This window comes from Thamnophis sirtalis, unplaced genomic scaffold (assembly GCF_051295495.1).
Source record: "Thamnophis sirtalis isolate CommonGarterSnake01/CBP01778 unplaced genomic scaffold, rThaSir2_p1.2 scaffold_12, whole genome shotgun sequence".
Lineage (NCBI taxonomy): Eukaryota > Metazoa > Chordata > Lepidosauria > Squamata > Natricidae > Thamnophis > Thamnophis sirtalis.
The window spans coordinates 55,354,196-55,498,374 of NW_028261392.1; the positions used below are offsets into that span (position 1 = coordinate 55,354,196).

At 40.0% G+C, this 144,179-nt stretch overlaps 1 protein-coding gene across 1 annotated transcript; it reads right to left on the bottom strand.

The window, feature by feature from the left end:
* Nucleotides 1-3,517: 3,517 nt before the first annotated feature.
* On the bottom strand, nucleotides 3,518-83,615 carry KIFAP3 (kinesin associated protein 3). The gene is made up of 20 exons (XM_087726659.1): nucleotides 83,486-83,615; nucleotides 81,489-81,620; nucleotides 75,055-75,209; nucleotides 72,291-72,346; nucleotides 67,048-67,189; nucleotides 64,039-64,138; nucleotides 63,766-63,890; nucleotides 62,722-62,820; nucleotides 58,204-58,382; nucleotides 56,775-56,937; nucleotides 49,771-49,871; nucleotides 37,018-37,126; nucleotides 29,203-29,315; nucleotides 26,693-26,858; nucleotides 21,633-21,758; nucleotides 19,674-19,772; nucleotides 17,792-17,877; nucleotides 16,057-16,246; nucleotides 12,754-12,853; nucleotides 3,518-4,511 (listed from the first exon to the last, which is right to left on the bottom strand). Exons 1-20 carry the CDS (start codon nucleotides 83,515-83,517, stop codon nucleotides 4,400-4,402), a joined length of 2,385 nt encoding a protein of 794 aa, XP_087582785.1. The 5' UTR covers nucleotides 83,518-83,615; the 3' UTR covers nucleotides 3,518-4,399.
* Between the last annotated feature and the right edge of the window lie 60,564 nt (nucleotides 83,616-144,179).

The following is a 144,179-nucleotide window of genomic DNA, read 5'->3' on the forward strand; positions in this document are numbered from 1 at the left end:
TTGCGTTGCCTGACGAAGTAAGGATGACAGTGGAGAACAGTGGAGAACGGACCAGTGGCCGGGGCTGGTTCTCCAGCGCCTCACTCTTGCTGGAGCTTCTTTCAGCCCTTGTTGGTGATGGGTGTGCCTCAGGGGTGGGTTTCTCGCCCCGTTCCAACCGGTTCAGTTGGAACGAGGCCGGTGGCGTCCTCGCGCACGCGTGCAGCACACGCATGCGTACTAGCATCTGTGCGATGCTCCAGCTGCTCCTGGAGGATCGCGCAGGCGCTGTATGCATCCTGCACATGCGTGGAAGTGCAGAATTCATCAAAACCGGGTAAGGAGCTGGCGCGGGGGTGGGGGCTTCACCGTTCCCAGAAGTTACTTACTTCCGGGTTCGGCGACCAACCGGATCGCAGGGACCGCCGCGAACCGGTTGAAACCCACCACTGGTGTGCCTCAGTCGCTTGGGGAGATGTACAACCTGCTTGCTCTCCTCCCTGAGACATTGGCCCAACTTGGGTGTGACCAACACTGGTCTTGCTAACACGAGGGCTGGCAGGGTGGGAATGGGATCCCAGAGGATGGGACAAAGGAAAGGGGGATGGTCCTTCAGTGCCCAGCTGCAGCTTTAAAACTTGCACGGGGGACTTTTGCTGCCTAGAGTGGCCAGGCTCAGCCAAAGCGCAGCAGAGGCGCACATGGGGTAGGCAGCCGCTCACTTGAGAGTTTTCCTGCTCCTGCGCACTCTCCTGGCCCAGCCACATCCAGCCAGGAGGGGGAGGAAGAGGGTCGCCCAAAGGGAAGCCTCTGCTGCAGCTCATGCTCATTCGTCAGCCAGCCTGGATTTCCAAAAAGTTCCTAAGAAGACAGAAAAGGAGCAGCGAAGAGCCCAAGGGGAAATCGCCAGGTTGGCCCAGAGAGGGGAGACACACAGAGAGAAATACACAGAGAGAGGGGGGGGGGAGATAGGGAGGGGAGAGACATAGAGAGGAGGGGGAAGATAGGGAGGGGGGGAGAGATAGAGATAGAGGGAGTAGATACAGGGAAAGGGAGAGAAAGGTACAGAGGGGAGGAGAGGGGAAGATATTGAGAGGGGGAGATACAGAGAAGGGAGAGACGTAGCGAGATACAGAGAAGGAGAGAGGGGGGTGTCAAAAGGGTTTTATGGTTCCTGGTGTTTTTTAACAACCAGCTCTCTGCCCTAATGACTGGCTGGGTAGCCGTGGCTAGGGAATCATGGGTGGGAGTGACGTCGAGTTGGCCATGCCAACCCAGGTTTTGTGGCTCCCGATGTTTTCTCTGGGAAACGGGTCCAAATGGCTTTTGAGTGTTTAAGAGTGCAGACCTCTAGTCCACTCTGTAACAATGCATTTATCTACAGTTCAGGCAGGCATAACGTCCTTGAAATCAAGTCCAAAAACTGTAATACAACATATGCTACGGCCAATATTCTTTTCGGATTGAAAAATAAAGGGCTATCAAGACGTTAGCAGTCCCTTAGAAAATGACTATTAAATGAAGAAGAGGGAAAAAGATTTTGAAGACAAAAAGGGACAATGTATTATATGACATTTCCATCAGCACCTTTCCCCCCCCAATGAAATTTAACTAAGTATCCTATACCTCAGGAAAATAAATTTGGCTGAGTCTGTCTCAACTGTGACCCCAGTAACAAATAAGCTTAGAAAAAATATTTTGATGCCAATTTAATTCTCTTTGTTAAGATTGAATCGCTTTTGAAATGTTCCAGCCTTATCACTATTCAACCTGCCAAAGAACTGGGGGGGGGGGGGGGAAAGGTGAGAAAGATTGCAAAAGCTCCAGGGAGACTCTGAGAGCCAAGAACCCACCAAGGCCACTGAGGGTCGAGGTGGCGCAGTGGTTAGGGTGCAGTACTGCAGGCCACTTCAGCTGACTGTTATCTGCAGTTCAGCGGTTCTAATCTCACCGGCTCAGGGTTGACTCAGCCTTCCATCCTTCCGAGGTGGGTAAAATGAGGACCCGGATTGTTGGGGGCGATATGCTGACTCTGTAAACCGCTTAGAGAGGGCTGAAAGCCCTATGAAGCGGTATATAAGTCTAACTGCTATTGCTATTGCTATTGATGCAGGTATCCGACAAAGAAGTTAACTGTTCTCCAAAGGTCAATTCATAATTGGACAATGTGAACATCCATGGGTGGGGAAAGGGTGAAGCCACTGTTTAATCATGAAACCATTGTGCAGGAAAAACCAGAGCTGGTTTTGATTCTTCAGTGCCGAAATGGTGTATTCAATAAAGTTATACTTTTGGGATTACAAAATTCCTGAGAGTGCTTGCTTCTTTTGGGTTCGCTAGTCAGACCATTGACCTCCTTCCGCAACAACAAATCCAAAGTGCTGTAAAAGGTCTACATGGGGCTGCCCTTGAAGAGCATCCAGCGACTTCAGCTAGTCCAGAATGCGGCCGCGCGAGTGATTGTGGGTGCACCTCGGTTCGCCCACATAACACCTATCCTCCGCGAGCTGCGCTGGCTACCTGTTGATCTCCGGGTGCGCTTCAAGGTGCTACTTACCACCTACAAAGCCCTTCATGGTAGTGGATCTGGGTACTTGAGAGACCGCCTCCTGCCAATTACCTCCTCGCGACCCATTAGATCGCATAGATTGGGCCTCCTCCGAGTTCCATCTGCCAGTCAGTGTCGACTGGCAACTACGCGGAGGAGAGCCTTTTCAGTAGCAGCTCCGACCTTTTGGAATGATCTCCCCGTGGAGATTCGTACCCTCACCACCCTCCAGACCTTCTGCACAGCCCTCAAGATCTGGCTATCCCGTCAGGCCTGGGGTTAAAGATTATAATCCATCCCCGCCCGAATGATGAATGTTGCTTTATTCTTTTAATTATGTATTGTCCTATATGTCATTGTATGTTTCCCCTTCCTATATAAGTTGTAAGCCGCCCTGAGTCCCCTCAGGGAAAAGGGCGGCCTATAAATAAACTTAAACAAACAACAAACAAATGTAGAATGTTATTATTTTCTTAATTTCTTTTTTTCTCTTTAGACTGTGTTTGTTAGAAATCCATACCGTGTACGGGTTCTGGGAAGTCGAGGGGGGGGAAGGAGGAGGGTTGGGGGGGAGGGGGGAGGGAGGGAGGGGTATATATTAGGCTAGACAAGAAAAAAAAAAGAAATTCCGTTTTTCTTTTTGTTCATGTTTATGAGATGTTAAATTGAGAGACTTTGGCCTGCACAAAAGATACATGAGTTTTCCTTTCACAATACATGACTACTCTTCTAGAGAGAATGAATGCAAAACTGAACATCCGAGGCACTTCTTCCCCAACCTCGGTGCCATGAATATTTTCAGACAGTGTGCCAAAACTGGCTAGGATTGTAGGAGTTGCAATTGCAACAAATTTAGAAGGTGCCAGTTTGAAAAACTGTGATCTAGACCAGGGTTTCTCAACCTTGGGCACTTGAAGATGTCTGGACTTCAACTCCCAGAATTCCCCAGCCAGCATTCGCTGGCTGGGGAATTCTGGGAGTTGAAGTCCGGACATCTTCAAGTGCCCAAGGTTGAGAAACACTGATCTAGATGGTCTCTGAAGTGTTTTCGTTAATAGGTGCAGAGACCCTACATATGTGCTTGCACAAAGTTGTTTGCTGTTATTTGACTCCAGGGAAATTAGATAATTAAAAAAAATTATAATGGAATATTGCTGGGAAAGTTGGTGAAAAAAGGAATTCTACATATTTTAAAATTACTGTATATTATATTATTTAGTCACTGTTCCTGAAAAAAAGTTAAGGTTAACTGAATCCCTAGCTTCTTTTGGCTACTGTGCAGAACATTTCTGATATAGGATAAGTACCAAAGTTATAATTCATCCTACAATTTGCAAACAGCATTATACATTATGAAATTTCAATTGATTTTCAATTTAAAATGTATATCACATCTGTGCTATGAAATGGCATCAGTACAACTTATCACATCCTGGGGAAAATCTCACAGAAAGGAAAGGTACTAAGAATATTACTCAGTTTTTTCAAAGACATTATAAAGCATAAACCAGTTATATCTTTTATACATCAATTAATTTTTTATTCAAAAACAAAAAAGTCATTTATTTAACTCATGGACCCTGGGCGTGCAGTCTAACAATCACCCAGTCTATTTTAAGGTAATTAAATTAATTGCTCAATATACATAACATTAACTTTCCAGTTAATAGACTTCAACATCTGGGGGGGGGGGACCAACAGAAATAATGCATAGATGGAGAAGGAAGGGAATTTGAATTACTAACATTTTCCTGGGGCAACAACAAACATGTATCACAGTCATGTAAACAGTAGCATCATGCATTGACAATAAAAAATGCCCTAATTAAGACACAATTCAACAGTACAGGAAGTTTAATATGGTAGATTTCTTTATCGGGATCCAAAGTTGTTATAGTAGTAAGGTTCATCTGGTCGATACCCATAAGCAGTAGTTGGGCGGCTTGGAATACCTATGGGCTGGCCAAATCCATCCATTGCAACACTAGAAAGAAAAGACACAGTCAACATATTATATAATACAGTTACAATACATTGTCTATGCAAAAAGGTTTGGGAAAAACAATAAACAATAGTAAATTATTTAATATCAATTGTACACAAGACACCAAATAAACTATGTTTGATTTAGCTGTTATTATAATCAAAGCCATTTTTCTAAGTTGTTATGCAATACATGACATTAATAACTCACGATAAAATGCTATAACATCTGTAACCGTATTACTGCAGAGTAATACAACTTTTATAATGAAAAAGTGGAAAGAGAGGCATATAACTAAGGAAGAATATCGGAATAGCTGAACCTACAAAGATGAAGTCAGGAAACCTAAAGCTGAAAATGAAATAAGGCTTGTGACAAAAGTAAAAAAAAAATAACAACACAAAACTTCTTTCAATATGTAAAAACAAGAAAAAAGTCAAGGAAACAATTGGTCCATTAATGGGAGAAAATAAGAGTAGCAAGAAGGTGATGAGCAACAGGGAGAAAGCAGAACTGCTTAATTCATTTTTTCAATCTGTTTTTACAGAAAAAGAAAAAGAAAGCAGTTTAACCTATAAAAAAATTGTAAAATGCAGATTAGGAACGCAAGTCAAAATAAGCAAGAAAATAGTAACGGAACACATATCTGCTCTAGACCGTGACCCGTCAAAAGCGCGCACGACAAAAGCGCGCCGAAAAGACTGTGTCGCTAAAACCGCAATGTCATCACCGCGGCGACAACAGCGCGGCGACAGAAGGGCGCTTTAGAACAGCGCGGCGACAGAAAGCCGATTTAAGTTAAGGGTTAGGGTTAGGGTTAGGTTTAGGGTTAGCGTTATGTTTATGGTTAGGGTTAGGGTTAGGATTAGGGTTAGCTTTTGAATGCTAAAAGGTGCGGATTTGCCCTCCGCGGTTATGTCAGCGCGCTAGGGTCGCATTTTGCTTAGCACTTCGGACGGCGCAGATTTGCCCTCTGCGGTTATGTCGGCGCGGAAAAGGGCTTCGCGGTTTTGTCAGTGAACCGTTCTAGATGAGTTCAAATCACCAGAACCGAATGGTTTATGCCTCAGGTTTCTGAAGAAATTGGCAGATGTGATCTCAGAACCACTGATCCATATTTTTCAAAGATCCTGCAGCACTGATGAACTACTAGATGACTGAAAAAGGGCTGATGTAATTCCTATCTTCAAAAAAGGGGGGGAAATGGATCCAGGAAACTACGGATCTATCAGCCTGACATAAATACTTGGGAAAATCCTGGAAAAGATAATCAAGCAAGGAATCTGTAAACACCTAGAGACAAAGTCATAACCAGAAGCCAACAACATGTGTTTGTCAAGAACAAATCATGCCAGACAAATCTTATTGCATTTTTTGACAAAGTGACAAAATTAGTGAATGGGCAAAATGCTGTTAATATATAATATACTTGGACTTCAGTAAGACATTTGATAAAATAGATCACAACCTGCTACTTGAAAAATGTGGTTTAGACTAGTGATCCCCACCTTTCCACTTTTGTAGACTGTCAGGAGGGAGAGAGAGGATGGTTCCGTGTGAACGGCGGGTGAGCATGCACAGCTCCCTTTGCACATGCTCATCCACCACTTTTTTAGCCCAGTTTTGAACCTAGTAGTGGCCACGACCTGGGGTTTGGGGACCCCTGAGTTGGACAGCATCACCACCAAATGGATTTGTAACTGGCTGACCAAACACACTCAAGAGTATAGTCCTCAATGCAACTGCATCTACGTGGAGGGAAGTTTACAGTGAGGTACCCCAAGATTCTGTCTTAGGCCCAGTAATCTTGAATATCTTCATCAAAGATTTAGATGAGGAGATAGAAGGGAAACTCGTCAAATTTGCAGACGATACCAAGCTGGCAGAAATAGCCCAACTTCAGAAGAGATGCTCAAGATACAGAAGGATCTTGACAGACCTGAACACTGAGTCCTATCTAACAAAATGAAAATCAACAGTGAGAAAAATTAACAGTACATTAAGGAAGAAAAACCAAAATAACAAATATAGAATCGGTGCTACCTGGCTCAAGAGTAGTAACTGTGAGAGGAATCTATGAGTCCTAGTGGACAATAGCAATAGCAGTTAGACTTATATACCGCTTCATAGGGCTTTCAGCCCTCTCTAAGCGGTTTACAGAGTCAGCATATCGCCCCCACAGTCTGGGTCCTCATTTTACCCACCTCGGAAGGATGGAAGGCTGAGTCTACCCTGAGCCGGTGAGATTTGAACAGCCGAACTGCAGATAACAGTCAGCTGAAGTGGCTGCAGTACAGCACTCTAACCACTGCGCCACAATCACTTAAATATGAGTCAGCAGTGTGCTGCAACTGCCAAAAAAGCCAACACAGTCCTAGGCTGCATAAACAGAGGGGTAGAATCAAGATCAAATGAAGTGTTAATATTATTTTATAATAGCAATAGCAGTTAGACTTATATACCGCTTCATAGGGCTTTCAGCCCTCTCTAAGCGGTTTACAGAGTCAGCATATCTCCCCCACAGTCTGGGTCCTCATTTCACCCACCTCGGAAGGATGGAAAGCTGAGTCAACCTTGAGCCGGTGAGATTAGAACCGCTGAACTGCAGATAACAGTCAGCTGAAGTGGCCTGCAGTACTGCACCCTAACCACTGCACCACCTCGGCTCTCAATGCCCTGGTAAGACCTTACTTGGAATACTGTATCCAGTTTTGGTCGCCACAATATAAAAAAGTGATCGAGACTCTAGAAAAAGGGCAGAGAAGATCGATTAGGGGACTGGAGGCTAAAACATACAAAGAATGGTTGCAGAAATTGGGTATGTTTAGTTTAATGAAAAGGACTAGAAGTGACATGATAGCAGTATTCCAATATCTAAAGGCTGCCACAAAGAAGAGAGATCAACCTATTCTCCAAAGCATCTGAAGGCAGGACAAGAAGCAATGGATGGAAACTAATCAAGGAGAAAAGCAACCTAGAACTAAGGAGAAATTTCCTGACAGTTAGAACAATTAATCAATGGAACGACTTGCCTCCAGAAATTGTGGGTGTTCCAATACTGGAGGATTTCCTGATTCAGCAGGGGTTTGGACCAGAAGATCGCCAAGGTCCTTTCTAACTCTGTTATTCTGTTATTTTCCTCTTTAATCTTCCAAGAGATGAAAAACTAGAAGCAATTATCCTATCTGCAATTATCTTATCTGATGAAAGGGCAATCATAAAGTTCTGATGTTCCTTAATGGTAGAACTTGCGTGCCTAACTTATTGCATTTCTCTTCTAGACAAGGAGAATGCTGTTTATTTAGAAGTTGTTCTTGAACCACTAGATGGCAAGCTGTTTTCTTTAGTTACCACTAGTTCTTTCCAGACAGTTTCAATCAATTTCAGCTTACACAAAACTACCCTTCAACATATTTTTAATTAGGCAGGGAGAGAGAATCATGGTTTTAATTAAGTCATGATCAAATCAATCCTTTTAGTTCAAGAAACATGTAAATAATTAAGTGCAGTGTCTTAATGTTCAGAGCTTGTGATGTTTTGGTGATTTCCAAATGACTTACATATGCAGTAGCTCATATATGTCATTCTGCAATGTTAAATCATACATGTATTAAAGCATTTATAAGTAGATTACAAGAAATAATTCATATCCTAAGTTACATGCTGGTAAAGATTCAAATCTATAAGAAAGCGGTTTTCAACTTTTTTTCTAAAAACGTAAGTTGCATTAATTACAAAACCTTAGTGAATATGCAGAGCAATTTTTAGAAATGAACAACCTGAATGAAAAGTGAGATATATAACTAGCCAGTATGCAGTCATGAAAATAAAAAATGAAACTTGAAAATTATCTAAAGTTGTTTTTTCAAACTAGATAAATTCTAGAGATCTTTTCACAGTATGTATAAAAAATGAAATGGCAGATGGTTATAGCTTAATATTCTATTTACACACAAGAACTAAAAATTTTCATAATGCCTTCTGAAAATGCGTGCCTATATTATGTTTAGTTGGCTGACACTGGTAAGACTTTTTACTGTCCCACGTAATTTCTATTTCTTAAACAATGTTTTTCACATTTGAAATTACTAGCTGAAACGGCTTAGAGCAGGGGTGTCCAAACTTTTTGCAAGGCCAGATTTGGTGAGGTGAAAATGTGTGGGGCCGACCATTCAGCCTGACATTTTTTGAACCATTAACATTAATGTGCGGTGAAGGAAAAAACGCCGTAACAGGCTGAGTCGGTGGGGAGAAGAGGCTGAAGGCCACTTGAAATTTGAAAACAAGCCGCAATTGCCTCCGGGCTGGACTTTGGGCTTCCTTGGCTTAGAGATTTTTGTATAGCCCTCCCATTTTATAAGAATGAAGTCTTTTTGTTTGCCATATATTTAGCCAAGCGAGTAGATCAGCCCGTGACTGTTGAAAGTAGACAGAACAGCAATCACAACCAAAGAAGTTCAGATTATTTGTTCAGTTTGGAATTGTCATCACAAGGCTAACACTATCCCTAACAAGCCAATCATATTTTAGAACCTTATTAACACGTATGCAGTTAAAATAGAACTGAATCAGTTAGAAAAGTGTCCAAATTTTTGCACCAGTCGCATTCATACTTTTCTGTAAAAATTACATACAAATATTGAGATTTGCAGAAAAATGTTCTGTTCAACTTTATAGCCTACAGAGTTTGTATCAGCATTTATTTACTTTGGAATTTACTGAAATGTAAAATTTGAACAAATGTAAAGTTTCTTTCTGGGCTACTGTCAAAGCTGTTATCTCCACCAAAAATGTTAATTAAATAAAAAAGAATTGAGTAGGAGTACTAAAAATTGATAAAATAAAATAAAACCGGGAGGCACTACTGCAAATACGCTCCAGCTGCACCGGCTGCAGCTCCGCCCCCCCCCTACTGTCAAAGCCATGTTGCACCAATTGAACAATCATACTCTAATTTTAAAAAATTGGAGCAAGAGGTATATACCGGTAACACTCAAGAAATAAATTATAAGATTACTCTTGCTCCTTAATTTGGAATTATTCAAAAATGCTCTGATATGTTTATTATCAATGAAAAGCTCTTTTGTTAAGAGTCTTGCTTTACAAATGCTAGTGAATTTTCAGATATATAGTTAGACAGTTTCCTTAAAAAGAAAAACATAATAAAATTTTTAAAAGACAAGATGATTAAATCAAATTTCCCTCTTGTTACCATATGGAGCTCTCCAAGGATTCTTCTGGCCATAACTTGGCATTTAACAACAAGTGATCGCTAAGGAAGAAATTTTATTCCATTTAACTGTGGCTGATTTACTACAGTGAACAAAAAATGGCCATGTAACCTGAGAAGTGACTGAACAGAGAGATCAAAGCCACAGTCTGGAAATTAAAATAAACCTTCAGGCTACTTCCTGCAAGAAAAATCACTTTGGCAAACTAAAACAGAGTCCACCTAAAAACTGTTCTATTTAATGAGCTGTCACATTAATTCAAGTGGTTTCAACCAGTCAACTTCAGAACATCGTATTTCCTTGTTTCTGTCTCACATACTTCTGTGAGCAGTTTTGGGAAGAGGGGGAGGATAAAAATAAAATCAGAATTCTTTCCTTTGGATTGAAACTGAGAAGGCCATAGTTAAACTCATTAAAACAAACAGGTTTTCGTTTGCACATTCCATTCCCATTTATTATAATTTTTATTTTTTCAGATTTGTATATAAGCATACATTTCTTTAATAACACTTCTATATTGTGTTCAAATTTTGTTTAAATCAGCCCAGATGACTTACAACTCAAGAACTGGTTCATTCTTACCAGCACATCTGGAGGAAGTTCAGTGAGAAGTAAGGCCATAGGAATTACTGCTAAGTTTCAAAAGCTAACAGTTTTTGACAGTTTTCTCCTGGGACATGCAGAAAATTAAAACTTTAATTCCTCAATTTTTATGGAACTGGACAGCCTTACAAATTTGGCAAATAAAATTACTGTATCTAGATTATAAATACTGCTATAGTTTGCATTAATATAAATTAATACAAATGGAAAGTCATGTCCACTGAGAGAAACAATTATTATTGAATAATACCTTAATCCAGTCAAAGACCATATACTTTTATCATAGTCTACAACTGAAAATTATCAATCAAATCTTAGAAGATTGTACTTAATATTTATAGAGAAACTCCTCACCATTTAACCTCCTCACACACAATCAAGAGTTATGATTCTATGATTAAACTATGATTAAAATGTTTCAAGTTATTAATAGTGTGAATGTTGTTAACAAATATAGTGTTTTTTAGGTTTATGAACTTATTTGAATTTTCAATATTTCTGCATAAATGTGACCTAAAGTATGACCTGTTTTCCACAAACATACTAAAACTAAAGAGAATCAATTAAACAAATGAGTCAAAAATATTATACTTGTTCATTTGTTTATTGAAGAAAATCATCCAGAATCACATATTTGCACGTGGCAGAATGTTTTCAAAGAACTACAGTGATGGCGGCAGCAGCTGCCAAATAGTCTTGGAAGGAAGGAATCTTAATCTTAGCAAAATTGTCATGGGCTTCTGGACAGTCAAGTCAAGATAGTCCTTAGGCAGAATGGAATAAAAATTGATCAGACATGGGCAGACAAGAAGTGGACACACTTGGAATACTGTTTCCAGTTCTGGTCACCATGATAAAAAAAAAAAGATGCTCAGACCCTAGAAAGAGTGCAGAGAAGAGCAACAAACATGATAAGGGGTTTGGAGGCGAAACTCCAGGAATGGCTAAGAGAACTAGGCATGTCTAGCCCAGTGTTTCCCAAACTTTTGACATATGTCGATAATTTCCTTAACGCTGAGTACCCCTCATAAAAAACATATGCTTTAATTAACCGTTAGATAACACTGCAATTCTCCGGCGTTTAAACAGTTCCGCGGCTCAACATCAACTGTTAATGTTCCCGCAGTTTAAAAATGGCCAAACCCGAGCTGCGTGAAGGATGCGCAGAAGTTCCCGCCATAATGAGTTGCGATACGATGTACGATGGCCCCAGTTCCCATGTAAAAACTGCGATACGCGCCTATTTCTTTCCTTGTTCTGTGGGCGCAGCTAAGCACGGTGCAGTGAATATTCCCACGTGATCCCCACCAAACTCCGGTGCAACGCATACCCCCACCAAACTCTTCCCGTATCCCCGGGGGTACATGTACCACACTTTGGGAAACACTGTTCTAGCCCAATGAAGAGAAGGATTATGAGTGATTTGATAGCTGCTTTCCAGTATTTGAAGGGTTGCCACAGAGAAAAGAAGATCAACTTTCTCCAAAGCACCTGAAGTGATGAGTGGAAGTTTGTTTAGCAGAGATCCTACTTCAAACTAAGAAGAAATTTCTTGTCAGAACAATTAACCAATGGAACAGCATGCCTTCTAGAGTTATAGGTGTTCCATCCCTGGAAGTTTTCAGGAATAAACTGGAAAACCTTTCATGCAGGATGGCGTAGGTTCTGCTGCCTTGAGCAGGAAGTTGGACTAGAGGGCCTTCAAAGTCCCTTCTAGCTTTATGATTCTAGTTTGTTCTGAGTTTTGCTACTCATTTTACCTCACAAGTCCACAATGGGTAGCTGTGACACCACAAAGATTGAGAGCTCCTGGGATACGTGTATTAAAATGTATAATTAAAAATAAGTAGTACAATTAATTTTTTGCTCAACTCTAAGTCCCAATAAGATCAGGTGTTTTGTTTGTATAAGGGTAGAGGTGACAGAAATTGGTGTATTATTTTAGGGAGTCACAATATCTTAATTTTTTAAAAGATCCCTAGGCCTTTTCATTTCCATTTTTTTATTTCACATGTGTTTTTAAATAAAAGATGTTTCATAATTTCTTCTGTTGCATTGAACTTTACGATCAGCTTTGTTTCTCTGTTTGATAAAATGATTTTATTAAAGACAAGCAAAATATCCAATGGATCATTAGTGACTAGTGGTGAGTACGAAAAAAAGCCTATGATACGGTATATGTGAATTTAGCTACAAAAGCTATTTCAAATATTGTTGGTTTTGGGGTTTTCAGTCAGAATGTCTTTGGTACCCTGCTACTAACCTTCTCTAGGGCATCATATTTTATGCTATGTTACCATAGCAGATCTTCTGCTAAGACCCTGCTTCACATTCTAAAGGATTTGTTTGGAAATGTACAAATTCTGATTTCAGTAATATATACTTAGCTTTTTCTAAAAGTAATTTACCTGCCAGAGAAAGGATGCTGGTTCACAAGATCTCCATTCTGAAGATGGTAATCACTGAAGAAATCAGGACTTATTGCTCCATCATGTGTTATTAATCCATCTATGAAACAAGAAAAAATAGGGCATGAATATGGTATTTCTAAAGTAAAATGTTAAAAGCAGAGACTTGGGTCATTTTATTTTGGAACTACTAAGTTGCATTAGTTTCATGTACTACAATGAAAAACTACATTGTCGGTGCGTAGATTTGTCACTTCTACTAGCTATATAACTGTCTCAGGGGTGGGTTGCTGCCGGTCTTACTACTGGTTCGCTTCGCATGCATTTTTGCACATGCACAGAACAATTTACAGTGAACTGGGCATGCACGGTCACTACAAAACAACATGGCAGCGACATCAGTGGCAGTAAGGGAACCGGTTCGGGGGCATGGTAAGCCTGGGTTGATGCCTGTTCTGCGACCCAGGCCAAAGTGCCACTACCGGTTCAGCCGAACTGGGCCAAACTAGGAGCGGTTCCACCACAAAACCGCGGTAGACAATTGCGCGCTCGACAAAAGCGCGTACGTGACGTCATCACAGCACGATGAAAACATCGCGCTGTGAGCGGTAAATTTAAAATTAAAGCGAAAACCTTACCCTAACCCCCCCAAAGCTAACCCTAACCCTAAACCTAACCCTAAACCTAACCCTTAACCTAACCCTAAACCTAAACCTAAACCGAACCCTTAACCTAAGGCTAAACCTAACGGTAACCCTTAACCTAACGCTAAACCTAACCCTAACGCTTAACGTAACCCTAACCCTAACCCTAACCCTTAACGTAACCCCAAACCTAACCCTAACCCTTAACCTAACCCTAACCCTAACCCTAACCCTTACCTTTATGTGAATCGGCTTGCTTTAATTTTATTTTAATTTTAATTTTATTTATTTTTTAATTTTTTTTCGTCGCGCTGCTGATGACGTCAGGTACGCGCTTTCATCGAGCGCGGTTTTGTCGAGCGCGGTTTTGACGGGTCACGACTAGGAGCAACTCACCTCTGAACTGTCTCAATATTTTCAGTCAAACCTTTAGAAAACTATTGGAAGTGGATTCATGGATTTTGAAGGGCTCAAAGTGAAAAATTAATTTGACTCTTGATGCATGGACAGTTGTTAAATGAACATGGGGTTGCTGAAAGGTGGTAACTGTGAAAAGCAGACATAAGTCACTTTTTTCAGTGCCATTGTAACTTTGAACTGTCGCTAAACGAACTGTTGTAAGTCAAGGATTACCTGCCGCTCTATTTATACATTACAACTATTCTAGTACAGCATACTGGCTTAAGTTAACAATTTGCACTGTTTTTCTTGGCAACTTTAATATGTGTTGAAATATGTCCTTTGAAATAAATAACATACATATTCATACACACATACACAATAAATATTATATATACACATATATATATACCCTCACACATATACATACATACATATACATAAAGTGCACACACTCCAGAGTTCATTACATGTTTCTATTCAAATGGGAATTTGAAACTGAAATATTACTTGATAAGTTCTAGTAGCAATTGTTTTAGCATTTGTGACAACAAGCTAGCATCAGATAAAACAGATGCAAATAAAAATCAGAATTGTTTAAAGAAGACTTCTCCGATCCAAGCAAATATATGCAAGCATATTGTAACAACACTAAAAAAAATACAAAGGAAAACATGTAAATTTCTCTGTTTTATTATCTGTTTATTTTATAACCAGATGTAAATGGCATCATAAATTGAAGAAACATGTTTATTTATTTCTAAATCCCATTGGAGAGGCACATGCTGCAAGAATGTAAGTTAAGCAGACCTCAAGAGTATATGACTATAAAATTTAGATCAGAGCTAGGAATTGCAATTGCTACAGGGCATCAATCTTCTTCTACCCATTCACTCCTAATTTAATATCATTATTCTCTAAAATTGCCTTGTTTTTTAAAATAGACTGGAACGGAGCAGGTAAATTCAAAATATGATACAATCTCACATATCTTGATTATTGATCCATTTGATTTTTATTTACTGAATATATTTATATGCTGCTGCAATCAAAAGCATCTCTGTGCCTTCTATTACAGTAATTAATTAATTGTAGCTAATAATTTTAAAAAGCAATCAGCTTGAAGGGAAAGTATGAATGTTTAGGAGAAATTACAAATACTTCAAACCTAAGGAATGTTGCTATATCCTATTCCAAAAAAGTTTTAAATTCTCTGAATTTGAAGCTGCATCAAGTGGGGCTAGAGGAAGGAAGAGACCTGGCATTACCCAGGTATATTTGCATGCATGCATGTATGTTGTTACATGTAAATATCTGTGGGCATTATGACAATTGAGCCCAAAATTTCCGTTGCTAAGACCAACATTTGTTAAGTGATTTTTGAGCTTTATGACCTTTCTTGCTACAATTGTTAAGTGAAACACTGCAGTTGTTAAATTAATAATATTTATTTAACATTTAATAAGCTGTTAAATTAATAACATGGTTAAGTGACTCTGCCTTCCCCATTGACTTTGCTTATCAGAAGGTCGCAAAAGGGAATTACATAGCAATAGCAATAGCAGTTAGACTTATATACCGCTTCATAGGGCTTTCAGCCCTCTCTAAGCGGTTTACAGAGTCAGCATATTGCCCCCAACAACAGTCCGGGTCCTCATTTTACCCACCTCGGAAGGATGGAAGGCTGAGTCAACCCTGAGCCGGTGAGATTTGAACAGCCGAACTGCAGAACTAGCAGTCAGCTGAAATAGCCTGCAGTGCTGCATTTAACCACTGCGCCACCTCGGCTCCTTACATGACCCTGGCATACTGCAACCATCAGAAATACATGCCAGTTGCCAATGCTGCAATGGTCATTAAGTGTGAAAAATGGTTACAAATCACTTTTTCCATTGCCATTGTAACTTTGAACAATCAAATGGTTGATTGTTGCAAATGGTTGTAAGTCAAGGACTACCTGTATTGTGTGTAATAGGCTATTAATCAATTTCAACCCCTTCAAACCAGCAAACTTTTTAAAACTTCTTCCAGGTAAAGTATAGCCTCTGCCACCAGATTGACAAAATAGTCCTCAGAACCTATGCGAGCCTTGCTTGTCAATATATACAGAAAAAAATCTCTTGCCTTGATAACTTTAATATTGATATCAAACCTGCATGCGAGAGGAATGTACTATATTGCATTATCTGTTCTGAGAAGCAACTTCAAGAAGCCTGGGATGGGAAGGAGAGTTGTATGCTGCTTTTTGTGTCAGCCTTACCAGCACTGTAATAAAGATCAGGTCTTTCTAGAATATCTCCTTCATGAATATAAGGCTCGATACGGTCATCCCCATACAGGTATTGCTCATTTTCATCCATTTGCCGGCTTTCCACCATTTCTAGCCACTGAGAATTGTGCCATCGGAATTTCTCACTTTGTATCTTCTTAGCCCACTCTTCATCATACTCCTGTTTGGACCATTTAGAAATTTAATGTTAAGATTTCAAAGGCATTCTATGTTATCCTTGCCTTCAAAACTATATGAAAAGTATTGCAAGAAGATGAGGAAGTGGAAAAGAAGAAGATCAAGCTCAAAGAGCAAACAAAAAGCAAGCAGTAATTAATTTCTTATTTGAACATCTGGTGCCGGAGTTTGGGCTTTAAATGTAATTTATTTTGCCTGTGAGACTAACTGTCAAAATGTTAAAACTTATTTATTAAAAAGAGTGACAATACAATGAAAAACAAGACTTAGGAGTAGCACTGTTGGGTCTGAAAAGAGCCATCTTTAATCCAGGATTCTACCTCACATAGCCAATGAGATGGAACCAAGATGCAATCAAGAAGACAAATGGCATTCTGCAACTGGTCTTTAATTAACACTAAGATGAAGCACAACTTTTACAGTATACTTTTGTTTAATTCTAAATTTGGCCCCAGGTTCAAATGAGTGCTACGTTGCCTTACAGTCAATAATAAATTTTAAATTATTTTGTGATGGTCATGCAAAAAAAAAAAAAAAAAAGCAAAAGTATTCAGAAGAAATTCATTTTAAAAATGTTATAACATTACATCCATTAGAGGCTGCTAATATGAAAATATTGCAATTAATCATTTGCAATATTTGACTTATTCAAGAAAATAAGAAGTGAAAATAAACACTTAGCAGTGTTTCTGTGCATTTTTAAAAATAAATTGATATATTATGCTCTAGATCAGTGTTTCTCAACCTTGTCAACTTGAAGTCCTGTGGACTTCAACTCCCAGAATCCCCCAGCCAGCATAGCTTCAAGTTGACAAGGTTGAAAAACCCTGCTCTAGATAACATTACAATTGTTTTTATAAGTAAATATTATCCACATCATATATTAGATAAGTATTCCCTGATCAATTAAAAAAAAACTCTTCCATATTCATGTTAAAGCATTGATCAGTCCTATATCTAGTTTGCCTATAAATACGGTACCAGTAAGCATAATGAATATATTGCATTGAAATATTCTTGTTACATAGTGGGTGCAATTTGTAAATACATTTTCATTTATCATTGTTCTAATTCTCGTCTTGCTCTTGAGAATAAGTGTTCATTCAGGTAGTCCTTGGTAACTGAGACTGGGAAATCTGTTGCTAAGCGATGTGATCATACAGCAAATTTGGGCAATTTCAGTTGCCATTGTAAGGCGAATCCTTCATGGTTATTATTAGGTGTGACATCACTTGATCCCCACTCATGACTTCCTGCAGGTTTCCCCTTTGACTTTGCTTGTCAGAATCCTGCAGTGAAGTTTGCAAATGCTAATCATGTAACCATAGGATACTGGAACCACCATAATTGAAAACTGGTTGCCAAGCACCCAAATTCTGATCTTATGATAGCTGGGACGTTGCAACGGCCATAACTTCAAGGACCAGCCATAGTCTCCTTGTTCAACACCACCATAACTTTGCATCGTCACTGAATAAATGTTTGTTAACTGACAACTACCTGTATTAAGAATAAAATAATCACTTACTGCTATTATATCCAGTGTATTATCACAGACTTTACGGATTTCAGAATTTTTATCATGCATCAAGTCTATAAGATATGCAGGAGCCTCTAAGAAGATAGAGTAAAGGATCTAAAACAATTTTGGGAGCCAGAATCTGGTGATTAGTATGTTTTTGCTGTAAAAGATACATCAAAAGAAATAAAAGAAGGAAACATATATACTAGTTCTAAAATTCATTATAATTTATATAAGAAGGGAACAATCCTTTTTGAGCAGATATATTATATTTATTTTAAAAGAAATAATTTCTCCCCCCAAACAATTACCTTTGAATGGGAAGGTCATTTTACACTCACTAAAAGTATCCTAAAAGAGGAAGGAAGGGTGGTCTGCTCTGCTTCATAAAGAATATAGACAGATTAACTCTGCACTCCTGCTGTTACGTTCTACTGGCGATGGTAAGTCTATGCAATGGAATATACTCCTCTATCCATGTGAAGTGTACATCTGGAATATCAAATTATCATTAAAAAGACCCTATTTCAGATACTCTCTTTACACATGGAGAGGATAAGGAAGGGCCAAAATACAAATGAGGCTAGTACAAATTCACAACCGAATCTATTTGAAGATAAACAGCGCCTAATTTCAACAGAACATATGGCAGAGTAAAGCACTTGTAGGTTGCCTTGTGCTAAGCTACATCTTCAACAGAACAGGAACCACGCACTATTTACACTATACTACGCTACACCATACTATACTACTGGAAACTTTGTTTTCAATAATAATGTAGATGAAAAGGGAAAAGGCAGTAGAAATAAAATCCATCCTTCAAAATGATGTCTTATTCCTGTCCTGCTACTTCAGATAAAGTAGCAAATAGAAAGCAGGCTTAGGATAAAGCCTTGGAAGTTTTCCAAAGGTCTAGCTCAGTGTTTCTCAACCTTGGCCACTTGAAGATGTCCAGACTTCAACTCCCAGAATTCCCCAGCCAGCGAATGCTGGCTGGGGAATTCTGGGAGTTGAAGTCCGGACATCTTCAAGTGGCCAAGGTTGAGAAACACTGGTCTAGCTTGTGGCAAGCATTCTCTCTCTCCAGCTGCATTCATGGAAGTTATATATTCCAGTCATATAGCCAATTCTGAAGCATTTTTACAACTAGCTAAACTATAATATGTGTCGTCTTATCACACAATTCTTCCTACCTGCGGGCTAAAGAAAACTGCATACTCTTGAAACAATATAATTTTATAACCTGATTAGTTAGTCTGCTCACTGATTCATCCTTCTGTTTCATCTGATACCTTCATATTCCAGAATGGTATTTATTTAGTTCATCTATCTATATTTTCTCCTGTGTTGTAATCCAATTGTTTAACTACCTCATGAAGATCAAGAAAAGGTTAGAAGGATTATAAACTGATGGCCTATTACCTTGCATACATAAATGAAAGATACCAAATTCAGGACTGTATGGATACAGCCTATTGCTCCTTTCCATTTATATATGAAGAAAGCCAATCTCAACCTGACAATTAATAACAGCATAATCAAGGGGACTCACTCATCTGCTAATAAAAAAACTCAGGTATTGATCTGGGTGGGCAGTAAATGAGTTTTGAAAACAACACTGAAATATATAGGCTTTCTCTGTGTTCACAAGTTCTGTTGTGGGACAGAAAACAAACAATCCCATAGATCACTACATGCGTTACAGTCCTTTGATTTTTCTCAATTGGGGGAAAATACGCAAGTCAAAAACAACTCCACATGAATGGGGGAGAGGGAGAGAGAGAGAGGAAAAAACCGCTTCATTGTCACTGCATGCATTCTCAATGCCAGTTCCAGCTGTCTTTCCATTAAAAGCACTAATAGCAAAGGAACCCTTGATAAAGGATACGAGTCTCTTTGATGATGACATCTCTAGTGGCTTGATGGAAGACCATCTGGTAAAACACATAAATGATTTGGCACACAAACTCATCATCTTCCTGCTGAGCTATAAAAAGAGAGAAGGTTATCCTGTGTCATATTTTAAATCACTGACTACAAGCAATCGAAGCCACATGAACGTATAGTACCTATCTACACATCTTACAAAAACTAGGAATAATAATTTTTTGAAAACATATTTAATGAACCCTGCACCTAATTACTTATAAAAGAATGAAGGTTTAAACGATGTTAAATTTATAGCAGTGGCAACTTTTTCGGATGCAGGTGCCCTTTCTCTTTAGTTAAGTACCTGCTCTCCCTGCTTCTCTTACTCATACAAACACACACACCTTATAAGAGCCGAGGTGGCGCAGTGGTTAGGGTACAGTACTGCAGGCCACTTCAGCTGACTGTTATCTGCAGTTCAGCGGTTCTAATCTCACTGGCTCAAGGTTGACTCAGCCTTCCATCCTTCCGAGGTGGGTGAAATGAGGACCCAGACTGTGGGGGCGATATGCTGACTCTGTAAACCGCTTAGAGAGGGCTGAAAGCCCTATGAAGCGGTATATAAGTCTAATTGCTATTGCTATTGCTATATTATATCTCAGTGCAATCCCAACATACATTTTCTTCTCCTCGGGCAAGAAAACACACCACAAATTGTCTAAAGAGGGAAATACATTTCTTGTTCCAGAATTTCATGTGACTTCCACTGAGAAAAACAAAAACAACATCTGTCTTGGTCAACTCAGCTTACTTCAGTTTTCATCAAGAAATATGGCATAAAGAATTGGGATCAGTTATGAACTGAATACAGTCCATTCACTGGTTTTCTGTAGTCCAAAAAAATACCACTACCATGTCATTATTTAAATTTTAATTTTAAATCAATTCTGAATGAGGCAACTGCTTTACAGAAAAGATGGATATTTAGGACCATATCATGATCCCACAAAAGAATTAGTATAGTCCCAGTTATGATTATTATTCCAAACCTCTTCCTGAGTAAGTGGGGCTGTACTGGCTCATCTTAGACTTCTGCTCCACTCAAAAACACCAGTGGACTCCTGAACAGATTGTTAATCCCAAGAAAACATTCCCTGAAGCATCTTATTTCTGTGCCTTCCAGATCTGTATAGTTCTAACTCCATCATCGTTCTTGTGGCTTTTACACAGATGAGTCTCACTTGGGACATGGGTGTGCAGATATCTCAATAGCTTGGGACAGGTCTTCCCCAGTTGTCCTGCTGGTTCCTAGGCACTGATCCCCACCAGTCTTTAAAGCTTCCTTGACTCTTCATTCTCTGCATATGACTGCATCATGGGTGCAGGAATCTTAAGAGTAAAGCTATATTTTATAACTTAAAATTCTAGCCAACATTTTGTTGTGCAAAATAATACACAAAATGTACAAAGGAAAGTAAAAAATAAACGAATGTCTTCCTTTGCCAACTCTTTTCACTGTTTTTTTCCCCAAGATTATGCCGGAAATATGGATTTGGAACACAACTACTTTGGTTCTATGCCAGCAAGAGAATCATAAATAGTAGCAGTTAGTCCTCATCTATAAATCACACCATATAAAAACAGGGCTGAAATTCAAATCTCAAAATTTCAGATGTAATTGATGCCTTCTTAAAACAAGATGGACCAAATTAGATTGCATTTTAAATCCTGGGCTGTGAGCACTCAACCAAGCCTTAATTTCTTCTAAAAAATTGTTCACTCCACAAACTATTTTACTTGCTAAAATTCCATCTCATTATTGGTGCGAGATGGGATGAAACTTCCTAACGCTGTACTAAAACCTTGATTCCAGCACAGTATTGCTAAATTTTGATAATAAAAATTGGGGAACATTAAGTAATTATTAATGCATAATGAGCAAAGAATCAAAAAGTAGTGTGCAACACTTGGTACATACCATTCAGTAGTTCAATAAGTGCTGGAATAATTCCTGATTTAGCTAGCAGTGCTGCACAGGAATCATCCATTGATACAGTCCCAATCATTATCACCACTTCCAAGACAAGATCATCTTCTGCTGAACCTGGTAAATTTAATAAAGCAGTTATATTACAGCACCCTACTGAAATGCAAGCCTCTTTGCTCAAAGACTTTTACAGCATCTCTCAAAATATGAGCAAACTTTGTTAAATTATAGGGACACCATTATTGCTACCCTGACATGACATGCTGGCTCAGCTTTCAACATGAACACTGAACATAAAATTATGTCATCACAACTGTTGAACCAATTCTTAAATAACCTATTTACAAATACAGTACTCTAAATTAATATAAAATGTACGTCATCCTGCTCTGTGTTCATTGTAGCTTTTTGAATGATTAAATCCATGGACACTTCAAAAATAATTATTTTCCTCCCCCAGTCCATCCATTTCTGCATCACCTTAATTTGAGGATTCAAACTCAGTCATTTGTAAACTAAAAGAAAGAAGCAGGGTTGGTCAGACTGCTCCAAGAACAGAACATTCCAGGGAACACTGGCACATATTGTTTTACTCCTAGATCATGCCAATCCAGAAATTCTGCGTGTATAATTTTTTGGAACAGGAACAGATTGTCATGCTCCAGCTGCAATCTGGCCAACAGGCTCTTGTAGGAAGCCCAAAACAAAATGATGACGCATGGTGACATCATGATGGCAAACCTGTCCTTATATCTTGCCGGACATCTAAAATATATGTTGCATTATTTGTATCATGATGCATGTATCATCACTTGCCTCCTTTGTCCTCCCTGAGTCTGGCCCCAATTCAAATATGAACTATTTTTACTTCCAGAAGGTTTACTTCTGGAAAGTCTCTGGACCACCCCCAAGATGACTGGAAGCATAGCTGGAAGAAAAAAATAGAATGTTCCAGTGTTCTCCAGAACATTCCATTCTTGGAATGATACGTTTTGCATATAAGTAGAAGGAAGCTTGGATTATTTTATCATTCATGTGGCTCAGTAAAAAGTGATTCATGATTTATTTTAGTTAAACACATGAGACAGGATTAATATAGGAATCCTTCCTAACCCATCCATATACTCTCCAAATAGCTTTCTCTGACAGCACAGGTTGTTTAGCTGTAATTGTGGCTCTTCAAGTGGTCATCACTGAATTTACATATATTTACATTTACACCTGCACATGTTATCAGTTGGAATATTTTGGGCAGAAATTTCATCTTCCTCTTAGCATGCACTCCTTCAGATTAACTTCACCTCTTCAGCTAATGCAAAAAAAAGTGTCTATATGGACATTTGGATGAATTGTATGAATGCTCAGATGACCACCTAATGCTGAGTGAACATTCAAAGTCTGGAACATTTTCAACTGGGAGGTTAGGAATGAAAACATGTATATTATTAAATTATATTCATCCAAAAGTAAATCAAAAATAATATAATCCTCAAATCTCTTTGGATAATTTTTTTATCTACTCAGATTGCTAATTTCAATGTTTTTCCTTGTTGCACATATAGCCAAACAAGCATCTTAGCATTCTTCGATTTAATGTGGCCCTCCTTGATTTTAAGCAGGCCTTTGATTCAATGTCCAGGATCACCCTCTGGGAGAAATTAAAATGCACTACTATCAATAAACGCCTCCTCTTCCTCATACAAAACTTATATGCCAATTCCACCTTGAAAGTGAGGTGCAATCCCCAAGGGACTTTAACCGGCCCAGTAAGGGTACAAAAAGGGGTACGGTAGGATTGCATCCCTCTTTAACTTCTATATCAATCCCCTGATCTATATCAATCCCCTTACAGAACCCTGATCTCCATCCTCCTAACCTAGCACAAGGCAAAATTCTGATTCACCTATATGCTGATAAGGCCACTATTATTTCACAAACTCCTGTAGGACTGAAGAGAGCAATTGGGGCAATACTTGGCTATTGCAGGCAAAACAAGCTGGTCCTTAACTTTGATAAATCAAAAAATTTAGTTTTCGCTAAAAGACCTAGCCAATACTCCTGGAAAATAGAAGGACATAGTTTGGAACAGGTTAGAACATTTAGATACCTTGGGGTGGTTTTCCACTCCCAAGGGACATGGAAGGAACACCTGGATCATACATTGCAAGCAGCCAACAGGTCCTCAAATGCAATTAAACACTTATTTTACACAGGCGGAGGACAGTTAGTACCTGCTGCCTTAAAACTTTTTGAGGCCAAAACATTGGTGCAAATTCTATATGGGGCGCAAACTCTATATGGGGCGCAAACAGGAATCCTTGCAAAGAACGACTTGCTAGAAACCATACAAATCAAATTCCTGCGAGCCATCTTAGCTGCACCCAAAGGAACTCCAAATGCTCAGTTAAGAATTGAGACAGGCATGTCTTCATTGGCTTAAAATGCATTTCTTTCCAGAGGGATTGGTGACCTCTAGTGTTGACTGACAACTTCCCCTCCCCCTGGAAACAGGCAATAGATCACAAGCTGGGCTCTTAAGGGCTCTCAGCGGTATTCTTAATGTCCCTAGGCTTTGACCAAGCAAAGCAAGTAGTAATCAAAAGAATGAATGACATGGAGTTCCAAGAAGAACTAAATAGGTTGCCTCTCCACAGTAGGGACAGAATAAGCAGTGTGTGTGGGAATCGGCAAGATATCTAAATGACCTGATCTCCCCAAAACAAAGAATAGCTTTCTTCAGAGCCAAATTTAACATTCTTCCTTCAGCACTCCTCCAGGGCAGGTATAAGAGAACACCTATAGCAGAACGGGTTTGTATATGTGGTAAAGGAGAAGTTGAAGATATCTCACATGTTCTATTATACGGTGTGTCTGTGTTCTGACACCCCGGCCTGTGAATAAACCAGAACATAGGCTTGGCTGTTTGCCACTGTTTAATTTACTGAGATAACGAATCCTTTGGCTGAGGGCCCAGGCAACTCACGTTCAATAGAGTATCTCTGAAGCAACCCAGATAGTCCAAATGAACAGACACGGCTAGAATACACAGATAGATTTTCTTAATTACTAATTCGAATAGTTGTTTCCTGCAAATGTCCCCTCCCAACGCCTCACCTATAATCTTTCTTGGGAGGGGCCAATCAACAACCACCTGTGCTTAATCATCTTCTGTCAGTCTGCCTACGGAATTGCTGCTTCCGTTTCTCAGTCCTTCTCAATCTAGCATCAGGGACAAACTGCCTTTGATCCTCCCCACTGCTCCATGCCTCAGGCACCTCCTGGTGGCCAACCAGCCTCTCTGGTCCCTGCTCTGAGTCTGAACCCTGCCCAGGGTCCTCCACATCGTCCAGGGCAGACTCATATGGTTCCTCGCTATTCGAGTCCATCAGCAGCTCAACCGGATCATGCTGGGCCACAACAGGTCTGCATACATTCTCCCCTTATTAGAGAGATTGCCAGAGAGGGCAGACAATTTTTATATAGGCTTTCTCCTCCAGGACACAAACCCAGCTACCACGTATGTAGTGGCAAAATTCTGTGTTGCTGCAATGTCCACAAGAAAAAAATTGGATACAGAATTATAGTTGTCATCTTGTACCAATAATTGTACCAATTATTTGGACGTATCTCTAACAATTTCTGGACCATTGTATTTACTCCCATACCTATCGGCTTTTCACCCATGTAAACCAGGGAGTGACCCGAACAGTTTGTGAACATGTATATTATTATCCACTTTTAATGTCAATACTTTTAAAATATATTTTAATGTCAGTACTTTTTTAATATATTGCAAAAAGTAATGTGTATTGCTGGTATTTGACCATAATAAAGATTTATACTATACGATTTAATATTGTATTTTTATCAAAATTCTTTGTTTATATGTATCTTTTCTAACTGTGCTGAAATTGTCAGTTTAGTTTTGAATATCTGAATACCAATTCCTTTGTGCTGGTGGATGACTGCAATAAAATTATTATAAAAGTAGATTATGAGCTGCCTCTAGCAAATGAAAATGACAGATAAATAATGTGTGTATAATAAGTAAACCAGAGTGTTAAAAATGTAATTTCTTGAATAATGTAATTTCTTGAATTAGGTAGATTGGGATGTATTTACTGTTGCATTGCAGTGTGCAATGTGGGGGTAACAAAAGGCAGCACTGTGAAGCATGAGCTGATTACACACCACCAGGTGAGGAAGAATTAGCTCCAAGATAGAAAAAAACTCAACTTCTGACAAAGATGAAAGCCTATGTGTTTCTCTGTGTGCACATATGCCTTCAAGTCAGTGTTGTGAAATCATAGCAATAGCAGTTAGACTTATATACCGCTTCATAGGGCTTTCAGCCCTCTCTAAGCGGTTTACAGAGTCAGCATATTGCCCCCAACAACAATCCGGGTCCTCATTTTACCCACCTCGGAAGGATGGAAGGCTGAGTCAACCTTGAGCCGGTGAGATTTGAACCGCCGAACTGCAGATAGCAGTCAGCTGAAGTGGCCTGCAGTACTGCACCCTAACCACTGCACCAACTCGGCTCTCTATCATTATAGGGTGTTTAATTTATTGAGTTTGCTCAGACTAAAAATGGACAAAATCCTCCATCTTCCTTTGGAATAGTAATATATCGGGTATAAAGTCATATCTATTCTTCTGAGGTTGGGTTTGTCTGTCTGGAGAAGAAAGTATTTATCTTACTGAAGTCCTTCTCCAGTAAAAACGTTTCTTTTTCTTTTTTAACATAACCAATACAAAGGGTGTCCATGGAAACAGAATATGTTTTCTGACAAATTAATACAATTTTGGAAAATTTCAGGATGTATCCAAAGCAAATAAAAGAAAATTAAACTTTTAAAAAGTTTACAAACATTGTAAGGAAAAAACAAAATAATTCTTAATAAAAACAATCTAAATACAGAAATGTTCCAGAAATGACTTCGCAACTAACAACAACAGAAGTGTGCAGTGTTCAAAAAGGAATTAAAATGATATTCAATATGTGAAGTCAATAAAGTGGTATCTTCTGATAAAAAGCTAAAGATACAGACCTGGCTTTAATTTATCTTTCAGATATGGTACCATTTTGTACTCTTTTAACACAAGTTCCCAGTCTAAATCAGATAAGGTCAAATTAGCCAATGTTCCCAAGCATTCTATCACAAATTCCTCCTCTTCATCATTAGATATCTGAGCAGCCAGATCACCAACATAATCCTAAACAAGACAAATAAAGCAAGATTTGAGAGATGGAAAAGAAGAAACATTAGAAAATCAATGAGAACTACTGCATTAACTCAACCATACTTTTTTTCTTCAAAATCATTGCTAGGTTGATGATTTACAGTGATAAGAAATATTTAATTAAATGCTTAATAAAACTGATGTAAACTAATCAATTCTATTGTTATAAAAACTGAATTGGCCTAAAATCAGTTTATAGTTTTGTACTTTTTTCAAACTCAATTTTCTCCATCCTCTTTTTTACTCGCATCAGGAAAAATGGTGTGACTTGGATAAAAAGAAAAAAAGAAAGACTATTTACTACTTTTAACTGCTGCTTTTTCTGGATGGATGGCTGAATTCTGGTGATATATTTAGTATATATAATTCAGTTTATATGCACTATTTTAGCAATTTTGTTAAGCAGGTCAGTTCTTATACTTACAAGGAATATACAGGGTGCTAATATTGAAATGACTGCACACCTACAATGGTTATTCTCTGAGTAATCACCTGTGCGTTCATTCATATGGGATTCCATACCTGTGCAGAGTTTATGTCAGGGGATTTCTTTAGATAAGAAGATTTTAGGTGGGAAATCTACCCCCTGAATATCTTGTAGGTGGGGCTCCAGATCGCCTCTATGTTTCTTAGGACAACTTAGCAGCATCAGAAATACAGAATGCATGCTGGTGTAAGCAAAAACTTGGCTGGGTTGTGTAAATGCACTGATGGCTGTAGGAAGAACAAAGGCTACAGATAAGAGCCTGTTATCTTTCATTATGGTATCTTTACATTACATATACAGGTACCTAATAATCTTACCTAAAAGGCGAAAAATCAGATGCCAATTTCAAGCCAAGATGGAACAGCCTATGTAAAGGACAAGTATGACCTTAAGTATTCCTTCAATAATATTTCCACAATGAATAAAACTGGAAACCTCATTCTCAACAAATAGTTGAGATTGTCTTTGAAAATCTAACAAATCTAACAAATATGCAATCTAGTTTACATGAATGGAAATAGAATTGGGATGGTTGGAATGATACTACCTTTGAAAGAAAAGAGATTTTGAGCACAAGACCACTTTGTTGGAATAGAATTAAAGATCACCCTAAAGAGTAAATAATTCTTTTAACATGTCATTCTCACATACAAGAAAGATTATCATTGCAGTTAAGTGGAGATCAACCAAAGATTTAAACTGCTTTTGTATGTGGTTAGGTTGATACATTCCTATCAAAAGTCAAAGGGCAGACTGGAAGATAAAGATTGGGAACTAAACTTTGGGAAATAAAAGATGAGAGAGAGGGAAAATGATATATGCTGTAGTTTAGAGATTGCTACAAAGCACATAGACAATGATAACAGGCAAGGATAACACAGCTATATTCTTCTGAGTAAAAATTAATTGGCTAACCAGATCCAGTGGGCATATAATAGGGGTTATCTAATTGAAAGATTCAAAAACTGAAAACCAGATAAAATTCTGTATATACTGTAGAAATATATGGTGCAAAATCAATGCAGAGCTATCAGAACCTCCAAGACCTGTTGAAATCATAGGTTAAATGAACCATATTGCCTCTTGCAGTGTTTGTAGGTTTCAACAATGCAGTTTATCTGTATTCTGGGATAACATAACTTTGCCATGGAAGATGAAAGTATGACATTCAGAGGCACCCTGAAGTCACAAACATCCACAATGGAAATTGATGCAGAAAGAGAAGAAATTTGGTGAGTCAATGAAATGTGAAAGCAAGCCAAAAGAAATTTGGCAGAGAAAGTCTGCCAAATTATTACCTAACCTGTGACTAACAGTATGATTAATGAGAAAGTATGAAGGGTGGTGCAGTGGCCTAGAGGTGAAAATGCTTGTGTCCCTTGAAATATTGTGAGTTCAATCCTAGACAGCAACACGTTTCTCTATCAGGGTGGAAAGAGAAAACATCTGCAGAAGAGTAATAATAAAATCACTATTACAGATTATTAAATGATGACACCCTAATTTTTCAAAGGGCACATGCACATAAAAACCAAAAATGTTAAATTAGTTTTATAATTGCCATAGTTAATAATTTAGTATCTGTGCATGTTCAGTTAAGGACACCAAAAATGTATTTTGTAAAATTACTGACAATTATGAATTGGAGAAGTGAAAGGTGCTACAATATAACAAGCCCTTAAATTCCACACTCTTGTGCAATTCCAGTAGAATTAAGGCATATGCAATCATTTGAGAAGGATCATTTGTTATGTATAAAATAAGTTTGCTTCTTCCAATATCTCATTTCACAAATTTAGAACTTGAAAAGATGAAAGCCATTACACTTACAATAAATAAAGTTTTAGTTGGTCCATCATGTTGAGATATGTTTCTAATCATCTTCATTAACAATGGGTCCTTGAATTTCAGTGCTCTTTTCATCAGCATCTTCAACCCATTTCCTGAAAATGTAAGAATATAAATGAAAAATGTATGTATCAATTAATTATGCTTCCAATTTCACAACTGCGACCATAAAACTGATTTTTTTAAAATAAGGGAAACAAAAATGATATTAAGGTAGGCTAATGAAACTTGTTTGAAAATATTTTATATATATATATATATATATATGTATGTATGTATGTATGTATGTATGTATGTATGTATGTATATATATATATATATATATATATATATATATATATATATATATATATATATATATATATATATATATATATATATATATATATTAAAAAAAACCAAACAAAAACATAAAACACATACAACCTTTTTCCATTTCATGTAGCGTGTCATTTGGTTACAAGATTTTGTGTGTCCTTTCCATGGTCACCACTTACAATTATATATCGAATCAAAAGTGTTCATTAGATAAACGTAAGTACATTATTGTTATATGTCAATTTTTCAACTGTAATTATTATTCCTTAATTTTAAACAAAATATTCTAAATATTGAATCCATACATACAACATCATTTTGCATCAATAGTTCAACTCCAATTATTATTCCTACATTTTAAACAAAATATTTTACATATTGAAATCATACACACAACATCATTCCATTACATCGTTCTAATCCTTTTAACAGTGCTAAACCCTTATAGTATTGCATATATCATTCTATTATTCTTAAAATATAAAAAGTTCTCCCACTTTTTCCATTACCATGATTTTTTACCTAACCATTGATAAAACAAATCCCAAACATTGTAAAATTGTTCATCTTCTTGTTCTTTAATTTCAAATGTCAATTTACTCATTTCTACACATTGCATAATTTTTGGAATAATTTCCTCCTGCGTTGCTATTTTCTCATTTTTCCAATTTTTTGCAAATTCAATTCTAGCTGCTGTTAAAACATTTACAATCAAATATTTCAAGTCTCTATTATATATTTCTGGTATAATTCCCAATACAAAAGTCTCTGGTTTAAAGTCTATATGTTTTTGTGTCGTTTTCTCCAACCATGTGTGGATCTTAGTCCAATATCTTTTAGCTTCTGTGCAAGCCCACCACATATGGTAATATGAACCTGGTGTCTGATAACATTTCCAACACTTTTCTGATTTATTCTTGCTATTCTTGTCGGGGGTAGATGCCACCTGTAAAACATCTTATAAAATTTTCTTTGTAATTTTGAGATCACAATTTCTGCCACTTCTCTAATTTGATCCCATGCCCAAAATTTTTCACCCAAGCTATCATAGTTCCTTTAACTTGTTTTTCTTCTAACTTAACCTCTAGTAAGTGTCCATAAAGTTTTTAAATTACTTTTTCATCAGTACCCATCAAAATTTTATCTAACTCATAAAAATCTTTTTTACGGTCCTTGTCATATCTAGATTGTATTTGCACATATGAAAATCAGTTCATCTTTATACCTTTCTTTTCCACTTCTTGCATAGATTTTAAGTTCACCCTCTGCATTCAATATTTCACCATATCTAACTGTTTGTTTCTTTTTGTATATTATTGCGTATGAAAATAGTTGATAGCCAGACTGGAATTTTTAAATAATATTGTCTTTTAATTTTCTCCCAATTTAGTAGCAAAGCCTCCTGTAGGTATTGTCTTCTAAAATACCCCTGTGTTATGGTTCCCTTGTACCATAAAAAGGCATGCCATTCCAACAATAGATCATGTCCTTCAGGGGTTAATAATCTGGTATTCCTTAGTGTTATCCATTCTTTAACCCACGTCAAATTTGCTGCCTGATGATATAGTTCCCAATTGGGAAGGCCCAATCCTTCTCTTATTCTTGCATTTTGTAACAATTTTAGTTTTTTTCTTGCTTTTCCTCCCTGCCATATGTACTTCAACACTATTTTATTTAAGTCATCAAAATATTCCTTCCTTAGTCTAATTGGATTTGTCTGGAACAGATATAAAATTCTAGGTAGAATGTTCATTTTAATTGTAGATATTCTCCCTATCATCGAAAGTTGTAGATTTTCCCATTTCTTCAGATCCATCGCGATCTTTTGAGTTTATAGTAGTTGTTGGCTTTAAGAGCGCTGCATCTTGCTGTTAAATATATCCCCAAATATTTAACCTTGTTCATAACTTGCATCTCCCAAGGTTTCCGCCAACTCTTCTTTTTGTCTTGGCATATTCTTTGTCAAGATCTTTGTTTTGTCTTTATTTTTAATCCTGCTACTTTTCCATATTCTTCTATTCTTTCTATCGATTTAGGTGCTGTTTCTAATGGATCCTCTAGAATGAAGACCAAGTCATCTGCGAATGCTTGTAGCTTGTATTCTTCCTTTTTGATTTTCATTCCTTTTATTTCTTTTCCTTCTCTGACATTTCTATTTAAAACTTTTAACGTTAAGACAAAAAGTAATGGTGATAATGGGCAGCCTTGTCTCGTCCCTTTCTTTATTTCAATAGACTCTGTCAAATCTCCATTTATCATTATCTTAGCTGTTTGTTTATAATATATAGTTTGTATGGCTTGAGTAAATTTCTCACCAAAGCCCATCTGTTCCAGTTGTAACAGCATAAAGTGCCAATTCACACTGCCAAATGCCTTAGCATTTTTAAAGTAATTCTGTTTAGCACCTCTAATTTTTTGGGCTAATTCCTCTGTTTCCATTAACCCAATTTTGTGTTTAATCGTATCCATTCTTACTTTAATGTCCTTCTTTTGTGGGGAGTTCTGTAGTTCTTTTTCAAGACACTTATATTTATTATCAAGTCCTTTGTCTTTTTCTTTATATTTTTCCTCCTTGTATAATCAATTATCAGGCCTCTGGTATAGGCCTTCATTGTGTCCTAGGGGTTCTACATTGATGTCTCCTCTTTTCTATTTTTTTTTAAAGAAAAAGGCCAATTCCTTTTCAATTTTCTGTACAAAGTCTTTCTCTTTTAATATAGTATTGTTTAAAGTCCACCTAGATATTTTTCTTTGTCCTTTCCATTTAATTATCTTTGGGTTGTGGTCTGCCCAAGTACTTGTTTCAATCAATTTCCTGTATGTTGTAGGCCGATTCAGTTGCTACCCACATCATATCAATTCTAGAATAAGATAAATGTCTGTTTGAATAAAAAAGTATATTGTTTTTAGTAGGATTTCTCTCTCTCCAAACATCCTTTAAACCTGTCTCATCGATCATTTTAAAAAAGGATTTAGGGAATATCTTTCTATTTGACTTTGTTGTTTTTTGTGAGTTATAGTCCATATTCTTATCTACAATTCTATTAAAATTTCCCATCATTCAAATATTTAAGTAATCCAAATCCATTATTTTCCTGTGTAGTTTTCTGTAAAATTCATCTCGCTTATCATTAGGCGCATAGTTTGCTATTAGGAACATTTTCTTATTATTGTCCATAATTTCCACCATCATCATCTGTATAAATTTGTTCCACTGGGATTGTATCTTTGATGTAAAGGATCACTCCTCTTTTCTTATAGTTTGCCAATGAAGTAAACATTTTCCCCAGCTTTGGTTGCCTTAATAAGTATTCATAAGTTGCTTTTGAATATGCACTTCTTGTAGACAAATTATATTCAATTTTAGTTTTCCTAGTTTGTGAAATATTTTCTTTCTTTTATTTGCTGAATTAAGTCCATTTATGTTAATTGAGATCATTTTCTTCTCTATGTTTTATACGTAGGATTTATTGCTCTGGTGGCTCTAGGTTCTCTAGGTTTGAAAGTATTATTGAAGACAAAAAATACAGCAGTAATGGGTCTTCATATGATTTCTTACATCCCCACAAAACAGCAAAAATAGCAGATACTCTTAGACAGAACTACAGCCTAGCAGATTTTCTGAGTTCAGCTCAGTTATTCTTATCCTGTAGTCTTACAACTTAGGTTCCACTTTCATTATATTACTGCAAGACAAAAACATTTCAGGATATTAACAAAGCCCATTTTAATAGAACATTTAAAAGTTCATTCACATTAATTTTTAAAAATTGCTTTTCTACAAGTGTGTTTCTGAGACTATTTTTAAAAAAGAACAAAAAAAAATCCATTTTTTGATAGCTTAAACCTTGTAAATAAATCCAAATGTAAATTAGCAGCTCTGATATCATAAACTATTTGAGTAAACACGTATTTTACTGTTTCAAAGAAAAAAGTTCATAGAGTTGTCATAGTTGGGCTCTATTACTGGGAAAACCATTGTGCTAAAAGTCAAACTCAGCAGTGAAACTGCAAGCAACACTTCACCAGCCTTTCCAGCTGACTCTAATGCAAGAATTGTATGGAAACAGAGATAGTAATCTTTCAATTACCTAGATCTCATGCCATTTAAGACTTCGTAAGATGGTAACAACATCATACATTGGCCTTGACACTTCACAGGCAACCACTGCTTAAGGGCTGCTGTTATATGGTTACATTGAGAGTTATATGACATGGTCCAAGCAGCATTGCATCTAATGCATCAGCCAAAGCTTAGCAAAGCTCCTTGACAATAAAACTTTGAACAGAGAAAATTTCCCAATCTATGTACCTGTTTTACCAGAAGGAACATTACCTTGTCTAATACTCCTTCTAATTCTCAAGTCAACTAACCACAACAACAGATTTGTATAGATTCAGCTTCAGTTTATTAGCTCCCATCCAGTCCCTCACAGCCTGAGACATCTATAAAAATTATTCCAATGGAGGCAGAGTTGAATGATGCACACACATTGATGAACAAGGCATACTGAAGACTCTGGATGACTATCCCCATTGGCTTCGTATAGATACAGAGCAACAGAACATAAAGAATAAAACCTATGGAGTCCCACAATTCAAAGATAATGGAATGGAATAAAATAGACATTATTCACTGTCGATCTCTGGATAGCCAATTTCTTATAAGTAGAATCGAATTACGCAATGCCTCCAATTCAGAGATTACTGAGCCATTCCAACAGTAGTCTGTAATCAATGATGTCTATTCTAAGATCCTCAAGAATAAACATGAAAATATTTCCCTGGCCTTTTTCCCTCTAAAGATCATCAATCTGCACAACCAAGTTTTTTTCTATGCCATATCTAGGTCTTAAGCCAAAATGAAATACCATATTTTTCGAACTATAAGACGCACCTAGGTTTAGAGGAGAAAAACAAGAAAACAAAAATTCTGAACCAAATGGTATAGTACTATATTTAATAAAATATAGCAGAATATTTCAACCATGTAAATACCACAAGAGTGGTATTAAGAACCATCATCACTGTCATTAACAAATGAGGAGACTTTAAGGTTCAAGCACTCTTCTAATTTTCTGGAAACCCCAAAAACTCATCATCGCTAGTGTCAGAATTTAAGAAGCTCAGTTGCTCACAATCACTGATATCACTTTCTTTGCTATCTTCATATAAGATACTATCTTCAGTTCCCTAAGGCATTGCTAATGCCACATTTTTTTTGAATGACATTGCAATGATTTTGTCCTTCATTGAGTGCCATGATGTTTTAAGCCATTCACAAACTTAAGTGATCGTGGGTCTCTTCATTCATCCAGAAGGAATGACACACTATTATAGGGGATCTGCTGCAGACATACTGTTATGGGGGACATGTTTAAGGTTTTACCTTTATAGGGAACAGTTTATAAAGAGGATGCTTTATTAGATGACACTTTCTTCGGCACTACTCAGGACTGTATTTTGTTTCTGCAATGCTCCCTTACATCCCCATGTACCTGTATGTGTGTTTGTGTGAAAGTAAAAACAAAGGAATGGCTGATTGAAATGGTAGTCAGATTTCAGATTTTAACTGCGCCACATGAGCAGACAAGACCTTCCCCGATGGACGCTTGCTTAAATGGACACTTGCTCCGATGATCCAGGCAGCTAGGATAGCCTCTCCCACTCCCCCCAGTGTCTCTGCCTTCCATTGCTGTCAGAGGTACCGCAAAAGCATCCAGCAAGGCTCCCGCAAGCCCCCCCATGAGCCAGGCAGCTGGGATCGCCAACTCACCTCCCTAGCACATGCATTTTCGCACAAATCTTCTCCAACGCACCCTTCTTCAACTGCTTGCCCTTGGCTAACAGATCCTGGGCGCTATGCTGTAATGGAGAGGCCGGCACAAGGGAAAGACGAGGAGCAGGGAAAGAGGAGAAAGTGACCTCGTTCCCTGAAGCTGGCCTCTCCGTTGCCAATTTCTCCATTGCAGCGCAGCTCTTCTGCCCACAGAAGCCTCGTCTTTGATGGCCGGTGCTGAAAGGCAGAGAAAGAGCTGCTGGGAAGAAGCCAGTTGGCCCAGGAGTTTGGTATCCTTCCTCCCCTGCACCACCCCACCATTCCCTACCTGCCACCCCCAAATTGCATCAATGGCTAAGTGAAGGGCAGGAAGCCATGCAATGCCCAGCATTGGGGGGAGAAAGGATGGCAAAAGGAGCCCCATCTCGCTACCTGCGCCCCAATGAAAGGTGGCGGCAACCTGGCAACCCAGCCGCTTCCCTTGCCCGCCCTCTCTGACGCTGGAAGCCATGTGTCGTCCATTCATACCTCTCTCTCTTTCCGTGCCTCTGGGCTCACCTGGTGCCAGTCTACCACACAGGCTGGGAAGGGCGCACTTGCGGCAGGGCATTCTCGGCGAAATGCTTGACGAACTTTTGCAGGGCAAGCAGACGTAGAGGCACCCAGGCCAGCTAGTAGTTGGACAGCCGGTTCTCCGAACTGCACACAACGTTAACAACCGGTTCAGATGAACTGGCTGAATCCCACCTCTGCGTTGCTGCCTCAATCGGATTCGCAGCCAATTGGTGGTTGGATCAGCCTCCCAGAATACCGCCAATCAGTTGTTCCAGGCAGCGGGGATCACTACTGTCTGCCACCCTCCCCGCTCCCCCAGGTATGGCAAACCTGCAGCTGATGCAATATTCGCTGTATAAGACGCACAGCCATTTTCACCCGCTTGGGGGGGGGGGGAGTGCATCTTATAGTCCAAAAATTGTGGTAGATCCAGACAATCTACTTTCAAGCCCCTTTCAGTGATCTCATGTACAAGGTTAAACTAAAATTTTCTTTAGGTGTAATACCATCACATCCCCAAAGAACAATATTAACAGATTTTCTAATGTATTAGATTATTTTAATACAAAACCAGAAGAAATACTGATAATTATTCCTCAGAGTACTAAGAGTCTGAAAATAAAGTTTTGAATATATAAACACATAATACTATAAGAAATAAACTAAATAATTCAATGGTAATTTAACTTGATGTATAAGCCAAAATGAAGCCAGTTTTGTGGTTAAGGCATCGGGCTACAGATCAGGTGGGTGACTTTGAATCCTACTAAGGAGACCATGGCAAACCAATTTCAAAAAACCTTGCTAAGAAAACTGCAGAGACCAGTCCAGACAGTCCTTAAAAATCAAAAACAAACAGAAAGCAGAAACAATTTTTGTAGTTTTAAAAAATATTATATTTAAATACTAATACTTCACTCCATTTCTTCCCTTCCTATAAATTACTCAGCTTGAACACAATATATTTTGGAAGCCATGTGAAATAATGGGTAATTACATATTATCCCAAAGCATGCAAAGATTGTATTATTTTAGAAGACAAAAATGCAAGACAATGTTTTACACAATGAAATCTCTCTAAAGCCAGCTGTTGTTTATTTTTTTGCTCATAGCCAGCAACCTTGAATATACTCGTCAATACTCACCTTCACAAATTAATTGTACATTCCTCTTGTTAGCAGCTAAATTAATGCAGAAGGAAATGAGTTCCAGATCAACACGTTCATCGGGACACTCCAGCAGCATCTTCATTAGCTGGCAACACATTAGTTTCAATCCGTTAAATTTTCAGAACATCTATTTGTAGCAGCATTAATTGAAGTAATTTTTCTTTTAACAGAATAGGGAAATCTTTTGCTAGGAAAGACTATCAGTCTACAGAACAAAAATAATGAAGTTGCAGTTAGAGGCAACTGATGGATGGGGATGTTTTATAAGGTTTGGCACTTTGTTAACATGGCTTTGCCATCTGGCCTGGGGATCATCTAGTAGTAGTGGCGCGGAGCCTTTTCTGACAATGAGAACAATCAGCTTGCCTTAGGAAGTTGTGGGAGTTCATCACTGGAAGCTTTAAAGAAGAGACTGGACTGCCATTTGTCAGAAATGATGTAGAGTCTCCTGCCGGGGTGCGGATTGGAAAGATAACCTACACGGTCCTTTCCAAATCTGTTAATCTTCTTCTCTTAACCTGAAGAATGGCTTTAGCGTTGATGAGATTGACTGCACTCTCCTACAGATTATCTTTTTATGTATATTTTTAATAATTTTATTGTTTTAATGTTTGTTAATGATTCTTATTTTTTTCTATTTTGTGTTGTGCTTTAACTTTGCATGCCACTTTGCACTCATTCAATGTCAAGTATGTAACGTGGGTGGGTATATAAATTTACCAAATAAATCAATTTTAAAAAAAGAGCTGGCTGGTTGACGTTGGGTCAATCACCCCCTCAACCCAACTCACGTCACAGGGTAGTGGTTGTTATGTGGAAAAGAGGAGGAGGAAGGAATATTAGATATCTTTGCCACCTTGAGTTATTTATAAAAATAATAAAGGCGGGATTAAAAAATGTAAAAAAACATATTTCTTTCTGTAATCCATCTCCTGTAAAACAATCTCTCATAAACACGAAGTAGGAAAAAGAGCAAGAAACATACTGAACACTATCTACAATAAAAGAACAAATGCCACTAGTGTTATAGATTAACCTTTGTGCCAAATATTTTTCTAAATATGATTATTATACACAAGCAAATATATAAAACAGCAAAATAAATAACTTAAATTACGATAGACCATTACTCAAAGTGCAAGAATAATAGCAATAGCAGTTAGACTTATATACCACTTCATAGGGCCTTCAGCCCTCTCTAAGCGGTTTACAGAGTCAGCATATTGCCCCCACAGTCTGGGTCCTCATTTCACCCACCTCGGAAGGATGGAAGGCTGAGCCAACCTTGAGCCGGTGAGATTTGAACCGCTGAACTGCAGATAACAGTCAACTGAAGTGGCCTGCAGTACTGCACCCTAACCACTGCGCCACCTCGGAATGAGAACTGCCAAAAAATTATTTAGATCTAGCCATTTATTATGCCTTGATGCTAACTCACTCACTCACTCACTCTTGGTTGTTTGGGGGTGGGATTACAAGACAAGAAGTTTTTGCCATTTTAAAAAAACTGGAGGAATAATTGGTTTCATTAAATCCTTATGATTTATTTATTTATTTATTTATTTATTTATTTAATTTGTATGCCGCCCACTCTCGGAAGACTCAGGGCGGCTTACAAATAGAAAGGGAAGGGGGAATATAAAAAATAAACAATTATAAACAAATAATAAAAAACAACAATTTAAAAATTCAACAACATTCACGACTTAGGATGGGGCTGGATAGATCAACAGCCCCAGACCTGCCGGAACAGCCAGATCTTGGTCGCTTTGCGGAATGCCGGAAGGGTAGTAAGGATCCAGATCTCAACGGGGAGATCGTTCCATAGGGCCGGAGCAGCAACAGAGAAGGCCCTCCCCCGGGGGGTCGCCAGCCGACATTGACCAGCAGATGGAATCCGGAGGAAGCCTACTCTGTGCGATCTAATAGGTCACTGGGAGGTAATTGGCAGGAGGCGGTCTCTCAGGTAGCCAGGTCCGATAACCATGTAGGCTTTAAAAGTAATGACTAGCACCTTGAAGCGTGTCCGGAGACCAATGGGAAGCCAATGCAGCTCGCAGAGGTTAGGTGTAACGTGGGTGTAGCTAGGTGCACCCACAATCGCTCACGCGGCTGCGTTCTGGACTAGCTTAATGATCATTTAATATCTTTATTATCTATAAACAGTTTCAGTATTTATACATATTCTGGAAACCAGAAGCTGAATGATTTATTCCCATAGATATTGGGTTTGTATCACAGCAGCACGACATTCACCTCTCCTTAGTATTTAAAAACCATTGGCTCTTACAATATTGCTTACTTTAAGCTACAAATCTACTACTTCTTCTATTGGCTCTTTCTGCCCATTAACAGGAAATGCCAGCAGGTACTCTGGATCTTGTATTTCTTAGAAAAGCATGCTAAAGTGAAAGATATATTTCTATCTCTCAGACTAGGATCTTGATTTATAACTCACTGTTCAGAAAGCTGCTTGAATATAGACAAATTTCCCATAAACTATGTAATCTTTGGATTAATCTTCATTGGATATTTTGCTGGGGAAAATAGCTGTATCCAATTCAATGCACCTTTGATTTCTATACAAAATTAAAGCATTGACGTTCAGTACAAAGTTTCTAAAGAGGCTTGCTGCAATTCAAAGTAATTGTACATGTGGCTTTTGGTATCATATTCAAACAACTAGCAATGGTACGCAAATGAGTTTATAGAATGGTAATCCTTAAAAATCTTGCTTAATCACTAATCAAGACCAAGATGTATTTCTTTCATTCTGAAAAGGAAAGTGTTGAGGCAGAAAGGCTGCAAAATTTATTAAAATAGCAGCAACAAAGAAGATATATCTCATTCTCTATTAGCTTTTTTTGGTGATCAAATCTATCATTTACAGAATTTTCCCTATTGTTCCATAAGAGGATAGAGAACAATAAAAAAAGTTTTGATTGCAAAAATGGGCCTCAGGGAAAGTTACCGAATTTTTCGCACTGTAAGATGCACTCCCCACCACTACCCAGAAGTGGATGGAAATATCTGTGTGTCTTGTAGAGCGAATGTTACTGAAGCTCTGCCCACCTGCTGGCCCCAACCTTTGGCTGTTTTGGGCCTCCTTGTGCCCCATTTTTGGCCTCTGCACGTCCCAGCCAATCACTGCTGCCATTCGCTGCTGGTGATAGGTGGTGGCCGCGATCTGGAATGGGCTGAAAACAGAACTCACAGAGGCCGAAAATGGGAGCGTGGAGGCGGCAATAGGCGGCAGCAGCAATGGGCAGTGGCGATCCCCACAGCCTGGAACAGCTGATCAGTGGTATTCCGGGAGACCGATCCAACCACCAATCAGCTGCTTGTACTAAATCAGGCTGAGATAATGTGCTGAAGCTGACCAGGCTGTTTGCTGCAAGGACGCTAGCTAGATGAATACCGATGGATGGTGGGAGGCAGATTTTTTTTCTTGTTTTCCTCCCCAAAAGCTAGGTGCGTTTTATGGTCCGGATCGTCTTATAGTACAAAAAAATACAATATATAGAATAGACCTTTCCAGGAAATTAGACTTCTGGTGAAGAAATGACAAACTGAAGACAACTCTGCTAAAAACAGTCAATAATCGCAGCAGAAGAGCTGGTGAGTAGATCAGCTCTTCATAATTCATCACCAGACAAGGAAAGGATTTGAGATCACCCACAAGTGTTTCAGACAGTTCCCCATTGAAGGGAAACGGTATGACAGAGATCTGCAGCAGATTAGAATTCTGGAAGGCAAAGGAATAGCCACTTTGTTCAAATTGCAGTCAATGCCTTCAAAAGGACACTGGGTTCACAACCTCCCTTCTAATCATATTTAGAATTTGTTTTTCACCTGTTAGAAACATTTAGATCAACATGTCAAAAAGCATCAGGTGTGTTCCTTAGCAAAGGATATAAGTTTAAGATGTGTGTATATGCATGCATAATGTGTGTGTACTGTACATGTGTGTGTATATAAAGATTACAAATTAAAGAAGATCTATTACTTCTGTATTACTACAGAATGAAGCAAAATATTTTAAAACTGGACACACTGAAGAATATTTCTGAATAATGGACCTAGAAGTTAAATTTAATTGTCTACCTCTATGGGTAATTGGCTTTAAAAGTTATTATGAGAGAGGAACAAGTTTTACCAGACAAATCTGAGACTGATCTGAGAGTGGGTTTAAAAATGACAGGTTACAAGAATGGTATGGAAAAAGATGCTATACTAGACATAAAAATGAAATCGGCTTAATGATTATACAGATTTACAAGTGACAAAACAAGAGAATAATTTTCCTAAATTGGATTTACAAAAAAGCCTTTTTAATGCTTTGAAGAATTTTGTGAGAAGGGACAAGTAAAATGAAATAAAGTCCTACAGATTTATTGGAAGAGTTTAAGGATCAAAAATATTAAAAGTGAAAGGAAGGTATATAAAGTTTTTTTTATTTGATCAAAGTTAAAATAGGTATGTTACGAGACGTTTGCTGATCGGGATTGAAACAACATTGTTTTAAGGATTTGCTTATAGGCAAGACAAGAGCCGAGGTGGCGCAGTGGTTAGGGTGCAGTACTGCAGGCCACTTCAGCTGACTGTTATCTGCAGTTCAGCGGTTCTAATCTCACTGGCTCAAGGTTGATTCAGCCTTCCATCCTTCCGAGGTGGGTGAAATGAGGACCCAGACTGTGGGGGCGATATGCTGACTCTGTAAACCGCTTAGAGAGGGCTGAAAGCCCTATGAAGCGGTATATAAGTCTAACTGCTATTGCTATTGCTAGATACATAAAGGTCATTTGTTTAATTTTAAGAGAATGTGGTAACTTACTAAAATTATTTATACAATTTTTATATACTTGTTTACAAAAGTATGAGGAGACACAATAAGTGTCTGCTCTTTGAAACACAGCTTGGGTCCATAAATAAGATCTTCAGCCAATAGTCAAATATTTAAATTGCTAAATGACTTTATATATGGGATACACCCAACTCTGCCTTTATTGCTGAAGTTGGCATAGATTTGTCCACCTCCAAGATGTATTTCAGGAAATCAGTTTTATGCATAGTTCTACACTGTATGTAATAATTAAATTATTTCACCTTGATGATTAGAACTAGGAACCAAGAGACCTATGATCAGTGAGCTGCATTATGACAACAGTAAGTAGTTACCTGAAGGATAATTTAGGGTAGAATATGCTTCCCTTCAGATTTTCACTATTGGGAAAGAGGCAATTAAAGCTGGAAGGCTGTAGTCCTTAAAAAACTCCTATTGAAATGTGGGAACCAGAAATTCTTTTCTATGAAAACAATTCCTAAGTACACATAGGACTTAACCTGGTCTCTATAGCCAAGTTCAGGCTCCAGTTACACTTAGTCCTTCTATTCCTGAAGACAACTAGCTTGGCCTTGGACTTATTAGCCAAGCCGAGGTGGCACAGTGGTTAGGGTGCAGCCACTTCAGCTGACTGTGATCTGCAGTTCAGCGGTTCAAATCTCACCGGCTCAAGGTCGACTCAGCCTGCCATCCTTCCGAGGTGGGTAAAATGAGGACCCAGATTGTGGGGGCAAGTTGCTGACTCAATTTGCTAAAAAATCTGTAAACCGCTTAGAGAGGGCTGAAGGCCCTATGAAGCGGTATATAAGTCTAATAAATAAATAAATAAATAAATAAATAAATACATACATACATAAATAATGTTAAGATATTTAAAACACAGTATGAACTGAACCTGTGCAGTAATCTTATCATCTCTACCTAGGAGTGTAACATTAATATTATATCATTTCCATAAAATGGGATTACAGATTTATTTTTAACTTTGGACATCTGGGTCTGCCAGATATATAGCTTGAACTATACATTTTGCAACTGGCTTTCTTCAAATCAACAGCTTTTCTAATATCTGTAATAAAACTTAAAAATCTTATGAACAGCAAGACTCTGACTTTGAGTCCTGGGTGAAGGCTGACATTTGAGACCCCTCTGGGAAAAGTTAAGTATAGATGTTTGTTTTACCCTGCCTGTGCCAAAACAAACATCCAGCGTTGATTGCCTCTTTCACAATAGTGAAACTCCGAAAGGAAGTATATTCTGACCTAAATCATCCTCCAGGCTGCTAGTTGCTATAGGTTTGTTCAGGCTGGGGCTAAATGCTGAATGTGCATGTGTAGAGTACTGTGCATATGTCCTATTATTTATTAGAGCCTGCTGTAAGAATAATGAAATCTGAAACTTAATTATAGCCAGAGACCAGCATGCAGTAATATAATATAAAGGTGTTTAAAAAAAAAAAAAAAAAACCCATGATGAAAAAGGGGGGCAGCTTACAAAACCAAGCAGAGTAGAGTTAAACTTGCTACAGTAGGTAACTAATACTGTAATCAAAATAATAAAACATTAAGTTGAAAGAATATTTAATACATTATCAAGAAGCCATTATACCCAGAAACTTAAAACATTTTTTAAAAAGTGCCATAAACCTATTTCTGCATATTTACAACTGAAAATGAGTCTTTTTATTACAAAAATACTTAGAATATGCCATCAGTACTAAACTGAGTTCCTATACAAAAAAAAAAAAAATGGAAGGAGGAGAAGTCATGTAATTTTATCTAGAGTAGTTCAAAGTTTTTAGAATAATCCTTTCGTATGAGTTCCATGTTTCCCATTATGTCTTCATTTAATTTGATTGCTACTCGTGCCGCTTCAAAGGAAAGTATAATTGCTGCCAAATAGGAAATATCAAAATTAAATTTGTTCTGCTTTTACTTGCAACCATTGTCATCTTTTCTTCATTTAGGAGGAGAGCAATAAAAGGGTTACAACGGGTGTACAACGAACAGAGAGTAGTTTTCAATCAGACAAGTCCCATGTTGAGTATCAGATGCCACAGCGGAGGACTAGAATCACTGTGTCTAGACTCTCTGGCACCTGACTTCACTTATTTACCAGTGACCAGAGGCCAACCCCCAACTGCTTTCTTTTCATACACCTCAGTCCGGTTCTCTCCATCCCCAGCTCACACATCTTTGAATGATTATGCCAGACCTGCATGCCTCCGACTGGCTATTCCCTAACTCCAATGTTTGAAGTAAAGCTCTGGTTTCTTCAGCAGATAATCGAGGACAAAAGCTAAAGGAGCTGTCAACTGAGGACATTTACCAGCATTAAGCTAAAATAAAAGTAGATCAAAGAGGGACCAAACAGAAAAGCACAGTGGAAAACATGTGAAGAAGTCAGCTGCAGCTTGCCTACTATTCTGTGGAAAAATATTAAATATCGCTATGACATCACTGTACAACCATGCTCTTTGATTGGCAGGACTATTACCTATGTGCTGTTACAAAACATGTGGTTTATATTTGCACCTATTTAAATAATGCTTGTGATAGTGGGATCAAAACTACAATTTCATCCATCGATCTACATAAGGCTTGAAAAAGTTTTCTAGTGATATTGCATTCTCATCAACTATTAAAGTGACGCAACACAATCCAATGAGCCTTTAAGTTCTATACCTGAAACAAACAGAACTTTGGAAACGGAATTAAACAACAAAAGTTGATTTGATACTTCTGTACAGTCCGCAAAGCTACGATAAACTGGAAGCTTATAGTTTACGTTTCTGAAAGGGAAGAATCTAAGTCTCAGTCTTGCTTTTATGATAGTTATGCAAAAATATGGAAGGAAAAGGAAAAAGTAAGCATCTATTTTGGACTATTTCTAAACACTGTCTAAGAATCAATTAACCATGCCTCCAGGGAGCAATGGTACAAACAAGTATAAGTAACAACCACAATTAGGAGGAGCAACTCATTTGTTACGCAAAGCAGTCAGTAAGTAAAACCATGGGTGGCCTTATGATCTTACTTCAGCTTTCCTTTGGTTTACTGGTCTACTAAGGTCATAAATGCTAGGAATGATTGTAAAGATATTTCTTCATCATTATTATATTGTGAACAGCAACTGTGTAAGGAAGTCACTAAATGAGGACTATAGATGTATGTCTGTACATGTGAACAAAGTAAATGGCAAGTGATGTAAATATGGCACGTGGTGTAAATATAGACAATACTGAACAGACACTTCTGATCAATTTAACTGCAAATCATATGCTTTTATTTCTTCATTTATTAAGGCATAGATGCCATATTGATCTCTGTTCAGACCAATTTGCTTAACAAATTAGAGATAACTTGCCATAAATTAAATAAATGAGTTTAATTATAAGGGGAAAAACAGCTACAGATAGTTTGAAAAATGGGTTCAATTTACTACATAACCATTTACTAAAAAAGCTTGGATATCAAACTTTATTGTCGCAACAAAGAACAAATTTGAGTATTTATTATTTTAGACTAAAATCTGTAATAAAAATCAGTTCTGTTCTTATTGTGAACAGTTCAAAGGCTTGTTAGATGCTCCTTCCCTACCTACCCCCCTCAGTGAAGGCAAAAAACTATGACAAGATCTTCTCACATTCATTCATTCATTCATTTATTCATTTATTGGTTTTGTATGCCGCCCACTCCCGGCGGCTTACAATAAAAAGGGAGGGGGCAAGTAAGACAATACAACAATTTAAAATACAACAACCATTCATAGTTAAAGTGGGGCGGGATACTTCAACAGCCCCAGGCCTGCTGGAACAGCCAGGACTTAGTAGCTGTAGCCCTAGGCTTATGGAATAACCTTCCAAAGAAGCTCCCTGTTGTTTATCAGGTACCTAAAAGAAAACCCTCTTTTGCCAATATATATATATATATATATATATATATATATATATATATATATATATATATATATATATATATATATATATATATATATATATATATATATATATATATATATATATATATATATATATATATATATATATATATATATATATATATATATATATATATATATATATATATATATATATATATATATATATATATATATACATACAGAGAGTGGAAGTGTGACCTTCCTCCCACACTTGGGCATACCAGGGGTTGTGACTTTAAGTATATATATATGTGTGTATATATGTATATATATATATATATATATATATATATATATATATATATATATATATATATATATATATATATATATATATATATATATATATATATATATATATATATATATATATATATATATATATATATATATATATACATATATACACACATATATATATACTTAAAGTCACAACCCCTGGTATGCCCAAGTGTGGGAGGAAGGTCACACTTCCACTCTCTGTCATTAGGCTCGTCACAAGAGTCCATCCAGACAGAAACCCAATATTTTTACTGTTGCCTTTGTTATATTTGTGTTTTTATTTATATATGTATATATATATATATATACATATATATATATATACATATACATATACATATATATACATATACATATATATACATATACATATATATACATATATATATATATACATACATATACATATATATACATATACATATATATACATATACATATATATACATATATATATATATATATACATATATATATATATATATATATATATATATACATACATACATACATACATACATACATACATACATATATATATATATATATATATATATATATATATATATATATAGTGTCACAACCCCTGGTAAGCCCCAATTATGGGAGGAAGCTAACTGCTTCCATCATCTGTCAATCGGCTCGTCACAAGAGTCCATCATGACAGAAACCCAATATTTTTACTGTTGCCTTTGTTATATTTGTGTTTTTTTTTATTTGTGCTGATAAATAAATAAAGGGAGACTAGTATAGATCTGTTTCAAGCTATTTAGCTCTCATCGGCTAGCTAATGAGAGCTAAATAGCTTGAAGTAGATCTATACTAGTCTCCCTTTATTTATTTATCAGCACAAATATATATATATATAATTTAATGATGATGATGATGATGTTGTCTGTATATGTCCCTGGGACTATGGAACGCAGGCAGTGCTCACATACCCTGCCCAGTAGATGAGTTTCCAGTAGCTAGCCTAGAGCCATTCCTGTGACCAACTCAACATTCTGAGTGGAAATAGCTTCAACATTCTGAGCAGAAATAGCTATTATTTATTTTCTATCACGTGATTAATACCTACTTTTAACAATAAAGTTATTTTTTTTAACTGGGATAGAGCTGCTCCATACAGGATTGCTGCCCAATTTCTGGGTCTTCCAGGACTTACAACTCCTGCTCAAAGTACAGGTAGCAGCTATGAAATGATTTTCCCCAGATTAATCTGGTGCACCAACTGTGCCCTTTCTTAGACTGAGGTTGTTTTCACTTATATCTTAGTCGCTTAGCCTGTAGATTACTGCAATGCATTCTTCATGGATCTGCTTTTGAAAACTACTCAGAAGCTGCAGCTGGTCCCAAATGCAGTGTCATAAGAAATTATGGACCCACTTCTGCTGTATGAGCTGCACTGGTTACCGGTAACATTCAGTGAAATTCAATGTGCTAGTTGTAACCTATGCACTCCTTAATGGTATAGTGCCTTATTGCCTTTCTCTCATTGTTTATTCCTATTTGAAAAAATCAGACAGAGTAGCCAGGTCCTATCTTCATAACAATATCTTCTAATGGGACCTAGATAGCACCTGTGCTTTGGAATAGTATCCCAGCAAAGATTCAAGTTGCCTCAAACTTGCTGTCCTTTAAATAGGTCTTGAAATCTAGCTGTTCCTCTAAGACAGGACTGTCAAACTCCTGGCCCATGGGCCAGATGTGTCACGCACTAGTCACAACCACGCTTGGTTTAGCAAAAGGGGAAAAAGTCACGATACATCATGTGATGCTGCTGTGACAACATGAGTTTGATTCCCCTCCTCTGGGTGTTGAATCAGGAAGGGTATGCCTTGGTGGCAATTGTATTCTGTTAAGTGTATTAGTCCCCCTGCTTTTGCTTTCATTTTATATTTATTATGCTGGTGTGTTTTTAACTTGTATGCTGCCCAAACACATACATTGGATGGGTTATAAATGAAGGGACAATTCCATCCAGTTAATACAAAATTTTATTAGATTAAGTTCAAAGCTGCAAATTTGTTGACATTTGGGAAGAAATATTGAAACAATTGTGAAATACAACACGATAGTAATGTAGTTGATTCTATTAATTACTAAAATGTCCATGTCTGTAACCTTTAACTGGGTGAAACAGTGCATCATGGGGCAATATTTTCAAGCATGGTACCTCAAATGAACTAACTTACAGAATGCCAGGACACATCACTTCCATGAGAATGAAATTTTCGAAAGTTTTTGCCATTTCAACACCACAGTGCTCATACAGTGATGTGATCCTCATTTATAACAGTCCCTGATGCCTTCCCACAAGTCAATGGGGAGGCCTGCAGGAAGAAAGCCAATGGGGAACACGTGATTGCGGCTGACAGTAGAAGCACAGCACTGAGTTTAGACTTGCAATTTCCTCCTGGGAACCTTGCAGGGAAGGTTCTAAGTTGCTGGGGTAAGTCTCCCATATCCATACAATCTTTGCTAGTCCCCTCTGCACACACAAATATATCTGAAAGGATGACCCAATGGGTCACATGTTGTCTAGTATTAATTATATTATTTTCAGGGTTGAATCAAAACAGATGCTAGGAATATGAGATTACTATCTTATGTACACTTTACAGGAAAGTATGCTTCATTAAACTCAGCAGGACTTTTTTTTCTAAATCAACATTTATGATGCTGCAATCTCTCTCTGTGTATGGATGTGTGTGAGAGAGAGGTAAGCAAGTGAGTGAGTGTTTGTGTGTGTGTGTGTGCATAAAAATACATTTTATTGCTGAAATGTTGAATTATAGGTGCTTGAAAAAGCAAACATCCATTAACAACTCTTGAAAGTTTCAGAATGTCTTCACAGTAAAAAATCTGAATGCTAAGATCTTTATAACAAGCAATATAACCCAATAATAATATCACAAATTAATAACAATATCGTATTAAAGATATATTTCACAGTCAAAATTTGTGGTGGGAGATTTCCACATTTATGTATCAAAATTTCATTACAGAATATGAAGTAAATACTGTGGACGTGATTCAACCTAAATAGCACTGTTTAAAATGAAGTAATATTTCTAAATGACTGGACTCCAAAAATACTAAACAAAGGTTAATTTGTGCAATAATTAGATTCATGTTGTACATATGTGTACTAAACATTGATATATAACTGGAACAGAAAACTATCAACTAAGCAGAATTACCAACAAAAGAAATGTTTTGAATGAATCAGATTAAGAATATTAAGTTACTGAATATATCAATACAATCTAGTGTCGTTATTGAAAAATGAATGGAAATACAAAATTACAAGGACCTCAGTGTTATTTAAAAATCTCAACAGTAAAGTAGGATAAATATATCCCCAAAAGTTGCCCTGTCTGAGATATTTATAAAATTCTTTTTTTTAAAAAGATGTGTTTAAATGCTATCATTATAATTTAAATAGTGTAACCATAATATTAAAAAAAATAGTTCAGCATTTGCATGTAGAATTAAAGAATGTTCAACAAAACTGAAAGGACAAAACCAGCTACAGAATTAATATCATATTACCCTGCCCTTAAACTCTACTTGGAGACCCACCAGTTATTGACCCTTGCTTTAATTTAAGGACTTTTAAGATAGAAATAGTATGAAGAAGAAAAAAAAAACATACCTACCTGAGGTATACAGTCAGTATAAGCAAACATTGATTTAAAACGATCATCCATGCTTATATGATAGAGAATACACATAGCCACTTGTTTATAATTTTCATTTCCTGGGGGAGAAGGAAAGAAAAAACATTTAACAATGAGCATTTATATGAATTACTGAGTGGTGCAATGGCCTAGAGGTGCAGTTCTCGCCTTACAATTAGAAAGTGAGTTCAAACCTAGGTAGCAGCAGATATTTATCTCTGTGGGCACCATGAGAAAATATCAGTTGCAAACTCTTCACTGGCGACAGGAAGGGCATCCAGGGATGCCAGTAAACACTCCATTCAGTTGCCCCGACTCCACCCTAATACAAGAGATTACAGCAGGGGTGTCAAACTCAAGGCCCGTGGGTCAGATGCGATTCGCAGTGGGCTTAGACTTGGCCCACAGGGTTGCCCTGGAAGCGGCAATGGACCAGCCCATGTTGCCTCTGCCAGTTCCATTTTCACTGGCAGGAGACCGTCGCAGCCAAAAATGGAGCTCAGGAACCTGTTTCTGCTGGCAGAGCACTCGAGCCACCCCCGACACAAGTGACATCGAGCTGGCCACACATCCTCTGGCCATGCCCACCCCAGCCCCGAGGTCAAACATAACCCTGATGCATCCCTCAATTAAATCGAGTATGACACCTCTGGATTACAGGGTCATTAAAAGAATATATATATTGGAGCTGTCGTCTTTCTATAAATATTGGTGTGTGTGTGTGGAGTGCTGGCTTTGTTGCTCTAAGCGGGTTGGTTGGCTGTGTTGTTACATCTTTCATTAGTTGATGTAGTTGATGTATGCAGATTAGTCAGTTGTTTCGTAGAAAACCAAGGAGTCGATGAAATACCATGCAAAATCTGCCCACAATTTATACTTGTGGTTTACTTTCCTCATAGGTATTTTATCTTTAGAGTAGGCTAAATGTTGCAAGGATTTTGGTGCTGTAAATTATCAATTATTTCCCTTTTTCTTAGGATTTCCTGCTTCCCCAAGATTTGAAAGGATTGATAAAGAGTTGTATACAGAGTGAAGTAGAAAAATAAAATTATTTGTGAAGACCACATAGAAATACTTTAGGCACAATTCAGTTAAATGTTTTGGACTGGCATAAATGTGAATGAAAAGTACTTTACAAAATCTTAATTACATTATGGAAAAATTCTATAAAATTTTATCTTTCTAAGCAAAGTATATAGAACATAAACATTCTTTCCAATAAATGTCCAATTTTGGATGAAGATAATTTTTCATATGATCCTACAATGTACTGTACTTATTCAGAAACATTTGTCCTCAATCTTCAGATAATGAAAATACTTTTGAAAATCAAGCAAGGAAAGTTTCTAGAATACTCTCTTTACCTTCATGAGATTCTCAATATTTTAACAAAAAATGTTTCTTGAGCTGTTATTCCTATGTTGTTCAGCCTTACTGAACTACCTGATTCTCGTGTTTGATAAATGATTTTATTTCTTTTCTAGATATAAAAATGTACTTCAAAAAAGAAAGAAAAAACTAAAAATTTACCATATCCTATTTAACAGCTTAGCACAAAAGCCTTAATTATGATCATAAGTTGAAGACTACTGTATAGCAATAAATCTGAATAATGAGATCATTAATAAATATTGTGTGAATTTCATTCAATTGTCTTTGCATTCATAATACAATTCTGAAATATTTGTTCATTCCCAGATGAGGTCAATTAATCCTCAAAACATCAGTCATTAGCAGTCATAACTGACTATTCTATGTAAGATACTGCCATTATAAAATGTACTCAGTGATTTATAGAAATAATACTGTTTCAATTTGCAGCTGTGTTCATCTGGAACAGTTCATCTGGAGTGGAAAAATGTTGTCCCTTGGGCCATTTTCACACCACATTTTCAACAAATTTAAAGTTCCAACTATACATATCTTAGATCTCAAGTTTAAAATTATTTTAAGCTTTTGAACAATAAGCCACAAAATATCAGTTGTGGAGCAGAACTATTTTATTCTGCTCATTAGGACACCATTCCTATAATTTTAAGGCTAGATTTTCTAACTTGGGACTTGTCAACCTTCAAAGGCAATTCGAAGCATCTGACCTAGAGAATGCATTGCAGAGACTGAAAACTCATACATAGATGCAAGAAATGTATGCTTCTGAAGAGTCAAAATGTGTTAAGAGAGAAATGTAGGAGTTGTTTCTTGGTATATGAAATGCTTTCTCTTGCCAACTTCAACCATTCCAAATAGACAATAACTGGATTGACACATGTGCACACACATTATATTAAGCCACAATAGTTTGGTTTTCACTTGGTGTTATGCGTGACTCCAAGTACTATGATTTCTAAACACAATGGTTTAAATCAGCCTTCCCCAAACTCAGTGTCAATTCCCTACCTCTTAGGGAATTGGGGGTTAACTATGCTAGTTAAGCAATTCTGGAAGTTGCCTACTTCCAGAAGTACCTAAGTTGGAGAATTTGGTTTAAGTCTCCTGCTGATTGGTTTAATAGTTTTTAGTGGGTTTCTTATGCTTTTAATTATTTTTATTGCTTTTGTATTTTTCATTTCATTATGTGAGTTGGGTAGCTACATGAATGGAACAAATTACTGTCATATGTGAAATGCCTGCTGAATATTGTCAACTACTTTTTACTTTCACCCAAAGTTGGCATTAAAAATCCAAAAGCTGTGCATGGCACAGGAAAAAACATTCACCTCCGACGGAGCCTGTTCCCAAATGACAAACTATGGTAAATGTGAAGGGGAAATCAACTACAATAAAATAAAAATTGGAGAGTCCAAACTAATCTGTTCAGAGACTGCTGGAGATTCTTTGGATATGTCCTTGCTGGGCTAGACTGAGTTGAAAAACTAGACTCAGTAGAGAGCAGGAGGCGTGGCCAAAGAATTCAGTCTCTGGGCTGATAGACAGAAGTTAACCCATGCTTGGACTCTCCAAGCACCATACAGGAGAAAAATAAAATTCGCAGATTCTACCAAAAGTTTAATGCATCTACAATTCTGCATCACTCTGGTTGCTTAAAGGAAAAAAAACCCACACCACTGTCATTCATTAAGATACTGAATTCAGAAATATAATTTCCTTAGAAACATACTGTATTTTTTGGAGTATAGGACGCATCTTTTTGTCTCAAAAAAAGAGGCTGAAAATCTGGGTGCGTCTTGTACACTGAATACAGCAATTTTTGCCTCCCGAAACCCCGCCCCTTCACCAAAATGGTTGTGCATAGCTTTTAGGAGGCTTTCAGAGTGCTCCTGGGGGCTGGGGAGGGCAGAAAGTAACAAAAACCAGGCCATTTTTGCTCAATTTTGCCCCCCAAACCCCGAGCACTCTATAAGCCTCCTAAAGGCTATCCATGCCCCTTTTTTGGACAAAAAAATGGGCCCGTTTTCATGAGAAATAAGCCATTCTTTGCTCATTTTTGGCCCCCACCTTCACCCCCCAGGAGCACTCTATAAGCTTCCTAAAGGCTATTCATGTCTTTTTTTAAAAAAACAGTCCCGTTTTTGCGAAAAATGGGCTGTCTTTGGGAGGTTTGCAAAGTGCAAAAACTTTTTTTTAAAAAATTTGCCTCTTCAAAACTTTGGTGCGTCTTACACTCCAGTGCATCTTATACTCCGAAAAATATAGTACATTAATTTTTGTGGCAGGTACCTCACAAGTTAGATTTCTTTAAATGTGCATAACTGAAAAAAGTATTAACTATGTACTATTCATGTTTTGGAGATAAAAGACTTTGCTGTACTTGTCTTCGAATAAATTATTTAATACTTTGAAAAACAATTTATTTAGACATTGCAAGGAAAGTCACTAGACATGTCAAAATATCCAAGAGAAGAGCCAGTTTGGTGTAGTAGTTAAGAAGCTGGACTCAAAACCAGGAGACTGTGAGACTTAAGTCCTGCCTTAAGCAAGAAAGTGAGTTGGGTGACCTTGGGCCAATTGTTTTTTCTCAGCCCAACCCAACTCACAGAGTGCTTGTTGTGGAGAAAATAGGAGGAAATATAACGTCTTGAGTTACTTTTGAAGTAATAAAAATGGGATAACAATCTAATAAATTTTAAAAAATGGGGCAAAGCACTCTCCTGTGAACTTATTTATATTTTAATTGTTTTAATAGTAATTAAGGTTTTGTTTTAAGTGTTTATTTTATTGTATGCTATCAGTGAAATGAGCAGCTATATGTGCTTGATAAACAAACAAACAAACAAACAAACATGGAGAGAGAGAGCTGACATAAATGTTGCACATAGTTGCACAAAATCCACCTCCAAAATAAATCTCTTGAATAGTTACCATTGTCTGCAGACGGATTTTTTTTTTTATTCTTCATATGTTACAACCAATTACTGCTAGGAAGAAATAGACACCTCGGGCAACATTCACACACAAAATATTGAAACCAGCTGTAGCAGAACTGCTGTAAGAATGAAGGTTTTTCCATTTAATTGGAAAAACAAGAGGAAACATAACATTTTACTGCTATGAGTAACTTCAAGCAATCTTGATAAGATATTGCTGAACTCTTAAGGCAGGACATATGCTTTCTGTTATGTTCTGCTGCATCTAACTTTTATTGTTTGCTCACTTAATTGGTTTGGGAAATGCATGTTTCTTTATAGGATAAATTAGACTTAATTAGAAAAACACTGCTGCTTTTAATAAGTAACTCCTTTCTCATACATATGTGTAGACTGCTTGCTTAATATATAGTTTTAAACTCAATATGAAAAGGACAAAGTTTTTAAAAAATAGCTTTTGAAAAGACCATTCATAAAAATAACAGTGTTAATAAGGTGCCATACCTGAGACAGAGGAAGAACACAAAACAAAACATATAATAGATTAACATAGCAGGTCTCTTGATTAAGGAGAATGAAAAAATGATACCGATAACATGGAGAAAAGATAAAAATAATTTACAGTAGGGGTCAGAGTGTTCCAATTTTAAAATGTCAATGACAAAAAAAATGTGAAATTTTGAGCTGCTTATCAGAAATAATTCTTTAGAGCCCCGATTTCAAAAAATCATTTACTCTCTAGTAAAATTTTATGTTTTTAAGTAGCACCTTTAAGAACTTGTGGAGATTAGAATGTTCTGAGGAATACATAACATGTATTTTCTTATTTTCTTAACTTACGTTGTATATGTCTTACAAAAAAGAATGGTCACTGTTTTAAAATCTGAAGAATCACTATAAAAATATAAGAGTCAAGTGGGAACTATACAACTGGGAAGTATATACCAGTTACTTCCATTAGGTTGTTCTGCAATACCAGAATACCCATTACTTACATTGTTCCTGTTACATAGAAGGGTTCTAATTGTTAATTCATTTGACTGCTTAAAATTCTGTTTTATTTTGCTTGGTTTCTGCAGGGTGGTGGGCGAGATCAGATTTTATAGTAATAACATGCTTATTTTCACCTCATTATTTTCTGAATTTGTAATACTTTTGATATTGGAAATTGGGCACCAAGATTCTTTGTTTGTAGAGTTTGTGTTATTCTTCTTAGAACCTCTTTCTGAAATTATGTCAAATTAGTCCAGTTTGGAGAATCCAATCTGAATGTATTAGAAACCTGCTAGATGAGATCAAGAGATCATCTTATTAGTTTGGTCATAATTTAGGTCTGGGAAAATGAAATCAGAAGTTATTGCTGGAGAGATTGATTGCTATAATCGATTGTTAAATCACCCATACTGAGGTCCAGCAACTTTCTAGATAAGGTGTATATTTCTTTTAGCCTTATTAAATGAGACACAGATATTGTATAATTTCAGTGTCATTCAGAAATACTTAATATTACTTACATTCAGAGAGAAGAAAATTTTTAGCTAATACTTTTGTAATTTTGAGAATAGGTTACAAGTGCTGTATCAAAATGACTGTCATGGAAAAGACTGCTTCCTATTGGCTTCATTGGTGAAACATCACTAATAACTTTGATGTGTATATAAAATTATACAATAATTATTCTGAAAGATAAAGGAAATTCCAGCACCCTTCTAGCTCTCCGAATGCTCTACCACTCTAACATCTTTCCTTTCCGTTCTCTAAGCAGGCATGAATGCTCCCAAACAAAACAATGGATTGTGATGACCTAATTTAATTTTAATTTTATTTATTTGATACTTGTAGGGCCCAGATGCATTTTGGCAAAGAAAGGGGGTGGTAAAGGCTGTTGCTTTATGGCATGCCAATTCAACTGAGATGCAAAACAGACTGGCATCAAGGGCAGCATCTGTATTTATATTGATAGCAATAGCAATAGCAGTAGACTTATATACCGCTTCATAGGCCTTTCAGGCCTCTCTAAGCGGTTTACAGAGAGTCATCATATTGCCCCCAACAATCTGGGTCCTCATTGATGCCTAATAAATAAATGTAGGGCTTGATCTACTATCTGTTTTTCTCAATGACTTGTGTAAGATGATGATGGCTTGCAGAAAATGTATTTTTTTTATTAGATTTTTCTTCCATCTTTATTATTTTATAAGTAACACAAGGCAGCAAACATATATAATATTCCTTCCTCTCCCCCTTTTTCTCCACAGCAACAACCCTGTGAGGTGGGTTGGGCTAGGAGAGAATGACAAACGAAGTCATTTGGAGAGCTTTAATGCCTAAGATGGCACTAGAACAGCCTCCTGGTTTCCAGGCCAGCACCTTAACCACTACACCAAACTGGCTCTAAAATAAATCATAATAAAATCAACAGATTTTACAGATAAAAATATTATTGAATTTACTGAAATATTTTGATACTTGTAGAATACTTATGAGAATATGTCAGGAATGTTATGACAACATAACCAAAGATATTCAGGCATTTAAAGCTAACATGTTAATATGCTAATCAATAGAAAAATATAATTCATAAAATTCTAATAAACAATGGAGCATGATTATTAGGACCAATCATAAGTTTCATAGTGAGAAAAGAATGAAATCTACCTAACAATGCAGTGAGCTTTGGAAGAAGTCCAACTTGCACCATCTTATTTCTCAAGCCTGTATCAAAGGAAAGATTCAGTAAAAGTCTAAGAGTAATATTCAGAAGATCTTCATGTTCACATGGTATCATTTTCACTAGTTTGTCAATTATATCCATTTCAACCTATGGGAGAAATATGGAAAAACACAAAGAGTTTTTGAAATATTGCTAACATTTAACACAAACTGAAGAAAAAATGGATTGATAGACAAATATCTCTTCATTATGTACCAATAATTATATTAAAAGGGCTTGTTGGAATTTCTCATGAATTATTTATAGATTTTCTTCACTCATCAAGTATAGATAATTTAACTAGCCTCAATACATGTTAGTATATTAAGTTGAAATAGTTACATTTTCAATTTTTTCCATTTTCCATTCAATTTCCATTCTGAGAAACTGTTTATCTGCTTTAGGGAACAAGGTATTATTACCATAGTAATACGTTGCTTCAATTTAAGTATATCATGTTCAAAAATGTATCATTTGAAATTACTTTTAAAATTGCATTTTGTTTTAAAAGTGGTATTGCCAAATACCTATAACCACTATCAATTCAGAAGATACATTTGATCATGATTAAAAGCTAAATTAAATATCTCATCTTTTCATTTAGTTGTATACAAATTTACTCAATAAAATTTTAGACATAATTTCACACTTACTACAATAACTAATCTAAAATAATTTAATATATTTTTCAGAGTATAAGACACACCTTTCTCCCCCTTTAAAGTGAATGAAAATTTTAGGTCTTATAGACTGAATACAGGCATTTTTGGCCTCCTAAACCCTCCATGTGTCTCATTTTTGCCCTCCCCGGCCCCCAGGAGCACTCTGCAGTGCTCTGCATGTTCCGTTTTTGCCAAAAACAGGCCCTTTTTTGGACTCCCAAGCCCTTTGTGCATCACGTTTTTGCGCTCCCGGCCCCCAGAAGCACTCTGCAGGCTAAAAACGGGACGTGCGGAGCACTGCAGAGTGCTTGGGGCCAGGGAGACCAAAAATGCAACACACGGAGCCCAAAAACTTTTTCTTTCTTGTTTGCCTCCTGTAAATTTAGGTGTCTTATAATCCAGTGTGTCTTATAGTCTGAAAAATGTGGTATGCAGGATTTTATCATCTGAATATCTGAGACCAACTTATACCAGTTGAACAATCTATTCTATTCCAATACATTATGATATAATTTTCCTACAAATCACTGTGTCTTTTTAAGAAAGAAACCTAAAATTTCAATTCATTTGCTCCACTTAATGAATTTGAGATTCTTCTGCATAGTAAGGATGTTCTGTCTTTTTAAACAACTATGTGACTTTTCCCCTCGGAAACAAATAAAGCAACAAAATGTCTGATTTCTATTTTCAATAGAAAACTATAAAATTATACCATATCATTTTTGTTTTCCATAAAGATGCTGAGTTTCTTCAGAAATGACACAACCAGTATTAACAGTTCAAAGTTATCTCGGTCAAGAGCTTTCACCAACATATGGACAATATTCTTGTTCCTCATCTTCAGTTCAGTCCGTGTGTCCTCAGCAAGATTTAGCAGCAAATAAAGAGCAACTGATTCATCAGCAGGCAAAAATAAAACACACAATTGAAAGAGTATGAGTATTCTCTGGTCACTTTTTAATTCATGAACTATTTAAGCATCTGGGCCAACACAAATATCTCCTGTACAAAGTTAAACAGAAAATAATTGCTAAAAAAGAATATACTGGTTTTATTAACTAGCCTGTTTCAGCAAAATGTAAGTTTATTGGAGAACATGTATGCTCTTCCTAAAATAAACTCTAATTATCATAATATAAATTAATATGGATTATCCCATATTTTAATATGAGCTCTTCCTCTTATTATATCCATTAATACCAACTCTTTTGTACATGTACTATATACTGTGTATAGCATACTGAACTTAATTAAACTCAAAAGATAAATCAACACATCTGCATTGTCTATCTCAAATGTGTGCTTTTTCTTTCTTCAAAGCTTTTCAAAAACCAATTTTATACATGTCGGCCCTATTAAGTAGACCAGACCAAGAAACAGATCCAGCAAAGAACTAAACTATTTTTTTAATTAGAACAGCTGTAATAAAATGTTGAAAGTCTGAATGTGCTACATTTCCCCCTCTTTTATCTTCACTAAAATTGGGGAGGGGAGGGGACAGAGGGCTCCCTGAGACATTTTCACAATTTTTTCTTGGTCATGTTTCCTTTATCTGATTGTTCCTTTGGTAGCATATCTTTCTTCTGAGCAAGGCCATCCTCTTTATCCACTACAATGCAATGCCTTTTGGTTGTACAAAACGTAATCATAATTGTTAGCGATTAAACCAATAAAAGATTTAAGTGACTTTACTTCTGTTAAACATATGTTCTTCATTAAAATAATAGAAATTAATACATATTAATATTTCCAAACATTTTATTTCATTTGTATTTTGAGCAGAAATAACTCAAATTAATTAGCTGCACTTTCAAATTACAATCAGATTACATACTTATAAATTCTACTTTAATTAATAAATACTGGGGATCATATTCTTCCCATTCCAGAGTTACTGCAATACTTCCCGACTTTCAAAATACAAAAATTTGTAAGACATATAAGAAGAAACATCAGGATACATATAGAGGATGTGTATATGAACTTTCCTGAGGCTGGTGATTGGAGCTGCTAGCTACAAGGGGGGAGTCAGAGAGACAAAGAGGACTAGGTAGTAGTCCGCGCGCCTAACGCCGCGTGAATCATATATCTATAAACCAAAATAGCAATAATACATTCTGGGTTAGTGCGCTTGAGATTGTGATTTTGTTTTATTTCAAAATGACTGGCTTAGTTCAATTTAATAGCTGTTCTGTACCTGTCTTTCGCAGTACTCTTTTCAAATTTGGATACTGTCCCCTTTGTAAACAAATTACTAGTCTACATAGACAGATTACTTATCTAGAATCTCTAATCTGTGCTCTCCAAGCAGAAATTAGGTGCCCAATTTGGCCATTCCACACTATGGAGATGCCACGCTACCAGCCCCCTCTACCACAAAGATTCCGTAGGAGAAAAGCAGTCTGGACAACTGTGGGATCTGGCAGGGTGAGAGCTGTGAACCATAAACACAAAGCTTTTGCTGTGACCCAGATATAGCGTCCTTGCTGACCTTAATGGGGACACTAAAGCAACAAGTCAAGGTAGTTGTGATAACGATGACTCAAATAAGCAGGGGATCGTGGTCCAAAATGAAGAACTTACTTTGGAAAGGTAAAAGGGTGAATCAGCTAACACACATCAGTCGCACAAGAAGATCAAGGTATATAAAAAGAGAAGTCACCTTCTGGTTGGTGATTCAATCGTAAGGGATGTAAATTTAGGAAAGGATATGGAGGTTTTGAAAGAGGTCAGGTGTCTGCCAGGTGCTACTGCCAGCAGCGACAAGAGGCATATTCTTAAGATAGTCAAGAATGCAAGTAAGGACTGTGACGTTGATGCTGTTATACATCTTGGCACAAATGATCTCTCCCAAAAAGATGTACTTTCTGTGAAGAATGATTTCCAGAGCTTGGGATATGAACTTAGTAGTGTAGATTGTAGGCTTATCTTTTCAGAGATTTTACCAGTATATAAGGAACAAAAAGTGAAGGACCAGCATGTAGCAGAGTTTAATGTGTGGCTAAAGGAGTGGTGTAAAAGGAAGGCTTTGATTTTATTAGTCATGATGTCTGCAGCTGGTCCAATGAAAAACTGTACAAAAGAGATGGTTTGCACCCATCCAAGAAAGGGACTGAGTTACTTGGCATTAAATTCACAGATTTTCTGGATAAACATTTAAACTGAACGGCGGGGACAGAGAATTAATTGATACAGAACATTTCTGTGCCAAGCAATCTAAAATTCATAGGGTTATCAGTGCATGTAACATAGATGTTTGTGCGGTACTCTTCAAAATTTTCATCAATGATTTGGATGAGGGAATAAATGGGGAACTCATGAAATTTGCAGATGACATCAAGCTCGCAGGAATAGCCAACACTCCAGAAGACAGGCTTAAGATATAAAAGGATCCTGACAAACCTGAACATGGGCACTATCTAGCAAAATGAAATTCAATGGTGAGAAAAGTAAGGGTCTACATTTAGGCAAGAAAAACAAAATGCACAGGTACAGTATAGGTGGTATCTTGCTCAATAGTACTAACTGTGAGAGGGATCTTGGAATCCTAGTGGACAACCATTTAAATATGAGCCAGCAGTGTGCAGCAGCTGCCAAAAAGCCAAAACAGTGCTAGGCTGCATAAACAGAGGGATAGAATCAAGATCACGTGAAGTGTTAATACCACTTTATAATGCCTTGGTAAGGCCAACATGGAATACTGCATTCAGTTTTGGTCGCCACGATGTAGAAAAGATGTGGAGACTCTAGAAAAAGTGCAGAGAAGAGCAACAAAAATGATTAGGGGACTAGAAACTAAAATATATGAAGAACGGTTGCAGGAACTGGGTATGTCTAGTTTAATGAAAAGAAGGACTAGGGGAGACATGATAGCAGTCTCTCCAATATCTTAGGGGTTGCCACAAAGAAGAGGGAGTCAAACTAATCTCCAAGGCACCTGAGGATAGAACAAGAAGCAATGGGTGGAAACTAATCAAGGAGAGAAGCAACTTAGAACTGAGGAGAAATTTCCTGACAGTTAGAACAATTAATCAGTGGAACAACTTGCCTCCAGAAGTTGTGAATGCCCCAACACTGGAAGTCTTTAAGAAGATGTTGGATAGTCATTTGTCTGGAACAGTTTCCTGCCTAGGCAGGGGGTTGGACTAGAAGACCTCCAAGGTCCCTTCCAACTCTGCTATTGTACTGTACTGTACTGTACTGTACTGTATTGTATTGTATTGTATTGTATATGCAGAGGAAAGGAAAGAATAGTGTCTGAGGTGTTCTCTGTCTGTCTCCTTTTCTCTCTTGGAATTTTTCTGGCACGCTATTTAATGGCACTGACCTTCAGGAGGAATTAAAGTACTTACTTGTGCGGTGTTTTCATCTAATGAGCATTCAAATCTAACATTAAATTCTCAGAAACTCTTTTTCTGCTCAATATATTTTTATTTACAATACTACGTATCAGTTTTTAAACAGCTTCTAGAACAGGGGTGTCAAACTCGCAGTGTCACGTTGTCATGTGACGTATCATGACTTTTTTCCTGTTCACTGAACAGAGAATGGGCGTGGCCAGTGCATGACGCATCCAGGCTCCGGCCGCAAGGTTGACACCCATTATAGAATTTGCTTCTCCACTATTAGTATACACACAACAATGTGAAATTATTAATTCCATCATGTCATACCATATATAATCCAAGGCAGTGAACATGCCTTATATAAACATACTTCGATAGTCATTAGCTGAGGCCAGAGATGGATTGCTGTTGCTTTGGCCCAGTTCGGCCAAACCTGTAGTGGAATACAGGCCTGGGTCACAGAACTGGCAGCAACCCAGGCCTGACACACACCCGAATTGGTTCCCTCGCTGCCACTGATGGCGCTGCCATGTTGGATTTTAGTGACTGTGCATGTGCAGTTCACTGTAAATTGTTTTGCGCATGCGCACAAGTTGCGAACCGGTAGTAAAACTGGCAGCAACCCACCCCTGGGTGAGGTGTTATTGGTTTAACCTATATACAGTATTCTTAAATCTTTGTGCTAAATTTAAAGGGAATAGACAGCTATTAAACGTTTGGTAAACAAAGATATACCCCACTAAAATTAGTTCTACGTCATTCAAATAGCTACAATTTTAACAAATAGAATAAGCTATGCAATCATTCAGACTTTCCCATAATTTCTGCTAAATGCTGAGAAAGTATCTATAGCATATTGAATAACTGGGAATCAAAATTTGTACCTCGTAGTAGTTGTTCTTGCTTAACCACCAGACCTTGGTACTTTTTAAAGGTTTTTTCATATTCTTTTTTCAGTATTTGATTTTCAAGATCTTCATCAAGTGGATATTTAGAGATAAGGATATGCTCAACACTTAAGAAATGCAAAACCTATAAAGAGCTTTTTGATATAGGGAGATGCATGTGTCCCACTGTAATTACAAGAAGCCATATGCATATATCATAAGACACCTTATTCAGAAAGCCTACTGGCACATGTAATATACTATCACTCCCATTGGCTTCTCCTGATTGTAAGAACAATTAACCAGTCCATAAGCAGGAACTCTCAATTACTTTCCTATTAATCAAAAGCAACACCTTATCAACAATCCTGGAATTCCAGTTCATACACAACACAAACCAAACACTGAATGGGTTTCCATGACTTGCTTAGCTATTTCTGTGAGCAAGAAGGAAACAAGTATGAATAAGCAATGAATATCAGTGTATTGTTTGTAATAAGCTAGAACTATTTGGATGTTTTGGTTTTCTGTGACATATGAGCAGCCTCAGTAATTGCCAGCCAATATAAATATAGCTATTCAAAAAAGCAGGTTTGCTGCTACTTTGTTGATTTATACTAGTTCTCTTGAACCAATATGTTGGTTGAACCAATAACCAATATGTTCTCTGCACTAACCTGAAATAAGGGACTGTGACAGACCACAGCTAATTTCTTGTAGCAATTGCCAAACTAAAATAATCACTAAAATAAAACATTTTTCTACCTATACAGAAAAAATACTAAAATGCTATTCATTCTTTGATAGTAGATTCTATATATCCAAAAGGGTACCATTCTCATAAATCATATATTCAATCTTGAAGCATTGCTATAATATTTTATTTAAAAATTAAACGATAGGAGAATCTGAAAAACCACCAAATGAGAATGCAGAATGAATACAACAACTGAGTTAAATGAAGTAGACTGCTCTAAGTTGTAAGAATAAGTTGGCTTCATGCCTGCCCATTAGTCTACTAACAACAATACACAAGGATATCAGCTTTCTTCTTCTTGGTAAGTTCCTCCTGCCAGAGCTCATGCCTCTTTAGCTCATGATCAATGATATTCATGCAAAGGGCTCCAATTTTGTAGTGTGTAATCAGTCCATGAAACTGAGAAAAGCTACATTAAAAAGAATTAAAATCAGAGTACTGGCACCAGAGTAAATCCTATATTAATCCACAAGCATGACTTAATAATCACTGCTATTTTAAAATATTAAGGTTCCAGAACCTATTGATTTACATATATTAGATGTTACTATACATACCTGGAAAAGCAGAAGAATATATATATTATATTAGTAGCAAGTTCTACACTTTGTTTCCAGTCCTCTCGCAGAACCCTGGCCAAAGCACCCAATGCAGTTTCTAAAATGTAAGAAGTAAAGTACTGTCTCAACAATAGCATGAAGTTCATATTTATAATGCATTATAGTACGTCTTCTGCTAAATGACCACATCAAACAAAGGGTAGCATCAATCAAGGTTGAAGAATTAAGGGTATGAAGAACCCCTATTCATTTCAGTATAAGCCTAGTAATTAAAAAAAAAATTGTGCAAGACTGACCAGCATGCGAATCTTTCAATCCTCAAGCTAGTCTCACCACTTCTCCCAAGGAAATTGACTATTGCCTCTTTGAATTGCAAGCCTACCATTTTGATAACAAGCTTACCATTTTCTTTTTTCCTAACCCTTCTGCTATTTAACAATGTGGCTATCCTCATTCCAAAAAAAGTAATTGCTCCAACCTCCTTCACACTAAGGATTTAACTAATCTCCCAGCCTTGGAGAACAAAGTAGTTAATCTTTTGCGCTCTCTAGCCATATTATTATTCTATCAACTGATTTCTCCCAGGCATTCTGAAGAGCAGGAAATATCCCTGATTCCCACATGCATGCTTTTTTGTTGATATGAATATCAATCTCAGAATAGTGCTCGATGGGAAGAGGGAGAACCTTGTGTTATAAAAATATGAATCAGCCTTTCCTGCTACTGCCTGTCATGGATGAACAGGATGAGAGCTCCCTCAATATACTGCTTGAATTAACATCACTTCACTGAATACAGCTTTGTATTTTATTGTAATTCTGGCATCTATAGTTCATTACTTTTTTTTTCAGCAGCTCACTGATATAGTCATCATATACAAATCCTGCAGGGAAAAAATATCTGTGGTACTAAATAGGGGAGGAAAGCTCAGAAACAGTTATTAGGATAGTCAGCTATGGAGATCTGAGCATCCACGGAAAGGTTCAGTGACCAGTGTGGACTCCCATGAGAATAGTTAGGATTGGACACTTCTCCTGCTACTCTGAAAAAAAAAAGATACCACATCATTTTCCTTCATGGAGAGGAAAAGGGAGTTGCATTAATAGGTTGAATAAGAGAGTAACATGGATTGAGAGGATGCTTATTGGGCTGGACCATCCAGAATGTTTGGTGCACTCAAAATGAAATGGACGAAGATATGATACCATTGATCATTGCATAAGCCTAAAACCAGCTTAGGGAATTGGGCTGCTATACAATGGAATTCCTGGAACCCAACATGGAATTATCTGGTGCAGACATGAAGCCTATACTGCTGAAAAATAATCCCACACAATGTAAGATCCAAAGAACATTTTGAGACCTGTGATAGACCAAAGGACCTGGGATGTGAGAACTACATTTAAGCTCAGGTAAAGGAGAAGAAAAGCAGTACAACTGCTAAAGCAAAGTAAGCCTGGCTGAAAGGGGACTGTCAAAGTCAGTAGATATTAGAAAAGCAACCCAATCCCAAGCTATTTGAATAGGTGCTATGGATCCAGTATGACCTCCAGAGAAAGAAGAGAAGGACAATAATGCAGTGCTTCTATCTCCAACACATAGAGACAGATCAGAAGTCACTGAAAGACCTAAAAGCACAAGGATGGGTGTGCCATCAACATCCCAGCTCCAAGTCATCAGCAAGCTTCACCAAGGCTGTCTCAATACTAAATCCTAGCTTAAAACTAGACCGAAATGGATCTAGATTATGGTGTCCAACTTTTTGACTTGGCTGGGCTGCACTAAAAAAACAAGAATTGTCTTGAGTCACATATAAAATATATAATATAGTATGTTGGAAGTTAACAATCTTATGGGAAAACATTAGTAGCTATCCAGGGCTGCATGGAGCATCAGGCCTCAGGTTGGACACATCTAGTGTAGATAATCCATTTCCTCCAGGATTCTCATCAGCTATGGATTGACCATATTCTCAATAGCTTACCCTAAAAAAGGAAAGTTAGAGACTGATTGATAGTTGTTGAAAAACTTTGGATCCAAGGATGGTGAGGAGGAGACACACCTGCTTTCAAAGCAGGAGGTGCCAGCAACTTTATCCACCATACAATCTGAGTGAGCCTCACAATGGCCCATGAGATGGTTTTTAAAAGTAATTAACATAATTTCCTATAGTTATAGACACTGGAATGTGCAGTCAATATTATCTTTAAAGTACTGTACACCTTACTGACTTACATAAGAAAAACACTAGTGCTTTTAATGAAAATTTATTTTTAATGAAAATTTATGTGGAGTACGTAAATTTTAAATCCCAACCCCCCCAAAAAAGTCTAGAAAATGAATCACCATGAATAAAATAAAAAAAATTCAGAATAGTACCAAACAAAAAATCTTTGACTATGAATGTCTCTGAAAGACACAGCTAAATTGTAACAAAGATAAACAATTTCTGTTTTCACACATAATTTTTTCTTAGATTTTCAAATTAATCAAACCAAGATAGCCACTATTACCAAAAATAGTTTCTGTGTTACCTCATGATAGCCAATTATTTAATGAGTTCAAGAGTCAGTGAATAACCACTGTCTGGATTATTCTGAATAATTGCATCTTTAATTCTTTAATTAATTGCATCTTTAATTAAGGATCAGTTATTCTGAACACGAACTAGTATATAATGTGAGATTCCTTTATCTGATTAGAGCCACGGTGGCACAGTGATTAGAATGCACTACTGCAGGCTACTTCTGCTGATCGCCTGCCAGCAGTTTGGCAGTTCAGATTTCACCGGCTCAAGGTTGACTCAGCCCTCCATTCTTCCAGGGTTGGTAAAACGAGGACCCAGATTGTTGGGGGCAATATGCTGACTCTGTAAATCATTTAGAAAGGGCTGTAAAGCACTGTGAAGTGGTATATAAATCTAAGTGCTATTGCTATTAGCTAAATTTACTCCACTTATTGAGCCAAAAGCCAGCCCGATCGTAATAGTATTAATCTGATAATTACCATTAAGGAGGAGTTCTTCTAAGTTATCAGGATTTCTGGCCAGCTGCAGAATAAGTGCAGAGCCACGAACTTTATCAGGAATATCTTCATATAGCAATTCAATGTATTCATCCATGTCATTAATATTAGCTACTTCATCAATCTGAAAACACCAGGCAAGGAAAATTAGAATACAGAGGAATGTAAGACGTCAATAAGTAATAGTTATAAGGTAACAGTTATAAGGAAAGTTAAACATGAAAACAGTCCAAATGCATTAAAGAGACAATAAGTCATGTTAAAAAGTGAAAATTTTGTATAAACAGAGCTGAGGGAAATATAAAACCCGATTAATTTGAAGGGAAAATAATTAAATTAAATAATTAATTAATATCGAATAATATGAATCTGAATGCACTATCCTTTATTACAGTTGTGGAGAATATATTGAACTCAGATTTGAACTGCTTGGTTCTTGTTCTTCACTGAGCTTGGCTGTTTTCCTGAACTGATGTTATCTAGCCTAAAGGAAAACAATCAAGTTCAAAGAACTTGAACCCAATGGGTTTTATTTTTGGAATGGAATGCTTCTTTGTCAGTTAACATACAAGAAAGAGAAAATGATAACACATTGCTATGCTCCAGAATCATAGTAAAAAGATGATTTGAAGGGCATGCAGATATGCACGCAGCACCTGCCAGCAAATCTGAAACCAAACATGCCTTTTCCAGGATTGCATTGTGATTGCAGAATGCAGTCATGTGAATATGAGAAATGTAGCTGCTTTAAGGAGTTGTCGGTAAGCTCCACATTAGAACTCTAGGTATGCTCCATATCACCTTCTTCTCTTTAAATCTAAAGCACTGCATCGTTCTACAAATTATAGCTAATACTAGATAATCCATCACCCTTTGGCTCATTCTTTCAGAAATATATCCTTATCCCAAAGAGGTAAACAGATGGACAAAGAAGCAGTGGGAATGGGAGTGATTTCTGTCTTCTGCCAATTTTCTCATTGATTTTGCTCATGGAAAGCTGGCACCAAGTGTCAAAAATCTTGATAATTTGATGGCAGTGTAGTGGCATTGAAGTGGCCACAACTTTGTCTATACAACTTATCTGAAGATCATTAAAATGTCAATCTCAGAAATTAGGAGGATCCACGTTGCGATGTCACAACGTGTACTCCAAGACCGCCATTGACACTTTTGCCGCTGGACGGTCCATTGAGACCTAAACCATCCCATAGAGATGGTGATCAGGAAGACAAAGCCTTGCTGGTCTCAGGGACATCACAAAGTCCCTGATCGACCCAAGGGAAGTGCTTCAAGCCGGCGGTAAACAGGCAGCCCCCAGGCTGATGAAAGCAGGACGCTCCGGAAGGAAGGAAGTGAAAAGAGAAAGTGAGTCCATCTGGTGAGATATTTTTTCTATTTTGCTAAAGACTGCCCAAAGAATTTTTTCTTTAAAGCCAAATTAGATCCTTAAGCAAAAGAAATGAGTGGCAAAAATAACCCAAATTGGATTGCTGTGGAAAGTTTTTTTTTTCCTTTGTAACTATTCTTTGTGGATTGAAGTACTCGCAATGTTTTTCATTTCTCCTCTTAAAGTGAACAGATTGATTCTTTTTCTTCTGCTTTTTGTTGCTTTATTTTTTGACTTCTGGATTAAAATCTTCCTTCTTATTTTAACAATTGTTATTAAATCTCACTAAAAGAAACCTAAAGAACTTTGTTTCCTATAAGCTAGAGATAAATATTAGAAGGTGAAAAATTAGCACACTGCCACTCGGAGGTCAGAGGCTGGGGTTTTTGAAACAACGTATCTCTTTTCTTTCCTTATTTGACTTCATTAACTTTGTAGCTGAAGGGTTTGCAACTTGTTTACAGGAACTGATAAAGAGCCAAGGGCACGAATTGTTTTCATAGGTGCCTCTGAGAACTATTTTGGCAGGGGAAAGAAAGGGGGCGAAACAGAATCCTTCTCCTTTGAAAAGCATAAAAGAACTTGTGTTTAAGTTAATCTAAAATAAAAAATAAAAGAGGCCTGGAAGGCTAGAGTGGCACTGGCTATTAGGTTTTTTTTTTCTTTTTTCTTTCTTTCTTCTGTTTTGGAAACATGGATCAATATTCAGATGAGGAAAGCTTAAAATTCCAAAATATCTTGGCTGGAATTCAAAACTATTGGAAGGATATGGGAGAATTGAGAAGAAGTTGGAAAGACTAGTCTTCCTCACAGCAAAAGATGATGGTGTTGGAGCCCCAAAAATTAAAGGGGAGAATGAAGATATAGAAGATACAGATAAGACAATAGATGAATTTATTAATGGAGCAACTGTGAGTGAAAGTGGAAAGAAGGGAATATGAAAAGGGAATTCGACGAATTAGAGCTCTACCCCAGATTCCAAAACACAGAAGGAAAAAAATACTAATGATGATAGACATAAGAGAAATTTTTTCAGAAGCAAGATTGACAACCAAAGACAAGCTAATTATAGTAGCAACTGGTGGGCAACGAGATTATCTGAGAGACCCTTCAACAAAGACTTCTCTCCGCAACAAAGTGCGGAGAGAAGTCTATAAAAATCTTATAAAGGAGATAAAAAGAAGACTGACACCACAATTGGCAAGAGAGATAAGATTGTTTTTTACTGGAAAGATACAGGTTGACAATGAAAGTTGATAATAAAAAATTAGTTGATTTTGGTGATTAATAAGTAGGAATTTTGTAACTCTTAGATTGTTTTAGATTGTTATCAAATGTTTATTTGCTAACAATTAATTAACCATAATAATAATAATGAAATGATAATGGATACAGTGTAATTATATATACATGTATTGGCAATCTAGTAAAAGAAATTTGGATATAAATTGTAAACTGTGACTTGGGAAAAAGACCTATAAATTTTATTAACAATTTTTTATTTAGATCTTGTTTCAAAGGTGTACAGGTTTTTTTTTTTGGGGGGGGGGTCTGACGAAAGGAGATGGGACATAAATAGTAAATGATTTTTAGCCAATTATAATAATAACAACAAGGAAATGCTAATGGTCATTGTTTAACAATATATACATGCTACGGTATTGGCAAAAGTAACTTGGATATAAATTCTAAACAGTGAATTGCGGGGGAAAGGGGGGGAAAGGTTTAGAAACTTTATTAATTGACTTTTCTTTAAAAGATGTTATAAAGGTGTAATGTTATTGGAGGATTTTTTGAAATAGCTAATGAATGCCATTATGTGGTTGTGTCTTTAAGTATGAATGATTTGAGGTAAAAGCATGTTCAAATAATTGTAGTCAAATGAGAATTGTGGTACATTAATAGTAAGATATACAAAGATTTTTGATTTAAAGTATATAATCTAATATGAACTATAAGTAATGACTGTGTAAGAAATGCACGAAAGTTATCTGTAACCAATCGACACGCTTTCTACAAGATGTAATGAAGGATGATTCTTTTTTTGTGTTTTAGTTCAATTAAAATAAAATTTAAAAAGTCAAAAAAAAAGTCAATCCCACAGGAATAATGATTCCTGTTGTCCTATGATGCAATGTTTCACCCAACTGAAGGTTAAAAACAGACAGTTTTAGTAGTATATAAATTCAAATACAGCTTAAGCCCTGGTATTACAGTAAAATAGAGCAGTGGTCCCCAACCTTTTTATCGCCGCGGACCAGTCAGCCTTTGATAATTTTACCGTGGCCCGCTGAACGCGCGCAGGGGTGGGGGGCGTTGTTCTGCAGCGATCATGGCCCCCAGCCATTAATGTCTAAACTGCTGCAAGATATACTTAAATATTGATAAAATGTGAGGGGGTGTACTCACTTCTGTGATATCTATCCATCCATGTCTGTCTCTGTCTCTCTCTCTCTCTCTCTCTGTGTATGTATGTGTGTATGCGTGTATGTGTATATATCCTCTATCTATCTATAATCTATCTATCTATTTATCCATCCATCCATCCATCCATCCCTCTCTATCTATCAATCACCTATCCACCATCTATCTATCATATCTAGCTGGCTGGACAATTTGGGGAGTTGAAGTCCAAAAGTGTTAAAGTTGCTGAGATTGAGAAATGAGGACGAAACAAAAGGGAAGAGAATGAAACAAGGTCGTAGAGAGAGATTGCAAAATGAAAGGGCAACTTCTCTTTTTATTTCCTTCCACCCCCACCACCCCCACCACCCCCACCGTGCCTCTCTGGCAATTGGCTGCCCAGGAGGTGGGGAGGGGAAGATGTTTCACAGACAGCTGCCACCCGCCCATCTCTCTCTCTCTCTCTCTCTCTCCGCCTCCCCATCTGACCTCGGCTGCTCCACGGCGGAGACCCCAGAAGGCAAGCAAAAAAAAAAAAAAAGGGCTCAGGAGTGGGGGAAGAAAACAAACCCCATCACGTTCCTATCTGTGAAAGCTCCCCACTCCCTTCCTGGGCAGCCAATTGCCAGAGAGGCAGTGTGTGTACGTGTGTGTGTGTGTGGAGGGGGGGGTTGGCAGCCCGCGGCGCGCCTAGTCCGCTGTGGAACGTGCTGCCACCCGCCCAGCGCTCGCTCTCTCGCTCTCTCTCTCTCTCTCTCCCCCCCCCTCCAATCTCCCGCTTCTGCTTCGACCGGCCAGAAACTTGTCCCCGCTTGCCCGGGGACTGGCCTCTGATTGGCTGGCGGGGAGAAAGCCTAGCCAGGGAAGGAGGCGAGGACTCCGCGGTGACGTCATGGGGACGGCGCCCCCAGGTAGCGGCGAACCGAACGCGCTCCGTCTCCACAGGCTACCAAGGTGGCCGGGCGGCCGGCCGGGGTGGGAGTGGGGTTTGGACCGGAGAGGCGGCTCTCGGGTTCGAGTCCCGGGGTTGATCTCAGGCTGCGCGTGTGGGTGAAGAGGCAGCAGGGATCATGGCCCCCGGCCGCTGTGCGGCCCGGTGCCAGGTACTCCACGGCCCGGCACCGGTCCGCGGACCGGGGGTTGGGGACCACTGAAATAGAGGACTATAATAACTTTAATCATTATTTTGCTCCATAATTATTAGAAACAAAGAACAGAGGAAAACCAAAAAATAATGGATTAACTAAATTAAATGTTACAAGTTCTTTTAAAATGTAATAATTTGTCATATTTTAAATAATACACAACTGAACAATAAAGATATAAGATGCAAGTCTATTTAAAAAGATTCATTTTTAATAGTTTTCAGTATTTTTGTATAAAATATAAATTTTACCAAAAACACTAAAGTTTAATTGGATTCAATTGTACCTACCTCCATCCCTTCAAACGGTGGTGGATCTTTAGGTTTACTGGATTTTTCTTTCTTTTCTGTGGAAAGGAATACAGAGTAATGGCTTAAATAATGTTTAAAGGTCTTTCCTTTCGTCGTGTTTAGGAAAAAAGAGTAATTAAAGTGGGTGGAATTGATTAAATGTGATATCAGCATTTCTACAGGCATAAATATATATATACCCTAAATGTTTAAGCATAATTTTCATCAATCAATCAATCAAAACCAATAGTGCTAAATTTCATTTCAATACGTAAATGATAATTGTTTTTCCATAAACCTACCAATTATTCCAATGGTTGCCAACAATACTGCTCTTTTCCTCTCAATATTCTCAAGAAAAAAGTGCTCATACATCATACAATTTGTTTCCCTGCCCTTTTCCTCTCAATATTACTAATAGAGAAAAAGTGATAGAGGGAGATGAAGTTGCCAGGACTTTGGGTGACAGTGAGTACATCATACAATTCAATATAATGCAAACACAAGCAATAGAAAATAATCCAACCAGTATCTTAAACTTTAAAAGAGCTAGTTTTAACAAACTCAGAGAGAGCCTAGGAAAGATTCCATGGATGAAAATTCTAAAAGGGAAAATAATTCAAGAAGTGTGGGAAACTCAGAAAAATGTAATCATAAAAGTCCAGCCCAGCACAATACCACTGAAAACGAAAAACAAGAAATCCAAGAAGAAACCAGCATGACTGCACAAAGATTCTCTAACTGAAAGACAAAAAGGACAAGTACAAAAAATGAAAAAGAGGGACACTTAAGGTTGATTATCAGCAGATAGCCACAATCTGCAAAGATGAAGTCAGGAAATCAAAGGCTCAGAATGAACAAAGACTTGCAACAAAAGTCAAAGATAATAATAATATTAATAACAAGAAAAAAAGTCAAGGAAACAGCAGGTCCACTAAAGAGAAGATGGCAAGGAGGTTAACAGGTAGTAGGGAGAAAGCAGAGCTGCTTAACTCATTCTTCGCATCAGTCTGCATCAGTCTTCACACAAAAGAAATTATAGCCCAAACCTACTGCTGCAAAAGATAAACTAGAAATAAAAATTAAAATAAGAAAATGGTAAGAGAACACCTATCTGACCTTGATGAATATAAATCACTGGGATCTTTCCCACTGGGACATTCAGAGTTCTAAAGGAGCTCATAGATATTATCTTAGAACCATTGTACCATATCTTTCAAAAATCCTGGAGCACCAGGGAACTATCAGAGGACTGGAAAATAGCTGATGTGGTTCCCATTTTCAGAAAAGAAAAGAAAAAAACAGACTGAGGCAACTACAGACCAATCAGCCTAACATCAATACCCAGGAAGATACTGGAAAAGATAATAAAAAAACAGATCTGCCAACATCTAGAAATAAGTAAAGTAATAACTAGAAGTCAGTATGGGTTTGTTAAAAACAGATCATGCCAAACCAATCTTATTTCATCCTTTGACAAAGTGACTGACTAAATTTAGTAGACCAGCGAAATGTTGTGGACACAGTATACTTAGACATCAGCAAGCATTCGACAAGGTGGACCACAACCTACTTCTTGGTAATCTAAAAAAAAAGTGGGATAGATAGCGTCACCGTCAGATGGATTTCTAACTGGCTGACAAACCGTACTCAATGAGTAGTCCTTAATGGTACTACATCCACATGGAGAGAAATAAGTAGTCGGGGTACTACAAAGCTCTGTCTTAGGTCCAACACTCTTCAATATCTTCATAAATTACTTAGATAAGAGAATAGAAGGGGAACTCCTCAAATTTGCAGATGACACTAAACTGGCAGGAATAGCCAACACCCCAGAAGACAAGCTCAGGATCCAAAAATATCTTGACAAACTTGAACAATGGGCCCTATCCAACAAAATGAATTTCAGTGTGGAGTAAAGCAAAGTTTTACATTTAGGCAGGAAAAATCAAAGGTATAAGTACAGATTAGGTGAAACCTGTCTTAAAAACAGTAATTGTGAGAGGGACCTTGGAGTCCTAGTGGATGATCAGTTGAATATGAACCCGCAGTATGCAGCAGCAGCCAAAAAAGCTAATACAATCCTGGTTTGTATAAACAGAGGCATAGAATCAAGATCACATGAAGATCACTTGACAAAATCAAGTACCACTTTATAAAACCCTAGTAAGACCACACCTGAAATACTGAAACCAATTTTGGTCACCATACTACAAAAAAGATGTTGAAACTTTGGAAAAAGTTCAGAGAAGAGCAACTAAGATGATCAAAATCCTGGAGACTAAAACATATGAAGAATGGCTGCAAGGTTTGGGTTTGGCTAGTCTAAAGAAAAGAAGAATTAGGAGCTGACAAGTTAGCAATATTCCAGTATTTGAGAGGCTGCCACTAAGAAGAATGGTTCGAATTATTCTCCAAAGCACCAGAGGGCAGGACAAGAAACAATGGTTGGAAACTAATCAAAGAGATAAGCTGGAATTAAGGAGAAATTTCCTAACAATGAGGGAAATTAACAAGTGGAACAGCTTGCCTCCAGAAATCGTGGATGCTCCATCACTGGATGATTTTAAAAAGAGTCTAGACTCTAGACAGTCAATTATCTGAAATGGTACAGGTTCTCCTGCTTGAGAAGGGGGCTGGACTGGAAGACCTCCAAGGTCCCTTCCATTCCCCTTCCCTTTTCCATTCCAATCCAATATTATCAAAGGAAAAAAGTGATTATACCACATACAATTTGTTTCCCATCTGAACTTGTTTTGCTCACCTTTGGCAGATGAGGTGTCTCTGCGATTTTGCAGGTAATAGAGCAGTTGTTCCACCTCAGCCAGTTTGGAGGGGTGAATAAGTTTGCATTCCTCTACCACCTTCCGAGCCAAGGAAGAAATGTCTGTATTTGCATTGAGACTTTTCAACCGAATGCTGTAAAATAAAACACAGAAGCTTTTATTTTCAGCTTGCACACAACCTCTGTCTTCAACATTTAGTTTTAAATTTCAACTTTATCAAGAGCCGTGGTGGTGCAGTGGTTAGAAAGCAGCATTGCAGGCAAAGTCTGCGCACAGTCTGGGGTTTGATCCTGACAGGCAAAAGGTTGATTCAGCATTCCATCTTCCAAGGTCAGTGAAATGAGGGTCCGGATTGTTGGTTGGAATATGCTGACTCTGTAAACTGCTGTAAAACACTGTGAATCGCTAAGTGTTATTGCTATTTTGGTATACCAAATTGAGCCATTTGGTTTTCTTGTTTTATTTATAGCAAAGCCCTTCACTCAAAAGCCCCAAACTGGGCGTGGCCTAGCAGCATGGCCAGCTTGACGACACTCACGTGGGTGCTGCATATGGGGACCGGGCGGAGTTGGGAGGGAATCCAGGAGTCTCCAGTGGGTAGGGCGGGAGCGGGAGGCTCATTCTGCGTGATAAGGTGAAATGAGGCAGGGGGTACAGCAGCTACAGCCAGAAAGTCGACTGTAGCTGCCCTGCCCTGATCTCACTGCCCTTTGTGTGCGGGGAGGATGGTTTCCAGCTGTAGCCATAACCTGCCGGCGGCCCCTTAGCTAGCGCATGCTGCACCTCTGGAGCCCGCTACCAACACCGGGCTGGCTGTCTATGCGGACCACTAGACGTGCTTACTCTGTCCAATTGTCTTTTGGCTTGCGGTTGGAAAGCAGGTGGCTGCTAGTCATCTTCTCCTCAGCCTGCTTGCAGGTCTTGTCCATGGCTTACGCATGGAGCGCATTCACTTCACGCACCCAATACACCTCGTCCCCTTTGCAGACTGCCGCCACTGCCGCTCAGCAGACCCACCAGCCCGAAAGAGGCAAAGCAGCCAGCTAGAAAGGCCAAGCAGAGGTGGTAGAGCATGGCCAAGCCCAGCAGGCAAAAGACAGCCACCGCGAGCAAGAAAGCCAAATCCCTTTGGTGCCATGGCTGCCCAGGCCCAGCAAAGATGGGTGAAGGCATACAATCCCAGGTGGACCTGGGTGGCCATGGCACCGATGAGGATCTGGCTTTCCCTGCTTGCCGTGGCCGTCTTTTGCCTGCAAGGCCTGGGCGTGCTCTACCACATCTACTTGGCCTTTCACCCTGGCTGCTTTGCCTCCTTTGGGCTGGGAGGGCTGGTGTTCCGGGCGGCAATGGCAGCAACCTAATGGACCTGCATGAGCTGCTGGCGGCCTTGGTGGTGGCAGCAGCCCACAGCGGTGCCAAGGTGCATCAGGTGTGCAAGGGGAATGCTCTCCACGTTTCGGCCAAGAGAAAAACCCACAAGGGAGCTGAGATGCCCAGTGGCGACCTGCTTTCCAACCGCAAGCAAAAACAAGACAGAGTAGGCAGCACTCGCCTACACACTTCTCACATTGTCTTGGCCAGCAGCGGCAGCAGTAGCTGGAGGCAGAAGTTTAGGGGAAAGGCATGAGGTCCAGCTTGCTGGATGCACCAGGTAGCTACCTCCCCTGTCCCAGCCACGTGGGATGGTGCAGGCACATCCAGTGGTGCGCATCACATGCCTCCCTGACTCTGCCTGCTGCTGCCACATTTGTTGTTTGGAGGGCCAGCTGTGGAGTCCCTGCTTCTGGACACCTTCCCCCTGCACACACACACCTGAAAGGCCAGTAAGTGCGGCTGTCCTGGAAACGATAACCCATCCCATCCCGGCAGACATGCATCTGCTCAGGAGACAGCGGGCACACATGTTGCTTTAGCCTGGCCCTTGCCATTCTGGCAGGCATGTGTGTGCACAGGAGGCAGCCGGTGCACACGTGCACTGGTCCAGCCCACCCCATCCCGCATGCACACATGGGCCCACCTCTTCCTGTGCACACGCACTCCTGCCTGGATAGCATGGGGCAGGACTGTGCACTCATGTGCCCGTTGCTTCTGGTGTACATGCATGCCCGCCGGGATAGTCCAAGCTGAAGCAACATGGGGGGGGGGGGGGATTACTGTTTCCAGGACAGCTGCGTAGGCCTTGAGTTTGACACCCCTGCACTAGGGCATCAAAGGCCAGCTTAAAAAAGAAACCCTTTCAGAGCTTTCAAACTATCAGAAGTAAAAAAGCCAAATGTATTTCAAGATGCAATGTGGCCCATAGAGCTGTGCCACAACCAAGAAGCCATCTTATGACCACCTTCAAATGGAGGCTGTACCTTAACCTAACTGTAGCAATACAGGCACACTTACTTTGGATAATAGCAATAGCAATAGCAATAGCAGTTAGACTTATATACCGCTTCATAGGGCTTTCAGCCCTCTCTAAGCGGTTTACAGAGTCAGCATATTGCCCCCAACAACAATCCGGGTCCTCATTTTACCCACCTCGGAAGGATGGAAGGCTGAGTCAACCCTGAGCTGGTGAGATTTGAACTGCAGAACTGCAGTCAGCTGAAGTAGCTTGCAGTGCTGCAATCTAACCACTGTGCCACCTCGGATAAGATAACTCAGTGCCATGCCATGCATTCTAAATTGATCCAGACCCCAAGGTCTACTGGCAACCAATGCAGTAACTTCATTTACACAATGATTTATAAAAGATTTTCTGTAACAGCCATCAGCAGTCTGGTTACCACATTCTGTACAAGTTGTAGCTTCGAAGCCATTTTTAAGGCAGCCTCCATATCCACAAGCCGTAACCTGTTCCTCCCCTGGGAGATAAAGATTTCAGGAAAGTCAAGATGATAAGCAGCATTTCTATCTTACTAAAGGAAACCTATCAGGACAGCAAACGGAACTGGGATTACTGTCATAAAATGTAATGACCACATTGCTTAGTGACAGCAATCCCAGGAGTTCGGGTTGCCGTTGTAATCCCAGGAGCATGCAAATCTTTAAGCAGGAACAGGCAAATGTCATAGGCAAGGAGCGTGGGGGTGGTATGCAGGTGCTTGGCTGGGAGGGGGGGGAAGGGTACCATGGGTGAGTAATTTTGGATGGTCACTGAATGAATGTTCATTAAGTCAAGGACTACCTATAGCTTGTTTCTCTCCCTCTAGTTTGATCTAGTAATTAAGGCACCTGGCTATGATTTATTTATTTATTTATTTATTTGTCTTGTATGCCGCCCACTCCCGGAGGACTCCGGGCGGCTCACAAAAGACAAGGGAAAGGGGGGAATGAGACAAAGACAACATATTAAAAACAAAACCAACATTCACAATTTCCGTGGAGGTAGATGCTTCTCAGCTCCCCCCAGCCTGCTGGAACAGCCAGGACTTGGTGGCTTTGCGGAAGGCCGGGAGGGTCGTAAGGATCCGGATCTCAACAGGGAGCTCGTTCCAGAGGGCCGGAGCTGCAACAGAGAAGGCTCTCCCCCCGGGGAGTCGCCAGCCAACATTGGCTGGCAGATGGAATCCAGAGGAGACCTAACCTGTGCGATCTAATTGGTCTGAGAGAGGTAATCGGCAGGAGGCGGTCTCTCAGGTAAGCCAGGAACTATGTGTTCTAGTCTCACCTTAAACACGAAAGCTAGCTCTGGGTGACTTTGGGTCACTCATTCTCTCTCAACCCAATTCGCTTCATAGGATTGTTGTTTGAGGAAAAGAGGAGGAAGGAATATTGAGTATGTTTGCTGTCTTGAGTCATGTATAAAAAATAATATAGGTAGAATAATAAATGAAAATACAAATAAACAAATATAATTAAATAAAAAATAAATAAATAAAAAGTAAGTATATAGCTCCAACAATAAGCTCAGACACCAGTTCAGGACCAAAGTAGTGAAATAGTGTATAATTTAGTATCATCAAGATAACTTACTCTGAGAATGTATGATCTGTTTCATAGAGTGCAACAAAAATAGAAAGAGCACAATTCTGCCCTCCAGATTCAACTAAGGTCATCCGTTTCAGCAATAAATGCTGTTTGCATTTCAATTAAATTGGACTTTAATCTTGACTGAAAGGGATGCAGGCAATATACTTCTTCTAGTGTCCTCCATAGTTGATTCCTCACCAACCTCTTAATGACCTTCCCCCAAATATCAAACTATAGCCTCTACAACAACTGCTTATTTCAAGACACTACACAACTGGCCGTCTAAAGCAACCTGCATAGGTACAACTCTAAGTGACAGAGGAGTCTATCTACATATTCAGGTACAAAAATTCAACAGAACCTCAGCAGATAAACAGGCACAGATTAGAAAAGGTGTTTGAGTTTACTGCCCTTTTCCCCCCTTTTAACAACCCTGTAATCCTTTAGTTCAGGGTGGAGTCAGGATGACTGAATGGAGCTGAGGGTTTACTGGCCACATGTCCTTCCTGACACCTATGCGGAGTTCGCAGCAGGTATTTTCTCTTTGCACCCTGAGAAACATCTCCCGTTGCCTAGGACTGAATTCTTAACCTTCCGAATGGGAGGCAAGCATCTTCACCGCTCGGCTGCCGTGTTGCTCTGTTTGAGTCAATTGCTTGCAGACACCCAAAAAAAACTGCTCACATCAATTCACTGCAATCCTGAAAAACATTTATATTCCATGTTTTTCAGAGGAAAATCCTGATTCTGACTTCAGGCTGATTCAAGCTGAATGGCTTTGGTCTTGTTGGTACACTGATGTTTGCCTGGCTCAAGGACTGAGGCTGGCATCTTTAGAGGCAGAGTGAAATGCTTTGTAGTATATATCACTTGGCAGCTCACAGGCAAGTGAACAAGGACTGGCTTCTTATATCTAAACCTGGGAAGCTGATATTTGATTAATCCATGTCATGGGAATCCAAGAAGGGGGGTCCCTGACTGGCTGCTTATCTAGATTTCTGATTGATGTATTTGAAAAAAACATCAAAAGAAAACTGGTTACAGTTTGGCCTGTCCTTGAGCCAGTACAAAATATCAGAATTAATAGAATAGAGTTGGAAGAGATCTTGGAGATCTTCTAGTCCAACTCTCTGCTCAAACAGGAAAAACCTATTCCATTCTGGACAAATGGCTGTCCAAACTCTTCTTAAAAACCTCCAGTGATGAAGCACCCAGAACTTCTGAAGGTGAGCTATTCCACTGGTTATTTGTTCTGTCAGGAAATTTCTCCTTAGTTCTAGGTTGCTTCTCTCTTTGATCAGTTTCCATCCACTGCTTCTTGCCTTCCTTCTGGTTCTTTGGAAAATAGGTTGATCCTGTCTATGGCCCCTCAAATATTGGAACGCTATTATCATGTCACCCCTAGTTCTTCGAGACTAGACATACCCAATTCCTGCAACCATTCTTCATTTGCTCTAGCCCCCTAATGATCTTTGTTGTTCTTCTCTACATTCTTTCTATAGTCTTGTTCTGACCCGGCCTTTGCAGAAACAAAAAACAGACTCCCCCTGAGCATCCATCAGAGCCTTCCCCAGGCTTCAAAACTGGCCCAAATTCTTCCCTAACCTTCTCATCGTCTGAGTCTGCCATCAGCAAATCTGATGAGTTCCCCTTCTAATCTCATCTAAATCATTTATGAAGATATTGAAGAGTATTGGGCCTAAGACAGAAACTTGGGATACCCCACTATATATTTCCCTTCATGTAGATGTAGTTCTATTAAGGACTACAGGCTGAGTGTGTTTTGTCAGCCAGTTATAAATCCATCCCGTGGTGATGCTGACCATCCCACATTTTTCTAACTTACTAACAAGTAGGTTGTGGTCTACTCTGTCAAATGCCTTAATAGCAATTAGAAAAATCTGGCAGACTATAAACCACAATTTAGTTAGCCATGCTAAACCACGGCAAAATATAGTGTACAATATGCAAAGGAAAAATAAACACAATCAGTTTGTGTAAAAAGGACTTGCCATCATAAAAAAAATAAGGTTTTCTTTTACTAAAATAAAGCAAACAATTTCTCCTAGGAGAATGGTGGTTAAGTCAAATATACTAAAAGCTCTGTCTTTTTTCATAAGGATAAATCAATTATCTAACTAAGTAATAAATTCATTTTCTTCCTTTGATACTATGAATCTTGGTTGCAGATATATATATTTTGGATCTCTTAATAAAATATTTGAGGATATAGTAAGAACTTTTGATGTATTTTAAATGATTTAAAATAAAGATAACACCTTGACATCTTTTCTTACTAAATGTATAAAAAATACGAAATTGAATTAAGGCTTCAGATTTTATTTTTCTAATGCAATCTTTAAAAAAAGACTTTAAAGACAACACATTAGCTATCCAAAGTATTTTATCAAAGGCTTTTGAACAAAGGTTTGCTTGAATACTGTAAACTTACATTTTTTGACATTCCTTACGCTCTCCCAACATAGGATCTCCCATTTCCCCAAGAATTGTAGCTTCCACTTCATAATGAACTATAAGTGCTTTTTCTGATGGATGTACATCAATATTTCCTCCTTTTACCTTTCTGTTAAGTAAAAATTAAAGAGTGAATAAAAAACCTACAATTTTTATATCAGCTAAGCATAGAAATAAAAACAGTTTTGAATATTTTGGCAGGCTGCAGTACCTCACAAGTTTGAACTGATCAAGACAATCTATATTATATTTTATAAAGCAGCTGTTACATATGCTTCCTTTATATTACTCCCAGCTTGTCAGCTATGCAAGTTTTTTAAAAATGAAACAATATCCCACCAAAAAGCAATAGAGAACATCAGTAGAGAGAATGGCCATTGCCATGGATGTAAATAGGTACAATATATTATTTTGCCATTGTGAGCAATGCAATTTATACCATTTTACCTTGAGATATTATCCCCCGTTTGACAGAAGAGATCATTCTTACCACTAGTAAACAAAAAGCTGCCTCCAAATTTCCTTCAATCCGAGACTAAAACCATATTCGAAATTTGGATTTGCAATTCCGAGACCTCATAGATCAGTCAACATCATGAGAAAATAAAGTATTGTGCAATTAGATCAAGCCAAAAACTCCCCTATCATTCAATAATGACCTGTCAGGAAGCTCAATCCAGTTTGCCTGATCATCATTTCCCCATCCTATATCTCATTCCCTGACGCTTCCCCTTCTCAGCAGTCATTTTACAGATTCAATTCCTTTTCTTTATATATAAAAAATAATACAGAGACCAAAGAGGCCTCCGTATTGGTTTATTGGGAAGGCACAAACAGCCTTGGAATAGCTTCAAGGCCGGCACCTGCATTATGTCATTACTTCAGTGGACTAGGCCAGTGGTCTCCAACCTTGGCAACTTTAAGACCTGTGGACTTCAACTCCCAGAGTCCCTCAGCCCAGTGGTCTCCAACCTTGGCAACCTTAAGACCTGTGGACTTCAACTCCCAGAGTCCCTCAGCCCAGTGGTCTCCAACCTTGGCAACTTTAAGACCTGTGGACTTCAACTCCCAGAGTTCCTCAGCCCAGTGGTCTCCAACCTTGGCCACTTTAAGACCTGTGGACTTCAACTCCCAGAGTTCCTCAGCCCAGTGGTCTCCAACCTTGGCCACTTTAAGACCTGTGGACTTCAACTCCCAGAGTTCCTCAGCCAGTGGTCTCCAACCTTGGCCACTTTAAGACCTGTGGACTTCAACTCCCAGAGTTCCTCAGCCCAGTGGTCTCCAACCTTGGCCACTTTAAGACCTGTGGACTTCAACTCCCAGAGTTCCTCAGCCCAGTGGTCTCCAACCTTGGCCACTTTAAGACCTGTGGACTTCAACTCCCAGAGTTCCTCAGCCCAGTGGTCTCCAACCTTGGCCACTTTAAGACCTGTGGACTTCAACTCCCAGAGTTCCTCAGCCCAGTGGTCTCCAACCTTGGCCACTTTAAGCTGGCTGAGGAATTCTGGGAGTTGAAGTCCACAGGTCTTAAAGTGGCCAAGGTTGGAGACCACTGGACTAGGCACCAGCAACTCTGCTTCGGATGAAGCGGTCTGTTGCCCACTAAAGCTCATCTCCGACGTCTGGAGAACGCTCTCCGTTTGGGCTCTCCCTCTTGGGTCGGGGCTCCAAGGGGCCTAGCAAACAGCTAATGCCACCGCAGGGGCAAGATGCCCGAAAAGGGTAGGCTGGTGTCGCCCCACACCGGCCCCGCTTTTCCACTAGGGTCCCTTCCCTTGATATCGACCCAGCTACTGGGCACTAATCCCAACCTGGTGCAAGCTCAACACCATCCCGGCCGAGGCATCCTTCTTCCCCTCCTGCCATTTTCTCCAGCCGAAGAACCGCGGCCCTTGGCTCGGCCTTCTGCTCTTACTCCCGGTTCAACGCGTTTCTCGCTCTCCCGCTCCCCTTCGGCGGGGAAAACCTCTTTACCTTTTGAGGTACCGAGCATCCTCCCCCTGCATAGCGGCGACGGTCAACCGGAAAGGCGGCAAGGGAAGGAGAGGGCGGCGGCCAGCGAAGGCGAGAGAGGACCGGCTGGGCTGGGTTCCGTTACCAAGGGAGAGGGGAAAAAAAGCGAGCCGTGCTGCGCAGGCGCAAGTCGCACCACGATGCGCAGGCGCAGAGGGTTTCTAGAGGGAACGCTGCTTGGAAAAGTAGAACCTGTAACGTTGGCTGCTGTTTGCAAAAGTGGCGCTTTCGTAAATGAAGAGCCGAGGTGGTGCAGTGGTTAAATGCAGCACTGCAGGCTACATCAGCTGACTGCAGTTCTGCAGTTCAGCGGTTCAAATCTCACCGGCTCAAGGTTGACTCAGCCTTCCATCCTTCCAAGATGGGTAAAATGAGGACCCAGATTGTTGGGGCAATATGCTGACTCTGTAAACCGCTTAGAGAGGGCTGAAAGCCCTATGAAGCGGTATATAAGTCTAACTGCTATTGCTATTGAAACTTCCAAAAACTTGAAAGCTTTTAGTTTTTGATCGTGGCTAGGCTCATTAAAGATGCTGGCTATTAAAGATACAGTACACATTTGTCACTTTTCCAAGTCCAGCATCCTTTGGTTTTCATAATTTAGCGGCAATAGTGAATTGGATTTTCATTCTATTGCACGCTTAAATGTGTTATGTCTACACTTCTACACTTAGAGATTTAAGTTTTGTCTTAAATTCAGTGTTTGACATTTTCCACGTCCAAACTCTAAAAGACAGTTGGTTTTAGGTAGAAGAGCATTTCCTGAGATAGACGAATTATCTGCTTTTTAATTCATTTATACTGTACTGTGAAATGTAAACACAGGGCTTAGAGAAAGAGTATATTAGAGCAGTGTTTTTCAACCTTTTTTGTGCAAAGGCACACTTTTTTCATGAAAAAAATCACGAGGCACACCACCATTAGAAAATGTTTAAAAAATTTAACTCTGTGCCTATATTGACTATAGGCAGGTGTTTTTCCCACGGCACACCTTACACTATGTCACGGCACACTAGTGTGCCGCGGCACAGTGGTTGAAAAACACTGTATTAGAGAAATAACAGAAGGACTACAGAGACGTGATAGCATTGTTCCAAATATTTGAGGGACTCCTACAAAAACAAGGGGATCAAACTATTTTCCAAAGTACTAATGAAAGAAATGTCCTTCTGGGTTCAGCTCCAAGTGGGGAAAAAGACACTGGAGACATGGAGGCTGCTTTGAAAGATGGTTTATTGGTGGACAGGACCACATGGCTTGAGTCCTGAACAGAAAAGGTGATCACATACTTCAATGTTGGTGGAGAAGAAGAGAAGGGCTGAGGGAGGGGCTTGCTAGGCTTTTTATAAACTGTTCAACCCCACCTCTCTGTTTCCTGTTCCTGTGTAAGAAATATATTCTGATTGGTTGTCAGACTCCCATGGGCCCATGAGAGCCAACTCTCTAGGCTGTGTTTTGAATCCAGGTTTGGTTGAGTTCTCAGATGCCATGTGGTCAGTTGGGGCCAATATTATCATGCTTTAATCCCATCTCCCCGGAGGTGAAGTGGAGAAGTCTTTATTATGTAAAGGGACTAGCTTGGCCTTCTTAATGGCCCATTGACAAAGCGGGGATGGGCAGGAAGCTACAGGCAGCTATTCTGTCTTTTAAAACATGTTTCTTTCTTTTCACATCCAGAGAAATATTCTGCCTTTTCAATATTTCCTAGGATATTTCGTTTTTCTGGGAGAGGGCTGGGTGATAATTTCCTACAGTACCAAAAGGCAAGACAAGAGATGATGCAAGCTAACCAAGTAGAGAAGCAGCCCAGAACTAAAGGGGAAATTCCTAACGGTGAGCAATCAACCAATGGAATATTTGCATTCAGAAATTGGGGAACTCCCATCACTGGATGCTTTCAAAAAGAGACTGAACAACCAATTGTCTGAAATTGTATAGCCGTGATGGTGAACCTATAGCACACATGCCACAGGTGGCGCGCAGAGCCCTCTCTGCTGGCACTGGCGCCGTCGCCCCAGGTCAGATCTCCGTGGCATTTCTTTCGTGAGCTTGTTTTCCTGAAAACTATAAAACAGAAGCTCATAAAAGAAAAAGATTTTACCTCTTGCCGCGCTGCCAGTGTTGGGATGCCCCGCCTCCTACCTGCCAGTTGGTCTTTGGGTCTCTGCTGCATGTGTGTATACATGTGTGTATATCTGCGCATGGTGTCTCTGCATGCATGCGTTCACATGCACACACGTGCACCTTTCAGTTTGGGCATGCATGCGCGCAATTTGGCCACTCAGTATCTAAAAGGTTCACCATCACTGTTGTATAGGGCAGTGGTGGGTTTCAAAATTTTTTAGAACCTCTTCTGTAGGTGTGGCCTGCTTTGTGGGAGTGGCTTGCCGGCCATGTGACCAGGTGGGAGTGGCTTGCCGGCCATGTGACTGGGTGGGAGTGGCTTGCCGGCCATGTGACTGGGTGGGCGTGGCCAACTTGTAAAATGTGGTGAAACTCTCTTAACAACGCTCTTGCTTAGCAACCAAAATGTTGGCTCAGAAACTCTGGCATTTGAAGCACGCAAGTCTTAAAGCTGTCAAGTTACAAGACCCTTGCACCCCTAACCCTTTAGAAAAAAAAACCCAGGGGTGTTCAAACTTGACAGCTTTAAGACTTGTGAACTTGAACTCCCAGAATTCCCCCTCCAGTCACGTTGGCTCAGAAACTCTGGCATTTGAAGCACGCAAGTCTTAAAGCTGTCACGTTACAAGACCCTTGCACCTCTAACCCTTTAGGGGAAAAAAACCCAGGGGTGTTCAAACTTGACAGCTTTAAGACTTGTGGACTTCAACTCCCAGAATTCCTCCTCCAATCATGTTGGCTCAGGAACTCTGGCATTGAAGTGTGCAAGTCTTAAAGCTGTCAAGTTACAAGACCCTTGCACCTCTAACCCTTTAGGGAAAAAAACCCCAGGGGTGTTCAAACTTGACAGCTTTAAGACTTGTGGACTTCAACTCCCAGAATTCCTCCTCCAATCATGTTGGCTCAGGAACTCTGGCATTGAAGTGTGCAAGTCTTAAAGCTGTCAAGTTACAAGACCCTTGCACCTCTAACCCTTTAGGGAAAAAAACCCCAGGGGTGTTCAAACTTGACAGCTTTAAGACTTGTGGACTTCAACTCCCAGAATTCCTCCTCTTGCTCTTCATCTTGATGATGTGCGGACGGGCGGGGGGAGGGAGCTGGAACCGGTTCTAAACGGCACTGTAGATTTGTGGAACCTCTTCTATAGAAGAGGTTAGAACTGGCAGGAACCCACCCCTGGTATAGGGTCTCCTCCTTGAGCAGAGGTTTGGACTAGAAAACCTCCAAAGTCTCTCCCAACCACATTATTCTGTGCTCTATGTTCTCTGTCCCACAAGTACACCATTTAATTGTTGCTTCAAAAGGGGGGCATTAACAGGCCATTTATGAAGAGATCAAGTGACCAGGTTCTCCCCAATAAAAACATTGGCCTTGTGTGCATCATCAGTGGGTATTGGAATTCTGCTAGCTTCTATCTCCATAGATTCAACAATAATGTCTTAGATATGCAAGACAAAAATAAACGGAGTGAAAGGGAATAATGCCATGTCCCCTTCATGCTCATAACCTGTAGTAATTCCTTTAGCCTTTCATCATTACCAAAACAGGCCTGGATTAATGCTGATAAGGCATCTGAAGTGTCTTGCCAGCCATGTGACCAGGTGGGAGTGGCTTGCTGGCCATGTGACTGGGTGGGAGTACTGAATTTTACCTATATTTCTTCTGACAGTCTCTCTCTCAACTGGTCTATTAAATCTCTTCATTCCAGCCCATACCCTGGAATGAAGAGATTCCAGCGAGTGCCCAGTGATTCCAGAGATTCCCTATTATATAGGGAAATTCAGTCTCATACTCATTGGTAGATGGAAAACATTTGACTACAGGCAAAAGTGGTATAAAACAGAATTCTGAAGGAGAAAAGAGGACAAAAATCACTGGATTGGTGAATAAAAAGCAGAATCTGAGAAAACTGAGGACCACTAGATGGCTAGAATCCAGATGACAACTGTTGTCATGCTGCAGATTGACGTGGAGGATTCACAACTATTTATGGAAAGAAACCTGGGGTAGCAGAAGATCAAGTGAGGATAGAGCATGAGGATAATAAATAAATCCAGCATATCTGGAGGTGACTACAAGGTGTTGGTGGCTGCAAGAGTTTAGAACTGCAGAGGAAGAGATTGACTTGTTGAGATTACAGCCCTCTGGTGTACTGTAGGTGGTTCCACCACAAAACCGCTTTCGACTAAACCGCGCTCGACGAAACCACGTAGCTGACGTCATCAACAGCGCAACAACAGCGCGGAGACAGAAGCACGCTGTAAACGCTAAACCTAAAATTAACACCTAAACCTAACCCCCCTAAACCTAATCCTAAACCTAACCCTAAACCTAATCCTAAACCTAACCCTAAACCTAACCCTTAACCTAACCCTTAACCTAACCCTAAACCTAACCCTTAACCTAACCCTAAACCTAATCCTAACCCTTAACCTAGCCCTAGCCCTAGCCCTTAACCTAACCCTAACCCTAAACCTAACCCTAACCCTTAACCTAACCCTAAACCTAACCCTAAACCTAACCCTTACCTTAAGTTGAATCGGCTTGCTTTCAAAGCGCTATTTAAAGCGCCCTTCTTTCTCCGCGCTTGCTGTTGTCGCCCTGTTGATGACGCCAGCGACGCGGTTTAATCAGGCGCGGCTTAGTCGAGCGTGGTTTTGTCGTGCCACGACTAGGTATTTAAGCTGATTACAACAGAAAACAAGATTTTCTCTGATTTTCCTTTGGTAATGTTTATTGAAAAGGAATAAACTAAAATTTCAGCAATTAGATTGCTTTCATTTGAATACAGTTTATTTTTCAGTTTATTTTTGAGGCTACATTTTTTCAGTTTGCTATTAAGGAACTTTATGCGAACAGATCACAGGCAGCTGATCGATTGTCTGATACCTAAGCAATGTGCAGATGATTAGGATATGAATTCTTCTCAATCTCCGAACATAACCATGATACGTACTTTGGCTTTTGCTACAGGAAGCAGGCATCTCAAGATTTGGAAACTGTTATTTTTGCAGGAGAAAGTATTGCAAAGTACTGACTGAAATGGTATTTGCAGTGAGCCGAGGTGGCGCAGTGGTTAAAATGCAGCACTGCAGGCTACTTCAGCTGACTGCAGTTCTGCAGTTCGGCTGTTCAAATCTCACCGGCTCAAGGTTGACTCGGCCTTCCATCCTTCCGAGGTGGGTAAAATGAGGACCCGGATTGTTGTTGGGGGCAATATGCTGACTCTGTAAACCACTTAGAAAGGGCTGAAAGCCCCATGAAGCGGTATATAAGTCTAACTGCTATTGCTATTGTATTAGGTGATGGTTTTGAAACTGTAAAAACTGCACATTAACAGTAAACATACAATGAAAGATAACAGGTTTAACTTTGGATCAGGTAGAGGTTTGTAGAGCTTCTGTTCCCTTCAGTTTTCATTGAAACATACAATTTGTCCAGAGGTGCCTAAAAATGTCTATGAAACTGTACATGTAGTTCTTGACTTACGACTGGTCTCTTAGCAACTAATTGAAGTTACAAAAAAAGGTACATACAATCCGGTTTCAAAGTTATGGCCACTTCCCATAATTCTCCCATTGTTCACCCTTATGACCCACTGCTGGGATGCAACAGCGCCCTCACCAATCTATCTCCCCCATCTCATTGGGTCCCGCTGTTCAGTCAGGCAAGGGAGCCTAAAGAAGGTGCCTGTGCGGGGGGCAGTTATGCTTTGTAGTCTTGGCCAATTGCCCATCCAGTCAACCCCTTCTGCCCCTTGGGATTTCCCCAGGTTGAACGTGACCTGTCAAAACCGCGCTCGACTAAGCCGCACCCGATTAAACCGCGTCGCTGATGTCATCAACAGGGCGACAACAGCAAGCGCGGAGAAAGAAGGGCGCTTTAAATAGCGCTTTGAAAGCAAGCCGATTCAACTTAAGGTAAGGGTTAGCTTTAGGGTTAGCTTTAGGGTTATGTTAAGGGTTAGGGTTAGGGTTAGGTTAAGGGTTAGGTTTAGGGTTAGGTTAAGGGTTAGGATTAGGTTTAGGGTTAGCTTTAGGGTTAGGTTAAGGGTTAGGTTTAGGATTAGGATTAGGTTTAGGATTAGGTTTAGGGGGGTTAGGTTTAGGTTTAGGGGTTAATTTTAGGTTTAGGGTTTACAGCGTGCTTCTGTCTCCGCGCTGTTGTCGCCCTGTTGATGACGTCAGCTACGCGGTTTAGTCGGGCGCGGTTTAGTCGAACGTGGTTTTGTGGTGGAACCCAGGTTGAAGCCTTGGTCTTTCAGCCAAGCACGGGAATCTAAAGAAGATGCAGACAAAGGGAGGAAAATTACAGCTTATGGGCCTCAACCCATTGTTGATCCAGTCATCGGAGGGATTTGCGGAGTCGGTCTGCTGCTCACCCACTTCCAGGGCCCAGCAACACCCAATTTACCTTTGTATTTTGCAGAGGAGCCCAGGTAAGGTGAGGCCTTCTTGTAGTGGTTGCCTTGGCAACCTTGTTCAAGTCTTCTAGTAAGTGGTACTTCTGGGGAGACAGTAGGCTCTGTTTGCAGTTTGCAAAAAAAAAAAGGCCTCCTAGTCTCATAGAATAGGGGTCCGCAACCCCCATGAGCCATTTTGAACCAAACTCCAGAAGTGGGGGGATAGTAGGTGCAGACATGCATCCCCAGTGGCGTGAGCAGCGGGCCAGCACGTGTGGGAACACTCCATTTGCACGAGTGGTGGGCAGGTGTGCCCACCGCACCCCCTAAATGGAGCTGTGCACATGTGCGCTTGCTGGCCACTCACAGAGAACCAGCCCCTTCTGCCGCCGCCCCCCCCCCCCCCCCGGAAGTTGGTCTGCAAAGCTGGAAAGGTTGGGGAACTGTGACATAGAACATCAGTTCAAGTCTGGAAAGTAAATTGATCTTCCTCTGAGGAACATCAACCAACAGAGGGCAACATGCCCATATGGAATTGTTTTACTACTTTTCCCTTGGAAAATTTGACAACTATTCTAAGAACTCTTTTAGTTTGGGACTGAACATCAAAAGTCATAGTGAGAACATACATTTAAAAATACTTATCAGTTCAGAAACAATTTTTTGTTTTATACACACACACACACACACACACACACACACACACACACACATATATATATATATATATAAAGTCTTTATTTATTTATCAGCACAAACACAACATATATATATATATATACACACACACACACATACATACACATACATACATACAGTATATATATATACACACACACACACACACACACATACATACACACACACACTATATATATACACACACACACACACAACATGAATAAATGTGACAATACCTCCTGCCTACCAGACATCTTGAAACCAGCCCTAGTCAACAAACGAGCCCCACCCACCACCCAGACCGTTAAAACATAAAACAACAATGGACACACAGCCAGCACTAATCAGCACCAATTTACCAATCATGATACAACCACACAGCCAATCAATCCACTTACTGAAACAAAGCCAGCATTTCACACATCCTCACCAAGATTTATAGAAGAGGGCAGCTCTGACCACACTTTAAGCCAAAAATACCAGCCTGAAGATGGTGAGTGAGACCTCGCCGAAACATTGCCAAGACAATCTCAATCTTACATGGGAAAAGACTCGAATACAACAAGACAGCTACACCCGTGAAAATCTACAAAAATATCTTACCTCAACAGGAAGGAAACCTTCCTGCTCACCAGATCCTATGAGAAACTTGAAGTCCGAAGAGCCGCCATCTTATGTGACCTCACATTCCTACACAACTGCCGAGACAAAAGCCTGATTCCCCCCATGCTTCCAACTAAAATTCCATTCTAAAACCTCAGCCACCGAAAGGATCCTGAAAAGAACTGAATTAGCCCTAATCAGAAACGAACTCCACAGGAAAAAATTCCTACTAGACCAAACCAACCAGGACCTACATACTCTCCAACTCAAACTCAGCAACAAAATCCACCCAACACTCTGGTAGAAATCCAAACAACTAGCCCTCTGGCGAGCCGAAACAGAAACCTCCTACAAGACAGACAAACACACCAACAAACTCCACAGACTAGAAAAACAACAGAAGCCCAACCCTCCTCCACAGCAATTCATGAAACAAACAATACACAAGATATCAAATAGAACCCTCACCACAGCTGAAACCAATGTCCTTTCCAGAGGATTTAACTTTGCAGTCACCCCTAAACGCATCCCCACTGAAGATACCATATGGGGAGTTGAAGCTACACTCACCAAAATCAACCCAGATGAAGTCAATAAAATCAGACTTGCTGTCACCAACATCCTTTGCTCCAGTACTCCACCCAGAAGCAACTTACAACAACAAGAAGAAAAAGCATTCACCAACCTGAGGAAAAACAACAGCATAATCATTCTGCCAGCAGACAAAGGTAACGCCACAGTGGTGATGAACACGTCTGACTACCAAGCCAAACTATCCAATCTACTCCAAAACCCCGCTTACAAACCTCTAAACACAGACCCCACCACCTACCAAATCCAAAATAAAAGCCTCTCCCATCAGTGAAGAGATCCAGCAAAGAATCATTCCCAGAGAGAAATCTTCCACATGCCCCAAACTCTACTAGAGCCGAGGTGGTGCAGCAGTGCAGGCTACTTCAGCTGACTGCAGTTCAGCAGTTCGGCTGTTGAAATCTCACCGGCTCAAGGTTGACTCAGCCTTCCGTCCTTCCGAGGTGGGTAAAATGAGGACCCGGATTGTTGGGGGCAATATGCTGACTCTGTAAACCGCTTAGAGAGGGCTGAAAGCCCTATGAAGCGGTATATAAGTCTAACTGCTATTGCTATTGCTATCTATGGCCTCCCCAAGATACACAAAGAAGGAACACCACTCAGACCCATAGTCAGCTCCATAGGCTCACTTCTACAGAATCTTGCCAAATTCCTCGCCAAACAATTCCAACCCTACGCAGAATCCATCACCTCGCACGTACAAAACTCACTCCATTTCATAGAAACAATAAAGAAACAAAACCTACAACCCAGCGACCTGCTCGTGAGCTTCGATGTCATATCCCTCTTCACCCAAGAGTCTATAAAAGAAGCCTCGACAGCTATCCAGAACAAACACAACTGCCCTAAACACATCCTGGACCTGACCAACCACTGCCTAACCAAGACATACTTCATCCACAATGGACAAAGATACAAACAGATAGAAGGAGCATCCATGGGATCACCCCTCTCACCCGTCATCGCAAACCTATACGCGGAACATTTTGAAACTAACGCCTTAGATAAATCTGAACACAAACCCAAACTCTGGCTTAGATATGTTGATGACACTTTCGTGATTTGGCCACACGGGAAAGAATAACTGGACAACTTCCTCACACATCTCAACAGCTGACACCCCAAAATACAATTCACTATGGAAATAGAAGCGAACAACCAACTTCCCCTTCTGGATGTCCTAATCTACAAAAAAATCTGTGCAGGGTGGTGATGGGATTGTGTGTTTAAGTAGCGGTTGGTGTATGTTTTTTCCCGGTAGATGGTGTGTCCTAGGGAGCCATGGTAAAGCTGGTCCAAAAAGATATCGTGGTTGACAATATTGAGTGTTACTGAGTGATGAAGAAGCACTAGAATCGAAGCACCACTAATATCCTGGTTCTGTCAAAGATAATCCACAAGCATGATGGACATTGTCTCCATGCTGTACCCTAGTCTGAAATAAGAATGAAATGGATGAAGAAGTTTCCTCCTGTTGTTCAACCACTTTTTCTACCGATGTCTGCAAAAGGAAATCAGAACTAACTGATCCAGCAGGGAAGGAACCAGTGATAACCTCTTAAGGAAGGGGATACCATTGCTCCCTTCAAGACTGGTGAGAACATCTCTCTCTTTAAAAAGGCTGAAATCATTGTGTGTGATTTGGTCATCAGTGGTCAATTTCTGGGCTCCTGGGAGATATATACAGTCAGTTATAGAAAATAATAAATTCCAAAAGCCAATAGATGCTATCAAGGTTGATATTCTTGATTCTGTATACTGTACCATATTCAAAATAAAAATCATGTTCTCTTACATGAGATTTTCTAATACAAGAACAATATGGATCTATCATCTCAAGAAACATAAAATGAAAAAAAAATCAACATTGAAGATACAGATTAGGGTCTGACAGCTTTAACATTTTCACAATGGAAAAAATGCAGATATTATTCTTCTTCTCTATATAATAACTGTGATAACTCTTAATTACTGACTAATGTATTTAGAATACATTACTAATATATTTTAGTGTCTATAGTATATTTAGTATATTTTGTTGTTGTTAGTTGCAAAGTTGTGTCCGACCCATTGCGACCGAGGGACAACGCTCCTCCAGCCTAGTCATCTACCATCCTCTAGAGTCCTTTTAAACTCACGCCTACTCCATCCAGCCACCTCATTCTCTGTCGTCCCCTTCTTCTTTTGCCCCCCAATCTTTCCCAGCATTAGGCTCTTCTCCAATGAGTCCTTCCTTCTCATTAGGTGGCCAAAGTATTTGAGTTTCATCTTCAGGATGTGGCCTTCATAAGAGCAGTAAGGGTTGATCTCCTCTAGGACTGACCGGTTTGATTGCCTTGCAGTCCAAGGAACTCACAGGAGTCTTCTCCAGCACCAGAGTTCAAAGGCCTCAATTCTTTGGCGCTCAGCCTTTCATATGGTCCAACTTTCACAGCCATACATTTGCCTTGACTATACACACTTTTGTTGGCAGGGTGATATCTCTGCTTTTTAGTATGCTGTCTAGATTTAGTATATACCATAAATATAATTTAGTATACCTGACTAATGCATTTAGCATACTCAGTATCATGTGGCTATTAAAGTGCACATTCTACTGTTGAAACACTGGCTCTATTTCACTACCTTTCTTTGTCTCAAACCCTTCTTTTATTTAATTTTGTCATCTTGCCTAATGAAGAACTTGGTATTGTAAATGCTTTGGTGCCAGTTTGATTGATCATAATAAATGTTCTGTCTTGCCATGAATGTTGGTTCTCTTTCAAGATTGTTGAGGTATATGGTACATATATGGACATTTTAAATCAGTCATTGTCTTACTGACGTTTATAGGAATGTGGCAGAGCTGGCACTGACTTTCTGTAATTGCAATACCACATCAAAATATATGAGCAAGGAAGTTATAGGGAAGGCATGGACTTGGTCATTTTGGCAAGTGACAAGATTACTTTGTAACCAAAATAACTATGCCTTGAAATTCTATTCACAATTATATCGTGTGCCCCCACTGACAGAAGAAAGGTGCTTTATCATTGGGATTAATTGTAAAATATTACTTGGTAGAATTGTTTTCAACTTCCTTTACCTTCTCAAAGCTAAAATCAACTGTGGATTCAGACCAGACCTTTCAGTCACTCTTAAACCACCTCCCTGAAACTTGCAAAATAAGATAATATTGCAGGACTATAACTGCATTTGCAATAGGGACACGGTGGCTCAGTGGCTAAGACGCTGAACTTGTCGATCAGAAAGGTTTAGCAGTTCAGCGGTTTGAATCCCTAGTGCAGCCTAACAGAGTGACAGTACTGGTCCCAGCTTCTGCCAACCTGGCAGTTCAAAAGCACGTAAAAATGCAAGTAGAAAAAATAGGAACCACCTTTGATGGGAAGGTAACAGTGTTCCGTGCGCCTTCGGCATTTAGTCATGCTGGCCAAATGACCATGGAGATGTCTTTGGACAGCGCTGGCTCTTTGGCTTTGAAACAGATATGAGCATCTCCTCCTACAGTCGGGAAAGACTAGCACATATGTGTGAGGGGAGCCTTTACCTTTATCTGCATTTGCAGGGCCCTTTTTAAACTCAAGAGTTAAAGACACCATTACACATGAGCTAAAATTGAAGGGCATTTGTCATTGCCTTTTATTTGCTGGGAAACACCACAATAAAATGACAGTTTGGTGAAAGAATGCACATAGAGCATACCACTGGAATGCAAAATCTATTTCGATTTGAAAAGCTCTATCATCAGAATTCTAAATGCCATGTCCTATGACTAGATGAAAATATTTTACATTCCACGTTGGTCATATTTATTCACCACAAATTTGTTCCATCCTGTTTCCACAATAGTTCAAAATGCTCTTCCTAAAAGCCTCAATTTTTTTTTTTAAAAAAAATGCATATTTATTTCTATTAATCTATCAAATTTAGGCACCACTGATCTCATTATCTAAGTGACTCTGGGTGGTTTACAGATAAAATAAATAGATAAGTACTTTCATGCACATTTTGAATGCAAGTTGCCCAGGGCTGGGTTGCTGCCGATGTTACTGAAAGTTCACTTTGCACACACTTCGCCAATTGCAGTCAGCAGAACTCAGCAGTTTGAGTCTCACCGGCTCAAGGTTGAGACAGCCATCCATCCTTCCATGGTCAGTAAACCAGATTGTCAGGGACAATATGCTGACTATGTAAACGGCTTAGAGAGGGCTGTAAAGCACTGTGAAGCGGTATATAAATCTAAGTGCTATTGCTGTTGCTATTGGATCAGTGGTGGGTTTCAAAAATTATTCGAACCTACTCTGTGGGTGTGGCCTCCTTTGTGGGAGTGGCTTGCTGCCCATGTGACTGGATGGGAGTGGCTTGCCGCCCATGTGACCGGATATGAAGATGCCGACGACACTTGTCAGAACCACCTTAAATTACCTCACACACAGCTCTGGCATGCATAAGAATATGATGTAAACTTGTTTTTTAAAAGGCATCTTTGGTTTGCGTTAAAACAACTTCAACACACACAATGTTCTGATTGCACCACAAACGCAATAGTCATCTTTACCTTTCACAGAGGCACTGAGTTTTATAAATATGAGCATGATAGTGTAGAATAATCATATCCAAGGACCAGTGGTGGGTTTCAAAAAACTTTGGAACCTCTTCTGTAGGTGTGGCCTGCTTTCCGGGTCCACTGGTGGAACCTCTTCTAACCGGTTTGGTAGATTTGACGAACCGGTTCTACCAAATAGGTGCGAACTGGTAGGAACCCACCTCTGTATTGGATGCAAATTGACTAATTGCCTGATGATATATATGCTTTGAATACTTATAGTAATATCACCAAAATGGTCATTTTTTTTTAGAGACCACAGGTCAAGCTTGTTCAAAATACATATTTTTCCATTTCTGTGCTCCATTCCACGAATTGTTTCCTAGAGCTAGCACCATCCACAGTTTCTTCTTCTGTAAGAACAAAATGATGCTGTCTTAATTTTGGGTAGGAAACAGAGAGTCAGTTTGGTCTAGTCGTTAAGGCAGTAGGCTAAAGTCTGGGAGACCATGGTCTCCCAGATTCCGATCTTAGGTATGAAAATCAACTAGGTGAATTTGGGTCAGTCATTCTGTCAGCCCAATCCACCTCACAGGGTTGTTATTGTGGGAAAATGGGAAGAGGAATGTTCACTATGTGAGGAGTAAGACTCAACTCCACAGTTGTTGGAATATAAAACAATTTTTTATTTTTATTTTTTTTGAGTTGCCGTAGAGTAATTCTTTATTTTGTACAATTTGTAGTACATAGATAAGTGCTAAATAAACGGTAATCAGCAGTTGTAACAGAAATAGTAATTCACAATTACTACAGAGTTTCTTGTAAGGAATTGAATTTGTTTTTTTTTATTATTATTATTTTTTATTTATTTATTTTATCAATTTCATATATACATTCACAATTATATGATCTTATAACTGTTATTAATAATATGTATTTATAACAATTTTTCCCTACAGTTGACAATATACTTGAAGATTGCTTTTTTAACATCCCATAGATCCATCTTATCTTACAACGGTCCTACTTCTTCTTCCCTCCTTCCCTCTTTCCTTCCCTCGTTTCTTCTCTCCTACTCCCCTTCCTTCCCTCCTTCCTTCCCCTTCCCTCCTTCCCCTTTCCTCCTTCTCTCCTTCCCTCCTTCCTTCCCTCCTTCCCTCCTTTCTTTTCTCCTTCTCTCCTTCCTTTCCCCCTTCCTTTCCTCCTTCCTTCCCCCCTTCCTTCTCTCCTACATTCCCTCCTTCCTTCCCTCCTTTCAATTTTATTGAAGCATTTTCAAAAGCTGGTGGTCCTCAATATACACAGGCAAGAGACCACACCCAAATAATGAAGAAGCATACTTTCATAATCATCCTACCCTCCATCAGCTTACTGACGTCACTTCATTCCTTTCCAGGCCCAGTTGATAGGCCCAGTCTGGTCACATGCTTTCCGACTGCCTATAATTTATTATTACCCCTAAATGTTTAAAGTTAGTTAAGCCCTTCTTGTCACCCAAACTTGCTAAGCATTCATCTCCCTTGTGCCTCCCTTATCGGTTCCCCTATTTAACAAGAATTGCAACATAGCCATAGAAAAGACCATTTCTCAAGTGAAAGTAACATTTTGGAGACAAAAACATCAAAATAGGTTTGATTTAGATACATTCTCAGCCTGCCCATGGTTGGCTTGACTATTTTCTCTTGAGAACAGCTAAAAATGCCTCAATGTACTAAATGCTTTCCGAAAGAGAGGCCCTTTCTTGAAAGTTAAGGCTTATGGGATATTATCAGCAATACAATTGGAAAGCAAATTTAAACATGGATGTACCTTGGGTATGTAGTTCATAAGCTATATGCTAGTCTATATAATGGAAAATTGCAACTTATTATATTGTATCCCACAACTACCTTGACTTATTTCTAAAAATAATAAAGGTGGGATAAAAATAAATAAGTAAACAAACCATGTTTGAATTTTGGGCTTTGGTATCTCTTTCTTCTTCATGTCATCAGTCCAATCACAGCAATAGCAATAGCAATAGCAATAGCAGTTAGACTTATATACCGCTTCATAGGGCTTTCAGCCCTCTCTAAGCGGTTTACAGAGTCAGCATATCGCCCCCACAGTCTGGGTCCTCATTTCACCCACCTCGGAAGGATGGAAGGCTGAGTCAACCTTGAGCCGGTGAGATTAGAACCGCTGAACTGCAGATAACAGTCAGCTGAAGTGGCCTGCAGTACTGCACCCTAACCACTGCGCCACCTCGGCTCTCATGGACTGCATCAGGAACTAAGCAAATTTATCTAGAGGACAATATACCACTTCTTCTTCTCTTTTTACCCTCTATCCTGTCATGAAGAAGCTGATAAATTTAAAAGCAAAATAGCATAGTCACAAGAGGAACAGAGTCGAAAGCAGCAATTTCCCCTACACTGTCTCTCCTTCCTTTTCTAACTTTATATAGGCAGCAAATGCTGATTCCCAGATTCCTCTGTGCATTGTTTTGGAAGCAATGGCCAGAAGGGTTTGGTTTGTCTTCATTCCATTTCTGCCTAAAACAGTAAGGGGCAAAAGTGAAAGTGCTTACAATACTATAGCAATAGCAATAGCAGTTAGACTTATATACCGCTTCATAGGGCTTTCAGCCCTCTCTAAGCGGTTTACAGAGTCAGCATATCGCCCCCACGGTCTGGGTCCTCATTTCACCCACCTCGGAAGGATGGAAGGCTGAGTCAACCTTGAGCCGGTGAGATTTGAACCGCTGAACTGCAGATAACAGTCAGCTGAAGTGGCCTGCAGTACTGCACCCTAACCACTGCGCCACCTCAGCTCTATACTGTCAGATATACAGTCTAGATTCTAGAACTATGGCTGATAAACCACAGACTGAGCTCCGGTCTGACCAGCTCATAATGCAAAATGACAACCAACAAGGATGATCAAGGATTAGTGATTAGGGAGCATATTCTCATCATCCCGAAATGCCCCCAAAGTGCCATTCTGATTCCACATGTAGCCTTTGCCTTACAACTATTTCTTTAACAACAGTTTGAAGTTACAATGATGCTGGAAAAAGCCCATCCTCAAAGTTACAATCATTGCACCAATTGCTTTAGCATTTTTACATGTCAACCAACATGGCAAAAGGTTCACATTTCCAACATCCATTTGAAATGCCTTTATATATTCTAAATAGCAAGAGCACTTAAACTTATATACTGCTTTACAGTGCTGTACAGCACTCTCTAAGCGGTTTTACAGAGTCAGCATATTGTCCCCAACAATTTGGGTCTTCATTTTACCCACCTCGGAAGGATGGAAGGCTGAGTCAACCTTGAGCCTGGTGGGATTTGAACTGCCAAATTGCAGGCAGCCAGCAGTTAGCAGAAGTAGCCTGGTACTGCACTCTAACCACTGTGCCACCGAGACTCTAAATAATTTATTTGGTGCCATAATACATCACTTTATAAAAATATCCATGTGTATTTTATCTTGCTTTTTCTTTTAAAACTCACTATTACAACATATAAAATATCCTCTTAGAAAAGCTTTATTTGCATCCAAACTATTCTTATTACTGTACCTTTAAGATTACTGGGGAAAAAAACTCTTAAATTCTTTTTGCAATTCTCCACTACCATATCCTTTTGTAATGACATCTCATTCAATCTCCACTAAAAGAGACACTTTTCTTTTCAAAATATAATGTCAATGGAATGTGATCTGAGAAACTGTTATAATATCTACACTTTATGAATAGCAATAGTTAGAGATTCAGATCATATCTATTCTTGGAAAAGAGCTATATTTCTTGGAAAAATAAGAAGTCTCTATTTTTAAATCTCTATACATCAACAAGCTCCAAATTATTTATTAAATCAAAAAGAATATTTGCTACTTTGCCTTGTATATTTTTAATATTTTTCTCAGAAGTTCTATCTATTTATGAGGAAACCATCCAATTCCACTGTCCCGAGATGTTAATTTTCATACTGAAAGTCCAATAATCTATCCATGGGTCCTTTATAAAATCATCATTTAGAGCATATTTTTTCAATAACAAAGTCTTAACCCTCTATAGATTAACTTCCACCCCAACAAGCCTGCCATGATTTTTTTGATACAGTGGAGGATTTGTACTGAAAACAACTCAATTTCTTTTTTTATTCTTGTTGAATAAATTTAAATGAATTTAAATAAATAAACAATTGTTTATAAAAAATGAACAAAAAGTCATTTTTGTGACTCAAATATTTTAGATCTTTTACTAATATATGTTTCTTGTAAACAAATCACATCTTATTTTAACCTTTTCTCATAATGATTTCAATAGCCTTAATCCTGCTTTTTTGTTTTTATTTTATTTATTTAACAAGTTTTTGAATCATCCATCTCCGTCAAAGATAGACCAGCATTCTTCTATTTTTATCTTCTCTCCTTACATTCAATTTCTACGCACTTTTTGTGATATTAACCATTTCATAGAGAATTTGCTCTTTCTCTGTCTACAGTCACTCCATTTTATTTCTTTCACTTTCTTTCTTTTCTTGCATGTTCATTTTCCCCAAGACTTACTTGACATTACTAAAAATTAGTTTGCCTCACATTGAAAACTTCTTTCCAACCTTGGTTTTTCCATTCTAAACAATCATGCCAACTGTGCTTCTTTATTTTTTTATTAATTTCTTGGATATTAATTACCCTTCATATATTTGCTGTTATCAGATATATCACCCTAATTTACATCTTATTTGACTTACAAAAAAGCATCACGTGAAAACCTTGATTGAACAAAGCTGTGACGGGCAGCTTCAATGGACCCATCTGGAGAAAAGCAGAAAACGTGAAAGAGTATAACATGGAGTGTAAGAGAAGAAATGATAATGAATACGAATTAACAAATAAAATATGTTTGTTAAATTAATGTGCAGGAAAGTGAACATATAAGATTAATTATGAAAATAACTGACATGTACATCAACTATTATTAATTGGGCTCAGCTAAATTGCTCTGGTTGCATGAAAATAGGAAGCCCTTGGCTATTTCTGCATACATGGCAATATTTTCTAATTCTAGTGTAATTTCAGAGCATACTTAGTTAATGTGTTGGATTAAATAGAGTCTGCTCCTATTTTTCAGACTGTAAGTATGAGTCACCCAACTTCTGGAGCTCCCAAGCAGGTCAAGGATAAAGACTGACATTTTGAGAAGCATATGGCCTCTGATAGTAAATACAACCTTATCCTTTATTACATTGCCCACTTAAGTTGTCCATGTTGGTAGCAATCACTGAAACATTGAACTCAACGCTTTATCTATGTGCTATGTTAAGAAACATTTCAATATCTACCCTGAATTTTCAGCCATTCAGTTTCACGGGCTCCATTATAAAAGGAGAACAATGTCTGAGTATTTATTGGCTCCATATCAGGGGTGGGTTTCAACCGGTTCGCGGCGGTCCCCGCGAACCGGTTGGTTGGCGAACCCAGAAGTAAGTAACTTCCGGGAACGGCGAAGGGCCCACCCGCCCGCCCGCACTCCTTACCGGACTTTGAAGGCTTGTGCGCTTCCATGCAGGCGCATGGCACATACAGCACCTGCGCGATTCTCCGCGAGCAGCTGGATGGCACATACAGCGCCTGCGCGAGTCTCCGCAAGCAGCTGGAGCATCGCGCAGGCGCTAAGACGCATGCGTGAACTGCATGCGTGCACGAGGACGCCACCGGCCCCGTTCCAACTGAACCGGTTGGAACGGAATTAGCAACCCACCCCTGCTCCATATCATGCATAATTTTATGCACCTTAGTCTCCATAATTTTTTTGTTTTTGAAGCTATGAAAGCTTTGAAAATATCATTGTTGCTCCTATGGTAATTGGTCCAGTCCCTGATGTTACCAAGAGTTAATAAAAGGAATCCATTTAGTATCACACACTGGCCTATTGGAGCTATAGTCTGACTCAGCAGACAGGCACAACTTTTGCTTTACGTGCTTAATTTTTTTTTTTTTAAAGTGCAGTTTGGTTCATTTCAGGAGGCCTTGTGCTGGAGCTTATCCCAATCAGTTGGTTGGAGCTGTTTGGTGATTGAAGCAGGAAGTTTCTGTTTGGCTCATATAAGCGTTATCTGAAGTAGATGACATGACAAATTTCACCCTTCTGTCAAAACTAATTAAATGTTTTATTATTATAAATTTAAAATGTGCAGAGTTACCATAGGAATAATTGACGGAACATTCTGGGCATACAAACTTGATGCAATCTTTACACAATTAATGTAATAAAGTTACCTGTCACATAGGGATCTTTGCTATCATTACTATCATTTCTACTTTCTTTTATAAAGGGCTTCCTTTTAGAACATCAGTCTTCTGATATTCAATCTAGGGAAATCCAATCTCCTGTTCACCAAGCCTGGGGCTGCTCCAATGAGTCCAGATAGGGGTCCTGAGCCAGAGGTGGGTTCCTACCAGTTCGTACCTATTCGGTAGAACCGGTTTGTCAAATCTACCGAACCGGTTAGAAGAGGTTCCACCAGTGGACCCGGAAAGCAGGCCACACCTACAGAAGAGGTTCCAAAGTTTTTTGAAACCCACCACTGGTCCTTGGATATAATTATTCTACACTATCATGCTCATATTTATAAAACTCAGTGCCTCTGTGAAAGGTAAGGATGACTACTGCGTTTGTGGTGCAATCAGAACATTGCGCGTGTTGACGTTGTTTTAACGCAAACCAAAGATGCCATTTAAAAAACAAGTTTACATCATATTCTTATGCATGCCAGTGCTGTGTGTGAGGTAATTTAAGGTGGTTCTGACAAGTGTCGTCGGCATCTTCATATCCGGTCACATGGGCGGCAAGCCACTCCCATCCGGTCACATGGGCAGCAAGCCACTCCCACAAAGGAGGCCACACCCACAGAGTAGGTTCGAACAATTTTTGAAACCCACCACTGTCCTGAGCAGAGTTGTCCAGACAAGTGGAGACTGACCCAAGTCCTCTGCTAGGGTCTCTGGCTGACTCACACAGAGGTCTCTGTAGGATATTCTGGTATTCTTCCTCTCAAGAATTATCCTCAAATATGGCCATGATAGTCTCCGCATGGAATTTATTAGCCTTGAGTAATAAAGCAAATTCAAGGAGGGAGGAAATTTCCAAGATTGGGAAACGTTTGTTCTGTTGTGTTGATGTCATGAAAAAGAAAAGGGCTTGCAACAGCAAAATCTGCAGAGCCCATCTGTATTAGTTAGTTCAGCATTAGTTACAATAAGCAATGAGCATGCTGTAACTGGTTCCATATCTTGCCAGATATTCGGACATTTTCAGGGCACTGCTTTAGCCGGTTTATGTTTACACACTGGCAAGACTTAAGCTTCAAAAGAAAAGTCTCAGACCCCACCCCTGGCGTCCCCCCCCCCCGAACCAAGGAAAAACCTTCCCTCTTTTCAATCTGAAGTCTGATACGAAGAACTTCTACTGAGATTTCTCTGCAGAGACTTTGGGTTTTCCTGGCAAAGAGGGTTGAAAGATCTTCATCAGAATGTCCGCCCTTTGCATGTCAAGAGGAGTCAGCAGGCTGGGTGTGCCAGCCAAGGGAAACACAGCCTCAGTCTCAAGAACGCTTTTACGAGACGCAGACCCACAGCGGACTTTGAGGAGATGACTGAGCTGGGGGCCTCTTGTCTGCCTTTTTTATTTCTTTCTTTCTCTCTCTCTCTCTCTTTCCCAGCAAAGAATTTTTAGGATCCTAATGTGTAGTTACTGTCCGAGATGACGATATTATATTAGATCTTAGGTCTCTAATCTTCCTTTGTATTCTGAGCCTCTTAGATGCAACCTTTCTCCCACCTTCTCTTAAAACAGTGTTTCTCAACCTTGGCAACTTGAAGATGTCTGGACTTCAACTCCCAGAATTCTGGGAGTGGAAGTCCAGACATCTTCAAATTGCCAAGGTTGAGAAACACTGTCTTAAAACACTCTCATGCAGAACAGTTTGGCAAACAAGTACTATATTTTTCGGAGTATAAGACGCACCTTTTTTCCCTCAAAAAAGAGGCTGAAAATCTGGGTGTGTCTTATACACTGAATACAGCATTTTTTGCCTCCCCACCCCCTTCACCAAAATGGCCATGCATAGATTTTAGAAGGCTTTCAGAGAGCTTCTGGGGGCTGGGGAGGGCAGAAATGAGCAAAAAAACAGACCGTTTTTTGCTCAGTTTTGCCCCTCCAGCCCCCAGGAGCACTCTATAAGCCTCCTAAAGACTATTCATGCCCCCCCCCTTTATTTTTTTGAAAAAAGAAAAAGAAAAAAATCCCCATTTTTGGCAGGTTTGCAGAGTGCAAAAACTTTTTTTTTTCTAAATTTGCCTCTTCAAAACCTTGCTTCGTCTTATACTCTGGTGCGTCTTATACTCCCCAAAATACGGTATTTCCATGGCCAAATCCCAAGAAAAGGGAGTTCCCCTCTAATCAGGAGAGGGGAAAAAACAGTAAGGAAAAGGCAGGAATCACACATATTTTAGTGAATTTGTGCCTTCGGCTGTTTTTAGACAAATAAACTCTGGAAGACATGAGTCTGCTGATTAAGGAGACAGACGCTGCAGGGGAAAGAAAGAGAATTAAACCACAACTGAAGCATAAAAATGGGCCCTACCCAAACCATTTTGGCCTGACACTTCATAAATTATGTACATAACCTTAAGCAAAGCTTCAAATGGGTAAAATGGGATGCTGAGTTCAGCATTCAATTTTCCATCTTTACGAAACTAGCGGAGAAGGAAAAAGCAGGAGCAAGAGATATCCTTCTTCACTATATAATCGCATTTAAGTCTCAAGTAGAACGGTCCAGATGATACCTTCTCCTCCCTCCATTCCTATATAGATTGATTGGCCCCTGCTGTTGAGTAATTCTTTTTCATTTCAATGCAGCTTTTGTAAAAACATAATGTCCTGTAAGATTACAGGCAGGTCTGTGCTAATTTAGCATCTTGATAATAGAATCGGTTGGATTCATGGTTGGGACTGAAACAAGGGCTGGCAGTATGATTATTCACTTTGATTATAGCAACCAACCAGAAGGCAAGGAGCCGTGGAATTAGGGGGAAAAAAGATCTCCAGCAATTGAACTGTCAGATCCCTAAAAGTGATACTGCCGTTCAATTGGGAGGAGGGGAGCCTCGGAGTTAAATCATTTGAAACAACTGAGTTTTACAACTTTACAACTGATTTCCTGTCACCAGGAGACTGAAGGTTCCAACATCTCTGGAGGGATGTTTATGGTAGCCATGTGGGATATATAACTTTGATGTCTAACTAGAAATAGCCATGGGAACGTTTGCTTTATTGACTCCCAGGGCAGAAGAGTTAAGGAAGCATCTTCACACTTGTGTATTGGTCAGAATCTGCATTTGGACAAAGGGGAAGGGTCATTATCAGATTAATCCCATTTGCATGGCCTAAAGGTTTTCAGATGCTGCTTTGCTTCTAATGGTTTCCATCCTGCTTGATTAAAGGTTTCTTTTGAAATAATCCATTTTAAGAGTCTTTACTTTCTCAAGTTAGGAGAGGAGCCATTACAAAAAAGCAGCATCTCTCTGCAAAGTGGTCAACCAGGAGAGGCAACATTTTACTCTACCGAGGGGACCCAGCAAACCATGTCTGAGCATAACAGCGAACAAGGGGAAACTGACTGCTGGAGGGAGATGGAAACCCCTCCACAACCAGAGACCTGCTCCTTGTATCCTGGCGGAGAGAACGGAGTGAGCTTGGAGGACCCCAAAAAGCCCCGTTGGTCAATCGGAATCAAGACGAAAGTCGGCTGGGAAGGGAAGACCAGGGGAGTCACTCTTACCCGAGGTAGCCGAAAACCAGGGTGGAAATTGGAGTTAGAAGCCCCCTCTGACCAGGAGGAGCTAAATGAAGCCGCGCTGAGAGAGGATCCTCTGAAGAGGCATGTAACCCACTTGGTGATAGAAATTTTGGAAAATCTCAACATCTGGGGGGAGCCAGACTGGCAACCGAGAAGCGTTGGAAGGGCAGCAAACGGGGGTGACGGCAGGGGAACTAACCCCCTCTGGTCCCTGCTGATCAAGCTGACGGCACAGCAGCAACATCTAGGAACCCAGAAAACCCTCCCCCAGTTGGCGCATGGGTTGGGGGCCACTCCGAACCAACCCCGAAACCTGCAGTTAGAAAGGAAAACTCCTTCCTTGGGGATAAAATTTGATGGGAACCTGAAAAAATTGGGATTCTTTGTGGCACACGTGCTCACCTACATGCAAGAATATGGGTGTGATTTTCGAACCCAAGGAGCCTGAGTGTGAGTGGTCACCCTAGCCCTGGAAGGAGCCGCTGCCAGATGGATGGTGACTTTACATGATGCCGATGCACCAGAACTGTGGGACTTTGACTTCATGATGGCCCTGTGATGACGGTTCGAGGACCCTCTCGCAGACCGCAAAGCACTTGAATGCATTAAAGTTGTGAATAGCAATAGCAGTTAGACTTATATACCGCTTCATAGGGCTTTCAGCCCTCTCTAAGCAATTTACAGAGTAAGCATATCGCCCCCACAGTCTAGGTCCTCATTTCACCCACCTCGGAAGGATGGAAGGCTGAGTCAACCTTGAGCCGGTGAGATTAGAACCACTGAACTGCAGATAACAGTCAGCTGAAGTGGCCTGCAGTACTGCACCCTAACCACTGCGCCACCTCGGCTCTATACAAAGCAGGGATGCCGGTCAGTGGTAGAGTATACCAAAAAATTCTGAGACCTGGCATGTCATGTGAACTGGCCAGACGATATCCTGGTAAGCTGGTTCAAGGATGGGTTGAGTGATGACCTCTACAATGCTTGTGTGGCCCGAGGTGCCCCAACCCATCTACATGAGTGGTATCTTATTGCTGAAGAGGCAGAGATCGATGGCCAGAAATCAGTAATGGGCAGGATGAATGTGGAAGAAATCCCCACCCCAATGGAAACAAGAACCTTTTAAACCGCAAACGACACCTTCTCTGAAATCCTTAGTCTGTTTCAAGTGTGGAAAAGAGGGGCACTGAGCTTCAGAATGCCGTTCTCAGGCACTAGCTAAGAAACCAGATTGCCCATTGGGGGGAAAACCTACGAAACCTGGCCAGAGCGGAAAGGAGATGGCCGTGAGGAGCAGGGAGACAGTAGAATTTCCACCCCCTCCCTTCTTTGAAGAGGAAACCCCGGCTTTGCAGTAGGAGGAACCATACTCATCCAGAAGCGATCCAGAGGATGAACCACTGGTAAGCAAACCAATTAAACCATTTACTTTGCCCCTGAGACTATTTATCCCCAACTGGGAGAGGGGGATGAAAATCTCAGCTGTAGTGGACTTGGGGTGCACCTGCTGTTTGATCAGCCCAACCCTGGTAAGGAAGTTGAGGATTAATGTAAGGAAACTGAAAAGCCCCATAGCTTTTTGCCAACTAGATGGGTCAATAGCAGGGGGGAGCCAACTTCATTTGTCACTGAGTCTCTACAGATAGCCATCGGAAACCATGAGGAAATGCTTACATTTATAATGGCGCCTAGCATGGAATAGCCCCTAGTTCTGGGTCTTGCATGGATGAAAACAATGGAACCCCAAAATTAATTGGAAGCAAGGCACCATAAGAGTGCAGATGCACATGGCTTTTGCTGAGAATCCAGACAGAGAAACTGAGGGGGCAGAGTACCTAGAAACAGCAATGCCCGCTTACACCAGGCCAACCCAGGGCATACCCAAAGAATGCAAGGAATTGGCTGAGGTTTTTAGCGAAAAGGCCTCTGATGAGCTTCCACCTCACCGCTCCATTGACTGTGCGATAGAAATCCTACTCGGAGCCAAACTCCCTAAACCCAAGATGTATAGCATGTCTCTGAGGGAGCTGGAAGAACTGAGGGCATTCATTGAAAAAAACCTAGCAAGGGGTTTCATTGAACCAGCCCGATCAAAAGTTGCAGCCCCAGTGTTGTTTAGAGAGAAAAAAGATGGCTCCAAATGCTTACGTTCTTGATTTTAGAAATTTAAATTCAATCAGTATGGCAAATGTATATCCCCTCCCACTCATGAAGGATATGTTAGCACACCTAGCCAAAGGGAAAAAAATTTCAAAGCTGGATTTAAGGGAGGTTTACTACCATATCAGGATTAAGAAGGGAGATGAATGGAAAATGTGATCTTGATTCTATTTCACATGATCTTGATTCTAATCAAGTTTAATTAACAGTTTAAATAGGGAGCAACCAACACTGACAAGGAAAGCTACTAATAAATAACATAACAGCAAATACCACTCCCTACTAGCACTGATGATGTTACATATCTAGTTTGATAATGAAACTTCTGCAAGAAAGGGCCAAACTCAGAAAGCACTAAGGATCCTGCAAAAAATACAGTTTAATGCAGTTTATTTATTAAGGTATATTCCATGCCCCATCTGTATAATCTGTGGTGGTAGATTAGCCTCATTCTAAATGCCTGAATGTTTTACCATTGAAAAAAATCAATCAAAACTATTTTAATTTAATAAAATGACTATTATTCTGTTTCAAAAGTTGGGCAATGCCATGCATCTTAACATTTGTTTTATTTTGTGCCAGTCTGAACTCTGGTTTTGAGAGAGTGAGAGAATAAGAGGGAGAGAGACACAGATTCAGAATAACAGAGTTGGAAGGAATCTTGTAGGTCATCAAGTTCAACCCTCCACTCAAGACCCTTCACCATTTTTGACTGATGGCTGTCCAGTCTCTTCTTGAAAGCGTCCAGTGATGAAGCTTTCACAACTTCTGAAGGCAACTTCTGTTCCATTTGTTGATTGTTCTCACTGTCAGAAAAATTTCTCCTTATTTCTATGTTGAATCTCTCCTTGATCAGTTTCTATCCATTATTCCTTGTCTGGCCTTCAGGTGCTTTGGAAAATAGGTTGACCCTCTCCTGTCTGTGACAGCCCCTCAAATATTGGAACACAGCTATTATGTCTCCCCCTACTCCTTCTTTTTACTCGACTAGCCATCCCAAGAAACCGTTCTTCATATGTTTTAGCCATTGGTGGGATTCAATGTATTCGATGTATTTCTGCCATTTAGTATCAATGGCATTAATAATTGTATTCTCCAAGAAAAAAGAATTTTTTTCCATATTGCTAGTTTTTCTTTTAGAGGTATACCTTTATACAAATTCCACTTGTTTCCCCTCCCCCCCATAACAACCTCTTTTTTGGACGCAGTGCAAGACAGATTCAAATTTCCCGCTATCCTCAAAGTGCTGTTACATATTTTTACATCATTAAGTGCCCCTATTTTATCTCATCTTATAATTTTAATTCAATTTGCTCACCTCGTTTTTATAATCTGTCTATCTATGGCATTTAGGGATGTATGTATGTATGTATGTATGTATGTATATATATATAAATAAATCTGGTTGTGATAAATGTGAATAATTCAGTCCTATCAAAGATTAACAAAGTAAAAGCAAGCATTCATTCTTTCTAACAAGAAATGGGGAAAGAAGGGGGATATGCTATCTCTATATGTTCATTAGAGGTCTAGAAGAAAGTTTTTTATTTGCAATAGTTGCCCTGGTACTCCTTGATATCAGGAGTATTTCTGGATGCCTAGATTACTTGCATTATAGCATGATTCAGTGGGTAATCCCGGAAGTGTTTGCGAAGAGCCATGGAACAGAACTCCATGTTACTTCATATTTAAAAGCAGATAACAGACCTTTCAGAGGCCTTGTAAACATCATAAAGCAAGTTCAGACACTGAAACCATACTGACAGACAGGTATCAAACTGGATTCTTACACTGCCCACCAAAGCATACAATATATTTTTCAGATCAGATTTTTACAGATTGACATATCTCTAGGACTATGAGTTGCTCAATGATAAAAGGGAAAGGAAGGGATGAGGGGATGAGGGAAAAGAGGTTGAGGGGAAGAGTAGAATATGGGATAGTATAAAATGAGAGATAGAACAGAGTGTTTGTCCACTCTGATATTGATTCCACATACTTTGAACTTAGACATCAATATTGCTAGTATATGGATTCTATTTACATTCTCATAAAGAAATACGGTCTTTGACTTATGCAGTCCTAGTACAGAATGAAACTGGACCATATCTTTTCAAGCTTGCAGAGAAAAAATACTGAATAAAGTTGTCACAAAGACAAGAAGGTGCTGGCCTGTTTGTAAGGGACCAGAGAACAATACTAAAAATCATAATGAAATCCACAGACTAACACAATCCTATTTACAAAGGCCAGAATCCAAGCTAGATGGTGATTATGATAATATTTTTAGCATTGTGGGATCTGGCCCTTCTTAACAGAGCTGACCTTTACAGTCAAAATGTTATTATTTTCTAAGTAGGATGATGAATCATAGAAAATTCTGAGTTCAGTACAAATTTGCTGCCAAAAGACAGCCCCTTGAGAGTACCTCCCCCTCAGTAGTGAAGCCAGCAGAAAGTGGCTGTTTGATCAAGGCTTTTGAGAGAAACGTAAATTCATCCATAAAGGTGAATCATGAAAGCAGAAAATCAGATTGCAAGTGTGAGTCATATTCTCTGCTTGCTGTTGGAGCAACTAGAAAAGAAAAAGAATCCCACCCACAAAAGTTTTGGCAAGTTGGCCAAGAAAGAAAACCCCATCCAGAAAATGTCCAAGATGTTTTCCAACTCAAAATGTGGAGTTATTATTCTTTAAGACAAAAGGCAAATTCACAATTCATATTAGGAATCTAAGGAATTATTGGCAAAATATTTGAAAAGGTTTAGTTTCAACCTAGCTTCAATTTCGTTGGCAATTTGGGATTGTGTAATCCTTTTGGGGATGTGATGGCTCAGCTGAGCTTGTCATCTGGAAAGCTGATAGTTCTGGGTTGTCCGACCTGAATGCCATGCAATGGGTTGAGCTCCCATTACTTGCCCCATCTTCTGCCCGCCTAGCAGTTCAAAAGCATGTAAATAAATAGGTACCACTTTGGTGGGAAGGTAAGAGCATTCTGTGCACCTTGGTGTATAGTCATGTTGGCCATATAATCATAGAAATGTCTTCAGACACCACTCCTTAGGCTAAGAAATTGAAATGAACACCACCCTCTAGAGTTGGATTCAACCTTTACTTTTATCTTTACCTTTAATCCTTGTTTTAGTACAAAATACAATTCATATTTGATTATATACATCTGATAATCACAGACTAGGTTACCTAGTTGGCCTCCAGACCATGGAGGTATATACGATGGAACTTATTGTTCCTATGTTGTTTTTAAGTTATATGTTTGTTTCTTTTGATGTGCTTATGTGTTTAAAATAAAATTTATTAAAACAAAAAAAAAATCCTGTCTTTCACCTGCTACAGCCTTGGATCTTTTGAGTAAATGCAAACTATATTTCAGTAGGTTGTGTTATACAAGATGGTCCCTGCAGCCAACGGAGGAGATACATAGCTTTCTCTACCTCCTAGTTCCCTTTCTCCCGTCATCATCCAATCATGGCTAGGTGGGAGGATTGATTACAAAGATCCAAATTCAGCAACAGATGTAGTTTGGTAGTTGCAAGTGTACAGAGCTTTTTAAAGGAGGAGGCAATTGTTCTGCATTCCACGCATGAATATGACTCCATTTGAAATGGTCAAATGGATAAATCCTTTTCATTAAAGAAAGACAACAAAGGAAATCATTAAAATATAATGCTGACTTTTTTTTCAACATTTCAATGTTCTGCACATGTCTGGCAATTGGGTTCTAACTTCAGTGGACAAAAACAGTGGAGATATTCCTCAGTGCCAATACTGAAAGACATGCTTGGAGTGAAACAGACTGAGAGTTAGACACCCAGCCATCTCTATTGCTATAGCACTTGCGAAAGATGATTTCAACACTCCTAACAAGGGGAAACAACACTGGATAAAAAATTCCCCCCCACACACAATATCAAAGCTTTCCCTGCATCTTGGAACAACCATCTGGATTTTACTAGCCCCATGCAATATGAACAACATTGAACCAAATTCGGATTGCTCATGGTAAATGCGCAGGTGCCCTCTATAAGTGGGGCAAAATATCATCACCGAATTGTGACTTAGGGTCCGAAAAACAAACTATCCAACACATAGTGACAGTGTGTCAAAACAGAGCCTATAATGGATATTTCACTGATTTCCTGGCTGCAACAAATGAAGTATAAAATTATATTTGCAATTTAGTTATACAGTTGTAATCTTCCTGTTAAGGTTTCAGATTTTATATTCTATGTTTTGTATTTTACCTTTGTTCCTTTTTACTGAAACATGATGTGAATTGCCACATAATAAACAACGAACAAGCAGTGGAGATATTTGCAAATGAACTACTTTAGCATGGCAGAGGCTGAGAAATTATCTTTTGCACAGGTTTGTAATTCACTATGGGGATTAGACGGCTACATGCTTTAGGGCTCTAGGAGTTAGGGTTGCAGTTAAAATTTCATTGTATGACTTTTACTTCACTTAAACAAGTTTTATTGCTTTCTACAACATCCAAAATTTCCAGTCAGCAGGGTAGCACCCTTTACCTAGTCCCATGGGGGTGGGGGGGATATTGGATTACAAAAGCCATGTTGGATGAAAATACTGGGAACTCAACATATCCGGAAAGGAAAGCTGTGTGTTTCCTCTTCCCCTATCAAAACCACTTAGGTATATTTGTCCTGGCATTTTGCTTCCGCAACTATTTCTATAGGTACTTAAGTGTTATGCAGGATCTTTATTTCCCTTTGTAGAAATTCCATAACAGAAACGATAATGCCTGCTGGAAAATCCATTAGTAATTATAAGCATCCAAAGGGAAACTGCATTAAAAAGGATTACTTGCATCTGCAAGATAGCAGAATTTCAAATATAGCACAGCAGAAAAGAAAAAAATGCACATGCATTCAGATGGCCTCAAACCTGTTGACCTTTTGGAAGGTCTTAAAACCTGGCTCCTCCCTCAGGCTTTAGGGCCAGGATATTAGTGGAGTCCAGTTTATGTTTTTGCCCAGTGCTGATTGAAGAGTTGAATATTTTTAGCTTTTATTGTTCTTTCATATGTATGTTTTGTTTTTATGTCTTGTTGACTGCCCTGAGTTATTTGACTAAGTTGAACAGCCATGTAAGTTTGCAAAACAAATAAATAAAACGAATACCTTTCTGGAGAACTTTCAGGCTGAGAAAAGTGGAAGAAAAGAGACAATGAGGATGGCCTCAGTAGTAAGTTGGAGGGACTTAGTGGTGATGGCGAACTCTGGGAAGACTAAGTTAGAGACAGATTGTCATAGAGAAAATCTATCTATATGGTTACTAAGTGTTGACACCAACTTGATGGCACCTAATCAATCAATCAATCAATCAATCAATCAATAGCAATAGCAATAGTAGTTAGACTTATATACCGCTTCATAGGGCTTTCAGCCCTCTCTAAGCAGTTTACAGAGTCAGCATATCGCCCCCACAGTCTGGGTCCTCATTTCACCCACCTCGGAAGGCTGGAAGGCTGAGTCAACCTTGAGCCAGTGAGATTAGAACCGCTGAACTGCAGATAACAGTCAGCTGAAGTGGCCTGCAGTACTGCACCCTAACCACTGTGCCACCTCGGCTCATTAATCAATCAGAAAATAGATCAGAAGCATATGCTGAGATTCCATATTATACTACTACTGCTGCTCTTTGAAACCTGTGGGTTATTATTATTACATTTTTGTGTGTATAATAATACGTAGTAATAATAATTTGAACACCATTGGCACTGACAAATTGACCATCAGTCAACTTGGAATAACTTACACCATGTGATGATACCTCTAACACAATAAAACATCAACATTTGCCTAACCCAGGTCTTTGAGAAGGACTCAATAGGTGGATAGAAATGTGAAATCCAGTCTGAACATCTGGCTGGCTGTGTGATGAACCATAACAATAATCCATAGGCATCTTCAGGGAGCAAATGATGAAATCTTACAATGCAAAAAAATGTGTCAAAAGTGATTCGGACCTGCACCTAGTTGCTTATTCGCTCTCAGCTTGACAACAATTGAGAGGGGAAAGTATTTTAATCTGAGCACTGAGGAGACCAGGGTGAGTTTGAAGCAATGGACTTTATTAACAGACACAATAACTAGCAAAGCAAGTGGTCCCTCTGACAGCTTTTTATACCCGCACTGTCAGAGGAATATCCAATCAGAGCTCTGCAATTCTCCCACCAGCCGGGTGTTGCGTGAGAACCAATAGGATTGCCTAATGACTTTTGGGCGTGGTGCCAGCTGGCCACTAATATGGAGCAAGACTTGATCGTGACCCGTCAAAACCGCGGAGGACAAAATCGCGCTCGACGAAAGCGCGCATTTGACGTCATCACAGCGCGACGTAAAAAATTAAAAATGGAAATAAAAATAAAATTAAAGCAAGCCGATTCACATAAAGGTAAGGGTTAGGGTTAGGGTTAGGGTAAGGGTTAGGTTAAGGGTTAGGGTTAGGTTTACAGCGTTAGGGTTACGTTTAGCGTTAGGTTAAGGGTTACGTTTAGGGTTAGATTTAGGGTTAGGGTTAGGGTTAGGGTTAGGTTTGGGGGGGTTAGGGTAAGGTTTTTGCTTTATTTTTACATTTTTCGATCACAGTGTGATGTTTTCGTCGCGCTGTGATGACGTCAAATGCGCGCTTTCGTCGGGCGCGATTTTGTCCTCCGCGGTTTTGTGGTGGAACCGACTTGATAGAGTTCTGACAGCACGCTGCATATGAGGGTCGCCCCTGCCAAGCACCCGAGAGACACCCCACAGCCTTGTGGAGATGGGAGGTGCTCCACTGGTCCCTAATGAGAAGACCCACTGTTTCCAATGCAGGAAGGAAGGCCATCAAACGGCCAACTATCCTGCCCTGTATCCAGCATCTGCGTCATGAGCCCTGGCCCAGCTAAAGGCAAAGAAGCAAAGCTGATAGAGAAGACACGGATTGCACGGCAGGTCTTGGAGGTCTCTCCCCAATCCAGTGAAAAGGAGGGAACTCCGACCTCCTTCAAGCTCCAACAAGCCTGGCATGGTTTTCTATGTGAGCCATAAGTGAGGGGGAAGATGACTTGATGGTAAGTGGCACCATCATTGTTAGCTCAGGTAAAAGAGGCATAAAAGACTTCAGTAAACAACAGCTCTTTATTGCAAGTCAAGTAAACATCCGGCTGAGGAATGGTCCTGACAGCAGCCCCTTTTTAAAGGGATCTGTCAGACCTCTCAGCCAATGAGATTCAACCTCTGTTCCCGCCGGAACAAAGGACCTTGGTGGAAACCTCTTGCAGTCTGTCAGCGGGGAGGAATATCTAACAATCACCTCAATGATTTCCAGGCTGGAGATCCTGGTTCCTTATTGGGAAGAATTAGTTAGAAGTATTGTTGGTCTATATTGCAGATATTGATTTGAAGATATAGATCATTGGGTCTCATGGAGGGGAGTATATAATGCGATCTGCTGTCTGTGTTACCTTTTCACACTTGGCTCGAAGACATTGACTATAAGAGTCACACAGATAAGATCCTAAAAGCCTGAGGTTTGTCCTTATTTATACTTGCGGTGACTATCACATCAGTATCATCTTAAATACAATGCCAACATTCTTGTGCAGCATTCTTAAAACTACTTCAGTATAGTTAATTCATTCGTTCATTCATTCATTCATTCATTCAACTTACAGTATATGCCAAACATCTCGCGTGAAGGTGACTAGTTTTAACTGGTTCCACCACAAATCCGCGGTAGACTAAAGCGCGCTCGACGAAAGCGCGTATGTGATGTCATCACAGCGTGACGAAAACAGCACGCTGTGAGCGGTAAATTTAAAATTAACGCGAAAACCTTAGCCTAACCCTCCCAAAAATAACCCTAAACCTAACCCTAAGCCTAACCCTTAACCTAACCCTAAACCTAACCCTAAACCTAACCCTTAACCTAACTCTAAACCTAACACTAACCCTTAACCTAACCCTAAACCTAACCCTAACGATTAACGTAACCCTAAACCTAACCCTAACCCTTAACCTAACCCTAACCCTAAACCTAACCCTTACCTTTATGTGAATTGGCTTGCTTTAATTTTATTTTAATTTTAATTTAATTTATTTTTAATTTTATTTGTCGCGCTGCTGCTGATGTCACGTACGCGCTTTGATCGGGCGCGCTTTAGTGGACCGCAGTTTTGACAGGTCACGGTTTTAACTTAGTAAAATCATCATCATAGGCATCCTGGCTGGAAATGACATGACTGTAATCCAACACATCCAGAGGACACCAATTTGGGTGGTAAAAAACTACTTTAATTGAATGTATATAATATGTCTATAATCTCTTAGAGCAAAACTTGGGAAAACCCTTCTGATTTGGCTAGCAAAACTGAGGATTTTTAAAGATTTATTCTGGCTCTAGAAGTATCATAACAGCAGCATAAGAAAACTTGGTGACTTCCGAAGCCAGTTCCAACTTATTCTATGGTTTTAGGGAGCCTACTTTGGTCCCCTTAACATCAATTGCCTTCACTTTTTCAAAGGAAGGCTCTGAGAATGCTGAAGGGTTAAGCAGTATTGATCCTTGTCACATGACTCTGGGAATGTGAGCTGACTAAGATCCTCAGGAGCCAACAGCCGCTGCTGGAGAGGCACATCTTGCCTGCACATGTGGTTCAGACCACAAGCACTTCAAAGTGCTCCTCTCAGACTGACAGAACATTCTGACGCCGACTGTAAAGCCCCCTGACTCTCTGAGGGGGAAATATCAAACACTGAAGCAGCCCCCCAAATGTAGCCTGCTTTTCCTGGGGGAAAACAAAAACTTTTAATGAACCTGTGGTGGGGAGAAGGGAAGAGGTGAAGTGCAGCTCCTGATTGGTCCTTTTGGGTTAGCCAGACTGGCAAAGGCCTTTCACCAGCATTTCAGTGCCACTGGAGTTTCTCAAAATCATAGAATAGTTGGGAAGTGGGATTCCAAAATATTGTCATGTTGAGATCGAGTAGCAAACTCTTTCGATTACCTTTTCTGTTTTCTTCCATCTGTTTGTGTATTGGGTGAATATATTTTTTCCTCCTCAGGATGGGTCTTAGTGTTTAAAACTTCTCACTTTTAAAAATTACCAGGACTTCAAATGGATTTTTATTTGTACAGGTTTTATTTATCAATATTTATTTATCATAAGGAGCCGAGGTGGTGCAGAGGGTAGGGTGCAGTACTGCAGGCCACTTCAGCTGACTGTTATCTGCAGCTCAGCGGTTCTAATCTCACCGGCTCAAGGTTGACTCAGCCTTCCATCCTTCCGAGGTGGGTGAAATGAGGACCCAGACTGTGGGGGCGATATGCTGACTCTGTAAACCGCTTAGAGAGGGCTGAAAGCCCTATGAAGCGGTATGTAAGTCTAACTCCTATTGCTATTGCTATATTGAGAGCTGGTTTGAGGTAGTGGTGAAGGTGCTGGCCTGGAAACCAGGAAATTGTGAGTTCAAGTCCTGCCTTAGGCATGAAAGCCAGCTGGATGACTTTAGGCCCATGCCCATCATTCTCTCTCAGCCCAACCCACCTCATAGGGTGGTTATTTCTGGGAAAATAGGAGGAGGAAGGAGTATTAGGAGCCGAGGTGGCGCAGTGGTTAGGGTGCAGTACTGCAGGCCACTTCAGCTGACTGTTATCTGCAGTTTAGCGGTTCAAATCTCACCGGCTCAAGGTTGACTCAGCCTTCCATCCTTCCGAGGTGGGTGAAATGAGGACCCAGACTGTGGGGGCGATATGCTGACTCTGTAAACCGCTTAGAGGGGGCTGAAAGTCCTATGAAGCGGTATATAAGTCTAATTGCTATTGCTATTAGCTATTTTACTGGCTTGAATTACTTATAAAGTAATATAGGTGAGATAAAAATCTAACAGAATAAATAAGTAAATATTTTAAAAATTAAAATCGACACATTTGCTACTGCTACCACTTTTATTATTTTTCATATAGGTTAGCAAATAATTTTGATTTCACAGACCCTTAGAGGAATCCCTTGAGTCCAAGGATTACATTTAAAATATATTGGAATAGAGGAATGCCAAATTTGGTAATGAAGGAAAAGTAGCCAGGAAATAGGTAGGCCATTGTGATTATTCTTCTCCAATTTAATTGTAAGAGCATCTGCATCTGTGAAATGAAACATAGGTTCCCCGTGGAAGGTGGGAAGTAAATCGGTCATTATTGAAGATATGAGACATGAGAAAGAATCAGCCGTGTCAGAGCCTCATACTTTGCATTGATAAACTGTAACAGAAACTTATTTTTAATGGTCCTTATATCTACTTTCCTCAGCACATTTCTCTGTCTTGGTTGCAGCGCTTTTGCTATCTTCTACTGCAATGTCTTTGATACCAAGAAAGGCTTATACTTGTAAAAAGCAGTGGGGCTTTTCTAGTTTGTGCAAATCTGCTCCAGTTCAATCTGGATTCCACACTTGAAGGATGCCCGATTAAATTCAAGTTTGTGACTCAAGATCTACTTGAAGGATTTGAGCCACTTCAAGGTTAATTTGAAAAAGGTTTGCCCATGAGATGGGAGAATTTTGCTTATGTTTAAAATAACCAGAAACCAATAGCTGAATACTGCTTTGGAGGTATTTTATTGAAGCTGTGAATGCAACCTTTAGGAGAAGACAAATGTTGTAAGCCAGGAGTGTCAAACTGGTGGCCCACAGGTCGGATGGATCATGAAGGAGCCGAGGTGGCGCAGTGGTTAGGGTGCAGTACTGCAGGCCACTTCAGCTGACTGTTATCTGCAGTTCAGCGGTTCTAATCTCACCGGCTCAAGGTTGACTCAGCCTTCCATCCTTCCGAGGTGGGTAAAATGAGGACCCAGACTGTGGGGGCGATAGGCTGACTCTGTAAACCGCTTAGAGAGGGCTGAAAGCCCTATGAAGCGGTATATAAGTCTAACTGCTATTGCTATGTGCAGGCTACGCCCATCACAGTTCTGTGAATGGGGAAAATATCATGAAACATCACGTGATGGCAATGTGACACGGTGAGTTTGACACTCATGTTGTAAGCAAACAAGTACTTTTATTAACTTGGTTACAGGCATCATCTTTCTATGCACCTTATTAGGAATAAATAATGGGTCTCAAATGGGAATTGGTTGATTTGTGAAATGAAGGAAAGAACTAACCTCACCATTGGCAACATATAATTATCACAGATTTACTCCTTTCTCTAGGAATTGTCCAAACGACAATTTGTTTCCATTCCTGTAGAATTAAATTTTTCCTTATTTTCTCCCTGAATTACATTTTTCATTTTTCTGCTTTCAAAATGACTTCTTGGCAAATTATTTCTATTGAATTTTATTTATTTCTAAATGGCTTCTAGCTTGTTCTATATGTGCTTCTAATTTGGCTCCAGCTGTGTCTGCTAATATTTTCCAATTTGGAATTTCTGCAGGTATAATCAAAATCTTTAAAACATCTGAAGCTGCTTCATTTGTTAGCAAATTAGAATGAAAATAGCAGCAAAGATGGAGTGCCTAAAAATCAGGGATGGGTTCCTGCCAGTTCTAACCTCTTCTATAGAAGAGGTTCCACAAATCTACAGTGCCGTTTAGAACCGGTTCCAGCTTCCTCCCCCCACCCGTCTGCACATCATCAAGATGAAGAGCGAGAGGAGGAATTCTGGGAGTTGAAGTCCACAAGTCTTAAAGCTGTCATGTTTGAACACCTGTGGGGTTTTTTTTCTAAAGAGTTAGGGGTGCAAGGGTCTTATAACTTGACAGCTTTAAGACTTGTGTGCTTCAGTGCCAGAGTTCCTGAGCCAAAATGACTGGAGGAGGAATTTTGAGAGTTGAAGTCCACAAGTCTTAAAGCTGTCAGGTTTGAACACCCCTGAGGTTATTTTTTCCTAAAGGGTTAGAGGTGCAAGAGTCTTGTAACTTGACAGCTTTAAGACTTGCGTGCTTCAAATGCCAGAGTTTCTGAGCCAACATTTTGGTTGCTAAGCTAGAGTGTTAAGTGAGTTTCACCCCATTTTACAAGTTGGCCACGCCCACCCAGTCGCATGACTGCCAAGCCACTCCCACTCGGTCACATGGCTGGCAAGCCACTCCCACCCAGTCACATGGCTGGCAAGCCACTCCCACAAAGCAGGCCACACCTACATAAGAGGTTCTAAAAAAATTTGAAACCCACCACTGCTGAAAATGTTAGCCTGGTATTAATTCATTCACTGCCAAAATAATGTAAGATGTATAATTCAAAACTAAAGCTATCCTTGAGTCCATAATTAAAATGCTGAAAGCTGGGTTGAGTTCTCCTCTGCATTGGTAGGAATGAAGTGTAACATTCCATTAGCACAAGTAAGACCAAAGTTAGGGCTTTAGGGCTAAGAGCTGAAAAGATGAATGAAAGCCACAATAATGGTATCTTGTTGTCTCTAAAAAAAAAGCCTCTGATAGGCATATAATTGACTGAAGTGATAAATCTTGTTGGCTGGCTACTTATGTCTACATAGAAGGCCCATTATCCTTATCAGTTTCTGCAAATATTGTTAGTTACTGTTTCAGTAGGTTTGCATCATCAAAATTTAGTTGAATCAATTTTCTCATTTAAAGTTTGACATAATCTTAATGCTTTTAGCCACTTTGTGCACTTCAGAAGAATCATGGAAATATGATATGTGAGGATGCAATAGCAATAGCACTTAGACTTATATACCGCTTCATAGGGCTTTCGGCCCTCTCTAAGCGGTTTACAGAGTCAGCATATTGCCCCCAACAACAATCCGGGTCCTCATTTTACCCACCTCGGAAGGATGGAAGGCTGAGTCAACCCTGAGCCGGTGAGATTTGAACAGCCAAACTGCAGAACTGCAGTCAGCTGAAGTAGCCTGCAGTGCTGCATTTAACCACTGCGCCACCTCGGCTTTGCATAAACAAAACATTAAGATTACTTTGTTAAATATGTATCCTGCTTGAAGTTTTGCATGAGCCAGTTTGGTCTATTGCAGGGGTCGGCAACCTTAAACACTCAAATACCCACAAAGGTTTTAACCGGAAGCTTCCCGTTCAATTCTGGAGCCGACCGGAAGTCTGGTTTCCCCCCCTCCCCCAGAGTCTCCTTCTAACACGGCGTTCTTTTTCCTCTACCTGTCCCAACCGAAAGCCTTATCAATTGTGGAGCTGACTGGGAAGGGAGCCGCAGCAGAGGGATGAAAGAGCCACATGTGGCTCTAGAGCCATGGGTTGTTGACCCCTGGTCTAGTGGTTAAGGCACCAGGCTAGAAACCAGGAGACTCTGACTTCTAGTTCTGCCTTAGCCATGAAAGCCAGCTGGATGACCTTGGGCCAGTCACTCTTTCTCAGCCCAACTCCCCTCACATGGCTTTTTGTGGGGGAAATAGGAGGAAAAATGAATGTTAGATATTTACTCCCCTTGAGTTGTTTATTAAAATAATAAAGGATATAAATAAATAAACCAACCAACCAAAAAACAAACAAACAAATAAATAAATAAATAATAACCAAAGTGAAATTAATTCTGTACATTTTTTTAGGTAGAATTAGACCTATTGAATTGACAAATGGTGCCTTCTCAATTTTTTTTCTTATATATTCATTCCCCAACCACATTCAAAATGTTTTCCTAATTTTCTTTCATCTAAGCTGTTTTCCTTTGCATAGACTCATGTATTTGAGAGCCAACGATTTGAAAATAAATTCTGAGTGTTTTTGCTAAGAAAACTGATCACAATGTAAGTTTTTAGGAATATTTTCACCCAAGCTGACCTCTCCAAGATGGTGACACCTTGCCATCTGGGTTATATGGATGCCATAACCTTGAAATTCTTTCCAAGAGAAAGAAGTCTGTTTCAAGAACACATAAGGAAAAATGTGGCTGGTTCCTTGTTCTGCCAACTGAAATCTGAACTATAAACCAGGAGGATGCACATTTCTGCCCTAACTTTGAGGGTTTTTTAAATGTCTGTACTATTTGTACAAAAGTAAAAGTCATAAAGAGGGAGGGAGGAAAAGAGGGAGGGAGGGAGGGAGATGATTTGGGTACACATATCAATGCTTCCATTCATCCTGTACTCCTTTCTAAATATAAACCCAAAGAACAACCATAAACTTGTCCTCCTCTTATACCTGAGGGCTGAATGCTAAGCATTTTTAACTCTAGTTAGAACACCTTGCTAAGGATCATCACAAAGAAGAAACTGAACAAGAAGAAAGTCAGGCAACTGTTTCAAAAGCAGAGAGTATCGAAGAGGTGCTGAGAACAAAACAAAACACCAACAAAACTCAGCCCTTTTCTTATCTTTTTTTTAGTGAAATTTGTGTACGCTTTTAAGAGTTTTATGGCAAGCTGAAACTCTTCAAGCACAGTATCTCGGGATCTCCGACCCTTTGGAACGATCTCCCCGTGGAGATTCGTACCCTCGCCACCCTCCAGACCTTCCGCACAGCCCTCAAGATCTGGCTATCCCGTCAGGCCTGGGGGTAAAGATTATAATTTGCCCCCACCCGAATGCTGAATGAATGTTGCTTATTTTTTAATTACATGTTATGTATATGTCATTGTATGTATCCCCTCCCATATAAGTTGTTAGCCGCCCTGAGTCCCCTCAGGGAAAAGGGCGGCCTATAAATAAACTTATTCTATTCTATTCTAATCTCCATACTAAGGAAAAAATATATGTCTGTTGAATTTCTATCTGACATGCAGCTCTAAAGGACCACAATCTTTTCAAATAAGACTGCAGCAAGCAATCCTCTTCTAAACTGTTCATAGCTAGTGCAACAGGAAGAAGCTGAGTTCAATGCAGAGATGTTATTAACTTCTTTTTTTTATTTCCTTTGTCTTAATATATTTTAGACTGTGTTTGTTAAAAATCTATACCGTTTACGGGCTCTGGGAAGTCGGGGGGGGGGAAGGGAGGTGGGGTGTTAGGGGGGAGGGGGGATACTTAGTATGTGTTAGATTTTAAAGTAATGTGACTGCACTTGTATACTGTTGCTCTTTAATTTCACTGTAAAAATAGGACAAGCTGAATATATTAATAGATTGTAGAAATACACCGAAGGGAGGAGTAGAGGGATAGAAGAAAGAGGGGTAGAGAGGGTGGGAGAGAGGACTGGAGGGAGGGGGAGAAGGAAGGGAGGGAGTGTATCAGGAGAGAGGAGTGGTAGAGGGGGAGGGGAAGTAGGGTAGAGGGGAATGATGGAGGGAAGTTGGAAAGTTGGAGGGGGGTGAAAGAAAGGATGTATGGAGGGTCGAAGAGGTACATTGGGTTTCTATTTTGGGGGGTACTGCTGATAAGAGGAATGGCTGTGTTTATTGCTATTAATGTTATATGGCCCCAGTTATGCACCGTATATATGTGACTGTACGAAAATGAAAATGGAAAATAAAACACATTTACATGAAGAGTTTTATGGCAAGCTGAAACTGTTCAAGCACAGTATCTCGGGATTTCCATACTAAGGAAAAAAGATATGTCTGTTGAATTTCTATCTGGCATGCAGCTCTAAAGGACCACGATCTTTTCGAATAAAACTGCAGCAAGCAATCCTCTTCTTTAAGATTTCCAGGCACTTGCAAACAATTGATTGAACCTAGATCCAAGCCTGTAGCTTCCCTGCCTCATACAGATGTGAATGTGCAGCATAGGCTGGTGATTCAGATGGCTTCAGGAATGTGTGTGTCTGAGCTGCTTCCCTTTAACCATCTGGGGAACATTTCTCCCTCCCTCCTCTAACTATAGCTGTGCTTTCTCAGAGCAAATAATTTTCATTCTGTGATAAAGGGGGAAGGGAGGAAGACATATGAATATCACACATTTGAGATGAAAGAGGCGACTCTCTTCCTTAAAATTTTTGATTATATAGGTTGGAAGGCAGCAGAGAATAAAACCAACAATCGCTTCTGTAAAACGTACTTACTATTTATGCTTACACTTGTTGTCCACAGAGAGAAGGACAAGGATAGAGATAATGGGCCTCTTTTCCCCCCACACCACAATTTATTTCCTTTTGTCTTTGCCAAGTATTTTAGTAAGCTTGAAGCTTACTTTGGAAAATCTATTATTATAATGCTCCATCACTGGTAAATTAGACATTGCTAGAAGAAACCACAGTCATTGTGCCAAGCATTGCAGATAAGCTCTTACAAAGATATATGGTATCTTTGGGTTGCTAAGGTTCTGTTGACTGTAGGACATAGCCAGGGGTGGGCTTCAAAAATTTCACCAATGGGTTCTCTGCTTTTCATGGTGTTGTGTGGCCTAGTCGGCCTTGGTTGGCGTGGCCTAGTTGGCCTCCAATATCACTGCAAGGGGGGCGTTTTCACCTTCTCCAGGCTCCGGAGGCTTTTCTCGAGTCTCTAGGAGGGCAAAAACGGCCTCCCGCGGGCTCTGGAAGCCTTCAAGGAGGCCCATAGTCTCCTCTCCCTGAGCCTCTACACGGGCCCTGCAATTACCTTACATCCGAAATGGGCCGCGTGGAGACTCCTGGGAAGGGCATGTTCATATGGCAGTGGCGGAGTGTGGTGGGTGGGGCTAACTAGAGGCGGGATTTGGAGGTTCCCCGAACTGGCCATAACGTTAGCTACGAACCCGGCTGAACCTGTAGTAGCCCACCCCTGGACGTTGCCACGTAATCTTCTTGGCAAAAATACAGAAGTGGTTTGCCTTCTTTAAGGATATTCTCCCCTGCTCTAATAATAATTGCAACCCAACGGATAGGTATTATTAGATTGTCCCATTATCTGTCTGCAGTAAAGCAGAGAACCTGCTGTGTTAGGCTACCTGTGTTTTGCATCATCTGTACAGACTGAAATCTGACTCATGCAGGGAATTCATGCATATAGTTTCTTGTTTCAGACTTTTTACTCAATGCAATATGGATAATGGGGTACAACTAGTGATTATGGCCTTACTATCCTCTTCATGTGGGGTTGAATGCCCAAACAGGAATGTACATCTGTTCTGATATGATACTGGTCAGTCACTACCAAGGGACAAACTATTCAGATTGCAGAAACTAGAAGTACTTGAAAAAAATTGCATTCATCTGCAAAATCCCCGTAAGTTAATCTTGAACAACTTTAACAGGTGAAAATACAGAAGTTGGTTTTAATGATTACTCATGTGTATTTAATTTATAGGACATCTTTCTAGCAAACTCAATCTGCAGACGTAGCATGAAACAGACAACAAATAAATAGTACCAATGAAAACATTTATTGATGATATTAATATTAATAAGATATTATTGAAGAAAATGTATTGCAACTTTGCTAATAACTGAGATCATTTCATTACCAATGTGTTAATTCTCTTCAATGCATTAGTAGAATATTGCTAAAATTATTTGGCATCTTTCAGTCAAAATGGTATTGCTACAGTATATACTTTGGGTCTGTAGATGACTGAAGATGTTTACTGAGACATTACTAGTAGTGTTTTAGAAGGTAATGTATTAAATCCATTTCATATTTGTACAAAAACATATAGAATGTATTTTTTTTTTATTTTGGAGGCATGTTAGTCCAGGTTACCACTCTCTCTCCAATATTGTTTACATGAAATTTATATTCTACATGGGGCTGCCCTTGAAGAGTGTTCGAAGACTTCAGTTAGTCCAGAACGCAACCGCGTGAGCGATTGTGGGTGCACCTAGGTACACCCACGTTACACCTATCCTCCGCTAGCTGCACTGGCTGCCCATTGATCTCCGGACATGCTTCAAGGTGCTAGTCGTTACTTTTAAAGCCCTACATGGCATCGGACCTGGTTACCTGAGAGACCGCCTCCTGCCAATTACCTCCCAAAGACCAATTAGATCGCACAGACTAGGCCTTCTCCGGATTCCATCTGCCAGCCAATGTCGGCTGGCGACCTCCCGGGGGAGGGCCTTCTCTGTTGCAGCTCCGGCCCTCTGGAACGATCTCCCCGTTGAGGTCCGGACCCTTACTACCCTCCCGGCCTTCCGTGAAGCTATTAAGACCTGGCTGTTCCGGCAGGCCTGGGGCTGTTGAAGTATCCAGCCCCACTTCAAGTATGCATGTTGCTGTAATTTTAAATTGTTGTATTGTCTTATATATTTCCCCTCCCTTTTTTATTGTAAGCCGCCCGGAGTCTTCCGAGAGTGGGCGGCATACAAAACTAATAAATACAAATAATACAAATACAAATATTAAATCACATTAAATCAATTAAATTCCTAAGTCAATAAAGCACAGAATCATGTATGATTCTCCCTCTTTTGCCACAATTCTAAAGCGTTCACGTTGGGATTGATTTTACTTTTCCCTCTTTAAAAATGACAGTCAGGAACTGAACAAGAAGTATGAACTGTTCTTGATTAAAAATTCATTTGCCTTGTCTTTGCTGATGATTGATAATGCAAAGGAGGGATCAAACAAGACAGAGTGTGATATGCTTTGCGGAAGGAAAGAACACACATTACATATATCACTTGTTTCTTAGAGCAATATTAATTCTGGAAGAGATTGAGGTTTTGAGAAATAGGAATCTGAAGCTTAAGTATGCCAGATTTGGGGGGGGGAGGGGGTTGGTGTGGTTTTTGGTCTCTCTGTTATTGGATGCAAATGGGCAAAGAATGTAGGCAAGCCATTGGTTTTACTCTGTATTTGATGATGTGTTGAAAGAAATTGGATGTCTATTGAATAATATTGTGCTGTTTCATGTTACAAACATTGTTATCTTGCCATTGGGAAAATGTTGACTATTTGGAACAAAGTAGAGTATACTTATTAGAAGTGTGATTGATTTAGTGCAATAGAATAGTAAGCCCTGTCCTGTACTATTCTTTTTGAAGCTAGAGGTTGCATGCAGATTGTCTGACAGGTAGCAATCCTCTCTCATAATTATACATTTCTTAAACTTGGAAAATTATAAAGCATAATTTCATTACAATATGTGCTGAATAGATTTTATACATTAAGATTAAGATTAAGATTTAATTTATTTGTATGCCGCCCTTCTCCGGGAGGGACTCAGGGCGGCGAACAACTCAAAAGGGGAAAGGGGATACAAACACAATACACGTAATTAAAATACACAAGAGTCATACAGCCATACAAGTCGAGAGGGGAGGGGAACTCATCAACCCCAGGCCTGCCGGCACAGCCAGGTTTTGACAGCTTTCCGGAAGGCCTGGAGAGAGGTGAGGGTCCGAATCTCCGTGGGGAGTTCATTCCAAAGGGCCAGAGCTGCAACAGAGAAGGCCCTCCCCCGGGTGGTAGCCAGATGGCATTGGCTGGTAGACGGAACCCGGAGGAGGCCGACCCTGTGCGATCTAACGGGTCTGTGGGAGGTAATTGGCATATACATGAGGGAAAAAAGGGAATATACATGAGGGAAAAAAGAGCCAAAGAATATTTTCAGGCATAAGACTGTTCGCCTGCAGTGATACCATTCAGAAAAACCCCTTGTGTAGCTAAATTGCTCATGGCATACTTCTTTTTGACAAATATTTTTATTTAGGAAACTGTAGTTTTAGTGATTTGAGTAGATAGCTCCTACTTGCAACACGCTGAGAGTTCTCTTCCCCCCCCCACCCCCCTCTCTCTTCCATGCATATGCAGCTCTGATGTTTCTGCTTCCAGGCCCTTCTCTATCAATGTTTTGCCTATGTTTCAGTGGTGGGTTTCAATTTTTTTACAACCTATCCTGTAGGTGTGGCCTATTTTGTGGGCATGTCTTGGATGTCATGTGACCAGGTGGGAGTGGCCAACTTGTGAAATGTGGTGAAACTCATTTAACAACGCTCTTGCTTAGCAACCAAAATTTTGGGCTCAATTGTGAGCATAAGTTCTCTTTCTTTTTCTTTCTTTCTTTCTTTCTTTCTTTCTTTCTTTCTTTCTTCCTTCCTTCCTTCCTTCCCTCCTTCCTTCTATCTTTCTTTCTTGTGTGTGTGTGTCTCTTTCTTTCTTCCTTCCTTTCTTTCTTCCTTCCTTTCTTTCTTTCTTCCTTTCTTTCTTTCTTGTCTCTCTCTCTCTCCCTCTTTCTTTCCTTCCTTTCTTTCCTGTGTGTCTCTCCCTCTTTCTTTCTTTCCTTCCTTTCTCTTTCTCTTTCTTTCTCTCTCTCTCTCACCCCACACTCTCACACATATACATACCTTCCAGTTGGTGAAAAATTCTATTTTGCCAGCTGGGAGGCTGACAAAGGCGGCTCGTTTTCCCTGCCGCCAGCAGCTCTCAGAGGAAGGAGGCAGGGAAGTGAGCCGTGGGCCTCATCTCTGCCTCCTTTCTTGAGAGCTGGCTTTGAGGACGGCCAGCCTCTCCCACTACTGAGCCCTTCACTCGCCTTCCACCTGGAGGCTCTGCTGGTGGTCGCCTCCCGAGAGAAGCTCCAGGTGGAAGGAGAGTGAAGGGTGCAGTGGCAGGAGAGGCTGGCTGTCCCCGAAGCCAGCTCCCGAGGAAGGAGGCAGAGATGAGGCCCGGGACTCGCTTCCCCGCCTTCTTCCTCTGAGAGCTGCGGATGGCAGGTTGCCACCCATTGCAGGTACCCAGGGCAACCTCAACCCCACCTCCCCGCCAGCCCACCAACCTGGGGACGCTCCCAGTTCTGCTGTGAGACCGCTCCTTTGTGTCCTGGTGCCGGCTGCAGTTGGGCTTTTGGCGGCCCCGCTTTCTCCTGGCGCCCCTTCCCGGCTGGGAGACACTCCAGGACAGCCCCGCCACCCTGGCCAGGTGCTGGGTTGGTCAGCAACCCGCGCACCGCAACCACGTGACCTTTATAAATGGAAATTAACCAACTTCTTTTAAAGTTTTTATTTCAATGAGAATTTTTTCTAAAACTTAAATTCTCATTGAAATTTAAAGTTTAAAAGAAGATGGTTAATTTCTGTTTATAAATTGGTGGCTATAAATTGAAAGCATCCCTGGGAGCTGAGTGGGCTGAGTGTGGCTTCGGAGGCTGAAAGGAAAGCTGCGCCCCCCACCAGGTGCTCCCTCTCCTTATTGCTGGACTTTTGGAGCTTCCCACCCACCCCGCTCGGCCGCCCAAGGTCAGCAGAATATGCCTGAGGGCTCTTCACCTCACTGTGATCCAAGGGATGCTGTTGCCTTAGTAGGACATCTTCCCCTCGAGGCCATGCCTGCAATGTAGAAGGAGACCAGCGGAGGTAAAGCAACCTTTCTGGGCTTATCTAAAGAAGTCTGTCACCCCCCCCCCATTCCTTCTCTTTGAGAATCGGTTTTGCAAAGTCCCGGTTTTGCAAGGCGCTTGTCAAAGAGAAGGAAGCGTGGGCTTCTTCCAACAGCTGAGTCCGGCAAAGGAAGTGAGTGGGTGGTGCAAGCATAGTGCAGATAGGCGAAGCAAGAGAGAAAGCAAGCAAGGGGTGGGTGGGGGGAGCAAGTGGGGGGGCAAGCCAGGAGAGGGACCGTTCTGGTACGGGGCTTCCAGAGGACCTGGTGTACAAATGCATGCTAGATACTTACCATCCATAAAGCCCTCCATGGTAGTGGATCTGAGTACTTGAGAGACCGCCTTCTGCCGATTACCTCCCTTCGCCCCATCAGATCGCACAGAGTGGGCCTCCTCCGAGTTCCATCCGCCAGTCAGTGCCGACTGGCGACTACGCGGAGGAGAGCCTTCTCAGGAGCAGCTCCGACCCTTTGGAACGATCTCCCCGTGGAGATTCGCACCCTCACCACCGTCCAGACCTTCCGCACAGCCCTTAAGATCTGGCTATCCCGGCAGGCCTGGGGATAAGATTTTCATCCGCCCCACCCGAATGCTGAATGAATGTTGTGTTTTATTGTTTTATTTTTATTCACATATTATTTCATGTTCTGTCTTGCACTCCCTTCCCACGAATTGTAAGCCGCCCTGAGTCCCCTCAGGGAAAAGGGCGGCCTATAAATGACAATAAAATCCTTAAAAAAAAATAATCCTAGATTTCTGGCACCGGTACGTTTGTACCAGGCCGGACTGGCTGAAACCCACCTCTGCTACGTTTGCAGTAAAAGTCCTGCATGAGTGGCCTTTTGTGATGCCAGCAACTTTTTGGTTTTCTTATACAGAACAGGCCATAGGCTATTTCTTATTGCCAGTTCTAAGAGGAGTTGACATTGACAGTTTTTCTTTAGACATAATGAAGGCAAGAATATAATGAGGATAAGGACCAGTATTTTTTGGAAATTGACCCCTCTGTTCACATCACACTGGGTCTTTGATGTGGCAATTCTCAAGCTGCTGTCATGGGCCACTGCTCTACAACAATATCATAAATGTCAGTGGAACAACGGAAAAAACTATGGAGGAAAATCAGTAAAATTTACATCCAGATACAATTTAAGAAAAGTTGGTACAGAATGTTCCGCAGATGGTCTATAATTCTGCAATGATTACCGAGATGGACAAATCATAACACAATAAATGCTGGAAATGCCACAACAAAGAAGAAACATTTTAGTATATATGTGGTTGTGCAAAAAAAAAACAAATCAACCTCAAATTACTTGAAAGATATGTTCCAAAGCATCTAGAAAATTCTGAAATAAAATTTAAGTTAAAACCACAAATATTTTTAATAGGCATGATCCCAGAGAATATAAATGAAAAGCATGACAATTTATTTGTTGACAGTAGAAAAATCATTCCGCTACAACTTTGGAAAAGGGAGGTGTGCTGACAATACAAGATTAGGACAATACAAGATTTGGAGAATATGCAACAATGGAAGAATCTGACTATATATACAGTGGAGGTCTAACACAAATTATAGCAATAGCAGTTAGACTTATATACCGCTTCACAGGGCTTTCAGCCCTCTCTAAGCGGTTTACAGAGTCAGCATATTGCCCCCAACAATCCGGGTCCTCATTTTACCCACCTCGGAAGGATGGAAGGCTGAGTCAACCCTGAGCCGGTGAGATTTGAACAGCCGAACTGCCGACCTGCAGTCAGCTGAAGTAGCCTGCAGTGCTGCATTTAACCACTGCGCCACCTCGGCTCATATAATTATGAAGGAATGGTCCCCTTATATCTAACATACAATACCAATATAGGCTAAAAATAATAATAATAATAGATAAGCCTTGTACCCTCAATTCTGCTGTACTATACAACCAGGAGAATATTTGCTGGTAGATTTTCTCAACAGTAGGTGACTCTGATGAGAGGTGACAGTAAAGATTCTACTACTGCTACTCTAAAACCATACATTAGGGCAACTGCCTGGCCTTGTGACTGAGATGTTGTAGGGGAAGGGCGATTAATATTGAAATATTTTACTTCTGACTCAAGAATGGGAGGAAAGAACATTAAAAGTCCTGTGAGAAAAAGTCCGTTTTGAATTTGTGACAGAATTTCCAGTCTAAGTTTCAAGCAATTTTCCTTGACTAATATTATCCATTTAAGAAAATTCATTACTTCGGATTCGACCGGAAGTACCTCAGCAAGACAGACGGAAAATGTGGGCTCTGAAGAGCCTCACATAAATTCTGTCTGACAAACCAATGCCGAGATCCTTTTTTGGATCAGATCTTCCCTGAGGAGGGGGGTGAAGAAGGGGCTGCATCTCATCAGACCCAGAGGGAATGTAATAGGTCCCTCGTAGGTCGGAGATTAGCCCTCTGAATCAGCGTTGGGGGAGGCAGTATGGCAACATGGCTGCACAAACTGCTGGCTTCTGGCCAAAGCATTTGAGCAGGAACATGCAGGAGAAGGAATGTAAAGCCTGGTAAGAAGATTTAATTAACCAGCAGATATAAAGCAGAATTTGGAAAGGCAAAGAACCTTGTGAGTATAAATAATATTGATGGACAGATTGGGTTTTTGGCAGAAAGAAAGAAAGAAAGAAAGAAAGAAAGAAAGAAAGAAAGAAAGAAAGAAAGAAAGAAAGAAAGAAAGAAAGAAAGAAGGGGGGAAATGGTGGTTTAAATTATTAAGCCCAAAAAGAACTCTTTGTTTGAAACAACTTGGAGACAGAAAGGAGGAAACAGAGGAGTGACTAACCCATTCAAACACAAACTTTGAACCTGGATTTGAAAAGATTGTGTCTTTAAAAGAGATTAATTGACAATTAGGAATTCTACAAAGGAATGGAAGAAGGAGGGGTGAAATGGAAGTTAAAAACATACTGAGGAGACTTGCTTTTTTTGAGCTTCTTCTAACTAATATATCTTAAGCAACTCCAATTAATGAGAGGTGGAATGTAACAAGGGAAAAATCAAGAAAAAAGTACTATTTTCTTACTTATAATCCAATCATGTCTGATCAATGAATGGAATGTGAAATCTTGGCAAGAAGAATTAATTAATCAATGGACATAAATCAGAATTTGGGGGGGGAAACAGAAGGCGAGGAGAAACAAAAGTTAAAAACATACCAAGGAAACTTGCTTTGTTCAAGTTCATTCCAATTAATATATTTTAAGCAATTATAACCATTGAGAGGTGGAAGGTAACAAGGGGGGAGGGAATTTGGAGCGGAAAAAAATATGTAATTTGCCGAAGGGAAGAACAAAGAAAGTGAAGTGATGAAGATGTCTCCCTCTTCTCTTCCTCTTCACTTTAGCTGAATCAGAATTTAAAGTGGACCAGAACTCTGAAATAAGAAAAACCTTGAAAAACTTGGGATTTAAACTATAATTAACTGTACAACTAACTGTAATTTTGGAACTGGACAATATGGAAAGCTGAATCAGAATTTAAGGTGGACCAGAACTCTGAAATAAGAAAAACCTTGAAATGTGGGATTTAAACTATAATTAATTGTACAACTAACTGTAATTTTGGAACTGGACACTATGGAAAGGTGGGAATTTGTAGAATTACATGAAATCATAATTTGGAAATTTGGAAATTTCCAAAGGAATTTTGAAGTCAGAATCTGAGGAGAAGCAGGAAGTGAAGGAAGAATAGGGGGAGGATAATGAAGTGGTAGAAATGGTGGAAATAAAAAAAAAGACAAAAAAAATCAGTAGGTTTGACAGTGGTATAGGGAAAATTGGAAAGGGGGGGGATGTGTCTCAGCAAATGGAACTAAAAAGCAGACAAAATATTTCACAGTTTTACAATGGCATAGGGAAAACTGAAAAGTGTGGATATGCTCCAATAAAGGGAACTAAAAAGCAGACAAAAGATTACACTGGGTTTGACAGTGACTTGGGGAAAATTGAAGAGGGTGGACATGTCACAACAAAGAAAAGGGAGGAGACAGGAATAGAGAATTGGGACAAAAGACTTACTAGGAAAAAATAGATACCTAGAAATTGTTTTGTGGAGAATAGCTTGTTGTAGTTAGCATGTTTCATCTGGTAGTGTCTCTTGATACTGAATTCCTTGAAAACAGCCACAGTCTCTTTGCAAATTAGGCAGACACAGCTGTTTTGTATTTCAGTGGAAAAAACAGTCCAATTTCCACTTGTCCTGGACCTTGCTGTCAACTTTCCTTTTTTTTTTTTTAGTTACAGTCGCCATTTTAGAAATGGGCACACAAGCCTTGCGTCACAAGGGTCACGCGCCAAGAGTGCTGACTCAGATCTACTGCCATCTTCTGGTGAAATATAACCACCAGCCTTGAAGGCGGTGCTCAGCCAGCTATGGATGGGCAGCAGGGGACAGCTGCAGGAACCGCTGTGCGGTGAAGGAAAAAACGCCAGCCGGCGGGGATGAGTGACAGGCGGAGCTGGCAGGGAGAAGAGGCTGTGAGCCGCTCGAAATTTGAAATTGGCTCCCGGGCAGGATTTGGACATGCCTGGGCTAGGGGGGGGCTCGAACCGCATGCGGAGCACTACCATAAACTGGTTGTAATCCCACGGCATCATCGTTGTGAAGCGTGACCATCCAATCTGCTGTGGTCCCTTCCAGGGCCATGGTGACACATCTCAACGATGATGTCAGGCCTGCCTCTGTTCAAAACCCAAGAAAGAAAACCCCCGACTCCATTGAAGTAGAGAAGAGGTACTTTTACTGAGTTTGAAATGATAGTGGCGAAAGAAAAGCAAGATCTGAGCCAAAAGGCACAAAAGTTACATATTGAAAGTTTCCCAAAATCCCTCCTCCCAGGCTGAATGTCCAATCCACGTCCCACGTAGTGTCATGTGGAGCACATCTTCAGGTGCTTTCATCCATTTGGAGTTCTAGGATGGTTGGCCTTGACCGCCTACTGCCATATACCTCCCAGCGGCCAGTGAGATCCCACAGGATGGGCCTCCTTCAGATGCCGTCAGCCAGACAATGTCGGCTGGCGGCTCCCCGGAGGAGGGCCTTCTCTGTGGCTGCTCCAACCCTTTGGAATGAGCTACCCCCAGAGATCCGGACCTTGCCCACTCTCATGGCCTTCAGAAAAGCTGTTAAAACCTGGTTATTCCGGCAGGCCTGGGGCTGTTGACCTCACTGTTGAGGTCCAGCCCCGATCAGATTGAGTGCATGTGTGATGTTTTTAAACCTGTCTTTCCTTTATTTTTTATTACTTCTTTTTTCTTTTTTCTTTGTAAGCCGCCCGGAGTCCTTCGGGATTGGGCGGCCTATAAATTTTGCAAATAAATAAATAAAATAAATGTAAACAACTCCATTCACCAGTGCAGTAATCCTTGAGAGCAAACCTCCATTCTAGTTCACATGGGCTTTCATCACACCAGCTTACTTCACAAAACCCAATGCCATGCCCCCCCCCCACCATTACTATGGCAGCTGATAACAAACATGCATCAAAGGGAAAACCCATGCTGACAGCCACTGTTTTTTGTAAATATTTAGTGGCCCATTAAGTAGGTTTTACGTGTTTATATTCTGATAGTTAAGATATTTTCACACATTTGATTTAAAGAGTTTGATGACTTGGTTCATAAAGTAAATGAAAAATTGTACATCAACCAGAAAATACATTTGTTGCAAACGTCTTTTTCATGTTTTCCTTCACACATTAATAACAATCAATTCAATTAATTTCAAGGAGAAATTGAATCGTGATTTTCATCTTATGCATGAAAATGCCATTCTGGCTCAGGCCATCTGGTAGATTCATAACCTATTTAAACTGCCAATCATTGATGAAAGATTGACTTCAGCAAGGGTTTATGCCAGATTGCTAGAAATGACTATCATTATAGTTTTGCTTTAATTTTCAAGACTAAGGTTGCTGTAAATAGAATGCTAATGGTTCAGAATGGATACCTGATGTTTTCTTAACGATCTCTCTTGGATGATAGCTGTCCTCTGTCCTCCTCCTTCAAGGAGGAGGATGCAATGAGAACAAGAAAGCACTATAAGTATTGGGATAGCGAAATAGAAACACATGGCAAGAATGTTAAATTGAAGCCTAAAAAGAGCAACAACAATAAAAAAAAAAACTTTGTTAGTTGCCAGGCTGCTTTCTTTGAAGATTTGATTTAGGACAGTGGATGGGATGTGTCTATGAGCATAAACTGTTTTCCTTCACCTATTTTCATTTCTTCTTCTTCTTTGAATCATGTTTGATTCTCAGCGCCTGCCTGGACAAATCCCTGCATATTTCTTGACAAGATTTGCCAAGAAGTGGCAGAAGTGGTTTTCCATTACCTTCTTCCTAGGGCTGAGAAAAAGTCACTAGTACAAGGTCATCCAGCTGGCTTCAAGCCCAAGGCAAAACTAGAACTAGGATCTCCTGATTTCTAGCCTACTGCCTTAACCACTACACCAAACTTATTTTCTTAATATATTATTATTGATCATCGCAGTCGGCCAGATGTTCTGACTGCTGGGTATGGCATTTTTGTCTACCTATCGAGTCCTTACCGAGGACCTGGAATAGGCAGATGTTGATGTTTGATAGTTTTAGAGGTATCATCGCAGGATGAAAGCTGTTCTCAGTAAAGCCACCTTTGGCAATTGACTGACGGCGAATTTGTCAATGCCAATGGTGTTCAAGTGGTGCTCCAGTTGCTTTTTCAAGAGGCAACTGGACTTCCTGTTTTTTCTTTGAAGATGTTTTGCTTCTCATCCAAGAAGCTTCTTCAGCTCTGATTAGATGATGGGGAAACGGAAGGTTTTATACTCTTTGCAGACAGCTGATCATTTGCATTCTTTTAGCGAGTCGTTAAGGCCACCTGGAGGTTCATCTGGGTCATCAGAGTTACCTGATGAAATGGGTGTGGCACCTTCTTGGAACTGTTGCAGACTGGAGATAGCTGATGTCGTGTCCCTCCCCCTATGTGGAGAGAAGGCTGTTCAATTTTGACATAGATGGCCTCTATGACTCCTCTTTCAAACCAGTGGTCCTCTCTTCCAAAATGTGGACTTTGCTGTCTTCAGAAGACTAGCCTTTGTCTTTTAAATGCAGATGGATTCCTGAATCTTGTCCTGATGGGTTTGTTCCCCTATATCAGTGATGGGCAACCTTTTTGGCGTGGTGTGTCAAAAATCGGCAAAAAATCGAGCATAACTCTCGTTGTGTGTCACTTCGACAAAAACATAATTTTGCGCAATTTATAGTTTAAACTACAAAAATGTATAATTGCAATATATAATTGTATTTAATAAACCAAAAACAAATTATTTAACATACCTGCTTAGTAACTTTTTTGTTCATTAGTCGATTTCGCATGTTGCCCTTGATATTATTGAACTTGTTTGGGGTGCCGTGAACCAGGGCTGTGGAGTCGGCTGCTTCCAGCTCCATGTCCTCATCAACATGCCGCTCCAGCCCGCCCCTGCTATGAATATTCCTAGTGACGCGAGGGCAAAGAATATGAATATTCATAGCGGGGGTGGGCCGGAGCGGCATGTTGATGAGGACGTGGAGCTGGAAGCAGCAGACTCCACAGCCCTGCCGTGAACTGAGATAAGTGTGGTGCGGTCGTCCCAGGAGTAGACTCTCTGTGCCGGCCTGACTGGAGAGAGGCGCGCACTGTTCCCGCGCTCCTCTACTGTGGGTCCTCCCTCGCCGCGCTGATGACGTGTGTGCGCACGGCACGCACGCCTTACCAGCAGCCCCTGCGCTCAGAAAGGGGCGGCGGCGATACAGTAAGTGAGTGTGGGCGGGGGAGATCACACAGATTCTTTCATCCTTGGCGGCCGTGCAGGAGCCGAGGATGAATCGCATGAAATCCTGTGCGTGTCACCCCAAATGGCTATGCGTGTCAGCACTGACACGCGTGTCATAGGTTCGCCATCACTGCCCTATATTGTGCCATTATGCATTTATGAAGTGGTTGTTTTGTTTCCCCAAAGTACAGATCTGCACATGGCTCACTGCATTGTACTGCATATACCACGTTGCTCAGTTTGTGTCTGGGTGTTTTACCTTGCGGTGTACAACCTTCTGCCTTAGTGCATTCTTGCTTGCAGGAAAATTATATTTCTTGCAGATCTTCCAATGCACCATTGTTGCCACTTTGTCAAGCTTCTGCTTGTAGTCAGTCTGTGTCAGTGGTGGGCTTCAAAATGTTTTAGAACCTCTTCTGTAGGTGTGGCCTGCTTTGTGGGAGTGGCTTGGCGGCCATGTGACTGGGTGGGAGTGGCTTGCTGGTCATGTGACTGGGTGGGAGTGGCTTGCCAGCCATGTAACTGGGTGGGCATGGCCAACTTGTAAAATGTGGTGAAACTCACTTAACAACGCTCTTGCTTAGCAACCAAAATGTTGGCTCAGGAACTCCGGCATTTGAAGCACGCAAGTCTTAAAGCTGTCAAGTTACAAGACCCTTGCACCCCTAACCCTTTAGGAAAAAAACCCCAGGGGTGTTCAAACTTGACAGCTTTAAGACTTGTGGACTTCAACTCCCAGAATTCCTCCTCTCGCTCTTCATCTTGATGATGGACGGATGGGCGGGGGGAGGGAACTGGAACCGGTTCTAAACAGCACTGTAGATTTGTGGAACCTCTTCTATAGAAGAGGTTAGAACTGGCAGGAACCCACCCCTGGTCTGTGTGATCTTCTTGCAGCAGCTTACCAGGTAAGTGGTCCACTGTTTCTTCAGCTTCTTTGCATAGGCGACACTTACTGTCTATTGCTGTCTTCTCAATTCTGGCTTTGTATGCATTTGTCCTTAAGGCTTGGTCTTGTGCAGCCAGAACTAGTCCCTGGGTCTCCTTCTTCAATTTTCCTGCTCTTAGTCATTGCCAGGTCTTGTTATTATCTGCTTTCCCTGCTATTTTTGTAATGTACTGGCCATGTAGTGCTTTGTCTTCCCATGCTCCCATTCTGTTCTTCATTTGGTCTTTCTTGTATGCCAGTTTGGTCTCTCCAATAGTCAGTAAGCCTTCCTGATATTCTAACTTCAGTGCATCTTCATCACTGTATTTCAGATATTCTTCCAGAGCCATTTTTTCTTCTTCAACCATCAGATGTAGTTTTATTAAGATTCAAACATCATCTTCCATTAAACAGCGTGTCATCTGGGTACAAATATTTTGTGCAAATATTTTATTTAACAATTACAGTTTACAGCCATATTTATTATTTTATCTATTCTTAATGTAATACTAATACTACTATATACCATACCTAATACTATAACAATCCTCTTAAATTATTTAACTTTGTCAAAACATTTTTTTCTGTTTCACTCCTCTGCTTTTTTCCACTTTTCATATTTATTCCCTAACCATGGATAAAACAATTCCCATATGTTATAATAATCAGATTGCTCCTTCACTTTAATTTCAAGTGTTAATCTATTCATTTCTGCACATTCTAATATTTTCCTAATCACATTCTCATCCAGAGGGGCCATCAGATGTACTTGAACATTCCACACTCACCTATTTGCCTAGGTAGAGTGATATCTTCTTCCTAAAATGAATTGCTGTTTTCTGGATAACATCACTACCGTGTTTCCCCAAAAATAAGACAGGGTCTTATTTTCTTTTGATCCTCGAAATAAGGGCTTGGCCTTATTTTCGGGGAGATCTTATTATTTTTCAGGTGCAGGAGGCACAAGCCCACTCGTGGCACGACAAAACCGCGCTCGACTAAAGCGCGCCCGATTAAACCGCGTCGCTGACGTCATCAACAGGGTTAGGTTAAGGGTTAGGATTAGGTTTAGCGTTAGGTTAAGGGTTATGTTTAGGGTTAGGTTTAGGGTTAGGTTAAGGGTTAGGTTTAGGGTTAGGTTTAGGGGGGTTAGGTTTAGGTTTAGGGGTTAATTTTAGGTTTAGCGTTTACAGCGTGCTTTTTTCTCCGCGCTGTTGTCGCGCTGTGATGATGTCAGCTACGCTGTTTCATCGAGCGCCCTTTAGTCGAACACGGTTTTGTGGTGGAACCCAAGCCCACTGACCCCACCCTCTCTGTTCCACCACCTGCTTGCCTGCAGTAGCAATGACCCAAGTCCTCCACCTGCCCTGCTTGCTAGCTGCCGAACAGCTGACTATGCTGCTCTGACCTCGGAAGGGGTTCTTCCTGGCAGAGAACACACACACACACACACACACACAAACATACACACACACACACCATCTTTTCCTTGGGAGCTCTGCACAGACGCAGAGGCGGCTTCGGATAGAGCATTTGGGGGATGTGCATCTGTGCTGAGATCTCAAGGAAAGAACGATTGCCAGAAAAAGGAGGCGGGGGGGGGGGGGTTGCCTCTTATCCTGTTTTGAGTCTGTGCTGAGCTTCAGAACAGGGTATGAGAAAGGAAATTCCCCCTCCCCGTTTTCAAGCCGTTTGCAAAAATGCCCCATTACGAGCCTTCAATGCTGCAATCCTGGAATATGCCGAAGGCTCGAAATGGGGCGTTTTTGCAAACGGCTTGAAAATGGGGAGGGGGAATTTCCCCTCTTATCCTGTTCTCAGCCTGTGCTGACCTTCAGAACAGGGTGAGAGGCAGGAATATCGTCCTCCACATTTTCAAGCCATTTATAAAAATGCCCCATTTTGAGCCTTCAATGTGAATATGCAGGTGAGAAGCGATCTCCTGTAGGTATGGAAATCCATACACTTGGGACATCGGAAGAAGCCCTGCGAGGAGACGCCCCTGTTAATGTGCAGGAAATCTCCCACCACCACCACCACCTGCAGATCATCCTTTCAAAGAGGAGTTTCACCAGGATGAAGAGGTGGCTGAAGGGAGTGTTTGTGTCTCCTTCATCCTGGTGAAACTCCTCTTTGAAAGGATGATCTGCAGGTGGGGAGGGGAGATTTCCTGCACATCAACAGGGGCGTCTCCTCGCAGGACTTCTTCCGATGTCCCAGGTGTATGGATTTCCATGCCTTCCTTTCCTGTTCCGTGGACGGAATTGCCTGCTGTGTCTGTCACCGTTAGGTAAGGAGGGCATGAGGCATGTGGGTTGTGTTGGTTGGCCCCCGGCTTCTTTTTCAGCCGCAATTGGCTGCAATAGCAATAGCAGTTAGACTTATATACCATTTCATAGGGCTTTCAGCCCTCTCTAAGCGGTTTACAGAGTCAGCATATCGCCCCCACAGTCTGGGTCCTCATTTCACCTACCTCAGAAGGATGGAAGGCTGAGTTAACCTTGAGCCGGTGAGATTAGAACCGCTGAACTGCAGATAACAGTCAGCTGTAGTGGCCTTCAGTACTGCACCCTAACCACTGCGCCACCTCGGCTGCTTAAGCAAAAGCGACCGGTGCTTGCTGGAGGCAGAGGCCTGAGCAGCACCCACGAATCAGCTGTTTTGTGAATGGAGCGGCTCAGCTGATCCCATTAAGGGGCCAATAAGCCCTGAGGTGACTGGGGAAGGGAAGGGCTGCCTCCTGTTCTGGCTAAACCCAACCCTTCACTAGAGCTTATTTTCAAGGGAGGGCTTATATTTTTGCCCACCCCCCAAAAATTTCATGGCCTTATTTTCAGGACATGTCTTATTTTGGGGGAAAACACGGTACATGCTTTTCCAACCTAGGATAGAATTCTTACCAGGAGCAATACATATATTTTATAAAAGAAAAGCAACTGTGGGCCACTCAACTTGAACTTAGCCCTTCTGGAAGTCTATCCCAGTTCTCATAAGGCATTATGTGGAATTTGTCTGTAATGGAGATTGAAGCAAAAAAAAAAAAAAGATAATTCCTTAGGGAAAAAGAAAAGAATGAAAGGAAGAGATTGACGAATATTCTACAATTTTCAAGGTCTTGGCAGTTCCACATATGGAATCCAGATGTCTACCCTTCCTTTCTAGCATCTTCTCTTGCAACTAAAGACTGGAGTTTTGAGAGAATGACGACTTTGAAAATGGGAAGTATGGAACCTGAAGTACACGAATTCACTATCAGTCTAACATTTATAGATAGGAGAGACACCATCATAGTCACAGTTCTAGTCTAGCGCATGAATACTGTAAATAGGTCATTATGAATCTTCTCATATTATGAGTAAAGAACTGGGGGCTGTGTTTGGGATTAAGAAATGTTTCCCTGAATCAAAACTATATGTGACATAAGAGATTTACAATCAGAATCCCCTATGCTTTAAAATCAATTTTAGGGAAGCCACATGTGGCTATTAATCTGTTTGAAGAAGTAGCAATAGGAAACAGAGACTAATTATTTCCTTATATGTGTAATCTCCCCCCTCTCTCACGCACACACACATACCCATTGCCATACTGTAGGATATCTCCCAACACATCAGATTCAAAAATAAAAACATGGTTTATTCATTGGAACAAAGCATTCAATAACCTACTAGAATAACCTCGGGACTTTTTTTAAAGAATAAGTTTGGGTTTGCACTACTTTCCTTAAACAGAAGTATGAGAATTGTCAAGTGGGAAGATATGGGAGACTGCCGTCTGAACTATGGTAAATATTTTATAGGTAATTGCCAAATTGTCCATCCAGACAGGCTTTTCTTAAGCCATTTAAAAACAAGCCACCATGAACAAAGGAAGGAGAGATTTAAATGGTAAATATGGCAATGCTCAAAAATAGAATGTAGCGTTCTTGACCAGATTAAAGGCTGCAGCCTTTAAAGGATGGAATGGTATTGGTATTGGTATTGGTATTTTATTATTTGTATGCCGCCCTTCTCTGGGAGGACTCAGGGCGGCAAACAATTCAAAGGGGGAAAAAAGGGGGAACATAAAAGACAAAATACAAATAATAAAAGTAGGCAACAGTCGCACAACCATAAATGTCGAGAGGGGAGGGAACTCATCACCCCCAGGCCTGCCAACAAAGCCAGGTTTTGACGGCTTTTCGGAAGGCCTGGGGAGAGGTGAGGGTCCAAATCCCTGCGGGGAGTTCATTCCAGAGGGCCGGAGCTGCCATAGAGAAGGCCCTCCCCCGGGTAATAGCCAGGTGGCATTGGCTGGTAGATGGCACCCGGAGGAGGCCAACCCTGTGAGATCTAATGGGTCTGTGGGAGGTAATTGGCAGCAGGCGGTCTCTCAAGTACCCAGATCCAATACCATGAATGGCCAGTTAAGCCCACTTTGGACATGATGCAGCTTAATTAACTGAGACAAAGTGAGCTTTATGGTAGACCAATTATTTTCTAATTTTATTATATGCCTTCTTGCTTTCTTCTTGAGAGGGGCTGAATTTTGACCTGCCTCTTTTCACTGATTGAAAATTCTTGGATCTATCTGCAAAACATGTGTGTTATTGAATAGTAAAACATTGCCAGCATACATTTTCAGATCAAATCGTTTTTGCCATTTTGTACTAGTTAGGCATTCAAGCAGTTCAAAAATTTCTATCTGATTTGAGATGAAAATTAATTCCCCCAATACTGGAATTTTCCCCACAGGATGAAAATATTTTCCCACCAATCATGACTCTGGCTTTTAGCACTATTCCACATCCTTATATCCATGATTCACTTTGTAAATAGATGACTCATAGCTATTACAGTCATGGGTCTCTGCTGCCAGCTTTACAGAACAATAGCCAGTGAAATTGAAATGTTTGGTAGACAGTATATGAAAAGTAGTGGAATGCTAAACAAATGCAGGAATTGTGTAGTTTCTACCGCCTTGTTCTGCTGGCTTTGCCTTATCATTTTCTTTGTTCTTATTTGCTTCTAAATACTATATATTCCCAAAGGAACAACACAACATTTTAACAGAAATTCTGTTTTTAATTATTCACATATTATAACCACTGTAAGTGCTGTGGAAAACCTAGAATTCAATTATTCACAAGCCATTTTTATTTTCCTTCCAATTGAATTTCTGCTCTCCCATAATAGATATTGTTTATTTGTGTCAAATCCTTAAAATTTATTATTAGAGTATTTATTCCTAACACTTAGTTTAAATTTTGTAAACTTGTGACAAGAATAATATTATTCTTACTCTGGAGCCTCAGGGTCTGCCATATTATTTAGGAGAGATTTTACCCAGCTTTGGTTTGCCAACTGCAGCCTTATTCAACCAGTATTCCCAGATAGTAACTCCTTGACTGCTACATGGTTGGACTACTACATTGTCCTCTACATAGGATGGCCCTTGGAGATGATTTGGAACAGGGGTGGGTTCCAGCAGGCACTACTGCTGGTTCGTTCGTGTGCATGCTGCACGCGCATACACAGTGCATTTAAAATTGTTCTGCACATGCGCAGAACTCAAAAACAAGATGGCGTCGCCTATGGCGCCACCCAAAGAACCGGTTCAGGAGTGTGGCAGACCTGGGTCACTGCCAGTTCCAGCAACCCAGGCTGCAGAACTGGTCCGAACCGGTAGGAACCCATCATTCATCTGGAAGCCCTAAGACAGTGATGGCTCGCGTGCTGTAAGTGGGGGGAGCGCAGGGGGGGGCGTGTGCAGGCGTGCCATACCCATAATGCAATGT

Coding starts and splice junctions, on each gene's coding strand:
- KIFAP3 (XM_087726659.1), bottom strand. CDS start 83,517: ATGCAGGGGGAGGATGCTCGGTACCTCAAAAG. Junction 63,891..64,038: donor ATATTCTTCTGCTTTTCCAG/GTATGTATAGTA, acceptor TTTTTAATGTAG/CTTTTCTCAGTTTCATGGAC. Junction 29,316..37,017: donor TGTACAATTAATTTGTGAAG/GTGAGTATTGAC, acceptor TTACATTTTCAG/GAAATGGGTTGAAGATGCTG.